We start from the raw sequence: 142,907 nt of genomic DNA, 5'->3' as shown, positions 1-142,907 counted from the left end.
TAAAAACATAGAGTGCAGTCCTAATGCCCAGTGTAATCCAGATGCTTTGGTCTTCAAAGTAAAGGAAGCTTTGACAGCATCTGTCATCTCGTTTGCTCTTCCAGGTAAATTCCGTTTCCGTTACGAGACAGATGAGCAAACCATTTGGATTGATAAATGGGTGACCCACGAAAATTACACCAAGAAGACCTCAGATAATGACATAGCCATGCTGCACTTGGCTGAGCATGTGATGTATTACAAATATGCTCTCCCAATCTGCCTTCCCACCCGCAACCTGGCAGAGCAGGAGCTGATGAGGAGTGGGAGGCGGGTGGTGGTGACGGGCTGGGGCAGCACGAGTGAGCATAACAACAGCTATGCTGCTGCCCTCAGGTACATTGAAATCCCCATCGTGCCCCACAATGAGTGTGCCCAGGCCATGATCCACCATGTCTCTGACAACATGCTGTGTGCTGGGAGCCTGGGGGACAGGAAAGATTCCTGCAGTGGGGACAGTGGGGGCCCGATGTTCACTAGATATAAGAATACTTGGTTTTTGGTAGGACTGGTGAGCTGGGGTGAAGGCTGTGGAAGAAGGGAGAAATTTGGAGTCTACACCAAAGTTAGTCAGTACCTTGAGTGGATCCAGCACCACATAGATATGTCGGCTCCTTTGAAGGGTTGATTCTGACCCAGTCTGGGATGTTGTGGCTCTGTGCTAGTGACAGTATGCAGTGTAATGTACTATCAGATCTTCAATATTAAATATTGAGTATGTATTAACTTTGTGTGCTGTTTTCCTTGGTATCTATTTTTTTCCTCCTTTTTCTTCTTGTTTACATTGGCTTGTTGCAGGTTATGTTGTTTATTTGTGGCATGGTCCTACTTTGGCCTTACAGGCAAGAAAGTATCCTCTGTTATCTGAGATGCTGTACATACAGCATTGTAGAAAATAAGGTTGTCCGTGGTCAGACAACTCCATCTTTGCAGTAAAAATTTCAGTTGTGTAAAATGTCTGAACTGGTTGGGGTGGAGGCAGGAGGGGACAGAGAAAAGTGTTTTGCAACTGAAGAAATAGCAGTCAAGCCAAGGGCTTCTCTGTCACTTGCTGGCTCTGTCCCTCTCCTCCTCTTTTTACCTTGGGACAGGATTTAAGGATAGCCAAATGTTAAAGAATAATGCTTTGAACAGCAGCCTTCCTACCAGGCCTGTAACACTGACTTGCAGGGAAAAGCACAATTGTGTTCAAAGCCAGTAAAACACAGGTCTGAGTAACAGCAGAAATTGCAATGTCAGAGTGACAGGGCAATATTTGCCTGCCTGCAGGTGACTGCTGTGAATCTTCCTGAACACTCCCAGTTCTGCATATTTCAGTAGATGTTTACAGAGCAGCTTGTGTGTTTTCCAAATCTGTTGGTCTTATCTGCTGGAAGGTGATGGAGTGTCAGAAATCTGCTCTCAAAATTTCCATATTTTCCTGAATAATTTTGCTGCAAAAGGTGGCTTTTATTACTGAAGGGTATTTTTAAAGACCTTTTGGATCTCTTTTTTTTCAGAGCTGTAGAGCAGGCACCTGTGTATATGTGTGGAAACACATGCAATTTTCTTCTGATTTTGGGTTTCTGATGTGTTTCATAGAATCTCCTCTGTCAATATTTGTGATGGCTTAATGATCAACCTCTTGATCTCATGGCTGTTCCTGGTGTTCATCCAAATCTCTTTCCTGTCTTCCTCTTAAAAAAATAAAGAAAAAAGTGAGTATAATTGCATGGTTCTGTGTAAGATGAACTCACTCTGGATGCTGTGTTTTTGAAAACATGCTGTAGGCAGCAGAGAGATGGGTACATGTTCTCAAATCATTCAGTGTGGGAAGGTAATGCCAAGAAATCCAAACCTCTGTCTCGTACCTGTAACTCCCAGGTGGTTGATGCCTGGCTGGGATTGGTGCAGATGGTTTTACTTGCCCTGACCCTCAGGAATTGCCCAGTGTCTGCTGGAACTACTGGAGCTCATGGCTGGTTGTGCATCTGCCCTTGGCACGAGAGCTGGCACAGCGGGGACTGGGCTGTAGCTGGGAGTGACACCTGCTCCTCTGGAGTCTGGCCCCTGCACTCCCCTGCTCCCCATGGCTTTTCCATAGGGCCTCTGGCTCAGATCCTGCACCACAGCCTGGGCTGGCTCAGCCTCTGCCTGTGGGGATTCCTGCTTGGGTGGCTTGGAGAAACCAGGGACACAAACAAGGTCAGAATGAACTGGAGATACTCTGATTTCTTTGTCCCTCCTTGTCCTCTTGCTTCTACTTCATCTTTGTTGCCAGCTGGTTTTGTGACAACATACTAATTTGATTCTTCTTTTCCCTCTGAAGGAACTCAAGAGTGTTCTGAATGCTCACTGACATAGAGACCAGCTCCTTGCTTGGGATATTTCTCCTGCTGATGTGCTACATCCACAGCAGCTGCCCGTTTTCATATTCAGGTAGTACTTATGAGTTACCTTTTTAACTTGTGTTACTGTGGCAGTTTCAGCATTTAAACTGAAATTACATTCTTGTTCTGCACACAAAGTCCTGTGGGTTGAAGAAACACTTCCTGAAACATACAAGAAAAAAAAATCCTATTCATATATATATATATATATATATCTCCGAGAGCAATCAGTCTTTCTTAGCTTTCTACTTAGTCCACTCTCCTGTTGAAAAATATTCTCTGTGTGATATTGAATCCAAAATCATAATTATTTTTGCATGGCAAAGACTTCCAATTTGGGAAACAAAAATTAGGCACTCTGAACATGTATTCTTGGACCTTGTGTTGACTGTACTACACAAGGTTTGGAAATGGCTTCAGAGAGCTGTAGAGCAGGCACAAGAGTGCACAGGATCCTGGGATCATTGTGGCTGTCCTTGCAGAGGAGGAAGAGGAGAGCTGGCACTGTATCTACACATCAGAAGGCTCACCACAGATCTCCTCTGTGTGGGACACCTACTTAGAGTAGGTAAATCTGAGATGATCCCAGAACAAAGGGTGTGGTGAAGGGAAATTTCACTCATGTACATGAAAGACATTTTCTCTGTTACCAGACAGCAGGATCTGTCCAAAGCCTTTCTCCATTAAGAATTTTTGTAGGCTGTTATTAATTGCCTAGAAATGAGGCAATTTAATATTCTAGATAATAATTCATTCTAGAATTTCAGGTATTGCTGTGGATACTGTTCCTGCAGCTACAAAGAAATGTGTGTTTTCACAGTCCATCTCCAAAACTGGGTTCTTTGTCCAAGGGTTTGATTTGTCCAGGGTACTGCCCATGACTTTGGAAATGGAGCACTGTTAGGTGCACTGCTGTGTGGATTTTTCAAGGGCTTTGTGGGGATTACAGCCTGGAGAGAGAATTCATTGAGGAAAAGTGTTCATTTGAAGAGGCTAAGGAGATCTTCCATTCACAGGAAGGAAGAAACCTGATTTTAGGAGAAATACTATACCTTGTTTCTTCTCCATAGTTTTAAAGCCATGTAGTACAAATCCCTGTAACAGTGGTGAGTGTGTAAAATAAAACATTGCAGTTACTTTTGCATCTGCCCCCTGAATTTGGAGGATACAACTGTGAGTACAGAGCAGACACATTGACATTCATTGTGAAGGAAGGATGGCGTGTGGTCTTCTTTCAAGAAATGGCAGGGGATTAACCCTTTTATCACTTTAGAGGAATAACAACTCCAGTAACTCCTGCCATGGATGTCTGCATTGGAGATCAGTCATGGTGAGGCTCTTCTCTTTTATTGTGTCAATCATCAAACTAATGAGACAGAGCTTACTGTAAGCAAAAAAAAAATAATTATACTTATGTTGTAATATATGAATAATGGGAAGGGAAGGAGAAAAACTGCCTTTTGTTGGATTTTTGATCCTCTGAAAGGCTGTATCCAGTTTGTAAACTGAGGCATGAAATAATAGCAAAAGCCAAACTAATGTGGAAACTATGAATCATAAATAATTTTTTTCCTCCAAGTGTCACCTTTTTCTCTGTACAGTGAAGCAATTAAACATGATTATTTTTAATGTAACAGTGAATAAAAATCTCAGTCAATTTCTCAGAGAATTGGCTTTAAAATGTCCTGTGCTTTAAACCTGCCTTGATATAAAAGGGAAGGTGTGCAGATGGATCAAAACGAGATATATTTAGAAATGTTTGCTCTTCTAGGCCTTTACTTGCCCTTGTTCCACAGGCAGAAAGGCCCTGAGCCCAGCTGTGGCCTCAGGACAAAGTTGGCAAATAGCAGGAGAATAGTCGAAACAGAACAAACATGAAGTCTGGTTTGCTGCAACTCAGCGTGATTTTCTGGAACTGTAAGAGGTGGTGCCTTCTGTTTCCTGTGAGATTCCGAGAGATGTTTTCCTACTTTCCTTGATGCAGTGGTAGCTCTGGGAGCTGCTCAGGGCCCGTGTGCTGCTGGGACCGCGCGGTGCCGGTGTTTTCCGGGCAGAAAGGTTGGTACAAGAACGGCGGCTGCTGGCAGTACTGCAGGGACGGCGGCAGCGCCTTCCCCGTGGGGTCGTGTGTTCCTGCGTCAGGGACCACGCCCTACACGAGGATGGGAAGGGATGAATGCAGGCAGGTAAAGCAGAGGCGGCTCGAGTTACCTCAAAGGGCAGGTTGGCAGGCAGCGACTTCTTCACTAATAGCAGAAGAGCTGCAGACACTGCAGGTACTTCAGCCTGCACCTAGTGTGTGAAAAGATGTGTCTTATTTATAAAGTTTATCTCTTTTAAATGTTAAGGTTCCTCTCTTTCAGGTGTCTGTAACCCAGTGTCTCTGTGACCCTGTACTGGGTCAAGGAGCAGTAGGTCAGGCAGTTCTGATCTGTTCCTTCTGCATCCAAGCAGGCTGAAATGAGTCATGATGCTGAAGTGCCAGTGAGAGGCAAGGGGACAGGACAGGGGCTTTAAACTTGTTGTTAAGGCAGGCAGAAGGGAGCGCTGGGCTTGCATTCTATCCTCAAGAGAGCCCTGGGCAGCTGCTCCTGGCTGATGTCAGTGACTCAGAGAAGGGACAGCCATGGCCCCTTTTCTGGGCAATGACCTCTGCACACCTCAGTTGGGTGGTGGCCAATGGGCTGTTAAACATCACCATGTCAGAGTTGTCCCTGGGCTCTTACTGGAAAGTTGAGTTCCATCCTTGGACAGGAAATGCACTGCATTAAGTTCAACATGACACCACATACCTAAGCTCAAGTCTTTGTTTTTGTCATTCCTCCCTCCAGCAGCGTTTTCCCATGGCCTGATCAAAGCCAGGTGGGCTCTGGAGGAACAGCAGCTGGGCCCAAAATGGCTCTGCAGGGGTCAGGGATGTTATGTCCAGGTGGAATGGGAGCACAGAGGGCACAATTAGACAGAGCTGGAACATGGGGATGATGGGGAAAAGGAGACTTTAAAGGATGCTTTTGGACAGAGTGTGTGCACAAAGGGTGACACTGAACAAATGGGATGGCAGGAGATGTTTTCAGCTGTAGCAAGACACTGGTGGGTTCTGTGACCCAAAAGCCACTGTGGGACAGTGCTGTGGGGCAAGAGCTTGATGTCCCTGAGCACCATGAGCCAACCCAGGGTCCTGCAGGGCACAACGAGACCACAGCACCTGCAGCCAGGCAGGAAGGAACAGTGAGAAATGCAATGGGGCAAAACCAGTGATGGGAGGGCTCTGGCAGGAATGGAACTAGGGCTGTTCAATGTGGGAATGAGGGGATGCATCAGGGCAGTCACTGGGGAGATGTTTTGGACCTGCCTCAGCCCATCCAAACAAACATCAGCTCTACTTCAGAGCAGTATAATAATGGGAGGAACACTGTGTCATCATGGACATTGCCCCTGGCAGGTAATACTTTACTTCCAGTCTCATCATAAACACCACACCTAAAGGCTTTTTTTACTGTATCATCACTGAGCAGAGTTCATCAAACTATTATAAAGTTGTTTTTTCAGGTCAGAGCAATGGAATCACACATATTTCTCAGTCTTCTGCAGAGTTTTTTGATAATAGGGACCTTAAATACCTTTATCTTTCTTCCCCTATCTTGCTTTTGGATTGGAATGTTAATACCCCTCTATTAAGTCAGTCATATCATCTGTGCTGTCAGTCAGGTTGTGTCTGCGTGTCCTTGGGGAAAAGCCAGGCTTTGCCTCCTTTTGGAAGGCTGGTAATTTTCACAAGGCAGTTTCTATGGCCAGGTGAGGTTCCTTAGAATGCTGAGCATGGTAAGGGAGGTAAAACTGAGGACTCAAAGGTGGAGACAAGTTTGCATGTGGCAAGCAGGGACAACTGAAGTGTTTGTTTCCATTGTCTTGTGTTGGATTTTAAATCATGGTTTAGGGCATTTTTTGTGCATGTCCTTATTTGTTACTAATTTTCATTCTATAGTCTCTGGTCCATGTCCTAATGCTGTGTGGGGGCTTGTGCACAGAAATTCTCATAAAAACCCCTCATATTACCCTCAGTCTGTTTTACTGCTGTCATACAAATGGATTTCCCAATTCCTCATGTCAGGAGGTGTTTACAGGTAGAAAAATCAGAGGCTGAGGCTGGGTAGCCTGTGCATTCATTGTGCACTTTGACACGTGAAAATGTCACTATTAGCAAATTTTAGGGTTTCCACCAGCCTGATTCTGGGTTGGTAGATAGAAATGTTGTTTGAATGCTGCTCAACCTCTATGTTTTCTTCTTGAAATGAAGTGTTACCATCAGGTAAGTTGAGGAAGTTTTAAATTTTCATTACAGCAGGCAATTTTTAATCTTGTGTGTGTATATATATATATATATTCATTCTATTTTTTAAAGCCTTTGCATTCTAGTTATTAATAACCTAAGACAGCATCTTCTGGCAACTGTTCTTTGCTACTTTTCAGTGTTTATTTCTAGCAGTACTGAACAGAATTAAAAGCATTAACAGTGTATAGACTTAAATGAAAATGGGTAATGTAAAACTCCAGCAGCTGGACCATAGTAGAGGCCAGACTGTGTCACACCCCTTTCCACTCTTTGATTATTGACTTCACTGGAGGCACAGAGTACCAACATTTAAGCTTTTTCTTCAGTGTAACACATAAATTAACAAGCCTTGGGAGTCTGAGGAGATGCTGAGGCAGTGATGGAGCTTATAACTTTGAACAGACAACACAGACATCAAAGACAGAGCAGCATGTTTTAACTTGTCCAGTTGCTATTGTGTAGATGATTACAAATTTTAGTTTAAGAGTCCCAGAAATACCTTGTGTTTCTGTTCCCAGCCTCCAAACTTTTCAAAACACATGAAAAAATCAGTCATGCGTGTTCCTTCAGAAGAATGCCAGCCACTGCAGCAGGCAATTGATATGAGTTTGTTAAGATTAGTTCCTGCTGCCTTGTCGCAGCAGTGCAATCATTTTATTACTGTTTTCACCCCACCTGTGCTTGGCGTGCTGGCTGTTCCCACCAGCCGTGTTCCGTACAGAGGTCGGGCCTGCAGCAGTGACAGGAGCCTGGTCCCGCCCTGGTGCCGGGTTCTGCCCCTCCCCTCCCGCAGGTGCTGCTCCGGCACAGCCGCGCCGGCTGCTCACGGCCGCAACGCTGCCTCGACCTTGTCAGCACCAGCGCGTCACCCTGGGTGAGCTCGGGGCACCTCTGACTGCAGCTGTGCTGTGTCACACAGTAAGGCAGGGCTGAGACAAACCCAGCCTCTCTGGGATTGAGGGAGCATGTCATGGCCTTGGCACCATGCGGAGAGGCTCCAATTGATCCCTTTTGTTTTAACTGAGAACCTGGGAGCATAAAGCACACACCCATTTTGGCAAACTCAGTGTGCACAGAGACTGAGCACATCTCGGGGACACTTCAGCATGAAAAGTCCCTCCAGGGGACAGTTTGAATGTTGGGTATCAATTAACCTAAAAATAGTTTCCTCCTGTGCTGCCTTTTCCACTCAGTCTGTAACTGCCTTAGAGCACAAAGCTCCACTTCCCAGCTCCAGCCACAGGAACTGGACGCAGTTGTAGCAGGAATGCGGCAGCAAACACAATTCCGTGCTTGGACCCGAGGAGAGGAATGTGTAGGAGGAGCAAACAGCGTTCCAGCACGGGGCACCTGACAGGAAATAATTCTCCAGCCTTTAGACACTGCTGCAGCTTAATGCTAATGTCAGGTTTCTGAGGGGAAAACACAGTTGCATGGAAATTTAGTCAGAACAGTGCTTACTAAAAATGACAGTATTTATGGGGAATAATCTCTGTTGGTGTGTCAGTCTTACCTCTAAAGGGTACCTGGAGAGTTTGCTCTGCAGGATCACAGCCTGCAGCATCAAAAATCACTGCACAAGCAGGATTTGGTTTGGGCTGTGCTGCCTTGGAACTAAAGATCTAAGCATTATAATCCCCTGTCCTTCTTGTTCCCTGTGACAATACCACCGAGGCTGTTCAGTTTGCTTAATGTTTTAACTTGTCCTGACTGCAGGAGACTGACAAATACCAGAGAATTCAAGGAACAGGAGATTGCTGTGGAATGGAGCTGGACCCATCAAAATGGAGCACCCCCATCACAATTCCAACAACTACAACAACCACACAGACTCTGACATCACTTTCCACTAGAGCAGTTTTCTGTCACATAAAATGTCAGGATGTGATCTTCCATATTTCACTAGTGCTATCCTGCCATTTAATTTAATAACAGCTAAATATCAAGTGGTTACTATTTGGATGCTGTGTGCCATCAGCCATTGAATTAGAAATAATGAGACAAATCTAAATTTGTGATTCATGGTGAACTGCTGGAACTAATCTCAATCACACAGCAGATGACATTGAGTGGTAACCAATTTAACAGATCCTGTTCAGCTCTCTCACAGAAACATTAATGAAGGACAGATTCACTTACACTTCATGAGACTTTTCCAGACACTATAAATACTTAACATAGGAACCAATTTTTACAATGGTGACATTGCTCTGCTCTACTTAGCAGTGCTGCTGTTTTGAATGAGCACGCAATTCCCATCCGCTTGCCCAGCCCTAACCTGGCTGCACTGCTCTCCAAAGAGGGGAGAGTGGGGATGGTTAGTGGTTAGGGGGCCACACTCCAGAGGCGCTCCACCCTGCACTTCCTCAATAATGTGTGGCTGCCCCTGGTGGGCCTGGAGCAGTGCCAGCGGGCCATGGCCAGGCTGCTCATGCCAGCATGTTCTGTGTGGGGCACAGTATGGCCAGCGAGGGGGACAGTGGGGGGCCCTTCATATGTCTCACCCCAACACTTTGTTCCTCCTGGGCATTGGCAGCTGGGGCGAGGCTGTGCCAAGCAAGGGAAATACGGTGTATACGGAGTATCAAACTACAGCCTCTGCATCAAAAAGGTGGTTCAAAGTGTACCAGATTTGGAAAACTTTTCTTAATACCACCACTAAGAACAGGATCAATTCCATTATTGCAGTGTTTCAATCTATGACACTACGCCAGCTCCCATTCTCAATGCTGTAGAATCAACTTAGCCTCAAAGAAATTTTAAAATGTGTGAATTGCTCATTTAAGTACTGTATTTGTGTATAATAAAGGACTATCTGCAATAACAAAGGAGGAGAGAGCTCTTCTTAATGTGAATCAGGAAGATTCTTCTGTATTAGAGAAAATACTTTCCACATCTCAAGCCCACCAGTGTTATGAGACAGAGGGCCACAGCCCTGTGTGAATTCAGTGCTCAGAGAGGGAAGTGGAGTTGTACTGTATCCGGCACAAGACAAGTACAAGTCAGTTACAGATTTGTATTTACAAATCTGTATTTGTATACAAATTTGTATTATAGATTACAATTACAGATGTTTTCCAGTGTCTAGAACTGTGTATAAACCGAGCAGGAACTGACCTAGCTCCAGGCTCAAAGGATTCTGTGGTAGGCATCTGAACATTTGGTCTTAGTGTTTCATGTCAAAAGTTTTATATACATACCTGGAGGAAGCAGGAGCAGAGCTCGTCAGTGCACCAGCCTGCACAGGTGTTCTCCTTCAGTTCTTGCTTCAAGCTGGTGTCCCAGCACACAGGTCTGTGTTACTGTCATTCCCTCCATTCTCACAAGGGCAAATTTAACATGACCTCTACACACACTTGCAATTTCTTCATGACTGATGCCAGCAGTAACTCAGCCAACACCAGGATCGCCAGAATTACTGACAACTCATTACAGAGGCTCTGCTCCTGCACAAAGGTGACTTTTCTTAATAAAAAAGTGCCAGCTGCCAATTACCTGTGCAAAAAGAGTCCTCTTCTTGGCAGCCATTTTCAGAGGTAGAAGCAAAGAAGCCATAGAGTACCAGATGTTATTCTGTTGCCAGTCTGCAGCAGCAGAAACAAAGAAACAGCATTATCCCCCTAAACACAAGAATGTTCTCCTTCCCACTGGTAAAACAGACTTTTTACAGAGTCACAGATAAGCTACAGTGACATTTTAGGTGGAAGCTGCTGGAATTGTTAGCCGTCAATCCGGTAGCTTTCTCCTGAACTTCACATTAATCTTCATGAAATGAAAATCCTTTGCATGGAAGATGATCAATACCTCTAAATCAAAAGCAATTGCTGCAGATCTCCTAAGGCATAACAACTGATTAATAAAGCAATGAATAAAGAAAAAATGGACAAAGCTGAACAAAAAAATCAACCCCTCAGTTTTTCCACATTCCAGGTCATCTGTGCATACTTTCATCTGAGCAATGAACAGGCATTCCCCTCCCAAAAAAAAAAAAAAAACAAACAGAAGATGTTTTATTTTTTAAAGTGTTGCAATACAACAAATACATGATCTGTACAAAGGACACAACAGGGCCAGTTTAAATACAATCAGGAGAAAGAAGTCCCCATATTCACAGTCCTCAGACAACATCTTCTACCAGAACCTGAACCAACAATTTAAGGATTCACTTAAAAAACAAACTAAAAAACCAAACCCACCCCAAACAAGTTAAAAAATTTAAAGGTCTCCAAAGAGTCTGTGGGTGTATTGTCTTACAGCAGAGCTCATGGGGCATTCTGTGAAGGGTCACAATGGCATCTTATTGCCCTCAATGCTGATTTTCACTGCATGGGCCGATCTGCTTTTTTTCCTGATATCTGTGAATTTCCGCATCTGTTTGTCCAGTCGACTCACCCCTTTCTTAGAGGTCCCCTGGAACTTAAAAAATAAAACTAATAATTACCACTGAAAAAAAGCAGATGCCCCAGAGGTCCAAGGCAAGCGGAACATGCAAGGTTGCACCTGGGCAAGGAGCTGGGGGAGCCACTGGGTCCAGCTAGTCTGTCTGTTCTCTTCCCAGAGGGGGAAAATGCTTGCCCCAGTATCTGCAGGGCCCAGGTGGAGGCAGTGGCACTCACAGCCACCACAGTGCAGGGTCAATCAATGTGTAGCTGGGTATTGTTTGTATCTACTGGCTGGAGCTATGTCAGAACCACAGTGCACCAGTGTCACCACTCTGGACTTCCTACAGGGGAGTTACACACAGACACACTGTGACTAAGGCTGACACATCAGTTCTATGCTGCCACTTCTTTTAAAGGTCAGGGATTAGTATTTAGAAAGCAAGGGATTATTGAACAAAGGCAGTGTAGGAGGTAGCAAAAAGAAATACCTAAGCTGACCAAACAAGCTACTATCAGTTATTGCATTTCATCTCTGCATTTGAACTGCAAATGAAAAGCAGGTGGTGCAACAGTTATTCCGCACAGATTAATACAGTGATGGTGTTCTGAAACACCACTGAAGACAAACAGCAAGGACCTTCCAAGCCATAGCCAGTGCTTCCTAGAAGGCAATTCTCCTTAACTAGACAACAGAAACAGTAAGTGATGAAAACGTGACACCTTTAAGTTTGGGAGAAACAGTGATAACCAAACCATGCTACTAAGTATCTGAAAAACACATCTATTAGAAACTTGTTCCCATGGCTAAGGAAGGTGCTCCTGACATGCTGATTTTAAATAAGCTTTATTCATAAATTTGTTCACTATTCATTGAAATTACAGCTAAAATTTCACAGTGATGTTTAAGAAAATATCTTTTTAAAAACAAATAAATATGAAGCTTAATATGAACTCAACAGTTACCTATGACTTGTGCTCACCTCTTCCTGTCACTGTTAGGCTTGTGGCAGCCCTGCTCACAGCATTGAAATGCAGACCAGGAATTGTCAAAAAATTCCCTATTGATGCATGTTCTCCCAGCCCACACTCACAGCAGAGGATTCTTCTCCCCCCTGGTCTTATTCTGTAGCTCCCATCAACCACCCCTATTGTCTCACATCATTTTACTCCCTTGAATGAGCAGGTGTGAAAAACACCTCACTGTACCCCAGTCAGAGGTCAGCCACAGATGCCAGTGTGCAGTGACAAGAGGTCCTGTACCAAGGGATAAGAAGTCCCATGTGTCGCTTCAGGTGAATCTGGAAAACCTAATTGTTTCAGAACAGCATTCAAAACCACAGGTGGTGCAAAGCTGGTTTTGAGCACGGTATTTTCACTGAACTCCTGTCATTTGGGTACCCTGAAGCTGTGCAGGCAGGAGCCATGGCAGGTGTTATGTGCTAGAGCCTGTTTTCTCCTGTACAAGTTCCCTTGTAGGTCACAGTACAGACACGAGAGAATTCAAGGAGAGTTTTCCAGGTTTAAGTTAGGGTGTACACACTCCTGTCCTGCATGTGCAAACTGCCAACAGCCGGAGCACATGCACTGTTCACACCTCCCTCAAGGGATACCTCTCCAACTTGGGAAGGCAGTGGTATGGCTACAGGGGCATCCTGTTGCCTTCAATGCTGAACTTGATGGCCCGATGCACTTTGCTGAGTCGTTTCTGTTCAGCAAACCGTCTCTTGTGCTTTTCCAAGCGACTAATACCTCTCTTAATAGTCCCGGGCTAGAAACAACATCTCAATTAATGGACAGAAGGAGAAAGAACAGCAGACAGCACAGCAATTGTTACTTCTTCCACTTACACATTTTCTACCACACATACCCCTTTTAAATGAAACTGTATGAGTAGATGGATGAAGACAAAGCAACACAAAGGCCTCCCCTGAAGCTGTTCATGTTTACCAAAACCTCAAAGGTTTCCCAAACTGGAATATTATCAGAACATGACACAAAAGCTGGGAGAGGTATAAAAACATCAGTGCAGTGACACAGGTACTGAACTGCAGCTTTAGCTCAAAATGCTGTAAAGCAACAGGCCTGTAATCAGATTCTCACTTGAGAGAGAAATTCTAGAAAAGTTAACTCAAAAATCTCTTTTTGGTCAGAGATGTTTTCCTGTGAAAACATGTGATGAGCTCAGAGCAGCCTACTTATCTGAGAATTTAATTTACTGTCCACACTCACTACAAGAGGCCCCTAAAAGCACTACCCTCCTGTACAGTAACCACGGCGATATGGTGACAGACTCCCAGGCTTAGCAACAGTCACCAGGACACTACCAGTGCTTACCCTGGAGGACTCCATCTCCACGTTCCACTTGGGCCTGACCACGTAGTCTTTGTTGGAGGGCATTGGCACCCTGGCACGGGCACAGAACCCAGGGTCCCCGGGCCTAAGAGCCCTATGGAAAAAAAGGATGTGACTGTTATGGACAAATCTTACCCAGAGAGAACTAAAGCCACCTGGTGTGCTCCCTGAAATACACTGCATACCATTGCCTCTAAAACCTCTACATAAGTTCCATAGTGGTAGTGCCACCAAAATACTTCACTCAATTAAAAAAAAAATAAAAATCCAACTTACTTTTCTTCTCCTGTTAACACTTTCTCCAGGTCCCTGCGGGGAGTCTGACCACCAGAGCTGCAAGAAAAAGTAATATTTATAGGCATCTATACACAGAGAAAGAAATTTAAAAAGACAATCACATATGTTAAGAGAAAAGAGACCATAACTTACTACCCTTTTTTTTCCTTTAATATTTACACACCACTTGGTTTCTCTCTTGACGGAGTCTTAGAAGGACTTCATGTTTCTGCCTGCTAGTCCTACCTGCTCATTTTCCTTCGATGAGGCATTTGTTCCAAATCTCTCTGTTCCCTCTCTTCTCTGGTCATGCCCTTGTAGTTCGAGGTAAGGCCGAAGATGGGTCGAGACCATTCATCTATTAAAAAAATAATCAAAGACCAGGCCTTTGTTTCTCTCAAATAACTCTGGTGATAAAGTACAGCTTTGGAAGTTTGTGGCAAGTATTTACACTTCCTTTCAGCCAAATGATTTTGAGCCCATAGTATTTACTGGAAATCTAGCCTTGCAAACAGAAAGCAAGAGCTTTCATCCCTGAAGTCTCTTTGTTGCCTGCTCTTTTAGAACATCTCCAAGCTCTCAGAATACTCAGACTCAGGAGCTCCTGTACAACCCAGGAAAACTATTTTAGAAATATGCAGAAAAGTTCCTAAACAACTTAAGTTTATCATCAGTCTGCAGCCATTCTGGATGGAATGCACTCCACATGGTTGAATAGTAAACATTCAGCCAGCCAAGTTCCCTCTGAAGTCCATGGAATAAACAGTCCTCTGGCAGCACCTTCCTGCCTTTGCAGCATATACTCAACATCTGGACAATGAGCCAAGAGAGAACTGGGGCAAAACAAATGCCATCCTCTGGTTTATGACAATGAAACAGGTGCATGCAGAAGTTAATGTACGAGTGTTTGTTAAGAGCTCTACAAAGTTACGAAACAGATCAGTGAGGTTCCTACATTGCAGAATCTATTCTACAGACAACTGCAGTGCATCAGAATCTGATGCAGAAGCTCCAATATTCATCAGAGGAGTCTCAGGCAAGGCACAAGCGGGTTTACATACTGATCAGCTTCCCGGCCATGTCCTTGTTCGGCCTCGACTCCTTGGGGTGTTTGTACAGGTACATCACCGCCCGCCCAATGCCGCTGTGCTTCAGGGTCTCCTGGCTCACACTGGGCAGCTGCAGAGAAGGCAAAGTCAGAAAACAGCAATAAATTCTGTCTGAACATTAATGGTGTCACTGCACTTTGCAAAAAGACCAAAACTCACCTTTCACTTAAATCAGCTTGAAAAAAAATGTTTTCAAAGTCCCACAAGGAATTGTTTAAGGTATCAAACAACTAAATCTAGAAATTTGCCTTAACATTCTTTGAAATAGCACATTTGAGTTTGTTTCATATTAAATTATGAGGGAAAGTTATGTATAACATTCTTGGGTTTATACAGAAAATTATGTAGCTTTCTAGAACTTTTTGCTCCAAATGCTCTTTAGCTTGTATTACCCCAAAACTGTGCTACTGCCTTCAAATCATTCATTCTATAAAATAAAAACTTCCATGGCAAAGACAGTCAAGCCATCAGCTTAGCTACAGACACTGAAAGTCTACACTGAATGTCAGGGGCCTTCCTGTGCACTGCACACTTTAACAGAACAGAAAAGAGAAGGGACCACAAGGGAAGAAAATTCAGGGATGCACAGCAAGTAACTCTTCACTTAAATTTGGATATAAACCTGAAACAGGCAGGCAGGGCCAAATCATCTAAATTCTTTTACACAAGCACATCTGTTGTGCAGGTTGCTTCCTTGTGTGTTTCACTGCACAGCCCATCAGTAGCAGCTGCAGTTCATTCATCACCTCACATTTCCCTAAAGCATATGGGTGTAAAACTGTGGAGAAGCCCCAAATCAAATGTGGTTAAAAGTCAGTTCCAAACCTCTTGCAGGATCTTCAGAAGCTCCTCTCTTATCTTTAGTGCTGGCAGACTTCGGTCTGGAAGAGGAGAAAGCCACTCTTTGATGGCAGACATGACACCACTATCGATGAAAGTTTCTTTGAGATCCTGCCTAAAAGGTTTAAAGAGAAGCCCAAAAGTCATGTAATATAGCAAAATCTTAAGATGTGATGCTCCTTCAGGAAAATAGCGCATTTGAGTTTGTTTCGTGTTAAATTATGAGGGAAAGTTATGTATAATTTTAGATTTTAAGTCACCTAGCTTCAGCATTTACTTGGAATAAAAAAAGTGTTTTACTGCATATTCAGTACACTTGTAGTGTAACCCCAAGAAATCTTACAAATTCTGATTATTGCTGAAGGTTACAGTTAACCGAAAGAATGATAACTCACTTTTTAAGATGCATAACTACCGTTGGTAGCAAAGTTAATTTCTTCAGTGCTGGTTTCTTTTGTGTATTCAGCTGACGATCCTCCTGTAGAGAGTTGAAGAATCAGCAAAAACTTAATCAAAGAAAGAAATCAGCTACTCCCATTCTTTCCAACACTTACAAGAAAAAGACTAGTCTATTAAACGAGAAGTGCAACTTTGGAGGGATTACACTAACTTTGTCCCCTGCTCCACAGCTCACAAACAATTATGCAACAAGTTCTTTGAAAAAATGGTCATCACTTCAGTCAGTATCTCCCACAAAAGCATTGCATTAGGAGACTTTCTAAATTTACATTTTTTTTTTCTACTTTATGACTTAGATTGACTACAATAACTGGAGGTCCTCTATACTGTGCACAGATAACACTTTGTTATAAAGTCTCACCCGAAAATCAGAAAAATAGCTAAGCAGAACAATGGGAAGGGAGAACATGTATTTTCAACTCTGTCATTTCAAAATTACTTTCATCCAAGGCCCGACTGTCACTATCTGTTCAGTACTTGTCTCCCATATCAAAAGCATCCACTACAATCAACATATTTCTGTCCAGCTCTGGTAATTCCTTTCTACTCGTCCTAATCCACTGAAGGCTCTTTCTGTGCAATGTTTGTTTTATTGCAAGGGAGGAGATTCTTCTACTGCATCTCTTCCCTCTTCCTGCCCCTGTATTTCAAACTTTGCCACCTCATCTGAAACATCTAGCTGTCATCTTGTCCAAGAAAGGCTTCCCTGTCAAGCCCAAGAAGTTTCAGTTACCTTCAAAATTGCTTTCTCACTCTCCATATTTTTCTGAATTCATTATTCGGAAGATTTGTTGTTGCTATTTGTAAAGCTCCTCTCTCTAAAGCCCTGTATATCCCTCAGTTGGTTTTAATGTGTTTTGCTGTGTTGTTCATTCGATTGTTATTCCAACAATACAATGACACCTGACTAAAGGCAAGACTTCATAAAACCTTCCACAGTAACATACGAAAAATTTCTCCTAGAAAAAGGCAGGCTGCCAAGATAGAAGGTCCCATGAATCTGTTACTCTGACATCACTACCACAGCACTCTCATTCAAACAGTTTGGAAAAGGGCTCCTTCTCAGAAACAAATACCAAAGTATGACACATGCTAGTAACACTATAATGAAATTAAAGCATAGTCCCTTTCTCAGTATTTAATATATTTCTAGGTAGTTTATAGATCACCTATATATCCCTTTTAATAGAAGTTGATCTCAACTGACTCAAGTTTAGCAATTCTACTGATCTTCATTTTTAAAATTAGTGTTTTATCAAAATTTCAACAGAAGAAATGTTTTCATTTAGAACAGCAAAATAACATTTAAATGGTTCTATAGACATCAGAAGCTTTTCATAGTTTACAGATTACTCCTGTTGAATACAAGCCAGATTTTTCTATCTTATCAATCACACAATTTTCCCACAAAGGGAATTGAATTTTAAGGTGTCTCTGGAGCCTGGAAAACTCACCTCAGCAGCTTCATTCATCTTCACAATCATGGCACTGACCACGTCATCTGCGTCACTGATGAACGTTCCCCCGTCGCGGTTCCGCCGGCGTTTGCCGCTCATGCTCTTCTTCCGCTGCAGCATCATGTCAAAATCTGACATGAAGTCCATGCTGAAACACAACCTCAGTGTTAGCTGATGGTCCTTGTAGGAAATAATTTTGTGCTTCTGCAGTGTACAAACGCTGTGCCTCAAGGTCCTTGTGAGGTGATCAATTATCCTCACAATGCAAAATGCAAAACTAGCAAAGGGCTCCGATGGCCCTCAGACCTCGCGTTTGCAATACCCAACATGTGCACACCTGTAATCTCCAGGGTCCATAATGCCCTGTCACCAAAATCTGGCATTAAGGAATATGCAACACAATGACTTACTGCTTCCCTCTTTTGATGTTATCATCAGAGTCCGATTCATCTGCTGTCTCCTTTGTGTCTCCATCACCTTTCTCTTCCTCCAAATCCTCCTGGTTAAAACCCTGATGAGTACAGACAGTGCAAATCAGTGTATGGATCAGGATGGAGCATCTACTCAGGTACCTGACACTGACACTAAAAAAGCTTCAGGTAAGTTTTCAGAGGATCTAAAAAGACCAACAGAGTCTTTTTAATTCCCCCTGTGACTACTGTCACACCAACAACTCTCCGAGCTGTAAATGTTATTTAACCCAAAGACTACCCCAGTGCATCCGGCAGATACAAAACTGACCTGATGCAGTATATACATTCTCTTCAGATCTAGCAAGTCAACAGGAGACATTCACAGCAACACCTACCGTAAATTCCTCCTCTTCCTCATCACCAGATTCTCCAAATATATCTGCAATCAGGTTCCTGTGAAAGTAACAGCAACATTTATCTATTTGGACTACAATGAGATGTGATGTGCCTTTTCTGCAAAATCTCTAACGACTGTGTGAAGATCTCCCTTTTGTTCTGTCTCCTTCTACTGACCTTCCTCTTCATGCCACCAATGAAGGTGAACAGTCATTCTCTGATTGGCATTTATCAGTTTTCCATTCACCATCACTCCCATTGTCTGCAACCCCAAAAGAATTCATATTCTTTCACACTTACTCTTGTTCATTTCCAGATTCACTGTCACTGCCAAACAGATCTTTCCCTTTTTTCTTCTCAGCATCCTCTTTTCCTTCTTCTTCCTCTTCCTCACTATCAGATACAACATTTTTCTTCCTTTTGTCAGATTTCTCTGAAGCAGCGTCACTATCTGATTCTTCACCGTCGGAAAGGATTCGTACCTTTTTTGCAGCTGCCAGCAGAAAGGAGCATTACTACGTGTCCCAGTAACAGAGGGGACAACTGTTACTCTCAAATTATTCTCTGACTACACCAGACCATTGCCATTGCTTAAAAAGCATATCCATTCTGAAGTTTTTTATTAAATCAGCAACTGGAGCTTCCACACACCACATCTATTCATTAAAAAATCAGCATTTAAAATCTTTCACCCCCAGCATGTGGAAAAAAACACACAGGAAAAATTACTAGAGAAATAGCAATGAAGCAGATAAATAACAAACTACCATGTCAACAGATGCCAGTTAGATCCCTACAGTCTTCTGTTAGACCTACTTATTACTCAGAAGTATTAGATACACATTCACACAGCAAAGCAGTCAGAACAACAGCCTCTGCAAATGCAGTTCTGCTCCAAAACCAAATATTATTTATGGTTTCTCACTTAAACATTTTACTCACATAAAAGCAATGATTTAACTTTCACACCACTGCCTGTCACAGCACGTTTTCACAGTATAGTTTCTTACGTGTTTTCTCATTGTCATCCTCACTATCAGAAAGGATGGCTGTTTTCCTCTTCACTGTTTTTTCTTCCTCTTTCTCATCTTCATCACTGTCTGATATTTTACGTCTCTTAGGAGCTTCATCTTCACTGTCAGATCCCTGAAATCCTTTCCTTACATTTTCATTATCTGAATGATGAGAGTCATTCGGCACCTTTTCCTTTCTGTCCTCCCCATCACTATCTTCAGACTCTATCTGCTTGTGTCTGGACACATCTTCATTCTCAGAGTCACTGGCTGGCGGCTTCTGGAGCTCTTCGTTCTCAGAGTCACTGGCTGGCGGCTTCTGGAGCTCCTCACTCTCGGAGTCACTGGCTGCCTGTTTCTGGAGCTCCTCACTCTCAGAGTCACTGGCTGCCTGCTTCTGGAGCTCCTCACTCTCGGAGTCAGTGGCTGGCTGCTTGTGTGATTCCTCATTTTCAAAATCACTGCTGTGATCCCTTGGAGGGTCTCCATTGTCAGAGTCACTCTGTCGGTGATTTAAGGCCTCTTCATTTTCAGAGTCACTTAAATGCCGGTTTGGACGGTCCTCAGTATCAGAATCACTGTCTTTCCCTCCATGAGTTGCTTCATTTTCTGAATCACTTACATTGTGATTTGGGGGCTCCTCATTATCTGAGTCACTTTCTTTTTGCCTTGGGATATCTTCATTTTCAGAGTCTGTCGTATGAGGCTCTCCCACTTGCCCATCATCTTCGGCATCACTGTGTTCATTCTGAAACAGAAAAATAATCTTAGGCAACTGAGAAAAAACACCTTAAAAAGTAAAGAAAAAATGTTCTGAATTTTTGCTTGTTCTTCCTCCAATTTAGTTACCCAAGGTGCTGCAAACTGAAATAATTTCTACATAGAAATAATTAGACAATTTGCATCAAAAGCCTATTAAATTCTTCACATCAAGAAAAGTATTAAGAGATCAATGAAGATATGTCCATCCTGCAGCTCCGTTGTATTTTGAAAACAGTAACAGAATTCGCAGAACACTTAAACAAGGATGTCTAAGAAGGATCCAGTTGATCAAGAGTAAAGCTTTAGTACTTTTAATAGGTCAAGCCTTCAAAGTGGTTTAGTTGAAATTCCCAGTAACAAAGCAAGAAAGGATATCTTGCATTTGTCATTTTATTTTCCTGAAGGTCTCAAAGAAAGGATGTGTGAAACACATCTTAGTGAAACAGCACATGCCTTATGCTCCAAATGAAGCTAGCGCCTGTTCCTTCTTTGTCCAGCAAACCTAATTACAAACAACTAAACAAAAGCCTAGCTAAAAACAAGAATAAAGTTTTAGTCAGAGTATTATTGTTAACAAGTTTTGTGTTTCTATGTGCAAGAATAGATTCAACAATCCTCTCCCCTATGCTGACAGCTCCCATGCTAATCCAGACACCCAAAACAACCCATGCACAAACACACCCATCTGATTTTAGAACTGAAACAATCCCTTGACTTTTCTACACAGCAAAAAGTACTGAGCCACACGCTCATTTTTAAGCAAACCTCTCACAAGCCACCTTGCTAAGTGTAATTACTTAGACCAGCATCTTTTATCTTTCCAACATCAAATTTCTACTTGGAAAAAAATAAATTTCAATTGCATTTTAATACATCAATATCTGAAAAAATATGAAATTAGATTCTTGAACACTCACTCCATTAATTCAGCTCTCACAGCTACTGTCACCATGATCCTGTTTTCAGCCAAAAACAACATTGTAAATGGAACTTCTCTTTTGCATATTCAACTCAAAGCCTCGGTCAGTCATTTTGTCTCAGCTATTAACTTTTTCTACTTGCAAACTGAGTATTTGTTGTCCTAGGAGATGCTTTAAGAGCTACATGTCCTGACGTTCCCAAATCTCTTTTTTCTGCAACTTAATTTCCTTGGAAACAGACTTTCTATCTAATTTTATTTTCTGTAGTCATTCTACTCTCACATTCAGAGCCATAAAAAAACATAGGTGTAGCTATCCTACAACAAAGAATAGTACTCCCCTTTAAATGCATGATGCAGGAAGAATTTTAAATAAAATTAATTTTAATTGCTTTTAGGAGCTACTTCCTCCAATTACTCTAAGTGGCAAAGAGCATTGCTTTTTAAGACTTTGGACTTTATATAATTATTCCTTTGGCTAGCACTCGATAAAGGTCTTCTAAATTACTGCAGAATGACTAACAAAGTTACTGAACAATGAAAAAGCCCTGGGACCATGCAATTTTGAAACATGCACTTCAAATACTACTTTACTATTTCCATGTTACTTAATGCTAACTACAAACAGCTGTGGTGACAATCTGAGTTGTTTCCTCTCTGCTGCTTGTTCCTGTCTCTACAGTGATGCATCTTTTGACTCTTTTGTATCCAGTAATTCTCATTTCTCCTCACAGAAAGGAAACACCGTTTTGTTAAAACCTGAATCTGGAATTTTAAAGAATTAAATAGTAATATTAGGAAGTGACAAAATTGGGGATGTACACTCAACTGCTCTCAGCTTGTTACTTTTTTTTTCCCTTACCAAAAAATCACTTTGATTGCCCTTCTCCTGCCTAGTATGTCGCAGATAAATCAATCACAGGTGTATGAGATGGATCTTCCCTGACCATATTACTTTAGAATAAAGAACACTGCAGCTGGAAGCAGAACAGAAAGCAGATTCCACAGCAGTTACAGGTAAGGTCATTGAGAAACACTGAAATCAAATTGGTATCTACAGTAACAAAAATTATTTAATCCTTGTTTTTCTACCATTTTTTGTAGGTTTGTCTGTCCTCTCTCAAATGTCAGACAGTGAATGCTGAATAGTACTGATAATTATGTTAGCAGTAATAAAGGACTATGCTAAACAAACCCAAAGAAATAATGAAAATACTCCTCTTTAAGATATTAGGACCATCATCTTCCCAGCTTCCAGTTTAGAAATTCTTCGGTGAACAAATAAAATTAAGAATCAACTAGAATCAGTAACGATTCTTAATATATCTAAGGTCAGAAGTGTGGCTGCAGGTTATATATGCACCTGTTCAGAATTAATCACTAAATTGCAAAGAACCTCTTATGCAAAAGCTCAGTGAGAAGACACTATAATTCTAGGGCATTACTACTGAAGATTATGACAAGATGCTGAACCTTTAATCTGTCACTGCACAGGGACAGTCCCTCCAGAGAATGAAGATGTTTGTTGAGGAGAGCAGAGCCGGCTGCAGACCCAGCCCACGGTCACAGTGTGACCCCTGGAGCAGCAGCACCCGAGGGGACACACAGACACCACTCCTCCAGCCCAGGGGGAAACTGAGGCAGGCAGCCCCAGTGTCCCTGAGTGCAGCCCCGCCCCAGAGCCCCACAGCACCACAAAGCACCTCCTGCAGCAGAGCTGGGACCCCGCACAGGGAGGGACCTGCCCACAGCAAGAGGCTTCTGCGTACAACTCATGAATCTGTTTTGGATTCATGGTTATTATTGGTATAAAAAGTGACCAACTTCCCAGTAAAATGATGAAACACTGCTGCATATGTTTAATAGTCTTCACCTTCCCTTTTTATTCGTTTGTCTCTAAAAAATTGTTTTCAGGGAAAAGAAGTGTTTAATTTTTGAGTTTTCTAGTTTTCCTTTTCCCAAACACTTGATTGAATGATCAGACATCCTCAAAACCAAGTAGGTCTCAGGTAATTGCTACTTCATTTTTCTCTAATTTCTTTGCTTTCTTTTCTTCCTCCTCTTTATCTATAAACATTTTAATTGAGATGTCCTTAATTTTTTTTAATGAAAGAGTTCTATAACATGAAGCTTTAGTACAGTATAAAATAAGGAATATATCAAAATCAAATTTACAGTGTTACACTTCTACACAAAAATTACAGCTACCAAACAGTTTATTGGATCAACATGCAGCCACTTTTAGGAGTTACTTCTTTGATAATTTAGTAACTTCAACAAAACTGAACCCATCCACTACAATCTCATGAAAGATGAGTGTTAAAACTAAGACCTACACAACCATCATGGGCAGATCTAAAAGTTCATCTCATCCTTTTTTTCAGAAGTGTCACATATTTGTGTTTGTTAACAGTCACTGTCTGATCACAATTTAATTCATGAAACAGCAACAACTTGGTGGAAGTGTAAGAACTAAGTTATTACAGATTTCTGTATGAGCCTGACTTGGACAAACACTGTAAACATGATTTCAGATTCATTACTGTACTAAAACTAATTCTAAATGTCTAAAGCAGGATCAGTAAGGACATCAAAGAGAACATTTATAGATAAAGTGGGACTGGGGGAAGGAAAGCCAGAAAAGAATTGTGGAAAAGAAAAACCCACATACCTGAGACCTACATAAGTAATTCCTCAGGATTCCCCTTTTCTTTTAAGTTAAGAACCTGAAAGAAAAGTTTGATATTTTAAAACTTCAGTTCTTTACAGCTGAGTTCTAAATTAGAGACAAAATAGTAATTAAATGGACTTAACTGATTAGGCTGTCTCAAAGGTTTTATTACCTTTGAGTGTCATTTCTCCCATATACTCCTAAAGATGAAGAAAATAAGAGGATGAGAAAATATTTAGAGTAAATAATAAGACAAAAGATTAAAAGCTACTCCTTTCAGAGATGGCTGCTCCACATTATTGCCTTCTGAATGCAAAGTGAACTCAATGGAGGGAAAAAAAAACTAAGACTCCATAGCAAAACAAGATACTCGAATTTTGATTTGAGCTGAATCAAATAAAGCATGAAGGCTTGACAGTTTAGTATTGGTCAGAAAGGTGGCTTAGCTTGGCTCTTCTCTTTTAATTGACTTTCTGAAGTATTTTATCTATAGAGGAATATTCAACTGCCATCACAGAACAAAGTCTTTAAAATAATGCAGCACCTGAAGAGGACCAGTTAACAACAATAACTGGGACTTTCTGCTCACCTAAACCTGGAGAAGACACGCTGCAGGTGTGAACAACAGTCAACTTCCCTGCCACAGGAAGTAAAATGAAAATCTCAGAGAAGTATGGGAAAGGAAGAACCAGTGATCCAGCGTAAGCCAATGAAACAGCAGAAAAAGTGTAATATTATTGTAGCAGCATCCTGACTCTTCATACACCCATCACGCTTTCCCTCCACTAAAACAGAAGCACTAAATCCCTCTGGACACACAGTTATTTTTCCCAGGCTGAGAAATGTGTTTCCTGCCACACCGAAATTGTAATTGTCACAATGAGAGATGCTGCCTCACAACAAAACTATGTCTTCCCTTTCAAAAAAAGTAAATTTCAAATGTGCTTTACAATTAAGTTTAAAAACACAGGAAGAACTTTCATTTAATGGAATTAGAAAATCTTCATCCACCTTCTAATTCTGAGCGGAGTATGAATTAAACAAAGGCAAGGGAAAAAAAGAAAAAAGAAAGATTGCAAATTATGTCACAGTGGAGTCAGGCCTTCTCTCTTGTCAGCCTTTATTGCATTTTAAGCAATTTCTAAAATGTGTAACACTGAAAACCCAGTCAGAGTAAATCCTGATCTTTACATAAAATAAAGCAGAATATGCAGAACACTATTTAATGGCTTTGATTACAGTTTTTATAAGAATCAAAAAGCTCTCTGTAACTTTGCTGGCAGAAGACCTGAGTTTACAGACCAAAATTATTCGTTCCAACAACAACCTGATGTAACTTTGTGAGTCACAAACAATTCTTAAAAATTAAATCTTAACTCCCAAACTGTCCTAAAACTCCAAAGGAAGCCTTCTCTTTTACCAGAATCTCTTCTCAGCCCAGTCAATCCACGAATGAAGTGACTCTGCCCCAGAAACAACCCTGGACCAAAGCCTTTCCATGCTGAATGCCTCTCCAAGTGGGAATCACTTCAGAGGAAAAACAGAGGTCCCATTCAGGAACCTTAACCAGTTCCACATGCTCCTTTGTGAATGACAAGGTGAAAACCAGCACAAAGCAGACTCGAGAGCCAGTGCCCCCACCTGACCCGGAAGCCGGGAGAGCGTTTATTCCCTGCCGAGGAAATCCACACCTCAAAGTCTGTGGTTTTACATCACCGTGCAGAATTTCAGGTACAACTTCAAATTCCTGGTAATCCATCTCTTAGTTTCAAACCCCAAAATTTTATCCTTGTGAAATCGAGGCCAATCGAGTACAACTTATTCAAGTTCAGAACAGTGTGAGCTACCGTAATAATTAGGAAGAAAACAAACAAACAAACCCACAAAAAAACCCCAACCCAAAATCCTAGCCAACATACTTGTGGAGAGACTATCCAACGCTTTTTTATGGAAATAAAGTTTTGCCCGACTGAACCCTTAAGAGGAACTGAATAAACACGTATGTCTCGGTTAAGAGAGAATGCCGCTTTAAACAACAAAAAAGAACTCAGAGAAGAGTAAACTTCATCTAGATAAAGCTCCCTTAGTACCTCTGAATGGTGCCCTACGCTTCCATTTTCCGATCCAGAATGTTGTTCGTTTCCTTCATCTTCCCCATCAGATCCTGAGTCTCGCTCGTCTTGCACTGGAGTAGCTCCTCCATCATCTATTCCGACATTAAAAAAGAAGGTAAAACTCAGCGTTTAAAGGCACCGCACAGTTACCGGGGGGACTCCCGCTCTAACGGGGCAGGGAAACGGGGCTGTCCGAACAAACCCCGCCAGACACCCCCGGGAACGCACAAGCCACGCACACCCTGCGGGCAGCGACTGCCGCACTGCCCGGACACCGGACTGTGGCACCGATTACGGCCGGGCTGCCCTCAAGGCCAAGGCCCCGCCGCTGTGCCCCCGAACCCCGCCGTGCCCGCCGCTCTCGCCGGAGGATCCTTTGCCCCGCGCCGGTACCTGACTGCTCCCCGCCGTAGTAGTGGGTGTCCATGCCGCGCCCCGCGGTGGCGGCGGGCGCTGTCGCGGGCGCTCCCTCAGCGCGGGCCGGGCCCGGCACAGGAACAAGATGGCGCCTCCCCGCCCAGCGGCGCCCCCGCCCCGCGCGCGCGGCGCGCCGGGTCTCGCGAGACTCGCGGGGCGGCGGCCGCCAGGGGGCGCTGTAGGGCCCCCGCCGCCCCGCCATGAGGGCTCGGGGCCAGGCACAACACACCGGGGAACGACCTGTCCTCTTTTTTTGCTTCCCCCGCTTAGAATAGAGCTTGATTTCAGCTCGGTCGCTGAAGCGCTGGGGAAACTGAAGGAGCCTTGGAGGATAAAAGGCTGTTTGTAGGCCCTGGGTGCCCACGGCAGTGCCCAGCCGCAGGTGACGCGGCTGTGACCCTGGAAAAGTGTTGCCTTGTGTGAGAATTTGTGCGGGAATTTCCAGACCAAACCAGCCCCGGACACTGTTAGTGGCTGCTCGGAACCGCAGCCCCGAGCTACACGAGAGCTCCCAACATCTCCCTTCTGCCAGACCAAGGGCCGTGTGCTGCCAGGCTTCCCACAGGGATTAAGAGTGGGAGGTCTGAGGTGTGAGCTAGAGCAGGAAAGATCTTGCCATTTAAATAACAGGTAAATTTATTTGCTCTTTACAAGGCAAGATTAACGTGTATCTCCACAGGAAGGCGGCAAAGCAGGGGCAGAGCTCGGGCACACGCACACAGGTGATGCTTTATTGGGTTGGCAATGTTCATGTTTCCAGCCGGCCGGAGGGGACCCGCCCTGGCCGTGGAAAGGAAGGACAGGTTCCCTCAGAAAATTCAGGCCTGGCTGTCCTGGCTGAAGCCCCAGTTCAATCTAGTTCATGTGTGGGTGGTTCCTCCAGATTTAGCCTTTCGGGATTGACTGAAAGTTGACCCTGAACTCCCCAGGGATGCTGATTTCCGGAGTAAACGTGGGCAGGGAAAAACAGTGCTCGGATTTTTCAGGGATTGTTGTGTTCTCTTTCAATAGCCCCTGTCCTGTCAGTAGTAGCATTACTCAAGTATTTGGCGTGCCCATGATATGCTAGTTGAGGATTGTTATAGGGAATAATATACTACATTTAATAATTCGTGCTGAAATAAAATATAAATAAATTAATGGATAAGCACCCGTTCTGGGAAAACTAGGCTTACATTTCAGGTTGGGTGTCTCCAGCAAGAGAATAATGGAAATCAACACCTGAAATAAATTTCCCGGCCCTGGAGATGAGCCATTGACGACGATTAATCAAGGATCAGCGGAACCAGATAAGACCCAACGACTCGACCCACCCAAAGCAGCTTTCCACCCAAAGCAGTTTTTTCCGACTCTGCCCAGAAACCTATTCAGGAGGGGGACAGAAGAAAATCTCAAGAATACATCATCCCAGAATAGTGGACAAAGCATCTAGCCTTGGGGAAATAAACTGTAAAAAAACTGGACTCTTGGTGGTGGGATTTGTGAACGGGGAAGGATAGAGGGCTGTCCCTACCCCGGGGTCGGGGTTGGCCTTTTATCGTGGCTTTCCAAATTTATTGGTACGTGAAAATAAACTTTGGTTTGTTTATTTTATTTTTCAAATCTGGCTATTTCATTTATAACAAGGATTATTAGGGATGGCTGCTGTAATTCATGCAGCATTTCAAAATGATGCATCTCATATATTCATATGGTGCTGGTGTTCTGCCCCTCAGTCTGTCATACCACCATCTTCATTTTCTAGGGAAATACAGGTCAATATCAGACAGATAGAAAACTGCAGTACATGTCACTCGGTGTATTTCTGAACAACAGTGACTTTTATAATTCTAATTTTATAATTTGGTAAGCTGAATATTCTGGGTAAAATGAATCTATTTCTTCTGTGCTAGAGGCACTTTGGAGTGGGTGCCAGAGAGGTTAAGCCATTATTAACCAACACTTTCCATCCAGCACCAAGCACAGTTTCATGCAGGGAGTTCAGTGTACCAGGCTAAACACAGCTGAACTCTCAGGACTGAGTCATTACTCAACATCTTCTACAGCGAAACACTTAGAAGGAGAAATTGGCAGTGGAGTCAGACATTATACAATCCTAATTTCTTAGCAAATATGCAGAAAACTTTTTTTTTTCCTTCCCCCTGAAAGCAGCTTACATAAAACACAGATAACAGCTCTACTGGTTTACAGCTCTACTGGTCTTTTCCAGATAGCCACAAAGATCCTTATGTGAGTCTCAGGACCATGCTCTTAATAGTATCGTGTTCTTTTGTCCTGCTCCTATATGATTTTTACTTCTTTTAGGTCTTTGCACTGTGTGGTTTCACTGTGGAAGGAGCAGGCACATGTGGCAGTATGTGATGGGAGGCTCCTGTCATTGCACTTCTCTGACTTCCATAAAGAAATGGAATGACTTTACACAACTGACTAAATAGGAGGCAAGATGACGATTTTACAACACAACAGATAAAGGAATAAGGAAATAACTTGGGAGTAGTGTAACAGAAAATAATGGACATGGGAAAACATAAACTAACAAAAAAATCCCCCAAAATCCCTGTTGAATAATGTGCACCAAAGTACCTGGAAATTGTACCAAGGTGCCTAGAAAACACAGAAATCTATTCCATACTAAAGTTCCAAGAGGATCAGAGTATGATGATAGTCCACCTTGGAAATTAGTCCTTTATAGATATGTGTCATGTTCTGCAGTGGTGTGAGCCAGTCTCAAATTCCAGATGCACTGACGCAGCACTGATGCAAGAATAGAGATTTTGTGCATTTACTGAGTGTGGAAAGGAGGCACAGAGGTTTCTTCCTAATCGTTATAAATTCCCATCTTCCTGAAAGGAAACCTCCTAAGCTACTTGTGACATGCCATGTGCATCACACAGGGGAGAGAGCACTGTGTCTGAAACAACCTTACCTCATCAATGCTGAATAACTGGGCATCCCATTCCAGCCCTCGTCCTGCAGGTAATGTGTGTGTGCACACAAACGTGCACATGCCTTTGTTCCTCATGAGCCAGAGCTTGGCAGATATTGGTCTGTAATATACTCCTGTAATACCATCCTGGCTGCTTCCCAAAAGGAAGGATGGAGTGACAGTCAGACCATAATGGGATTGCACAGCGGGGGAGAATGACCTGTCTTCTAGCAAGCAGCGTAAGCAGTGCCCACTTGGCGCGTGTGAAGGTGTGTAATGACACAGATCCTGGACCAGTCTGCCTCACTCTGCAACTCCACAAACAGGCTGGAATGAAATAAGCCTTTCCCTGAGGATCAGAATGCTCGAGAAAACCATGCGATGCACTTGGAAATCATTTAATGGTATGTACTTCTTATTTAGTTCACTTTGTTCCCTGCACTGCCCCTCTCAGAGTTAACAGACATCAGTGACTTAGAGCTACAAATCTGCTTAGAGGAAGGGAAGGAGGTTAGTGTAGGCAAAGAGGACTGCTGAACGAACAGTTTAAATTGAAAATTGTTACACCCAATCCACCTCGCTTCAGAAACCTGAGAGAAATAACTAGTTTAACATAAAATGATGTTTGATATCCAGGACTTGGAGATGCAGAAATGACAAGGCCACTTTGATTTAGGTGGAGAGAAAATATGAGAAGTAGTGCCATATGCAAATTAAACCCTTTGATCCTGACATCAATCTCTTAATTAGGAAAGTGTCAGGAAGAGGTAGTTTTGTTAACACATGTCTATTTGGACAGACTTATTGCTTTGAACAACAGCAGGATTACTTTTACCAGGGTTCAGCCCATTTTATTGCTTATTATTTTGTTGCTTTTCTTGGTGCAGCATTCATAATAGAATCACAGAATGGTTTGGATTGGAAGGGACCTTAAAGCTCATCCGGTTCCACCATAGCAGGGGCACCTTCCACTATCCCAGGTTGCTCCAAGCCCTGTCCAACCTGGCCTTGGACATTTCCAGGGATGGGGCATCCACAGCTTCTCTGGGTTTGCTACATACTTAATAATTTTTTGAGCTTTATTACTTAAGATGTGATGTCACAGTTTTCACCATCAGCAATTTGCTTAAAGGAAAGGTTACAGCAATTAATCAGCATAGACCATGCTACAGATTACCCCTGATTACCACTACAAATGTTCCTGTGCCCTGCACAGTCATCACCAAACTCTGTTCAGCAGTACATCGTGTTGCTCATTCCTGGCAAGTTCCCTTCCTGTCTTTCCCTGTCTGCACAGCTCAGTGTCTGCCCAAACCTGAGCTGCCCCTGTGCACTCACAGGCCCTTCTCTGGAGGCACCTGCTCATCTCTCATTAGCTGCATGTGCTGCACAGAACATCTTGGCTGCTTCCCTTGGTATATCATGTCCCTGCTCCCACAGCTTCTGTTTTCTGCCTCTTGAGAATATCAGCTGTGGAAACCAATCTCCCTTCTAGTACATATTTCAGCTGTACAATGCGTTGTACTTTTCTTTCATATGACCTCGATTTCCCTATGATTCCATCTAGTATAGTGTCTATAGGACATAAATCCTGTACTTCTCTCTGAAGTAGCACAGGCACTGTCTTGGGCAGAAGTGTTAACAATGTAGTTAATGTTAGAATCAGATTCTCTGCCCCCAAACAGGCTCCATTTGGAATTTCAGCAGGTATGTTTTGTTTACTGAAGGAATATGTATGGCATTTTTTTTGTCCTATTATACAAAAAGCTTTGGGTTTAGATATCTGCCTTGGTAGTATAAAGGTATGTACTTTGATTTCTTTGCCACTGTTTGACCTTTACCTAATAAAATCAGTACTTGGAATTTTGTTAATCGGATACAGCATATAGATGTCTAAAAACTGTATCAAAAATAAATCTGCTAAAGAACTACTTTGAGGCAAAACCTTTGAGTAGGAATGATTTGCAGTTAGAAACTTGAAGAAAGTGCTCTGTGGCTTTCTGCTTCTCTCCAAAAGTCTCTGAGCCCTGAAAGGCCTACCTCTTATTTCTGCACCTGTATCCGCTGCTGTAAGACTTAAGCAAAAACTTGGGTAAGGAGGCTGACATTAAAACACAAATATGTGATGTTGATAAACACCTGCTACTCCCAACTATTTATTGCTGTCCTTGAATACTTACCTCTGATTTGGACATGGAGCTACAGCAGGGGCCCCATTATACAGTGCAGTCACACTGAACCTAGGAAACAGGAAAATAAGAATTAGGGTATTAGGTATACTAGCACATGCTCACCATTATTGCACACTTACATTTGCCTTTTTAATAGTGGATACACAGACTAGTGCACAGTGTTGTGTCCAGGGCCCTAGAGGAAGGTGACACAGCTGGGTTAAGGTACATGGAAAAAATCTTGTCACTGTTTGGGCTCATCATAAGGATTGGAACATGCTTGACTCCTGAGTTCTTGCTTTGGTTGGAGAAACCCTGTGTCTGCCTCTCTATGTATGTACTACACTTCTGTTTCTTTCCTATACTGGAATTTAACCGGATTTGCAAGGAGGACACAGAGAGTACACATGGACCCAACAGAAAGAGGAAAGTTCTTGGCCATCCTGTCCTATTTTGGGAAGAGAGAAGTGGACAAATAGGGAGTTAACATGCACCTAGATTCTGGAACACAAAGAGAGAGGTTTGTTAAGAGATAAATTAATGATAGTGAAATCAGGATGTTTTGTCCCATTATATGGGTGTGTGTATGAATTTCAGTTAAATGTGATGAGTTAATTTTGGTCTGAGCTCCAGGTACTGTGAAACACAGACCAAATAGAACACAGACTGGTGGGCATTTTCTTGCAGAAAAGAGCTATGGAAAACCAAGGGGAGGTTTTGATGAAGAGATGAGGGTCTGATTTTCTTCATGCCTAACAGGGTGAGAGACAGTCCTAGGGAAGTCAGTCATGTTGGGGCAGGGTAAGACCAGATGCTAAAGGGTTTTCTCCTAGGAGTGCTTTCCAGAAATCTGAAAGGATACAGGCCCAGTGGAGAGACTGAAGTTGAAGGTTCACTCAGGCAAGAATTAGCCTTCATGCTTACTGGAACACCTGACCTGGAAGTGACATATACACTGAACTGGGAGCAAAGTCCTGTAATAAATAACCGTGCTTCAGTCATTTCCTCCTTTGTGCAGTGGAGAATTGGCACTTAATGGCACCAGGGCCAGTTTAATCTTCCTTTCCTTTCTTACTCCAATGCTTATGAAAAAGAGGGATCTGAGCTGCAAAAGCTACACAGTGAAGATTTCTTCTGGAGAGGTAAATTTCCATCCTGTGGGGTGTGATTTGCTTTATGGTGCCGCATTACTTTGTCAAGAGAAGCAGCAGACAGAGCCAGGCTTGGCCAGGAACTGGCCACACAACCAGGTACAGGGGGTGTCCACTTATGGCTTCTCTGGGAATAAGAATTTTAAATGTTGGAACTGCATATCCTGGGATTCTATGGGATCTCCTCCCTACATATCTGCTCCCGGCTGCTGTCAGACCAGATCCAGAGCCAGCTGTCCCTTTGATGTGACACTGTATGGCTGTCTCTGTGCTTGCATCTGCCACTCCCTCCTTCTTTGGGGTCAACATTTCTACCCTTTTGCCATATTCTGGTTTCTGGTGCAGGTGAAAAAGTGCTTGTCAGTTATGAATCACTGACTGTGGCCCATCTTTAGCCTGTGTTTGCCAAGGACTGTGCTTCTGTGCCACCCTGCACCACTCACAGCAACAGGCCATCTCAGTGTTGAAGTTGATACATAGGTCCTGCCTCTGAGTACTGAATAAGAACATGAGGACTTTGCCATAACAGAATATGAAAGACCAGCTGGAAAATCATCCTAGTCATGGAATCACTCCCAGAATCCAGTTCTGTGGGACAGAAAGTTGCTTTGAAGACCTCAGTTTCTTGGTTAGGACAGCCTAAACCGTCATCATCCCTTAATTAAAGCACTGCTGTAGATTTATGGCCACTGATATTTTGGCTGTTATGTTCTTGATAGTGAGTCCCTAATTTTATTGTGGTTCCCTCCAGTCCCTTATTTTGCTGTTCCTGCCTTGATTGCAATCCCTCCCATTCCAGCCAAGGAAGGTGAACTCTAGGCCTCTATTTCTGTTTGGTGGTGGGTTCAAGCTGGAGGATCTGAGGAAACTCAGCTCAGAAAGTATGAATTAAACCTGTGTCTCTGGGACAGCCACTGAACTGCTGGGTCAATGGACCAGCTAAAGATAACTCTATTGTGCATCAAATCACATTGCACTGGTGGGTCTTTTTATTAGTGAGCCAACCTTGAAGTTCAGACTTCACAGTAATTGTGCCTAGCACTTGATGGAGAGAACTATGTGGTATTAAAATGTGCACAGTGAAATCTTTAGGGCTGAGAGCATGTCCGGGGTTAAGTGGTACAACTCAGAACACCACCCCAGTACTGCAGCTTCTTGCTTTGTGTAGGTGGTGTCATATTGTTTCTACATTGGATGTATCTTACTATGATCCTTTCTGCTTTAACAAAATTATTTTAAGACATTTTGATGTTATTTTTTTTGCAAGGAAACCCTGCTGTCTGTTCTCATCAAAGCCCTTTTCTGACCTAACATTATGTTCTTGGCATGCAGGTTGTATACAGTGATCTGAAACATAATGGTGGTTTTCAGAAAGGTAAGTCCTATTCTTTGTTCTGATTGAGTGATTAGCCTGAGGCCCAAAGAGGAGAAAATTTCCTTACCATCATGGTTCAATCAAAAGACAGTAGCAATAATGCAGTATCAATAAGGTTTAAAATAATTTCAGCCTAGACTAGGGAAGCAGAGTTGCCTCCCTAGGCTGTGCTCTTGTTGAGCAGGTGACCTCTGTCACAAGGTGTGGCACTGAAACTACACAAGTTACCTTTGGAGTTGTATTCAACATAAATAAGAGCTGTTAGTCTGTAACATTCTTCATAACCTTTTGCAATGTCTATGGATATTTTACATTAGTTATTTGGTTTTAAATGTAAGCCACAAAGGATTTTGAGAGGAAAAATATTTTTTTTTTCAGTAAAAACATTGAAACTATAACAATCAATGCTGTGGTGTGTAAGGAAAGTTGTGTATGACAAGACACAGCTAGAAAGTTCACTGATCTACAACTGTTCAGTTTTTATTCCATCTTTCTTTTCGAATCTGTATTAGGGACAGGAGCAAGAGAAGGTGTTCCTCAGGGCCTGAAGTAGGGAAGTATAACCAGGACACTGGTTCAGGCAACACCAAGATGTTGCTCATTCCTAGGAAAGGACAGCTGTGGCTCACCCCTTCTTCAAGGGACAGCAGAGCAGGTTCTTGCTTGCTCTGCAGAGGTGCCTGATGTTGAAAAATGTGAAGAGAGGAACTGGACTAGAATGTTGGTTGTTTTTTTTCCTAAGAGAGATCATGGATGCACTCACATACTCACATTTCAGCTATAGCAGGAAAAATATACGTCTAAAATTTCTCACAGTAGAGGCTTCTACATTTCCAGGCATCCAGTATGTACATCTGTTTGTTTGTTTTTCTCTTTCCTGATAAAGTCTATGTCCTCAAGAATCTATTCTGGAACAATATCATAGCTCATGTGAGGCTGCCAAGCCAGTTCCCCAGCATTCACTGTGCCCCCAGCCAGCCTCTGAGTGGTAGTGGAGCTGCATTATTGCTGTCCTTGGAAAAAGTGTTGCCTCATTTCCTCTTGTGAGACAGCTGGGTTTGATGACTTGTCTAAAGTCATGTTCCAGAACAGCTGTGGAGCTGGGAGTAGAATTCAGAGGTCTGTAAATGTACTGCCTACAAGCAGTAAGAACTTACCCAGTTAAACACCACTGAACAAATCAAATCACTAAAAAAGGAAGACCAAGAGGTGTTTGCTTGTGAACTACGTGGCATCAAGTATGTCACTGTACTTGACAGTAGCTTTTTTCTCCCCAGGGTGATCATGTGTGGCTGGACACTCAACTAAACAGTGAATTTCATGTCCCTATTGGGGCAGTTGTGAAGGAATCTGACTCAGGACGGATCTTGCTGGAGGATGATGAAGGCAAGGTGGGCTATATTATAAACTTCTGTAAAAGATGAACATCAAATGTAAAAGTACAAAAGAAGATCCTATTGGTTCAGACCAAAGCTTCATCTATCCAGGTGGTCTGACCTTGATATAGGTAGGATTTACTGAAAGACTATAGAAATAAGCCAGGTATAGGATGGTCACCCGGCATCTCCAGGTCCAAGCACTAGGAAGGTTCAGAGCTTCATAAGATAGGGGTTATATCTACATGGTTAAGAAAAGGAAATGGACAGGCTCCAATCTCTAAATTTGGTGAAGTTTTAGGTAGAAACATAATCCCACTGAAATCAGTTCATCCCTACTTCATACAATGTTTTGCCTGTGATGACAGAGTTGCACTCTGAACAGTGTTAAAATTGGTGCTGTTCAGAACCCGCCTGAATGGCTTCATTCAGTGTTTTAAACCATCTTGTCCTGGGGAGCAGCAAACCAGTTCATTCCTGTAGGCCAGTCACCTGTGTTGAAAAGATGCTTGCTTGACCATGTATTATGCTGAAGCTCACTCTAGTCTAACCTAGCTCTCCTTTGTTGGCCTCTGAGCCACAGCATCACACGTTAAAGTCTGTGCTTTGCCTTTGTCAGGAGCACTGGATCACAGCCCGGAACATGCACATGGTGCGCCTGATGCACCCCTCCTCTGTCCAGGGGGTAGAGGACATGATCTGCCTTGGGGATCTCCATGAAGCTGGCATGGTGCACAACCTCCTCATCCGACATCAGGAGCACAAAATCTATGTGAGTGCCACAGCTGCTTCCAGGTCACTTCCAGGAATGGCCTCTACATTTAGCAAGTGACTTGAGCAGCCTGTGGGCCTTTCATACATGGGGCCCTCTGACTTTTTTAATGACTGAGGGTGCTAAGGAGACACTACACAGTTTTGTCTTTTTTTGCCCAAAGAAGAGAGCTACCAGCAGTCCCTCAGTCACAGTGCTGGCACAGGTAGTGACCCCACTTACTTTCACCCAGAGTGATCATTGCCACCAGCCACTGACAGTGAACTAAATCCAGCCTGTTACAGCTTAGTGCTGCTATTACCTGGAGGATCAGCCTAACTAGTATGCAGTGACATGATTTCAATTGTCCCCCAGTCCAAGCAACATTTACTTGATTTTGATGTAATAAGATGGCTAATGAATAAATCTAGATATTTTGTCCATTACAGGTTTTATCTGTAACTGGAAATTTTGTCATTTTAATTTTCTTTTTCCCCTTAGGTTCCAGTTTGTAATATTATAATTAACATTCAGGCTTTTCCATGCTTTGCCTCCCATATTATATACAGTACTGGAAAGAAGCTGCCTCTTCTAACATAGGTGCAATGATATTTAGTGTAAAAAAGGACTGATTTTATAGATCCTACAATTATAACTACCAAGGTGTGTGTATAGACCTGTTATATTAAACTCTAGCAGCCTGCAGTTGTTTCATGTAGTTTTCAAACAATATTATTGTCTTGCATCTCCACAGCCTTCAACAGCCTCCTTCATTTCACTGGTGGTGCTGTATACAAATGTTTCTAAATTACCATATGAATAGCACAACTATAACTTGGCCCATTAGCAAAGTTCAGCTACATCTGCACTAGGATACAAAAGCGGCTTAACGAAACACTGTGGAACACCTTACAGTAACACCAAAATGCCAGAACAAATTGGACTTCTGTGTGCTTCAGCTTGACACAGAGAACTGAGCTGTCATTTGGCAAGGAGATTACACCTGGCATTCTTCCTTAGACAAAACCCTCCTTATCCTGGGATGTTTAACAGCAGCTGATAGTGAGGAACTGGCCTCTCAGTCTCACCCAAGTGCTACTATGATCTCCCAAGCTTCTCTTCTGCCTCTGTTTAGATTTATACTGCAAATGGCTTTGGTTGTATTCTTGTTTGCAGGTTTGCTGTAATGATAATGCTCACAACTGTTTTCCAGACTTACACAGGATCAATCCTTGTAGCAGTGAATCCATACCAGCTGCTGCCCCTCTACACGGTGGATCAGATCAGACTGTACTATAACAAGAGGATTGGAGAGCTTCCACCTCATGTCTTTGCCATTGCAGACAACTGTTACTTCAATATGAAGAGGAATAAGAGAGACCAGTGCTGTGTGATCAGGTGAATGAACTCGGAGAGGACAAGCAGCAGAAACCAAGTCTGGCATAGTTTGGGGCACCTTGTGGACACAGGAGACCTTCCTGTGGAAGGACACAGATAAAACTAGGGACAACAGGAAGGAAGTATTTTCTTCCCTGCTCCTTTATTTTCAGTTAGGACTGCAAAAGGTAAAATATAAACAAACATTATTTTCCCCCAGAATCTTTGAATGTGCTTGTAGATTCTGCACCTGGTCACTACAGAAACGTAACACCTGAGTGTGTATGATATATGGGTATCTTTTACCTTGGAGACAAGATACTTACTTTACATGTAGTTTCTGAGACTTGGACATTTCCTCAAGAGAAATAACCTCTGCTAACCCAAAGATGGATGGAAGCTTTCTTCATCCTATAAAGAATGAGTTTTCTGTTTGTCATCAATGTGATGAACCAGATAGTCTCACTGTAATAGTATCTGAGTCAACTCAGTTGATGTGCTAACACTAGCATTGTCAATCTGGTAATGCAATAAAGAAGAAAAGCAACTGGTCCTTTAATTTACACAGGTACAGAATGTCTTCCATGGATTTGCTTGTTTTTAATTCATGGGAGAATTTAATTCTCAGCCTAAGTCTGAAAAACAACTTAAATTTAAGCAGATAAAATAATGAAAGACTTGAATTTTCCAGCCATTTATGAAAGCCAGTCTGATCTGCCATTCACAGGGAAAACTTAGGTGGGATTGGTTTTTTTTTTTAAGTTGGTCTGCCATGTTACCAAAAAAAGAAAGGATGCCTGTAATGATCTTTTTTTCTTACTGCAGTGGAGAATCTGGAGCTGGTAAAACTGAAAGTACAAAGCTAATACTACAGTTTTTGGCAGCTGTCAGTGGCCAGCATTCCTGGATAGAGCAGCAAATCCTAGAGGCCAACCCCATTCTGGAAGGTGGGTTACTTAGCAAACATGGCTGATTTACCACATTTTTAGGATAAAAATGTGGTAAATTCAGGATAAAAAAAAAATCAGAAACAGATCCTTGAACCATTGTATCTGCTTAACTGGTAACCCCCCTGAAACACTGGTGATGCACTGTAGGTGTTCTCTATACTTTTCTGCCATGTTCCCATGCAGTCCACAGCAGCTTTGTTCTCACACTATAGGAGGAGGTACCACTGTGGTATATACCCTGGAACTGCCAGGAGCACAAGAGTCCTTGGGACTGCAGAGCCCAAGGCAAAACCCCCTGGTTTGGCATTTGCCCTAGACAGTGACAAAGTGACTGGCCAAGCATAGATGTATCTGTAGGGGAACTCCCTGAGACACCCATCTTTCTCTGTACAGGGATCAACATATTCCCAGTAAATCCTTCTGGAGGTCTTCAGACTTGCCCATATCCTCTGGCTGGCCAGATATAGACCACATTTGAATGATTTGAATATGTACTTCAGGACTCAATTATCTGGGTGCAGAATATCCCTGCCCCTCTCTTCAGGAGGCAGACTGAGACAAATGGTTCTCCAGTGCTTCTCAGCACTGTCATTTGGAACACAATGTGTAAAATACTAGCAGCAAAGTAGAAGGGGAAAAAAATAGGCTTGATGTTCATGAACTGCAATAATACAGATACTGTCTCTGTCCCTTGCCCATCAGCTTTTGGAAATGCCAAGACAATTCGAAATGACAATTCCAGCCGCTTTGGGAAATACATTGATATTCACTTCAACCAAAATGGTGTGATAGAAGGAGCCCGGATAGAGCAGTTTCTGCTGGAGAAGTCCCGGGTTTGCCGGCAGGTGAGGACACTGGCAAGTGAACATTCTGCCTGTTCTTGTGTTAGAAGCTTATCCTGACAAGGCTGTCCATTGGCCTATTTCTTTTATTTTTAGGCTCCAGAAGAGAGGAATTATCACATCTTCTACTGCATGCTAATGGGGATGAACACAGAGCAGAAAAAGATGCTGAATCTGGGCACTGCTTCAGAGTACACCTATCTCACTATGGTAGTAATCTCTTTATTCTCCGTTATTCCTCTGCCAAGTGCTTCTTCCAGCAAGCAATTACAATCACTAGGAGCTGCAGATGATAGTTACCAAATACGAATAGTCCTTCCCTTAGAGTACCAGAAGCAGTAACACCAAAAGTGCTGTGAGCATCAGTTTCAGACACTTCCTCTGTTGTCCACCAGTGGGAAGCAGCTTGTGGCAGGTCAAAGCTTTCCGTCAAAATCAGACTTAAGAAACATAAAGGACATCTTAAAACAGAATGTGGACAACATCCCCCACTTTCCCAGACACTCAGATTTCAAAGGGATGCAAGAGATCTCTTGCCAGGAAGAACAGTAATCACGTATGTGTACCTTACAGGAAAATTAATAAGAATCCTAGTCCTTGTATCCAATAAATCTTACATAAATAATGCAGGCAGCTGGCATTCAGCGTAACCTCCCATGATTGATGCTAATGACCATGTCTGGGTTATGCCATTGTGGCAGAAGTGGGATCTTCATAGATGAGGTTTCTGAAAATAGCTAATTGAGTGGTTTGGGACATGAAAGCCATGATGAAAATCCTGTCCTTTAGCCTGTGTATATACCTTGTATTAAATACACTATCTGGTAAGATTTGGGCTGTTGTTCTACAGCTGTGGAAAGAATGTGTTTAAGTCCTGCCTCTACTGAAATTAGCTGGAGCTGGGCATCTAATTTCTAGGAATGAATGAAATGAAAACAAGTCTGTTTCTGGAGTCTCAAAAGCAAAACCATTAAAGTTGTCGGGATTTTTTCAAATGTAATGTTTTCAAAACAGTGCAGTGATCTTGCAGCAAAGCTGATGAGTACAATTTGTGCAATTAACACATTGCTCCATAAAATTGCTCCATGATCAGCAGGAGGGCAGTGTGATACTGAAATAGGAGTACTGGATTAAAAGAGAACATATCCATGATTTTGTTAAGGTCAGCTGTTGGTACAAGCTGGCAAGTTTACATGCTGTAAACTGAAATGTCTAGGAATATTTCATTTTTGTAATCATCACACTATATTGTCAGAAATGGCAAGGGTAAAAAAGGCATTTCCCCATCTCCATTATGGCTGGAAATAGTTTCTATCAGGAGCAGCATCCTAGGACCTGCTGTGCAGGCTTTGATGAAGGTTCTTCTGATACTGCCTTGGATGCTTCCATTTGCCTTCCAATAGGACCTAATATTTTTATTTTGAGATCTCCCTTCTAGTACTTATCCAACCTGACTTGCTTTGGTTTGGGATGAGGACTCTTAATTTTCCATTGACAAGGCAGAGAGAGGAAACCAAAGAAACAGACATAGCCTTGTAAATGTAGGCAACCTTGTCAAAGCTTCCTGTCCTTCTGTGCTCCAGAGCAGCCTTCCCATCAGCTTTTCCTTTTGGCTTCCCCAGTATTTAGTCTAGCCCTGGAGAAAAGCATTATTGAGCCCTCTGTTAATGAGTTCTTTTTGAGAGAAAAGATGAAGGAAGATACAATCATGGGAAGAGGACCACAGAATGCTTAAATAGGTTCTTACTGTGCATCCTTGTGGACTCACAGGATAGCCACCCTGTGTACCAAGGCTTGTCTGCACATGCTTTCTTCCTTGTCTGGGTAGCAGGAGGGTTTTGCTCACCTGTTGGTGTGGTGTTGCAGGGTAACTGCATGTCCTGCGACAGCCGGAACGACGCCAAGGACTACGCTCACATCCGCTCCGCTATGAAGATCCTCATGTTCTCAGACTCTGAGCACTGGGACATCAGCAAGCTGCTGGCTGCAATCCTGCACCTAGGGAATGTAGAATTCCAAGGTAAATTCAGCACTGCCTGTGCTTACCTTTCCTCAGATTTGATGGTAAAGGTACTTCCCTTGGGTGCTTCCTGCTTCCACCTGCACAGATTGGGTTGTGCTGCTCTGACCTGTATTAACAGGTGAACAGAGTTGGAAGGGCAGGCAGATAAGCACTATGAAATTCTGATTTGTGACTCACTGCCATGTGTTTTGAAAAACAGTGTCATATTATTATTTTGTTACACTGTCAGGTCTCCATGGTTATAAATAGGCCCTTATCACACAAACTGAAACAACAGAGTATAATGCCGTGTTACATTTGCTGATTGTTCTACAGAAGCCAGAGGACACAGGAGTGATCTTTGCCCTGCAGATAATAGCAGTCATCCTCCTGCTTAAGTCTGCTGAACACTCACCTGCATAGGTGCACTTCTGGCAGGGACAGGCACAGAGTGACAGTGTGACCCACCAGCACATACCAGAAGCTTTCACATTTTAGGAAAGAATTCCTTGCTTTGTGATACAGCGAGCCCAATACAGAGGTGCCAGCTGGATTCCTTGGATTAATGCTGACTACCAAAATTAGGGATTTCTTTTATTCCTCCTTATTATCTAAATTTCCCACAAGCCAGATACACAGGAAAAATATTTCCAGAAACACATTTTCTGGAGTCAGATATCACTTCCCCAGATCCCCAGTTGTTACTATTTAAATGAATAATCTTGTCAGCTTGGCTGCTGTTTTCAGCCTGATGTTCTAGACATGAAAGGGCCCTGTAGATCCCAGGATCCAGGTGAAATCAGGACCCTCCCTGGTAAAATCACCAAACCTGTCAGTTTCAAACGAGAACTGAGTACTTTGCCACATTCCCAGTGCTATGGGCACAGAAATACAGCTACATTAACAGTGATGGTTCCCCCTGAGACTGGCTGTTTGTTCCTTGCAGCGGCTGTGTACGACAACCTGGACTGCTCTGATGTGATAGACTCACCACACTTCTCCATCGCCACCAAACTGCTCGAGGTAATGGGCTCTCATCTTCTCCTGCTGGTTCTTCCTTCTCCCTTGTTCCATGAGCACAGTGGTGGAGCATGTCTCTGGAGTTTATGTGGGAATGAACATTCAACAGGAATGTCCCCTCTGTCCTGCTGACACTCCAGTCATGCTGTTGCAGATGTCTTTCCAAGCTGGGAGGCCTTTAAATGGGACAGCAAGTTGCCAGTGGATGCTGCTAGACAAGCAGTTTGTCATACCCCTCCTCCTGATACAAACTTTGCTGGATCTCCTTTATCCACCTGGAATGACCAGGGTGCCATGTCTGTTTCTCCAGGTGGACTATACTGAACTCCAGAACAGCCTCACAAACCTCTCCATCATTGTCCGAGGAGAAAGTGTGTCCAGGCCTCTGAATATTGTTCAAGCTGCCAATGGGAGGGATGCCTTTGTGAAGGTACTGGTGCTCACAGATCCCCTGTTTAAAGGCTGGGGATGTTTTCAGAGCTGTCTTTCTTCCTGGCTGAGGAGCCTTATGTGGTAAACATTGACCTAGAGGGCTCCAGGCCATTGCAGTTCTCAGGCACAGCTTTGACAGCACAATAGCAAGCAGTAAGTAATATCCAAAGTCTCTAATGATGGGCTCTAATTCCTCTTTTATTTTTTTCTCAGGGTATATATGGACGGATTTTCTTGTGGATCGTGAACAAAATCAACTCAGCCATTTTCAACCCTACTTCTCAGAAGCCTAAAGACAGACATCAATCCATTGGACTGCTGGACATTTTTGGGTTTGAAAACTTCAGCAACAACAGGTAGGAAACTCCAGATGCAATGCGATAGGAAGCTGAAAAGCAGCTGATGTAAAGGGAAAGAATGGAAAAACAAAGAGACACGTGCTTTTTCATCATCATCCTGATTCTCAGAAAAATGGTAAAAATTCCATTACTGGATTTTCCCAATTATGATCATGCAGATTCCATGCAGATTCATCAGCTGGATCATTGCTGCTGGTCTTTGCCACAGCAGAAAATGCCTCCCTTGTATTGCTAAGATTGGCAGCATGCAGTGATGGTGGTCACCAGCACTGTGGAATATGGCACTGTTGTATCTGGATTTGTATTTAATGCAGAGCTAAACAAATAGCAGAGAGCAGTGCAGCACTGGCCAATGATGACCATGGGCTTTCATCTTGTTCTTCCCCAGCTTTGAGCAGCTGTGCATTAACATTGCAAATGAGCACCTTCAGCAGTTCTTTGTGCACCATGTCTTCAAGCTGGAGCAAGAGGAATACCTTGCAGAGCACATTGATTGGCACAACATTGACTTCACTGATAACCACCAGGCTCTGGAAGTCATTGCACTCAAGCCCATGAATATCATCTCACTCATTGATGAAGAGAGCAGGTTCCCAAAGGTAAATTTCTGGTTTCACTTGTAATTCCTGGCTTTGCACAGTTCACAGGTGAACACTTGGGTTTAGACACACAAAAGTGCAGAAGTGCTTTTCAGATACATTAGGAGAGGCAATATCTTCTCCCCATAGATGTTTCTTTCAAAATAGCCCACTACACAACTGCTTCACTTTCTCCTGGAATGTGCTCTTCCTGGTGCCTTGCTGTTGAAACTCCTACAGCTGTTCCAGACAAATAAGGAAGGAGTCTGGATCATTTTACAAGGGCTTCTTAGGAAATCTTTGAAATTATTTATTGTTTGAGTATTGTTCTGCTGTTGGTCTGGGTTGCAGCTTGCTTTCTTTGCCTTGCTTGACAGACAAAAATGAGCATTGTCACCATGGTGAGGAACTGAAGGAGACGTACAAGCCTGGCAGCTAACCTTGGTGCCAGGGAAGGTCATAAACAGATAATTTTGAGCACCATCACAGAGCAGGTACAGAACAAGTTGATTAGGGCAAGGACAGTGTTTGGGATCTCCTTCCATGACAAGGTGACCTGCTTAGTGTATGAGGGAAAGCCTGTGGCTGTTGTCTGCCATGATTCTGTGATTCTGTGAAATGTTATTCTGCAAAGGCCAGTCATCTCAAACAGAAGAGCAGAGATGAAAGTAGCATCTGCTCTCAGACAGATGCTCTGTAGAGCATTTTCATTGTCTGCAGAGCATGGTGAGGCTGAACTGAAGTGTTTGTGCAGGAATCAGATGAGAGTGGAGGGTGTCCAGAAAAGCAAGCCTCTGCCTCAGCTCATTTGTAGTCCTTCAGGTAACTTTGAAAGGATCACATACAGGCAGACAGCTTTCCCCTTTCTTCCCTAAGAAGAGGGTGGTTCTACACATCAAGAAAACACCTTTTCCATGATTCCCAGAGCATGTGACTTCTGAGAGCACAGCCCCCACTGCCCTGGGTGCAGGCCAGTGCACAGAGCTCACATGGCCCATGAGGAGATGGCATCACGATGGCACCCCTTGAAGAGAAGCACCCAGCTGACTGCCTAGGCCCTGGAACTCCTGGTCTGGGCATGCTGACTGGGGAGTGCAAGAAGAACTGTGCCTGCCCAGGAGAAGGAGGAGGCATCCCTTAACAGCTTCCTGGGTAGGAGAGTGTGAGAAGGTTGGTGGGGGAGCTTTGCTTGTGAGGTCCGAAGATCTGGTAAATTCTCAGCCTAGGAATGTTAGTTATGTTATGGGTGCTTGTGTACAGTCCTAGAGTACCAGGCCCTGTTCTTGATGGTGTGTTCTGTCATGATGCTTGAGCCAAGGGTCTGTGTAAAAGGGGAGATACTTTTGGTACTACCTTTCTCCAGATCTGCTACACACATATGGGCAGAATTTGAGCTTTTGTTATCTTTAAACACCATTTCTGTTTGTTTACTGAGCACAGGCCAGTGCTGGGGACAATCTGCTTAACCATCCTTTTTTACCTATATTTATTTCTAGGGCACAGATGCCACCATGCTTATCAAAATAAATTCCCTCCATGGTAAAAGTAAAGTTTACATCCCACCTAAGAATGTTCATGATACCAAGTTTGGCATCAACCACTTTGCTGGAGTTGTCTTCTATGATTCAAAAGGTGAGCCTGTCTCTGCTGGATACAGAAGGGGAAGGGAAGGGCATGACTTGCCCTGGATATGAGGCTCTCCAGGGTAGTGTTGATCTGAAGTTGATCAGGAGGTCAGAAGGATTACTCTAAACCAATCTGCAAGTTACTGTAAATTAAGTGGATTTTAAATAGACGGAGTGGTGTTAGAGCCAGCAGGCTGCAGAGGTGACAGGCTAATTCTGTTTTCATCCTATAGATTTCCTGGAGAAAAATCGTGACACACTGAGTGCTAATGTAATGCAAGTGGTCCATTCCTCCAAAAACAGATTCCTGAAAGAGATTTTCCAGGTGGAAACAACCCCACCTAGTCTGGGACGTGGGACTATTCGTCATCTTGGATCTGACCAGGTCTACAAGGTTGGCTTACTGGCACTGTCTTGCAGAAACAACTCATTTCTCCTGCCTTCCATAAAGCTCTGGCTGTTCTTGATCTCCTCTTTTGTACTGTCCCTGCAAGTCCCTATCTCTTTCATTCAAATTGTTTCTGCCAAGGAGGCTGCAGGAAGAGTCAGGGTTTGGTGTTCATGCTGTAAACAAGTGCAATGTTAGCCCTGTCTCTCCCAGCTCTGCATCCCTGGACATCTGTGTAGCCATGCCTGCAGGCAGTTTTAGAACCACGAGTCCTGATGCCTCCCCATGTGTTGTCAAAGTTCACAATGGGTCAGTATCACAGACTCCACTGTGCCTGCTGTGTCTGTGCCTAGTAAAAATAAGGGTGTGAAGTGCAGTGGACTAGAAAACAGCGTGGGACGCAGTTCAGGTTCTCTGTCGTGCTCCAACTTCCATATACCTTGATTTCTGAACATTTAGCTATGTGGTGTCACCAGTATGTGAAGGTACTTTTGCTTTTGTTTGTTTACAGCTTTGAGTTTTCCTGTCAGGATAGAGAACAATCAGCTTGCTATCTTACCTGTTACCCGTCTATTCTCTTGGCATTGTTTTCTGATCTTGTCCTTTCTTCCTCTCTCTTTGTCCAAGTGTGGCTTTCTGCTGTCCAGAACACCTGGCCACGGACAGGTAAACATCCCGGGGGCATAGAATGTCAGAAGTGGTATAAGCAGCAACAGATAACTGGCTTAGCATCTCTTAAATGCTATGAATACCTCCAGATTAAAAATCAGGTGTATTTACATTGCTTTAATGCTCTAATGGATCTTGTCCCTATAAATAAGGCTGTGTTATTGAAAAAGAAAGTACAGCAGCATGTCAAGAAAGGAAATAGCAAATGTGGGCTACCCTATGTAAAAATGCACAGAAATTAGCTGTTGATGTTCAAATAAATGGGATCACCATTGGGAAGCCTAAAAAGCAGGCTGCAGGAAAGAATAATGAGTGATGTGCCAGGAAGCACTTTTTGGCCTGAGGTCTCAGAGTTCCTTTCTGACACACCACAACAGAAAAGTCACCATTAACTCAACAAATTCAGCTTTAACAGTGTTGCATGTGTGAGATCACGAGGGCATGGGCTTTGGCCTAGTGTGGCAATCCCACTGATGGTACAGCAGAAAGGCCTCTAAGGTCTGAGAGTGAAAATCACTTACAGCTAAAATATGTATAAGTTGTTATTATACCCACTTAGGTGCTTGCTAGCCCTAAGATCCATCGGGGCTGCAATGAGACATTGCCAGGAGCTCTTTTCCAAAGACAAAAATGATTGATCACTGGAGGGCAGCCTTGCCCTGTAGCTAAAGCAGAGGGTGGAAATCTGAGTATTCAAAAGGGCACTTTAGACATAAGAACAGCAAGATGAGGTACCCTAAAGATCGTGGAAGTGAGGGGAGCCACTGGACTTTAAATCATTTACTTTGAAAAAAATTCCAACAACCCCACAATGGACCAAACCCCCCAAACAAACAAACTAACAAACAAACCAGCTGTGTTGTGCTGCAATGACCAGCTCATTGCCTGTATATAAAAGGCCAGTGGAGTCCTTGTGTTACTTGGAATCTGTACTGTTGTCACTGTAATTTAATGTGCCCATACTGAGATGTAGAAACTTAGCCTAATGAGATGACTTGTGTGAAAAAAACAGGTGGAACTGTGCTGTTAAGAGAGGCTGGGGAAGTCTGGAGTACCTCATACATTATACTACAGTAAAAGTTTGCCTTTTCACTGCTTAACTGTAGTATTAATGAGCAAGGTAATCAGTTGTTCTAATCCCTAAGGAATAGGCTGTTCTGGATCGTTAGTACTCCTAGCTATGATGGCAGCAAAATATCTGGCCTGGAGTTTATTCCTGCTTTGGGAGTGGCTGTTTCTCACCAAGCTTTCAGGCACACTCCTAGAAATCACAGCTTGGCCTCCAGGCCCACCATTAAACACAGCCTTGGTTGGAAGAGACAGGTGCATGTGGGGTCCTGTGGGTGGAATTACTTCTACCACAGCCACCCCTGCTGCTAGAACTTAGTGCCCAAGTAGGTGAAAGCACTTAGTGGGGGGTTTCTTTACAAGAATAAACCCAAATTAATAAAGTGTAGATGACCAATGTAGCTCCCATGTAGGAAAATATTTTTTTTTCCTGGTAGTTGTGTGGTAGTGTTACATTGTACAAAAATACAAAGGTTTATTAATTGGCCTGAGAGTGAATGATGTTGCAGTCAGCATGTGCTTTCTCTTCCCAGGGCATGGATACTGCCAAGAGGCTCTCAACACTGGGAGGACAGTTCAAGCAATCCCTGGAAAAACTAATGAAAATCCTTGAGCAGTGCCAGCCATACTTCATCCGCTGCATCAAGCCAAATGACTACAAGAAACCACTGGTAATGTTCTAACAATATGAAATCTTGCCTTTGGTAAAGTTTGTAATGAGAAAAGGCTCTAGTTGCTGTGTAACATTTTATAGCTGTACTCGGCTGCATCCAAGAAGAGCTGAGTACAGAGTATTCCTGAAATAAACATAGTAGGAGGATACAGCATTGTTAACTTACAAAAGCATCTCAAAAAAGCACCATAGAGTAATGGATGGCAAAAAAGCACACAGGTGTATTCCTGAGTAGAGTTATAGATGCCTTTTTGGTAAAGATAAAGACAAAACTGAAAAATATGAAGCCCCTCAACACAGAAATAAACAAAAAATGTGAGGATCAACAATGATCATACTATGAAATAGCCTGAGAGAGAATAGGAGACCTGTTGGAAATTTGTGAGAGGGGTGATTTAGCTTAATCTGACATACCAGGTGAAGTCAGTTTGTCATTAGGACACGTGGCTGGAACTTGGAGGATTTCTACTCCAAAACCTTTTATGGCATTGGTCAAGTGATCTAAAAATTTTTGAAGCACTGCATGTGGTTTAGTAAGCCAATTTTTAATCTCAGATAAGAGTAAATAATAATAACAAAAGAGCAGCATGCCTGCTGTGCTTTGCATGGTATGTCCAAAGGCCTAAGTTGCTAATGCAGCCATTCACACCTGCAAAACTGTATGGTCAATTCACTGTTCATCTGAAATTGCAATTCTAGAATGAAAAATGGTAACCAGACTGAAATTAACAGACTGTTTTTACTGCTGGCGTACACAAAATTGAAGACCCTTTGGGGTGACTTGTTTATGCTTGTAATGAATTAATTTAGTGCACTGAAGAAAAATACAATTTAAAAAAGCACAGTAGGCCATTTTTCAGGCCCTCTGAGGCTGGAGGTCAATAGACATGTTCTGAGGGATATACTGCACACGTACCTTTTTCAGTGCTGAGTCTCCTTGTCTGCTTTCCCTTTCAGTTGTTTGATCGGGAACTGTGTATCAAACAGCTGCGATATTCAGGGATGATGGAGACCATTCAGATCAGGAAAGCTGGGTACCCAATTCGATACAGCTTTGAGGAGTTCTTTGACAGATACAGAGTTCTTCTGCCATGGTCTCTTCGACAACAGGTATGTAAGCAAAAACATGGTTTAAGGCTAATCTAACTTTTCCTTATGAGGCTTTAGTCTTTCCCACAGTAGAAAGTTCTTGAATTACTCCTGGCAGAGTTGAGAGAGCTGTCAGCACAGAAGATGTCATCACAGGAACTGTTATTACAGTAATCATAGTTAAATACTAATACACAGTAAATAATTAAGTACTCCCTTCAACTTGGGCTGAAAATGCAGAGTTGCTTTGAGGTCCAGCTGTCCTTGGCCTGCTCCACACAGACAGGCCAGGCAGAGTAACATCCCCATTCCCATTGCCCTCAGATGGTTTTTATCTGTGATCATACATGATCATACATTTCTCAGGTCTCTGACATCCTCCTCACACCTCGACTCTGGAATGTTTGGTCATGCAATCACATTCCTCCTCTTCCTGACCACTTGAGCTGAACCATTTTCTTTCATTGTACTGACAGCCCAGAGGTCTACAAGACCTCATCTGTTTCTGTTCTTCACCCTTTGGAATGTAGTAGATCTTTGCATAGTACAGCTGCTGTGTTTCACAGCCAAGCCCTAACATCATGATGCTTTTGCACATCAGCTGAAGAACGATACTCGACAGAGCTGCATCAGCATCTCCGAAGCAGTGCTGGGCAAGGGTGAAGGCTGGCAAGTTGGAAGGACCAAGATTTTCCTTAAAGTAAGTAAAAAGGACAGTTTATTGTCTTTTCTCTTGAAAAACGGGATGTTTCACAGTACAGATTGGCCTGCTTGTACAAGAGTGGCAACCAAGGAGGACTGGGTTGTCTTACTAACTCTCTCTTGAATCTGAGGGTGGATCTTTGTTCTTGAAAGCCAAATAATTCAGTGGAGAGGGTTTGGTGTAGGATAGGATGATCCTGTTTCTGTGCTACAGTGTTGCAGCTGAAACACTGTAGTGTGTGCAATGTATTGGAGCATAAAAAGGAACAGGATACCAGTGCACTGTTGCAGAGGACCACCTTGCCTGTAGCATATCCCCAGCTGAAAACAGCCTTGCTGCAGGCAGATTCTTGCTTGTTTATGGCTATAGCTAGACCAAGTCTGCTTAGGTGGTGTGCACTCTTCCTACTGCAGTCCTATAAATGCATTTCAGACACATTATGCAACATCATGCTGATTTGGGGTCTCTTTCAGATCATGTGTCCCATTTCCAGAGGTTGTAGGTGTGTCTGCTAAGCTGGTACATCCACACTTTCTTTTAACAGGATCATCATGATACTGTACTGGAGCTGCAACGCCAAAATATACTCACAGATAAGGTTCTTCTTATCCAGAAGGTGATGAGAGGATTGAAGGACAGGTCAGTGATCTTACAGAAGGGAACTTGCTTTATTTCGAAGTAGTTAATACTTGTGGTGCAGCTTAACACACTCTGTGCAGCATTTCCAAGTATGAAATGTATCAGTCTATGCATTCCACCAGCCCAAAATTTCATGCTCATCATGTAACAATGCACAGTGTATCTATGCAGATGTTGGACAAAGATTTGTTTTGGCTCAGTTTTGTTATTTTCGTGATGTTTTTCAAAATGCAGGGCTGTAGCGTGTATGAAAAGGAAGGTTTGAAAGGAGGACTTGCTCTTAATATTTTTAGTACACAGTAGACATCTGGAAAGCAGGGAATTCCCATGGAACTTGTGTCTTTCTCAGAGCTACAAGAATTCCCTTATTTAGGATGCTTCTTTGATACAAGACATTGATAAGAATCTGACAGAAACTAACTAGTCCTTCCCTTTGCCAAAGATGCCTAATTCTTGCATTGTGTCTGGTTTAGTTTAAAATCTCTTCAGAAGTGAAATTTAGCCACTGTCAAATAAATGTTTGTCCTCATTAAATGCTTAAAATCATCATTTGTACTCATGGATCTTGTATCACCTCAATCAGAACCATGATATAGGACAGTCTTGGTTTGGTTTAGAAATACTCTTGACCATAGTGAAGGAAGAACTAAAAAATATTACAAAAATGCTGAAAACTTCCCTCTTTTACTTCAAACTCTGCCTGCTATCCAACAGAGCATCCAAACTAAAAGCCTCACCTTGTTTTTAAACTATCAGAGCTCTGTGCTGCTTTTCCAGCTGCAGTGTGACAGTTTGTACCATGGGAGGTTCATCTTGCTCAGATGGACTCTGTCCTGGCAGCAAAACACTGGGGAGAAAGAGGTTACTAGATGGGGAAGTTAACTTGTTCAGCCTCGATGTGAGGGGTTTTCAGCTCTTACAGAGCACTCTGACCACAGCAATTAATTTGGTCTGTAGTTGCTATGAGTATTTTTGCAGCAAACAAGGCTGACATCAGACTGTGGACATCCCATAAAAGGGAAAAAAAAGCACCACCTTATTCTTTACTACTATCATGAGAAGCAAAAGAGATAACCTATTGTTTGTCACCTCACATGTCTGTCTGCTTAGGAAGCAGTTCCTGAAACAGAGGAAATCTGCTGTAGCCATTCAGTCAGCCTGGAGAGGGTACTGCTGCCGGAAGGAATTCAGAACGGTAAGATGAAGGTGTATCAATGAATATATATTTGTGTGTGTGTTTATATGTTGTGCCCTGCCAGACTGAGTGGAGTATTAGGAATTAAGATATTCTCAACTGAAGGGAGAATAGACAAGATGACAGGGTGTAAAGGAGGGTGTAAAGTCCAAGGAGGGCTCTGGGAGCTCTCAGGGCTTGCTGAACCTGTGACATTTCTGCTTTTTGGTGAAATAGGAACCCAACTCACCTTCAGCAGGCCTGGCTCCAGAGACCTGACATATAAGTGGTACCACACTTATAGTCAAAAACTCAAGCCCACCCTTTGTGCATTATCACCATGCTATGAGCAAAGTGTCTTCTGCAACCACTGCAGGAAAACTGAGAATTTGTAAAAAATTACCAGAAAAGTCATTAATCAATCTCACATTATAAAAAAATTTGCCTGGAAGTTCAGATTCAGATTAGATATTAGGAAAAAATTTTCACTGAAAGAGTGGCCAGGCACTGGAATAAGTTGCCCCAGGGTGGTGGTGGAGTCACCTTCTTGGGACATTTTGAAGAGGCATCTGAATGTGGCACCTGTGGCCATGGTTTAGGGGTAGTTATGGTGGTGGTGGGTTTACAAGTGGACTGGATAATTCTGAAGGTCTCTTTCAACCTTGATGATTCTGTGTGATTCTGTGTGAAAAATATTGGCTGATCTTCTATAGATGGCACATTTTCTGGGTGCAGAAAACTGAGGGCACTCAGAGATTGTGTGGCAGGGATTATTATTATTATTATTATTATTATTATTATTATTATTATTATTATTATATCCCATACAACCCATTTGAGATGGGCAGGAGGAGAAACTGCTAGTTTCAGTCAGAAACATTCTTTATTCTGCATCAGTGATGCAATTCCTGTCTGATTGTTTGTTCATTTGTTTCCATTTGTTTCCATTGGCTTCATTTCTGCTCTGTTCCTTCTCTTGTAGTAATCCCAGGCTACCATTGTCACTTTCTGGAGCTACTCCCTAGAACAGATCCCCCCAATAACTCTATATACTCTCTATATATATACTCTATAGTTTTAAAGGCCTATTACTGGTAGAAAACAAAGCATAAAGGGTAACATTACATTAGCCACTTCTAGTATCTTTATCCTTGTTGTCTTCTACTCATCCCAGCTTACACTCCAAGCCGTGTCTATGGTTTGGAACCATAATGCCTTCTCCTCTGTGCACCCCCCGCAGGTGCTGCTGGGCTTTGGGCGCCTGCAGGCGCTGTACCGCAGCCGGCAGCTGGCCCAGCAGTACGAGGCCACCCGGGCGGGCATCATCAGGTTCCAGGCCGTGTGCCGCGGTTATCTGGTGCGCCAGAAGGTGGCAGAGCAGAAGAAAGCCGTGCGTGTCATACAGGCGTATGCAAGGGGCATGCTGGCTCGCCAAACCTACCAGAGGATAAAGGCGGAGGTAATGCTGACAGACACCTTGTGAACACATTGTTTCTATGAAATTCCTGTAGGGATTTTATCACCAGCAAGTGTTCCTTAACATAGCTTTGGGTGTGGATATTAATCTTGGGGTATTTTATTTTGAACTCTTGCCAAAAGCAGACTGATCTAGTTGATTTATGTGGTTGTTATCATGGATCAAAACTTCCCTGACACAGCTGCAGTGGCTTTGACAGAAGGGAGGAAAGATCCGTGTGCATCAGCCAGTCCTGCAAGGGGAGATCAATTTCTACAGCAGGGTCTGATAATGGCACTCAGGGATCCTTTCAGAAGGGAATCCCAATCCCAAGTGTGTCTTGGTAGGTGCTACCAGCCCTTGGCAGTCCATAGCACACGAGAACTCTCTCCCTGACTTCCTTTCTACTAATGCTGTACAAACAGGACAAAGCCAGTTTGCAGATTTCTGCCTGTGGCCTGTTCCCTAAAATTCCAAATCTTGAACTAAGCCTGTGGTGGGATAAAGTCCTGATATCGACAGTTTGTTAAAAGCAGAAGGGAGATGGCTCAGCAGTTGAACAACCAGTCACAGAATAGTCCTGTTGTCCACAGAATAAGCTGGACGCCAGGAATATCCACTTGAAAGAAGAAAAATATCTCATCCAAGCCTTGGGACCACGGAAGGTAAGGGATGTAGCTGTGAGATTACAAAAGGTAGGTCTGCTGGTGGAGGAACCCTGGCCAGTGTTACCCAGCTCACACCTGTGGACTTGCTCAAATCTCTGAGCACTGCTATATTTAAAGAAAGAGAAGACATAGTTGTATTTGTAATGATGCTTTGAAAATAATAACAAGGCAAACACATACACATTTCTGACTGCAGCGTAAGCTGGCACTTTAGCCAAATGTGCCTAATGCTATTACAAGTCTCCTGACACAAAACATTTTAAAATTTTAAATATTGTGGGGTTTTCTGCTGTTAGAAATTCTGTGCTTTTCCTGTATTATCTCTTGTTGATTAAATTATTGAATAATTGCACATCATTATCAATAGGCCAACAGTCCTTAAAGACAGCTGTAAGAGGCAGGGCCCTGCTGCTGCTGATGTGCCAGGTCTTTGTCACTGTTTGACACAAGCAATATTTGACTTCCTGTTTCAACACTGAACTGGCAGGGCTGGACCTCACAGTCACACATCTTTGTAAAAGTCTTTAGTCTTCGTACCCCTTCACTCTAGCAGAATGATTTGTTCATGATGTTCATGTTCAAGTCATGCCTATTTTTATGTTTAAAGGAACACCTGCCAACTCAGGAGAGAGAGGAGGCAGAAGCACGACAAAGCAGGAATGTGCCTGCCAATAAACCAACTAATCATGATGTTATCAGCGACCAAGAAATGGTGGACAAAATTTTTGGGTTTTTACCCTCTATGATTGGAGGCCAAGAAGGACAGGCTCCTCTGGGTTTTGAGGTATGGAGCTGCAGAGTGGTAATGGGTCACACTTATCCCTTGTGTAAGCACAGTGACTGCTGGAATTCCATCAGTGGTCAGGTCTGTTTAATGAACTTCTGTACAGTGAAAAAATCTCCCAAATTAGTCATGCAGTCACTAAGGCATCTCTTGCAGAGGTGAGTTTTTGGTCACACGAAGTTTAGGGACTATACAGCTTCAAAGTACAGATTTATTTCTTTAATCCAGCCAAACAGTGCCACCTTCTGCATTTTGGCAGCAACCTCATCCTCTGCTGACACTGCACTCAGTGATTTTCTGCCTGAAACAAAGCTGAAAATTAATGACCCAAGTTATACCATATTCTTGAACCCAAAATTTGGGATATACTTGTCCTGATAGCTGTGGAGGTTGGAATTTTGTAGGAAGAGGTGGGCAGAATAGAATGGTATGGATAAGTACAGGATGTGAACAGTAACACCTGGATTTTCCATCAGCAATATTCTTGCTGAGGACCAAGACAGGAAGACCATATGGAATAGATGCATCTCAGAAGGACAAGCTCTGAGTTCAAATTATCTGTTGGTAAATGGCTTTAGGGTTAGTTGGAAAGGCAAATTCTGGAAGACCTATGGCCAAAGGAAAAGAAATCGCAAAACTAACATAAGAATATCAGAGTTCAGCAAAAGAAAATATGCTTCTTCCTCATGTTCTGCACAGGACTTGGAAACAAAGCCTAGCAAGCTGGAGGAAGTGGACCTGGACATGGTTCCCATGAGTTTGGAGCTAGAAGAGGAAGCACATGGTTTGGAAGAGTACACCTTCCCCAAGTTTGCAGCTACTTACTTCCAGGGGTCGTCTACACACACACATATCCGGAGGCAGCTGCGGCACCCACTGCTCTACCATGAAGACAAGGACAATGTCCTGGTATCTTGCTCCTTGTTGTTCATGCTGAACCTGCTCTCTCCCCAGCCCTGGCTTTATGGGTTCCCTCATGCCCGGGTCCTGGTTCTGGCACAGCCCTGGGAACCAGAGACTCCAGAGCCCAGGAGATAATCTTGAGTCCTTGTATTGAAAGCAGCAGTTCCCATCAGCATTTTTTGGCATTTTGCTGGCAGGCACTTCACACAAACACCTGCCCAATGCAGGATCTCTGGTCACCTTTGCTCTTACCCAAAGAGGGAACTCAGAGGTGTGTTTTGACTTCTCCAGACACCCTTTGGGGACAAAAATGGAGAGAAGCAGCATGAAAGCTTATCCATATCTCTGCTCTTGTTAGGGTTCCTGGTCTATGAGACAGGACAGAAGGGGGAGCGCCAGGCCTCCAATATCCCGTTGAACCAGAGGGGGATTGAGGAGGGTGTTTTCCTTGATTCTAGGCAGCCTGACAGAATGGAGGACCCTATCAAGAACTTTGCTATTACTTGGCTTTCTAGTTCTGGGCATGAAGTGTCCTGGCAGGCTCCACTCCACTGCCTACCTTTCCAGATCAGCAAATGTAGAGTGCAGTTCAGCCAAGGCCTCTCCACCTCCCTCCAGCCACAGCACACTGCCAAGGTGCCAGTAAAGGGAATGGTGAGGCCTTAGCAATCAAAGAGGAAATTTGACCTTCCCACCAGAGCTGTACCCTCTTCCTTTAGCAGGAAAGTGTTGTGTGTTGCTGTCTTGTTTGGAATGAAACTAAACTCTTTGTGTAGGTAGCCAGAGGAAATGGGAATTTTAACAATTTGGACTGGGTAAAGGAAGAAAATGCTTTTAATCTAAACAGGCAGAAATGGCATGGAGCCATTGGTCCTGTTGGCACTGACTGTGCTTTCTGCTACTATAGGCTTCTCTAGCTGTGTGGGTGATCATCCTGAGGTTCATGGGGGACCTGCCAGAGCCACAAATGTTTGCCAAGAGTTCCACCACCAAGAGCAGCTCTGTGATGACACAGATATATGACACACTTGGCAGGAAAAACCAGGTCCAGATGAGGAATGACAGCCCAAATATGGTGAGACAAGCAGGCTATGTTTGTGTTTTCATTTGCTTTCCTTGGTTTCTCTGCTGTTCTACCAAGAGGGAGAAAAGCAAAGGAACTCTTTCATGCTACGATACTTGAAATGCTGGAAGTGCAAAAGGGCACCAGTCAGTCCTGGCAGGACACTCAGCTCCTTCTAGCAGGAGAGGAAAAAACAAAAACATCTTCACTTGAGCATCATTCTGTCCTTAATGGATCATTCTTGCTGTGCATTAAACTGATTTCCTATAATGGTAATGTGTATTGCAGAGAGAAGGCAGAAGGGATAACAAGATTTCCAAGGGGATTTCATCCCTGAAACTGAAACGGTCATCCAAACTGACAGGGAAGGTAAGAGGTGGAAATAAATTGCTTCCCTTTCTTCTTGCCTGAAACCCTGTCTTCACCTTCTGACAGATGTTATGTGAGCAACCTCCCTGAGAACTTATTCCCTGCCAAGCCAGAGCAGCCCTTTGTGGGATACCTGGTGCAGTATTCTTTGGAAACGATCCCCGTGTGCACTGATGTCATCTGTTCTCTGGCAGAGAACACGGGGAGAGATTTATTACTGAGAATTGCTGGCATTATGGAACAGCTCACCCAGAGGCCTGAGCAGACTGAGAACCATGTGCTTAGGGCTGTACAGAACAGTACAAGAAAGTTCTCCTAGCCAGAGATAGTGCTGTAACAGCACATTTAATGAGTTATTTTGAGAGGGAAGGGGGCAATATGGCCTGGTTCTCCTGTACTGAGCAGGGAGAATTTTAGCCAGAAAGATAGACAAGGAATGTCTCTCATTTGTGGGAGAGGTGCCTGCTAAGAGGAGAGATTTCTAGAGCACTCTGGGGTTCTACTGTTTCTTTCAGGTGACAGATCAGCTACGAAGTGGAGAAGAGGCTTTCCAAGAGGACGTCTCGATCTCTCAGAGACCTATGTCCAACCTAGAAAAAGTACACTTCATTATTGGCAATGCAATTCTGCGTCCTGCCATCAGGTAGGAAATTTGTACCTCCTTCCTAGGGTCAGATGCCCATTACACCAAGGAAATCCAGCATCCTTTCTCCACAGTCCTGGAAAATTACTCCCTTACTGCCTTTTCTGGTATTTTCATGTTGCAGTTTAGGCCAGCCGCCTCCATGTATGGCTTTCTGAATACCCCACAGGTATGGCAAGGGGCAGAGCTCAGACCTGTGACTCAGTAACACTTGAAGGCAGAGCACTGCCCTAGAATGAGTGAGAAGAGTCACTCAGAGGAGTAAAAAATATGGAATTAATGTATACTAGGTAGATGAAAGATTTCCCAATAGCCTCTTCTTGAGCACTCAAGCAATGTCCCCACATTGGAGATGGTCAAAGCTCTGGATTGCTGAGTAGTATATCAGACACTAAAGAGAAATCCTGACTACAAGCAGTGTGAGGCTGGACCTCAGGCCAAGCATGGTGTGAGGATGGCAGAAGCTTGTTGATTCTGACCTGACCCCATGAATATTCTCCTCTGTTTTATCATAAGTGCTTTTCTGTAACAAAGCCCATAGACACAGGCTGTGCCTTGACCTCAGTCATGGGCTGCATTCCTCTCTCCACAATCACTTTGTTTCAGTCAAGACACACCTTAAAACAGATTCTCAGAAGGCAAAAATTGTATTCAATCCATATATCATAACAGCCACAGGCTAAGTACCCATATCTTCAGTTTGTGTTTCATCAAATCTCTAATCAGGGAACAAAAGACTCCAGCTTAGGTCCTCTCACATCAGATTTGACAAATATGTGTCCCAAGAATCTAGAAAAAAATTAAGATGATTTTTAATAACAGTTTTATTTGTATGCAGATTTTTGCATCTGTTTCCCTTAGGTCCTTGCTGCAGGTAACTTGCAGTTTCAGAAGTTTACTCTGAAGCATTCCTTTCTTCATTTCTGTACAAAATTAACTCCAAGTTTGTATATAAATATAAATATATAAATATGTAAATATATAGATATAAAATTAAGCAGGGTGTCCCCCATCCTTATCCCCAAATCCACCTACAAGCAGACAAGAGCCATTAGCTACAACCCACATGCTGTAGAGAGCTCAGAGCAAGTTACACACCTAGACTCTTGGACAGCAATGCCATTTCACAGCTGGATGTCTCAGCAGTTGTTTTTCCTGCACAGCCCCTTGCTTCTCACAGAAGTTAATTCAGCATGGGAATTGCACTTGAGCTGCTGAGTAAGAAGGGGTGGCAAAAGGCCCTAAGTATGCCTGGAGCCTTTTCCACAACAAAGCTACTTCCTGTGGTGCTATTACAGGTGCTATTCTAGCTAATGTGGTTGAACCTAGCTCAGATCTACTTCATCACGCTGCAATCCTGCCAAGCTTGCAGTTGAAATGTAGCCAAAGGCAGTTCAGACAGTGAATTATCTGTTGCTCTCACATGTTTCCTTACAGAGATGAGATTTATTGCCAGATTTGCAAACAACTCACTGAAAACAGCAACAGGAGCAGCTATGCTCGTGGCTGGATCCTTCTGTCACTTTGCCTTGGCTGCTTTCCTCCTTCAGACACGTTTGTGAAGGTACACTCACTGCTATCCTTTCCTACAGCAGCTCACACGCCTCAGCTGAGCTGGTGCCTTGTGTATTTTGATGTTTTGATTCTGACAGCCACAAAAAATGTTTGGCTTCCAGAGCAGCTGGTGCTGTGGTTTCAGAAGAAATTTCTCATCTCATATGTTTATCTGGGAATTTAAAGAAATTACTGCTGTATTCACATTTAATTTTTTTCATTATATATCATACATTCTGGATTCTGTTGTTCATCATAGCTCTCATTTTAGATCTATAATCTGCAACGGATCTGGCAAATTTTAACCTCTCTAGCCAAAGACACAAAAGGTGTCTCCAGTTACAACCCTAGTGATTAAATATATCCAGGAGGCCAGAAAGAAATCACACCCCCAAGTTTTATCAGTCCTTACCCTGTATCTCTAAACCCTAAAAGTCCAATAGATATCTGGACTTTTAAATTATTTATTAATTTCCAAGTTTAAATGGATGATAAATCCACTTCACCACAGGATAAAAACTTAGCCTGTGGCTCCAACTTGACATCAGGCTTCCCCCTAGATCTGAGAAGCAAACAGGATCCACGGATGTGCATGAAACTTCAGCCTTGCTTTACTAAGACCCCAGTCCAAATGATCAATAATAAATATAATAATAATAAATGCTGCTAAATGGACACTACTTGGAGCAAACCATTCACAAGCTATAGGCATATTTTGACACTTTGTCTTCATCCAAAAACATGGAACCATGCAGAATTAATAAAAGACATGACCATACCTCTAGGAATATTCTTAATCATTAAAATAACCAAGTGAATGACCCATGCTTGCACTAAATACAGACACGCAAATACAAGTCTGTGTCATCAAAGAGCCATACAGACTCCAAAAGTTTATCCCATTCAAATGTCTTCAAATGTCCAGTCTTAATCATGGACTTCAGCTGATACTGCCAGAGAACTTGGTAAAACTAAAAGTACTGATTATCATTAGACCTAATCTGCCATAAGCCCTCTTCCCAGCTCTTCCATTCGTACAGCATGTCATAAGATTTCAGGCTCTTGGGTTGAAAACACTAACTCTTGCTCTAAAATAACTGTAAGAATAAAGTCTCCACTACTCATGTAGTTAAACATGGTGAATAGACTGACACAAGTCTTCTCTCCCTTTGGACTGAAAGTTCTGAAGAATGAGTGAAAACTAAATGTCTCAAGCCTCCTTTTGAAGATATTAATTCCAGTCCTAATCTTTAATATTTTCTGGTGAACTGAAAGCTAATGGATCACTTTAATCTAGTGTATCAGCTGCAGAAGGTTTTTAATGTTTTCTGTGGATTAATGTTTCCTAACTCCTTCTCCTGCTCTGTGCATGCAGTACCTGTTGAATTTCATCCACCATGGGCCCACGGGCTACGCTCCATACTGTGCCGAGCGCCTGAGACGCACCTACAGCAATGGGGCCCGGACTGAACCTCCCAGCTGGCTGGAACTTCAGGTAGCAACTCCCTTTTGGCTTAATTATATTGATCTGGGACATTTTATACTGGTTTTTGTAAGTTATACTATGTTCACTAACCTGTAATAGCAGACGTTCCTAAATCCAGTCATGGAAATCAGTTGCTCAAGGGGACTGAAGACCAGCCACCTCGGTGTGGGATGTTTCTTGGATACACTTCTGGCTATTCAGTTACCCTAAATGCAGAAAAGTATGTAAGCAGCAGCAGATGATCTGCAGGGAGATACCTCCATCCACTCAGGAACCACTGGCCAGAAACAACCTCCTGAGGAAAGTTCTTACTATCACTTTTGGAAAGAACTGAGAAGAGCTTATGCTTTTAAAATGAAAGAAGAAGGGAGTATTATGGTGCCATATTGTCCTCCACGTCCTTTAAATGTCACGCTAGTAATTAACTGTCACCCTAGTAATTAAAAATCATATTCCCCCCTTTCAAGTAAAGACCTCAGTTCAATTCCTCCCTAAATCTCAGGAATGCTATTGCTTAACATACATCCTCCTGGGCAGTGTACTTGCTGCAGGCCATCTCTTCACTGATGCACGTAAGGCTGTTCCTGAAAGTCATCAGGACAAATGTGGCTCATGAAAAGTCTACCAGTTGGCACTGTTATATGATTATCAGCTCTCCTGAGCTGTGAGGAGGGGAAAACTTGAGTCCAGTACTGCTCCAGGGATGTAATTTATATTTCTGACTCACCATGCTTTGAAGAAACTGTGTGGGTGTTGTAGATTCACTTAAAGATTATTGACCAGGTTGTACAGGGTGTGGAGCTTATAAATCTAAATGCCTCCTTCATTCTTCAGAAGAAAGTAAGGTTTGCCCATAATTTTTTTTTCTCTCATTTAACTCTGACTTACAGGCAACAAAGCAGAAGAAACCCATTATGTTTAATGTCACCCTCATGAATGGCCAAAGCATCACTACCCCTGCAGACTCTGCTTCCACTGCCAAAGAGATCTGTCAGTTCATAGCAGATAAAATCAAACTGAAGGACATCTTTGGGTTTTCACTCTACATTGCTGTGTTTGATAAGGTAAAGTGTAGAAAAATAGAATGAAAGCTCCCTTCTCTTTCTGTGGATTTGCTGCTGCCCATCCAGCCTCACTGAGGACTCTTGAATTCTGGAATACCCTCAACCCAGTCCTGCACTAAAACCAAATCAGTTCTGAATCCCAGCTGGATCTCAAGACCTGATAATCCTATTCTGCCTTTCTGTTGGCTTATCACTCAAGCAATTATTGCTGCAGCCCTGTAAGGTTTCCTTTGCCACATAGCTGACTAGTAAAAATACATCCACTCACCACATACAACTCACGCATTCCTCTGCTCACCTTTCTGGAGCTTTTCTTGCTGTTGGGAGACCGGGAGCATTGTGTTTGTTGTCCTTGAGGCAGCCCCAGAGCAGGCATGGCAGTAGATGAGGTGTCCCTCTGTGGCAGGTGTGGTCGCTGGGCGGGGGCCGGGACCACGTCCTGGATGCCATCTCTCAGTGCGAGCAGCTGGTGAAGGAGCGGGGCACGCACGAGCGCCACGCGCCCTGGCGCCTCTACTTCCGCAAGGAGATCTTCACCCCCTGGCACAGCTCCCGCGAGGATCCCGTCAGCACCGACCTCATCTACCACCAAGTCATCCGTGGCGTTCGATTTGGAGAGTACCGCTGTGAGAAGGTGGGTCTCCTCATTCGTCCTCCTTACCAGACAAAATTGTATTAATGCTTCCTACGTTAAAAAGCAGGAATATGAACTAAGTTTGTAGTGGTTGTCATCAACCCTTCCCTTCTTAATGAACAGTCCCTATCCAGGTGATTGTGCCAGGTGTCACACTGGCAGTTCTAATTAATACTTTTTTCTTCCCTGCAACTTTCAGTTCACATGGGAGCTTGGAGGCATGTCCAAAGGGGCAAATTGGGTCATACTTTAAAATATCTTTGCTAATAATCTCTCTGATGCTATGATTGTGTAAAGTTCATCCCTCCTTATGCTAGGTGACTATTAAGAGTTATCCAGACAAAAATTGAGAAAACCCCATTCCTAAATGGTTCAAAGGTTGAAAGAGGCTATCTAGCCTTTGTGAGATCCTTCTAGGCCTCTTTTAATGGATTGTTTCAGGAGGAAGATTTGGTGGAGATAGGTGCAAAATATTGTTATATCCAATTTGGAGATACCATCCACAATGAACTTGTGCAGAAGGTGCTCCATGACTGTATCCCAGTAAAACAGCTGAAGTCCAAGCCCCTGGAAAAGTGGGTGAGCCTTATAACCTATGCACATGCTAAGGTAAGAGATTTGTCAGGCACTGCTGGGTAACCGCTCTTGAGCACCAGCTTCTGGTTCTTTCACCAGTTTCATTTGTGAATAGTCTGTAGGGGAAGAAGGAAAATCAGCTCAGTTTGTAGATACCAAGTAGCCCATTAGATCTGGGGGAGGAGAAAACCTTTCCACTCACACTTCCATATGAAGAGCCAGGGGGAAGAATGAAGAAGTACATTTAAATCTCTTAATAGAGTAGCCTTTAAGGCTCTATTTTCCATCTGACAACCAAGTCAGGACAGGCATGGGATGGAATATTGGTTTTGATCTGGAAATGGATTACCTGAATTATTTCCATGGCATCCAAGGTGTGTTAGACCCTGAACAGCTTGGTGGGGATTTGAGGGAAATTTAGAATCCAGATGCCTGTGGGCACTCTTAGCTGCATGTGGGTTCCTGGACACCATTCCTGACTTACTTTCTCCAAGTTCCCTTGACACCAGTAACAGCAGAGGATTGTTGGGATCTCTGGGAATGAGCTTGTTCTTTATTGTCTCAGATCACGCAAACCAGATTTTACTGAGAAAACCTTGGGTGTGTATTTTTCCTGCAGGCCCCATATACACAGGACCATCTCTCCTCTCAGACTGTGAAGGAGCAACTTGTAGATTTTGCTCGCTTTCAGTGGCCTTTGCTTTTTTCCAGATTCTTTGAAGTCACTAAGTTTTCAGGTAATACCTGGAGCCTAGGGGTAGAGGAAGGATACAAGATCAATAGGAAAAGACTTTTATAGTACTGATAAGGATTTTTTTTTTTTTTTTTTTTTTTTTGGGTTTTCAGGACCCAGCTTGCCTAAGAACCACTTCATCATTGCAATAAATTGGAAAGGCATCTGCTTCTTGGATGAGTCAGAAAAGCGGCTCCTTGAGCTAACCTTCCCAGAGATAACTGGCATCCACACCAACAGGTGAGGGCCCCAGAAAGACAAGATCTGAAGATAGTATCTCTCCCATACTCAGAAATGGTGTACCTTCTCTGCCACCTCCTTAGGTGATTTGATCTGTTCCTGGAAAGGTGGTTTAGGCTATGTCTGGAAAATAGAAAGGGAAAACTTCTGAGCAGCCTGTAAAGGAAATACTGAAAGGACTGTATCCTTCCAGCCAGTTTAAAGTGATCCTGTTCAGTCAGAAAGGTGTAAGGAAGCACAGACAAGCATTGAGACAAGAATGGCCCAAATAACTGACACAGCTGAGCCACTGTCTGTTGTGCATGCTGGGAGTTCACATACTTCTCGGGTGTCATGGGCCAGAACAAGATCACTGAGAAAAGCCATTAACCACTGCTTGCTCATTGCATACATCCTTGCATCAGGTCACTCACAGAAAAGGGTCTTACATACACAAAAGAGCCCCCTGTGAGGACTTCCAGAGATATAATTAGTTGTCAAGTTACTCCAAAAGAAGGGTGTTCTTTTGTCTATATGGAAGCACTTTTATACAAAACATGGTGCAGTCCAGAGTAAAGCTGAACCACTTCAGTCGTTCACACCTATCAGATCATGGGAAGGCAAATTAGGAACTAGCAATATTCACTGTAAAGGATTTATCTGCAAGGAGGTGTGGGTGCCTTGGCTGTGTTTACAGATGGGTCTGTAAGTTTTTCAGATGCTCTGGTAACAAATTGTTCAATAATACATAGGGCAGTGAAGTCATTTGGACAGAGTTGCACTCTCATCACGCTTCGTGGCGAGGAGTTTGTTCTGACATCTGTAAACAGTGTTGTCATTGCTGAACTGGTGGTGATGTTCCTGGAAGAACTGAAGAAAAGATCACAATTTGCTGTGGCAATGCATGAGAAAAAATCCCAGGGTAAGTCTCATCATTTTTCTACAGGGTGGGGAAGAAATCATTAGAGAATCCACAGACTTGTTTGAAGGTGCTCAAAGAGAAGAGGGAGAACTTCATCAAGAGGCCCTTTGCTCCTGGGAGGATGCATCAGCACAGCAATGCTGAGCATAAGGCAATGGGATTCAGTACCTTTGCTCACAAATAACCTTTCCTTCCTCCTTGTCCTTCTTTATCTATGTGATTTAGATAGTATAGTGTCCAGGAACTCAGTTTGGTTATAGTAGGAAGTTGGATCTGGGCTCTCTGGAAATACTTTGCGAAGAATTTCACAGAGGCAGTAAACTGGAATTTTCTCTGGAATACAGGTGGCTCAAACAGACATACATATTTAAAATGTAAACATTGACTTCAGCTACTCACAACTGCTCAGTTCCTTTCCATGCTTTGCTGCCAGTCTAGACACAAAGTCAGCATTCATATGAATGAAGTTGAGTTCTGCCATTGCCCTCAGTGGATCAAAGTCAGGGTGTCAGAGGAAACAGAAGTGATTTCTCTGAAGTGTTACTGAAAAATTAGCCATATTTACACAAACCACTTTCTGCTAACTGCTAACTGAATTCAGCCCTTCAAAATACAATTCCCTCGTCTTTCACACTGCAATCCCTTTGCATTTTCTCAGACTGTCAAGCCTGAACAGTACCCCCTTATTCTGTTTTCCAGAAGATCCTAGCATCCTGTCTTTCAAGAAGGGAGACTTGCTAATCTTCACCGAAGACAAAAGGCTGGATGCAGACTCTGGCTGGATTGGTGCCCAGAATGACAGGACAGGCAAAACAGGGAATGTATTTTTAGAAGACATCTACATCATTCCTTCCCTCACAAAACCCTCTAGTCAAGTGCTGGTAAGGAAAGCTAAGCATTCCCTGTGAAAAGACTGGAAGAAGATAAAAATGTTAATATGGTTGAATTTATAACTGGAAGATAATTGTCCCTCCAAGGTCAGACAAGTTCTATACCTCCCATTGAAACAAATAATTTAATTCTGTTCTGTCTGAAAACAGAACTAAACCTAGCTCAGACTCTAAGGAGAAGACTGGAGCTTCACAAAAGCAATTACTTTTAAAAAAAACCCAAATCCAGTCTATTTATCATGGGAGATTTCAGTGCCTGGAACTTACAGCAATTAACAGGTGTGCAGTTGAATTTTACTGGATTCAATCTGGGCTTGAGTGGTGATCACATTATGTCTCAAGAGACCCTCTGAGTGCAGCAGGTTACTTAAAGAGAATATGGTCTTTGAGGGAGCCAAGGTTTCTCATTAATGCCTCTGCTAATAATTTTGTCTTCAATTTTGAGGATTCAGTATATTGGATCCTCTGCTAACAGGTAAAAAGCAGAAAAACTGGTGGCAAAACACACTATAGAGAAGCAGGTGCATTGTAAAACGCGTTGTGCTTTGGATAATCACATACATTTTAATGCCCACTACATCTGTGTAAATTGCTCCTTTGAGTCGACTATTCCCAGGTCTTTCTTGAGTCTCTGGAGATGCTGCTTTTGAGACAGAAGGTCTTGGGCAGCACAGAGGGCTACCTGCACATACATGCTGAGTAATACCTGACAGTGAGTGCAGAGACCTGTCTCCATGTGACACCTCTATGTTGCTGTGTTATTGCAGAGTTTGCTGATGATGTCTCCAGACCAGAGGAGGACAGCTTCACAGAACTCCTTCATGGAGGAACCTGATGAAGAGGCTATCAAGGTGAAGCCTTACACCCTGGAGGAGTTCTCCTACGAACACTTCAGGTGAAGCTCTCTGTGTAGAGTACACCCTAGAAAAGTTCTTGTTGATCAGTAATCCTTAAAGCCTATTATGTAAAGGCATCTCCCACTTATGATTGGGTTTCTTCTTTTTGTTGCCTGTAATTGTAACTTTGGATATGCAGAGATTCCGGCACATGGCCTATTATATCTTAAGTCTGCATATTGCAAAGAGGAGGATAGAACAACCCCAGCTGGACTGACTTCTTTCAGCAGGCTCTGAAAGCAGAAGTTCTTACTTCTCACCCCCTCTCCAGCAACTACAAGCTAGTGAGAATATACATCTCAGGCTTCAGAAAGTAAGGGGAAAATTAGTTTTCTAAAAACCTCTCTTCTTTTTGCAAGCCTCCTACCTTCTGGATACACAGGAAACGACATTTCTCTGCTCTTGTTGACCTATAGAATCAAAGGACATCTGAGATCACTGTCTTGTGAAAGAATAGGTCTAGAGATATGATTTTGTGATAATTAACTCCTTTGTTCACAGCAATACTGATCCAGTAATTTTGTATTGCTTGCACTTGTCTTCATTCAGGACTCCTGAGAAGGAATCCATCAGCAAAGCTGTTCTCCAGAAATCCCGTGGGCAGAGTCAACTGTGGGCACATTCTAAGGAGCCTCTGAAACAGCCATTGCTGAAGAAAGCATGCACAGACCCCGATCTTCGGGATTTGGCCTGTCAGGCCTTCATTGATATCCTTTCTTTGGGATCTGAGAACACTAAGGAGAAGGAAGAGTTAGCTAGGTCCGCTAAACTACCTCAGCCACCTTACAGGGGATACATTCACATGAAGACGGGGCAGATCAAATTTGTTTCCCTTGTCTACAGAGGAAATGTTCCTATTTCCTCCCAGAAATACACAGCTACTGATGGCTCACTTAACTAATAATGTGGCTTTAGCAGTGAGAGAGATTTATTGCATATGCCCAGAGAAAGCAGCTACTAGCACAGTACAAATCACAGCCAAGCAGCAACTGCTGCATAGAGAAAGGAGGTAGGGGCAGACATGGAACATGTTCCAGACCTTCCTCCCAGTATTTGCGACTTAGATATCAATGAAGTCACTAACCCATTAGAATCCAGATGAAACTTCCCATTTGCCTTCCAAAATTGGCCTGCTTTTCTCCTTAACAGCACATTCACCCATCATGAAATTCATGGGAGACTACCCCTCAAAACAGACACACTCCTCTGTGGAAGTCACTGACCAGATATTTGTGCCAGCTATCCAGGAGGAGGTCCTGAGAGATGAAATTTACTGTCAGATTATGAAGCAACTGACTGACAACAGAAACAGGTATTCCTTCACCTGGGAGCAAACACCCTGCTCCTGCAGACCCAGGCCTCAAGGGCAGGGGGTATCAGGAACCCCTGCTGCATTTGTGATGCAGTGGGGGAAGGATAAACCAATGGAGTAAGAGCTTCCCTTCCCCCTTTTGCCAGGCAGTGCTGTGGAGCTCACCTTTATGGAGCACTCAGGACCACTCCCTGCCAGGGAGAGGCCATAGAGCACCATCAGTCATCTCCCCTGAGCTGCTGCTTTGCTCCCATCAGCATTTCATGCTCATCTCCTTCTGGTGTGAGGCAGGCAAGGTGTCACTGAGGCTCTCCTGCTCCCGAAGCAGTCTATAGGGGAAACATGGTACTGCATAGTCCTTCCATCCCTTCAGTGACTGCCCTGACAACTCTCCATTTAAATTTCCCAATGGCAGCATTGCCTTCTCACAAAAACATAGTTCACACTGGATTTTTACCACCAGAGAATAAATACTTTTGAGTAGTTATATTAATTAGGTTACATATGTGCCTTGCAGAACAGATTGGTTACAGAGGCACCTGCCCACACAAGAGTCTCTGAAACAGGCTGGTATTTCATCCCCGCTCACAAAATGATAATTTGATCTACTTCCAGGGAAACTGAATTGCAAAAAAGCAGCTTAAAATAATATTAATTATTAACAAAATTGTTTGTCTGTTTCTGGATGCATTTCGTTTATTTATTATTTTCTGTCATACTGTTCCATAAGTATTACTTGTAGTGGAACTTTCATCATGTGTGCCAGTGCTGAATGGTAAATTCCCTTACAAGCAGTGAATCTTAAGGCTATTTCATGCATAGTCTGTAACCATGGTGCCAGTGCCATGGCTGATGTATTCCACCAATGTAGTAGCTGTTGTGAGCAGGATCACTGATGTGGAAAACAGTGCTTGAAAGGTGGCTATTTCCATATACTTTCAGTGGAACAGCCAGAGCAACAAATCTTTCATCCTTCCCAGGCTGCTGTGTTGTGAACCATGTCCTGCTCTCACACAGACACAAACACCACTGATTGAGTATAAATGGGATTAAAATAGTCTGTCTTCATCTGCAAAATTAGAACAGTAAGTGGGAATAAAGAAGCCAGAACTTCTTTATTCAGTGAAGTCTGATGGCCTTTCAGAGACAGACATGCTGACTTTCCCAACCAAAACCACTTCACAGCAGTGAGCATTTCAGAGCAATCCTTGGACACCCCTGAAGTGTGTTCTGCTCCTGGCTTTGAGGCAGAATGACTGACCACCTCAAGGCTGCAGAGCCCTTAATGGCAAGGGCAAGCTGCCAGAAGAGCTTCACCTGGCAGATTTCACAGATGCAGAGGCGGGAAGAACTGGATTTCTGCCTGAGAAATAGTACCAGCTTGATCTGGAGCATTTAAGAACTGCATCTACCTCACTACATAATGCTTTCAGCATGCTCATTTTTCAGAATGGAACAGGAGTACATGTAAGGGGAAGCCAGTGCACACAAAGTGCTCATGCCCTGAGCAAAGCTGGCCACTGCAGAGGGCAGGTGAGTACATGTGAACTTGAACATCAAAAGTGGCTTTCCAAGAAGATGGAACCAGGGTCACTGATGTTAAGACATCTGCTAAACTGGAACTTATATTTATTCATTAGGTTTGCATCTGTCATGAGTATTTCTCATGCAAGACATGGCATTGTCTTCACATGCAGGCTGTGGTTGTTGCACAGCAAATGAATGCCAGAACCTGGGTAAAGGCTCTGTTGATTTGCAGCTCTCTGCAGAATGTGACCATGACAGGAGTATATTTCTCTTCCCTGTAGCTGGTGTGTGGTCAAATAGAGAATTACATGTGGCTGTAGCAGAACTGTTGACTTTGTGTCCACAGGTACAGCGAGACCAAGGGCTGGCAGCTCCTCTGGCTCTGCACTGGCCTCTTCCCACCCAGCAAGTCACTGCTCAAACATGCCCAGAAGTTCATAGAGACACGTCACAAAGAGACACTGGCCCCAGCGTGCCGTCGGAGGATTCAGACAGTAATGAGGTAAATAATTTGGCATACAACCAGCTCAAAGTGTTCAATTATCAGTTACCAGGTCCAAAAAACGCACGGGCTAAAATAGTGTGACTCTCACTTTCCTTTTCCTCTTTACATCTTTTTTTTAAAGTGATTATTATTTTTAACTTTCTTTACGGACTTTGAACCATTAAAGAGAGGTCTATATCATAGTTTCACTTTTTTCTTTCACAGTTAGCAGCATTTTAAAAGGTTCATCATCACACATAATCATCTGACTCTCAGAGCTGGGTATTTCAAGCATGCTAAAAGCAATGCAGCTTGGAATGATGTCACTGATGATATCCTCACCTTACTTTTCTTTGGTGAGGCAGCATGTCCTTGTTGAAAGAATCAGTACAATCAATTCCTATTCTTTGAAAAAACCCAAATGAACAAAGCCCTGACTCTTACCTGGCTGCTCACAGCAAGGCACTTCTCCATCCACTTGGCATTACTCCAGGCTGAAGCAACAAGACCCCCAAACCACACTGCTTCCTGAGCTTCCAAATGAGTTCTTCTAAGGGACATGACACAACCAGAGAGAGGAGAAGGGCTACGAGGATTTCAGGAAGGATCAACTGAACTGTAGAGGAAAGGTTTCCCTAGATTCCTCCAAGCACTGGAATAACCCAGCTTGCCCCGGTGAGAACAAAACTTTGGCATCAAGGTTGACTCCAGCCTTCTCCCTTTTGATGGTGCTGTGATTTACCACTTGTCTGCCACAGCCCTCATCAGTAAAGAATGTGCCCAATGATTTCTCCTTCCAGCTTCCATCTTCTTTTTTTCTCTCAGGCTGGGCCACATGTTTGGTCTGTGAGCCTCAGGCTCTAGGGGAACACTAACACAGTGGATATCCCCCTTGCAGTGAATGGGGTTTGGCACTGCTGGGGAAATGTCATCACACATTGAACTCGCTTTTGAAGTGTCTGAAAAATGCATGGCAAGGAATGCTATTCATTGTTTATTTCTATGGAGAAGACTTAAAAATTCCTGCCTCACTATATCATGTGCTATTCATACTTTAAGCCCTGTTGAGCTTTACAGAGCTTCTTTAGAGTGCAAATAGGGAGGGGAAAGCAGAATGGGCTGTTTGGAAGGAGAATTTTATCTGCTAAACTGCCTCAGATCTGGAGCCTGGGGGGATGGGAAGTTGAACAAAGGCAAATCTTGTATTCTAAGAACAGTTCCTTTCCTAAGATTAAACTTGCATCTGCATAGAATAGAATAGAATAAACTATTTCAGTTGGAAGGGATCTTCAACAATCATCTAGTCCAACTTGTCCCTGTAAGTAACCTGGTCTCTTTGGAAAGGGTAGAACAGCTCAAAGGACTGACCTAAATACATACAGGGGAAGCCAACTGAGCCCTTGGGTATACACCTTTTCCTCCATAAATCACTTTACAGTTTCATCCCCAGAATCCTGGCCAGGGAACCACCCTGATGGGTGTTAAGCAGATCTCACCTTGGCATGAATTCCCAGCTCAGGCTGCAAGGAGAGGTGGGTAGACCTATGCCTCTGCAGCCAAACTGCTGCAATTCCTTGAGCTCCCAGGGCCTCCCTCTGATGCCAGTTCAGGAACAGGTGACTGAGTAGGGCAGGTCCACACTTCATACAGTGCCTGCACAGTACGAAGCACATGCTGTTCAGCTTGGTTACAGTCAAGTTTTCCTTCTCCAAATGGAAATGCTCCTCTATTGAATGGAAAAAAATTAGTTTTCAAATCCACATAGTTAAAGGCTGGATCCAGACTAACCTCCTTCTGAGAGACTGAGCCAGTGTGAGAGGCCCATAAGGTATGGTGTTCAAAATATCTGAACAGCCTGCTCTATGCCACTGAGGACAGGAACTTACCAGCCCCAGGAGGTAATTTGCCAGATTTGTTCTCACTTTAACTATGTCAAGGTTTTGGCATGACTGAGACATCAGGGCCAGTTCCTTTGCTTTAAAAGGCAGCTCTGCTCTGAGGTATAATTTCGAAGAACTGGGTTTGTACAGCTTGAGCACCTCCTAAGTCAGTGATTGCACTCCAGCTCTTATGGAAAATGTAATGCTTTCAGCAGCCCTCCATACCTTTTGGTACTTGGGCTCCAAGTCATTTTGTATTTCAATACATATCTTTTTGCTGATGCAGGAATTAAATAAAATTTATTTCTCTTTGTAGGCGTTATACTCACACTTCAGTAAGGAAAAATGCTGCTAAATCAGTAGAAGAGGCAATGGTGCTGGCCAGGAGGGTGCCTTATTTATGCCACCTACTTGCAGAGCAGAACAGACTTTTACTTTACATGCTAATAAGACCCTCAGTTTCTTGCTGTTAATACACTGAATTTGCACTGGGGTGGAGGTCCATTGGAGCCCCCTCCATTGCACAGTACTGGCATTTTGGAGGGTGTCTGCTGTTTGGCTGAAATACTGTTGCTCATTTCCTCAATGATTAAACTGATCTCTCTTATGATGGTGGTGGCATTTTCCAGGAGCGGCTGCAGGAAGTGGGCACCTCATCCTGTGGAGGTTGAGGCCATCTTACAGAACAACACTAAGATCTCACACAAGATTTACTTCCCCAATGAAACAGAACAGGTGAGCACCTACTTGTTTTTCCAGCCTTGAGCATATTTCCAGCCATGATGTTCTTATCCAGGAACACATGTGAAGACATTCAATATTCTTATTTCTTCCTCTCCTCTGTGTGACAAGACTCTTGTTATCTCATAGACATTTGACGTGGGAACAAACACCAAAATCCAGACTTTGTGTCAGAACATCGCTTCCAAATTGCAGCTGCACTCCTGGGAAGGTTTCAGCCTCTTTGTGAAGATTGCAGACAAGGTACCTCCTTCCTCACTCTGGCAGGGTAGCCAGACCTCCTCTCCTCTCTTATTTATTTACCAGACCACCTAAACAACCATAGGAAGCCAAGGAGCAGAGCAGATGATTACTGCTTCTGTCTTACTAGGGGATACAACCTAAACTTGAACTTTAGCATCTGAGAATTATTTTCAGTCTCTCGAAAGGGCTGGATGGAGATGCAGAGTTTCTATCATTCTTTCTCCTCCTATTTTTCTGCTTTTTTCCTGCTATAATTCTGCCCTCTCACTGTAGACAGAGAAAGAAACTTCTGCCTCATACTTGAGTATGAGGCACAGGCAGTATTTTATATGATGTGCTAACCCCTCCTTTCTCTCCTTCATTGCTTGGCCTCTGCAGGTGATCAGTCAGAATGAAGCAGACTACTTCTTTGACTCACTAAGGCAGGTGACAGACTGGAACAGAAGGAATAAACCAGGAAAAGATGGTAAGGAGAATGCCAACATGACAAGAAACTGCATGAGAGGCTGTGTTGAACTGGAAACCAGATGATCCATCCAATAGCATTCACTCCATCTTGGGAAGTATTTATCGTAGTCTTGTATAATTTTTGTTTGTACATACATGGTTACTGCCTGCACCAGCAGCAAGATCCAGTGATCTGATGCAGCCAAGCACTGGCTATCAAAAACACCAGAACATCTCGGGGTGGGGGAGGGGATCTCTCCAGAAATTTTAAATTGGTAAAAAATATTTTTTTGATCTGTTGTATCCAAAACGCACAGCTGGATACAGGCAAGTTAGATAGGTTGATCCTCAAATACTAAGAATCAGCCAACACATGCAAATAGGTTCTTTACAGAGTGTCACTCATTTCTTGGGTTGTTAGAAAACTTCTCACCTGGTGATACCCAAACACAAGTTATGTTGTCAAGGAACCCCTTGCTGGAATAGAACAATGTAATACTAATAATAGCAATTCCCTGCACTTACCATCCCATGGATAAATATACCCCACCTCCCCCATGGATAACATACATTTTGAAATCTACATCAAACTCCAGACAAATTTCATATCAATTTGTCCTGACCTTTGTGTATTTCAGGACAGCTGAGATTCACCTCTCTGAAGCTCTTTCTATGTATCTAAGACTTTCTAACTTCTCTCAGCTGATGTAGCTGTTAGGAGGTCTGAAAATAACAGTATAAAGATGTGGGTGTACTAAATCACAATTCATTTGTAGAAGCACAGCCACCAGAGGATGTACTCACATGGGTGTAAGAGAATTCGGGAGTACTGCACATCAGCAGGCAGTTGTCATGAGCACCAATAACAAATACTCAATAGTAGTCCCTCAAGCTCTCCTCCATCTGATCTTTGCATGAACAGTGTCTCCAGGAACTGAAAACTAGTAATTTTTGCCATCTAAAATGGCTTTTTATGCTGTTTTGTTAGTAATTGTTTGTTACTATTAAAACAATCATTGTTCTGAAGAAATGCATAACCCATTTAAAAACTATAGAACTGTCAGGGACACAAAGAGCACTAACAAGATCTGATCTCCTTAGGGGCTGCTCTGTCTGTGGCATATGAAGTGTACTTCATGAGAAAGCTGTGGCTGAATGTCACTCCTGGCAAGGATCTGAAAGCTGATACCATTTTCCATTACCACCAGGTAAGCACCTCTCTAAAGCAGAGGTATCTTGTCATCCAAGAAATACCCCTGAGAAATTAGGTCTGTAGGAGTATTACTGTCTCCCTCTTGAAAGCCTGCATTATAGAGCCTCCAGAGGAATGCCTCCTCCAGAGGGGGGCACAGCTCAGCCTCAGAACAGATTTATTTCTCAGTGTTCACACTTTAGCTATACTGAACATGTTAAAGAGTATAGCTCCTTTACCTTGTTGTACTGTGGAAATGCTCGTCTTGCTCCATAAGTCAGAGAATCACAAACAGTTTTGGGCTGGAAAGGATCTTTAAAGATCATCCAGAGAATCTTCAGAAGGAGCCAAAAGTTCTTGGAATATTCTTGGACTGTGTTTGGCAAAACTTGTGTCTTGACCTCACAAATTTAGAACATAAAAGTCAGTGTTTGCTTTAGCCCATTCAGCCTGGATTCAGAGCTGGTCTCTTCCAGGAGCTGCCAAAGTACCTCAGAGGCTACCACAAGTGTTCCAAGGATGAAGCTGTGCAGCTGGCAGGGCTGATTTATAAAGCACACTACAACAACGACCGCACACAGCTGGCAGCCATCCCCAAAATCCTGAAGGAGCTGGTGCCAGACAATCTGCTCCGAGCAGTGTCACCAGATGAATGGAGGAAGGTAAGAACATCAGCTTTCATTAGTCATATTGCATATACAGAGCTTTAGTAGAGAAAACACATTGAGCCACACTACATTTTTGATCTGGCGGTCTTTGAAAGTACTGTGGAGGAACAGTAGTGGATATTGCTGCATTTGCCAGCAGGATAGCAAGAGGATTTGTCTCTTACAGTCTAGATTTTACATACTCTACCAAAATTCTGAGACATCTGCAGGCCTGGATGGCTTACCTGAAGTGTGCATCTTTCTTGGAGATACTAATCTATTTCCAGGGCCCAGAAAAAGACTTAGAGATAGAATAGTCAGTGAAGGGACTTGGGAGTTGAGGATATTGGACAGAAAGAGAAAATTAAGGTGTCTCAGAAAGTATTTCTTGGCACCAAATCAATCTCCTTGTACCATGTCATGCTAAAGGCTCTTTTAACCACAAAAAGGGCAAGGAAGTTTCAGCAGTTATCACTTAGTTTCTGCTGAGGAAAACAAAGGACATTCTTTCAAATACAAAGGGAAAATTCATCCTTCATTTTTCCAAAGATGTAATACTGTGGGGTGTTGAACACTGGTTGAGTTTTATCTCACATTGCCCTTCTGCCCTGAAGTCCATTTCCTTGGGCTGCTGGGCTTCCTTCACCCAAAGGAGGAGAGGAATAATGACACTGGGGGGTTCTGGCTTTACTTTCCCCCATGGCATAGCAGCTGTTTTCATTTTCAGTTTTCTGCTGCTGAGGCAAAAAGCCTGATCATGTTGATGAGCTGATGCTGTCTTTAGTGCTAAGGCTAGGCATTGGAAACATGACTGTCTCCAAATCAACTGGCTTTGTATCCTCTTTTCCTAAACAGAGCATTACTGCAGCATACAGTAAACATGAAGGAAAAACTGTGGATGAGGCCAAGATTGCTTTCTTGAAAATGATACACCGGTGGCCAACGTTTGGATCAGCCTTTTTTGAAGTGAAGGTAGGTTTGAAGGCCTGTGTGAGTGGATTTGGTAGTAGATCAGTACCAAGGGATACAGACTGACTATAATTCCATATAAGAAAGAATACATTATAAAGCTGAATTCCTGTAATCTGTTGAGGAAAACTCAGTTTCTTCCAAGTGGGAGATGGATTCTTTATCTATTCTGAACTATGCTTGTTTACTGGAAATGTTGTTTCTCTAGTTATAATACCTCAACTACAGTTGTGTAGTAGCTGTAGGGGGCTAAATTGTCCTGTCATTGCTCTCCACAAGAAAATGCTGCCAAATCTTATCTCTTTGGCCACTCTTGCCTCAGAACAGAACTGTACTAATCCTCTCATTCTGGAGTGAATAGCACCCAGGAATAATTTCCCATTTGCTACCTTTAATTTCTCCTCACTAGGCTCTTAAATCAATCATTAAGCCTGTTATCAGACAGCAAAGTAAATAATGGACCTGATTCTGCTGTCATATAGCATTTGCTCAAGTCATCAGTATATGTGCAAAATGTTTCATTGTTCATTTGGGAAAGAGAACAAGAAGACTGGACATTGTTAAAGATCACTAAGCCCCTGATACAAATAATTTCTCAATTTTCTGCTTATCTTTCTGTGTTACTCATTTACAGCAAGCCTCAGAGCCCAACTTCCCAGAGATTGTATTGATTGCAATCAACAAGCAAGGAGTCTCACTGATACATCAGAAGACAAAGGTAACAGCTGCTTCTCACAAGTCCATCTAAGGAAGGACTGAATGGACCCTGCTAATTTAGGGACAGTGATAGGACCCTGCCCAGGAAAGGTAGAAGAGGATAGAGGCTGTCTTCATTTTCTGTGTGAAACTGAAGAAAATGTTACTGCCTCAAATCACTTCTTTGTGGTTTCTACACTGGAAAGGAATAGGATGGAGCATCTCTAAAATATGCATGGGAATCATGACAGACCTGGCAAGGTGGTAAGATCAGGAAGATGGATGGGCAGTGCACCCAGGAACCTGCTTCAGAAAAATGCTTTGCAGGAAGCCCCAGCTGTCTAAAAGATCAGGCTGAATGGCCATGTTTAGCTGGAGTCTAACCCCAACAGTCTGGTCTTACAAAGTTCTCAGGAAAAGGGAGTATCACTATTTGCTTTCAATAATGAAACAAATTAAAACCTAGTTTTAGATCACTGTAAATCTAGTGGATAAGGCAAAAATCAATATATAATGAAACGAAGTCTCATTAGTGTGATTAATAATTACCTGTTTGGTGAAAATACAATATACCACTAATCTGGATGCAAGAACTACCTTGATCCACTATTTTTATCAATGAAGTAGGAAAAAACAAGAATTCTCTAGCTCTGTAGGTTTTCTTTGCTAACAGCCTGTTTTCATTTGAGAAATGTTCTATAAATCAGTTTGTTTCCCCTTGCAGGATATTTTAGTAGTCTACCCCTTCAATAAAATCTCCAACTGGAGCAGTGGGAGCACATATTTTCACATGACAATAGGGAACCTGGTACGAGGAAACCGGCTCTTATGTGAGACATCTCTGGTAAGAAGAGTTTTGCCAACTTAGACACAACAAAATTCTAATTCTTCCTTTCTGACCAGGATTGCTACAAAAGATGGTGTGAAAACAGATAAATACCAGTGCAGATACAAGAAGCATTCACTGCTGTGTCAATAAAATTTAGAACTGGTTCAGTCCATATATAATACTATCTGATGCAAAGATGCATGACACAGGACACAAGGAATGACAGTAATTTCCCAAATTCCTCCCATACATCAAAATTCTATCCAAGAAGTTAAGACTGCAAAGCTACATAAGAGGCTTTTTGTTTTGCATGTCTGCCTCCAGTTATGCTAGTAATGCTGCCCTTGTAAGACTTCATATTTTCCATGGAGTGGTACCACTTTTTTAACAACTGGTTTCAGACTATTCACAGTCTCACAGATTAATCACTGTATTAATATTTAAAAATAGGTTTGTAAAGATAACAAAAACATTTGAAGGCTAACTACTCTGACAGAAAAACTTGATTCTTAAATACAAGAATCTTAAGTACAAATCAAGCTACAGAGTGAATACCAAGGAGACAGCAGAGCTATGCTCTGTAAAGTTTTTGAAATCTATGAAAAGCAGAGGGAGTAATGGATAAATGATAACTAAACCGTGGCAGATATTGAAAGAAAATACGTTCATGCAAGGAAGAACTCAAGAAGATGATAAATGAAGGAGGAAATGATAGTTATTTTTGCTCCTAGAGCTCCCTGAAAGATTTAAGGTTTTTTTCTTTCCTGACAGGGTTACAAAATGGATGACCTGTTAACATCCTACGTACATCTGCTCATGAATGCTGTGAACAAGCAAAAGAACCTCCCAGCCTGAGAGTGGAAATAGAGCCCATGACCTGTACTTGTGCCAAACTACCTGTAATTTCATATCCCAGAAGAAATGCCATTTATAAAATATTAATCTTGATGATCGATCTTCTGATCACACACTGAATGAACTGAGTTGCTGAAATACTACTACAAGAGAAGCTCAAATGAGCATGTGCTTTCAAATATCTGTAACACTTCTGTGTTAGATGTAGTATGAGAATTCCATTCAGATATTGGATTTAAACAAAGTTTAGATGGACTTTTATGTTCTATGGGAGTGGAGAAACCCTGTGAGGGCCCCTTCTAATAGCCTGAATCTCCTCCATTCAAAGACAGACACACATTAAGAGCTGTCTTCCCTTTGGAAAGAAAATGCCCCTTATTGTATATGCCCTTACCAAATGCACAAACTCCAAGGGTCTTTGGAAGCAAAGGTAATATAATTTTTTTTCCTCCTACTGGCAATTTTAAGAGTGGAGAGATGCCCTTTAGTAGTAGATAACTGGACACTTTGAAAGGTAAGATGCTGGGTTTCATCCTCTGGTCCCTAGGTTACATGCTAGACATTACAGTAAACTGATAACTAATTACTGTCAGAATGTAACTGTCCTTCCTGCATGCTGCTAAACTTGCAGGCTGTCCCCTGACTGACCACAGCCTTGCTTAAATTAAATAGTCTTCTTTCTTCCACATGTTATAATGCTTTTGGAAACTTAACAACTGCTTTCTACTGTGCAGTTTCTAGTAAGCTCTGAAATGAGTCTGGGGTTTGGGTCCATCACTTTTAGTTGTTCCTATTTCAAGATATAGATGAGCTATTCAGTGCAAATCAGAATTGAGAACTCAGTCTAACAGAGGTCTCTTGAAAAGAGACTTTTCTGCTCTACAAAAATGTTCTGTTTGGAGTTATGCAGACATTCCTTCATGAGACAAGAATAATAGCTTTAATATGTCCTGATCTTTTCTGCTTCCTGTTTAGCAGACAGTTTAAGTGGTAAAATTTGATTCAGCACTTGTTCATCTCTAAGATCTTTGTAGAAACACAGCTTTGGTGCCATGAGAACCAGAGTGTGCTGCAAGTGCTTAAAGCAAGATACAGACTATGGTGGGAGCAAGCTCAGCTTCTTCCCCCTCAGAACAAGTACTCTTCCCTCACTCCCAGTGAAACATGAAGATGTCTTAAAGCATTTACACCAAGTTCCTTGAGACACAATCTGGCAGTGCTGGAAAAGCAGCTCTGCCTGATCTCTCAACTTTGCCAATGGATGCACAATGGTTCTGTTGTTCCCTCTGACATGTGTGTGCAAAATTCAAATGCTGGTGGGAGTTTTGTCTATGCATGGCAGGGAAGAGCCCCACTCTCTTTGTGCATCTAAACAAGTGCCAGACCTGTCGTAATAGCTGATCTTTTTGCAAGCAGTTAGATGCTCCTGCTGTAATGTCCATTGCTGGCAATGGAAACACTGGAGTCTAATTATCCAGAGTGGTATTGTCACCCAGTGTCTGATCTGACTAAGTAGCTATAAGTGAGAAATGTTCAACACTTCACCTGTACAAAAATAAATTTTGCAGCCAAACTGTATTGTTTCTGGTTTTTAAATAAAGACTGCAGAAAATTAACCACGGTGTCTTTTTTTAACCAAGAAAAGTGAATGTTTGCTCCAGATCCATGTAAGCTAAATCCACCAATATCCACTATATCTTGTAAATGATCATAGCATCCCATCTGCTCATTACATACACAACACAGTTTGTACAACAGAGCCACTAAAAGGATGATACCCCTTTCTGCACATCCTCATCAACCAACACATCACCACAGAAGCAGCACAGGTCCAAAACATGAATTCACCATAACAGTGCCTCAGGTTTTGGCAATCCCAGAGTTTTCCAGAGTGGGTAATAGTCTCTGGCTAAGCACTGAAAATATGGTATTAACTGGACACCATACTTTTTTTTTCCCTTTTTTTTTTTTTTTTTTTTTTTTTTTTTGTTGTGTAAATATTTAAAATGTATTACAGTTAACTTTAATACAAGAACATACAAAGGCACAGTATTACAGAATTTCAATCTACAATCGTGTTTTGGTTAGCTCAAACAAAGTGTGATAAAGTGAGAGCTCTACACAGTGCAGAATCCATCAAGGCCTGAACCAAGGCAGGGAGCTGCTAATTCTTTTCTCAGTCTAATACCCTCAGCACTTAACAGTGCTTTACAGGCTAGTATAACCACATTTATTACATGCTTGCCTGCAATCTATTCCTTCCCCATCCAATCACTTCTGAAAGAATGTCAGTTGTATCATCTAATACCAACCATGCCAGGAATTCTCTGTACGAAAGGCTGACCAGTGTTTGCCAGCATTGCACAGACTGCTGTAAAAACACCAGGATGTAAATCCTACAGAGTAGATTAGTGCCATGAAGAAAGACTGCAAGTGATTAGCATACCCTTTGAATACAAACAAGCTTCACATACCATGCTTTCCAAAAGCAAAGCCATTTTCAAGTGTACTCAGTGTGTGTTAGTGATTTTAATTAGGTATAAATATGACTAAACTATAAATGTATAGTATGAGACAACATCTTTTATTAAGTGTAGATTTCTGAGCCAAGTTCAACTTTCCTATAAATCCCTACTGTCTAGTGGTGTGATGCTTAGGAAGAATTTGGCCAGCAGGTCTATTTACAGCAATGGAAAAAAGCACGCAGCTTATTTGTTACTGACACCTTGACTGTATTTATTAAAAAGACAACAAAACCCAACCTGTCAGCCTAGCAAGGCATTAAGGAGAACCTGTGAGTTCGTGTTACATTGTAGTGGGTTTTTAAGAAGTAGACTGACAGAAGTAGGGGAAGATGCATTTTTAAGCCATATAGAGAGATCAGGGATTACAATTATTTTTTTCATCAATTAATTTTGTGAAATGTCCTGAAGATAAGGACATATTGCAAATCTTAGAGAATTGAACAGCTCATCACAGAGAATGGTATCAACTCTCCTTTGAACTCTGAAGGTTTCTAAGTCTGCCACATTTCTAACATGAGACAAGGTGAAAGCACACACTAAATCTTTACTGGCTGCACAGAACTAATGCCATTCACCTTCACAGACATGCATTTTCCATTGCTGAATGTGAGAGTGGCTGCTGAAAGAATATTACCTATTGGCTGCTAGTTACTTAGTCCTTCCATATTAACCAGGAATGTGTGGCTGTGTGTTCCTCCACCACTGCTCAGGAGCTGGGGATACACAGCTGCTCAGATTCAGCATTAGACATGGCCTGTGACTGAGATTACAGAACAGACCAGAATGTTTTATGCTGAGGAGAATCTGCATAACATATTGAGCTGCACCTAGGTCAGAACTTCAAGAGTTTTATGCTGTGACAAAATACCAAACAACAGATTTGATTGTAAATGGGGGTCTTTGCAGGGCCGCACTACTGCATCAAAAGACATGCTGTTCTTTGTGCCCTTAACTGAAAGACCATTTTAAGGCTGGTGAGAGAACAGTGAATAGCCACATGCTCTCCTAAAGCAGTGACACAAGCAGACACTATTACTGGAATCTACAATGCAAATTGGTCAGGAGAAGATTAAAGAGTTTACTGCTAGAATTAGGCCTATCCCCTCATCACTGTTAGAGTGGATACACTATAACCAGTTAAAGGATTACAGTAACTTAGAGCAACAAAAAGCAAAGAAGCTGAGGGAAACGGAGTTAGCAAAGGCAGTGAAGATCTAAGAGATGGTCCCACATGTGGGACTGTGATCATTATCCAGGATTTCCCACCACTGCTTTGGTATCACTGGTGCAGTTCCATGGGTATTGATCCACCAAGCATGGTAACACAATTCTAAGACAGACTATTGCCCCAGTCCAATTGCTGCTCACACATATAAGAAGTGGGGAAGCTTTAACTTCTTACTACCTAATTCACCTGTGGCTGCAGGGTATTGCCTAGGCGCAACTGCTGTGTTCATTTGACTGAATAAACCAGCAACTTTTTGGAAGATTTAAACGATGCAAAGGACAGCAGTCCTCCAGTGCTTGTCAGCCTTGCAAAAGGGCAGGTACAGCCTCACAGCTGTTCACAGAAAGGGATTTTCAGGCTGCTCAGCTAGTTCAGCACAAGGAAGTATGGGAGTCACCTCCAGGGGACTCAGCTCACTGGGATCAAACATTGTGTGGGTGGGCTCAGGAACAGCACTGCTGATGGCTCACCTCTAAAGCAGTATTGAGAATATGCAAAACCAGAAAATTTCTCAGCACCTTGGGTTGTGGTAGCAGAGGCAGTAGAGCCAGTGAAACCTCACTGGTGACAGGCAAAATTACAGAGGAGGACTGTTTTCTTGAGATGTTAGCATCATGTCTGAGATCCTCTCCTAAAGTACACTCAGGTCTCAAAAAGAAGGATGAATAGAACTTTTATTTGGGTAAAAATTTTAAGAATTTTTTTTTCTGCCTAACACCACATTTGCTACAAACTGTAAACATTAGAAACTCCTTCATGTAATTGGGCTTTCTGGAGCATGACCAACAAGCATATACTTAGCTGGCAAATAAAGTGAGAATGGGAAAACTGAAGTGCTTAAATTGGCACCATATTATTTATTCTATTTCTTTATGAAGAAGAGTAACCAATGCTCCAGTCACACTGCCTCAATAAATATCAGCTATGCCAAGGGACAGCACATACTTTGTGTTAACCAGCAGAAGCTCTACCAGCCATGTAGTAGTAGAGAACAGAGAAAATTAGTGTCAGTTCTAATAAAATATGTAGTTTCCCACAGCCACCTTCTCCTTAAGGAGAGGCCAACTATTCTGCAGAGGCTCACACGGCCCTGACAGCTGAAATCTCCTTCGTGCTGAGCACAGAGGCAGTGAAGGAAACTTCTTAAGCTGCCTTAACACTGGGCCTAAGTGGGCAGTGCAGATGCCATAGCTATTGGTTCCTGGGCTTGCCCAGTTAACCTATAAACCAGAAGGACTGGGATATGGGATAGGGCACCCATATATTCTCTGTAGGAATCTGGAGAAAGACCAGAACTTTTTGCATGTAGAAGAGAATGACAACTTTAAGACTATTTGCCTATATATTAAAAAACTTGAAAATTGCTTCACCCAGAGTAAGAAGAAAAATTCTGATACTCCGATTGAAAAAGAGTTAATCTGACATTTCTTCCAGCCCTACATTTAACCACTTTTTCCAAATTCCTTAGACTAGACAAGTGGAAAGAGTAGTACAGTTCAATTGAGGAAGGAAAGACTGTATAATTCCACAAAGGCAAAATGCAATGTTAGTAGCAAATTAACAATCAGCCTGCGTGCTGCTCAAGCAGAAATCATACTCCTCTTCCTGTCAGTGTTAATAGACAATTGCTTGAGAAAAGAGACAGTCTAGATGCAAGAGACATCACCAGAAGCAGGGGAAGGTACTACTTGTCTTTGGTTCCACTTCTTAGTAACTGCTTCTATAATCAATTGCTGCAGTGAGCAGCAGCTGATGTTAAGAGTGCAGTCAGGAGACTGACAGACCTGTTTAAGCAGAGTTTAAATCTAAAGCTTTAGGATGGATCTTCTTGGATGCCAGCTCTGACAACTTCTTCAGACGTTTCTTCAGCTCCAGAGGGAATTTCTCATAGCACTTCTTGCACACAGGCTTCATGTCAAACTCCACAAATTTATTCCTTTAACACAAAGAACAGTTATTAAAATGGTATTTACAAACTATATACTTCACTAATTCAAATCTCCATGCATCTATGTCAGTGTTGTTGTAAGTGTTCTATTCCACTAATAAAACAATTTATCTTCTCATCTGGTGATGCAAGTACAGAGACTGGGTACTTATCAGTGAACTGAGGTCTTTAGTATCCCATGATACATAAGGAGCAAGATTTTACTACATATCTGCATATAACAGCCTATAATAATAACTTTGGAACTGTAGAATGCAAGTGTCACTTCAGAGGTCCCCTTTGGAATGAATTAAAGCTCCTTTATATGCCCAGTGGAGCCAACCCAGCAGAGTAGGATAAGGGTTTGAACCCGAGAAAGGAAAAATGTAAGATTGCTTTTTTTTTTCTGTCCCTCTTCTAGATATTTGAGGTAAATAGCACAGTATTTTATTTCAAAATAATCTCTGCAATAGCAAATACTGTCATTGAGGGGAGCAACCATGGTTATGGAGACATGAAGGCTACAGGTTGCTCAGGACAAGCAGCTCCTCAAAGTTTAGAGCCTTCCCTCTGCACTGCTAAATGAGTCCCCCCCTTACTCAACCTCCTTACAGAATAGACTAATGAAGGAAAATAAATCAGAGAGGACGCTGAGTGTCAGCTCCCTTTCAGCGCTGAAATCAGTGGAATTATAAGCACCTGCCCCACAAAGAAAAGGTATATTGGCCTTCAGAAAGGCAGTGGCTCATGGCTCCTCCAGGCTGATACCCTGCCTTAGGGGAAAATGTCCCACATGGTCCAAAACATAAACACTGACTTACTTCAGTGTGAGCTTCACATTGCAGGTTGAGCAGGAGAAGCAATTCACACACCAGGCCTTGTTAAGAGCTGATACCACTGCAAAAGTAAAAGCACCAAGTAAGAGGAAACTGATGGATTATTTGAATTCAGATTTATACCCAAATTCAAATTAGGCCAGATGTGAAAACAAACACTGCTGTCTTGCAACTGTGGGACTGCAACAGCTGCACTAACAAATGAAACAAGGACAGCAACCCAAAACAAGGAGACAACAAATCTTACCATCTCCCTCTATCACGTGGCTGCAGTTGTAGCAGACATCTCCAAAGAGCTGCACAGAAAAAGAAATAAGAATAGGAACTCATGTTGCTGACTACTCATGGTCCCCAAATTACACAGCTGGTGTGAAAATTAAATACTAATAATCAAAGAATTCCCAGATACAGCAGTGGCCCCCAAATATATCAATTTAAATCTTCTGAATAACTTCTCATACACTTGCCAAAATAGTCTATGTTCCTTTGGATCTCACACCAGTAAATACTACAAAACCTTTTTTGTTAATGCCTCACACTCTAGTACTGTTATGGGATCTTAAAGTCCTGTATATGTGGCAGTTGGAGAAGAAAGGATGGGCACAGTATTATGCTTAGTGTAGACAAACATCTCCTGATGCTCAACTACAAACACCAAAATAGAACTGCTAAAATACAGCTACTATCAGAATAGTAACACTTACCTCTTATGAGAGTCATTTATCTGACAGAAGAAAATAGCAAATCAAAAAGTTGTTCAGTTGAATCACACTAAAAAACAGTGTTTGACTGGCTTTTCTAATTTTTTTAAATTGATCTATTTTTCTATGTTTTAAACAACACAATGGTTGCCTCAGGCCCAGAGAAACAAGTAATTATCAAAGAACCCCACACAAATACAGTAGAAGTAAAATTACGGGGATTTTAATCTCAACCCACAGTCAGTGATTTTCTGTAAATGGTACAAATTAAAATTAGTGTCCCCAAGACATTTCTATTCTGTTTTCAGCATCACTTTTCTGCCAAGAAAAGCTATTATTTTTCTATTAAATCTGACTAACTTCTTAATATTTCATTGCCTCTACAAATTCAGATTATGCAAAATCTGCACAGCTTTGCAAATGTAAAACATGAAAAAGCATTTGCCAGACACAACAACCACCTACAGCAGAGATGGTTGAATTTACCTGATTATAGTGAGTCTCACAATAGGCCAGCCCTTTCTTTTCATAGTGCCGGTGTCCCAAGAATGGCTTCTCACATTTGGCACAAACAAAATGCTGTAAAAGAAAAGGACCAAAATTTCACAGCAGGCAAAACAATTTTCCCATCACCAGGGAAAAACATGGCAAAAAATTGTAGCTCAATACAAGACACTTGATCACAGAACAGTTTGGGTTGGAAGGGACCTAAAGGCTCATCTCATTTCAGCCTGGCCTTGGACACTTTCAGGAATAGGGCAGTCATAGCTTCTCTGGGCAGCCTATGCCAGGGCCTCAGTACCCTTACAGGGAAGAATTTCTCCCCAGTATCTAATCTAGGATTAGAGGAGGATTACTCTCCCCAATATCTAATCAAAATCTACCTCCTTCCCTTTAAAGCTGTTACTGCCTAATGCTTTAATGAAGCACAGACAGGAAAGATCATTACGGAAGAAAAAAAAAAAAAAAGAGGAGATATTTAGTCTATTTATAGTAATTAAGAGTTGTGTTAAAGATAGGTGCAACACCTGCTAGAAGGGCAATCATCTTGTGTCTATCCTGATAGACTTGTGGACTATTATCATGCTTGTTTCAGGGAAGAGAAGCAGGAACACAAACATAGTTGGTGTGAATACACCTCAAATGAGCAGCAGCATCTCTCTCAGGTCAAGCCATAGGAGGCATAAATGACTGAAACAAAGATCACTAAAAATCTTCAGAGCGAGTTGTGATGACTCAGCTGAAAGTTATAGAAACAATGAGCTGAAAAGGCTTAAAATCAAGAATTGGTCAGCTTTCAGTAAGAATTCCAACACTGTTAGGTGCCTGGTAAGTCGAATTGGAGAGGATACATCTAAGTACATAATACAAAATATGTAAATTTATTAGTAAGTAAATGCTTTTCAATGAACCCTATTCTGCAAGGATCTTGAAAAATTTTAAAATTAAGGTTATTACAGTCGTGAAGACAGCTTTTTTTAGGAACCCTGATGACCCTGCTGTAACTCATTCACTCACAAAAGGTGAAGACAATCCAAAAATAAGCAACAGGGTTTTGTCTGAATTCATGTATTTCACATCACTTGCATATCTACAGCTTGCAAACAGCACTATTCCTCTTCCAAACCAGCTCTTGACAGAAGTTTCAGATTCAGAGAGGGCTCACCTCAACGTGCCACTGCTTCCCCAGGGCGTTGACCACGCGGCCCTCGATGGGGCGGCGGCAGGCCCCGCAGATGGGGATGCCCATCTTGTCGTGGCAGGGCAGGCAGTACAGCTCCCCCTTCAGCTCCCGCGCCTCTGCAGTCAGCTCCTTCCTGGGAACACAAACGGGCCCACAAGTAAGAACACGGAGGGAAACGCTTCAATGCCCAGGAGGAAGTTTTGGAAGACTAAACTTGAAAGTTAACTTAGGCAACGTTCACACGACTAATGCAGTCAGTAAGTTTAGCTAGTGAAATACAGTTATTGTCAACTCATCTTTATAAAATTGCTTTCTCAGTTTGCCAGACAAGAATGTATGTGGAAGATCATGTCTGCAGCTGGACACTCTCACAGACATAGAAGGTGCACTTACATGGACACTTACAGTGTCATGCTAAGACCTGAGGTATTTTTGAATGGGAGAGCTCAGGTGCAAGAACCATCCTAGCAGTGCTCAAAACTGAGACACTTACTTGCACTGCTACCCATTCTGGGGCAGTACTGTGCCCAGTTAAAATGCCTTCATGCCTTTAAGTACTTCAGGTCAGACAGGTATCAGCGTGGCAATGGACAGTGCCACAAGACTGACACAGCTCATCAAGCCTTCTTTTTTTTTTTTTTTTCCCCTATCCAGGAATTTGAAGTGAAACTATTTTGGACAGCTTGGTAACTCCTACCTTTGGAAAACTACTATGGTAATGTGCACACAACCTTTCAGATAAATTCATGCCAAGGAATTATCTTCACTTCCATTACAAACAGGCACTATCCAATGTTATAGAATAAGAGAATATTGAATGGCAAAATAAAACTAGAATTCCTGTAGTTTTTCCAAACTTATTTCAATTTCTCTTCACACAATTTCTATTTGCTCAACAATGTGAAGGCAGCAAAATTTAGACCTGAGGAACACTGCGCTGCTCACTCAACTGTCTCTCTCCTATTTTGTCAGAGTTTACAGTATGACAACATACCCACAGTGGGTGCAGTTGAAGTGATCTGGATGGTAGGAATCATTCCTAAACATCAGAGGCTGCTCATCAATTATCAAGTGGCACTTCTGACAGATGTACTTGCCCAGTCCCTTAGCTTTTTCACGGTTGTGGCATGGTCTGCACAGGTGCCTGGTTGAACAAAGTAAAGGAAACAAAATATTAAAAAGCCTTCTCCTAAAACAACATATATTACATACTGTAGGAAGTACCTTATGTAACAGAACTGTCTTCTGAGGTCAGACTAAACATAATTCAGTTTGGTATCCGGTGTTTGACACCAGTTGCACAGAGAAGAAAATGAATATAAAGCAGTCACACAGTTGTATTTCTTTAGAATACTACTCCAGCATTCACTGATTTATATGCCATCAGGGGTATCACCCAGTCATTCTTCTAGGGATCCTTTCCAACCCTCTACATCTTTTCTGATAGCTGGGGAAGGAAAGGTGGCAACACCCTCTATCTATAACTAATGGATCCAACCATAACGGAGGCATTACAGCGTTGGAAGGGAGCCAAGGAGAGAATACAAAGTGCATTGCTTGAGTGCTTTTTACCATGGCTGGATTCCTTAGTCTTCAACATCTAGGACAAACAAGAGATCTCTTCTTGCCTACAAATTCCTTTTACTCCTAAGTTAAAGGAAATTAAGAACTATGCAATTTTATGTGGTAAAAGCAGCTGTATTCCTAGCACATGTTCTTGAACACATTGCAAGTACACTTCTAAACAGGCAGATAAGCCAAATTTCTGGTAGAAAAGCTCAGGCAAAGGCATAAAAAACTTGTGAAGGCTGATGAAAGCCACCAGTTTTATCCCAATATTTAGAAGCTCTGCAGAGAAGGTGTTCAGTTTACTTGCCTATTCCCTTATCCCTCTAGCTACAATGCTGTGTGGGCTGGGAAAAATTATGATAAAAGAAAAATGACAGAGAATGACTTCAGTGGGTTGCTTTGTCCCAAACCCAACAAATCTGCTTAATTCCTTTCACTGTATCACTTTGTCAAACACTCACTGAGATTTTACAGGTCATTCTCAAAACACATCAGGCGAAAGAAAAAGTTCAAATGGAAAGGGCAGATTTATGGATTAAGTAGCGGGTTCTTTACTGGGCCCCTTCCAAAATTCTGCCCTGATAAATTACTTACCCTTAGATCTGTAAAATGGGGATAAGAATACAACACATGTTGTTGTGAGGCCTCAAGCATTTATGACTCTCAGCTGGCAGGTGCCTGTCTAAGTGCTAAGTATCATTATTATTCTGTCCAATCTGAGCCCTCTGTCAGCAAGTGTCTCTGTCCAGGGCTGGAAGTACTGTCTGCCCAGACGGAGTCCAGAAAAAGCAGACAGCACCCCATTATAAGGAAACATGCAGCTGTGCTCATCTCAGTATAAAGGCATCAATTTTATTCAGCACTGTCAAATGCAGAGTAATTATACAGGGCTGGACATGGGGACCCCGAAGCAAGAGTCCTGAAAGAGACCCCTCTCATTCAGCTGAATGAGATGCCTTCAGCCATTAGCACTGATAAACTATTATCAACCCCCTCCCCACTCACAAACCCTCTGCCCTCCCACAGACCCTCTATTGGAAGCAAAGGGAAGTGTTGGACAGGCTAAGCTGTTACCATAGCAGCCTCCCCTCTTCCTCACCCTCTCCCCCTCCACACCATTATGGAATTATCCCATTCTGAAATGTCCTGTTGTGTCTGTTAATACTAGATTTCCCCCAAACAATGCAACTCTCCACCCTCCTAAAATAATCAGAGGATTCCAAGGATTCTGTGTTTAGGGCTGGGGGTTCAGTAGCAGCCTTCAGTAAGCACCATGAACACTGGAATATTCATGCAGGATACTCATATCTATACGAGCAGCAGCAGCCCCAGTGCCAAGAGCTCAGCTGGGATGAAGACTGCTCCTCAGTGCTGGGGCGTCCTCTCCCCTGCTCTGTTGTGTGCCTGAGCTGATAATGTGCTATCAGAGCAAGGAGGACACTATATAGAGGGGCTCCTCTCCTCGCTCTCAGCAACTCTGCACTCTCTTGGAATCATCTTGTTTGCTCTGCTCTGCTTCTACCTAGTTTGCTGTCATCAGGAGTTTGTTGAGATATTCCCCGAAAGGACCCTACACTCCATCCACAGGACTGCATTGTAAAGAGGTAAGAGACCAACTTTTGTTGAAAGGGGCTTAAGGAGCTTTTTGTTTTTCAGGAGCTTTCCTAATGGCATTAGTTTTAGCTGGTGCCAATGAGGAGCAGAACATGTACTGAGGTGGATGAACAGAATGGAAATGTCTGAATCTAAGAATAGGCAGCATTTTCTGAACTTCAAAGAATAATTTCCTCACCTTTCTTTACGTCACTCCTTCAAAGTAGAAAGGGTTCTCAAACTTTTGTACCAAATGTATATCTATTTGTGCCAGTCGTATGGTATGTCTAGTGCTCTCTGACACTGCTTTGATGCTCAAAACCCAAGTATTTCAGCTGAAATACAGGCTCAGCAGAGAGTGATTTTCAAGAGAATAATTTCAGTCGGAAACTGCCTATCTCTAATGAAGAGTACTTAGAAAGATAGGAGACATTGATTTGACAAGACACTAAACACATAATCATAAAAACGCACAAACCAATATAATCACATCAGAAACTGCTCTAGCTGAGAGCAAGAACAGGAATTTCTGATACCTACCACAAACCCTAACATATAGGGTTTAACTGCATTAGGCAAACAAAAGCTCCAAACTAACCAGGTAACTGTGTACAATGAGCTAAAGAATTCTCCTGCTAGTTATTTCATTAATGACAGACAGAGCATCTGGTGAAAGAGTGATTGCCTTATGTCCATACTGACAGCCTTGTGGATTGTTCTCTTGCTTGCTTCTGACCAGAAGAGAAACAGGGCATGAAATATGGTCAGTGTGCATGCATGTGTTTCAAATGAGCAGTGACATCCCCATTAGCCCTGGGAGGCCTGGGATAATAGCTCATTGCAGAACAGTGCTCTGTTTAGCAATTACATAAATCACTAAATATTCACACAACATCAAGAGTGCAGTTCAACCAGAAATTATCCGATAATGAGCTAGAGTCCTAAAGGAGTTTTCTGTTTGTGGAATGAAAGCCTCTTGCACTATACAGCTTAACACAGACTACACATTCTAAGTCATTTCTGAAGGTTTCTAGTTTGCTCTTAGCATTTATACAGACTACAGGAATCCCAGTGCTTTGTCTGTAAGCATTAAAAAGCTAAAGACATTTATTTTAAATTTATAGGATAAACCCAAGGAGAATAAGAGTGGAATTGCAAGTAACTGCAAAGGGGTTTCAACACCTTCTAGAGAACACACTGTCAGAGAATTATTCCTTTTCTAAACTGTAGAATTTTGTTGAAAACATGTAAAGTCTAAAAATAAGTCCAACAATTAATTCTAGCGACATGTTGGCTTTTTCCTGAACCTACTCAAGTGCTACACCACTATTTTGACCCAATAACTAGAATTACAAAAAAATCCAAACATTAAAGCTGTGATTAAATTTTCCTTTTAAGTTAAAACATAAGCAAAGTTAGAAAGAGAAGCACTTCCCTTTTCTGTAACTTCTAACTAGACAATGAAAAACATCTCCCTTCACTTTGCTCTAAAAAGTAAATTAGATAACAGGAGCTCTCCCATGAAGGCCATCATTTGCAAAGACTGAATCTATTTCAATTTTATCATTAGTTCTAAGCCTCTCTCTTCCTGACACTAACATATTGGGCTTCCAGATAGCTCTGACTTTCTACTTTCTACTCCAACTACAGCATTTTGCACCAAAAGCTTGTCTGTATAGAAATCCATAGTAGACTCAATGCTGTCACTAGTGAGTATAAAACTCTCAACTTTGAAGTTTTGTCTATTCTGAGTCTGGCACTGACATGCAGCTGAATCTGAATTTCCAAGATCTACCCTAGGAAATCAACTCAAATAGAATTGGTTCAGTGTATCACGCTGTTAAACCCCTAATAATTAGCTCATAAACAGGGAAAAGTCTGCTTACTCCTTCATTTTGGGAACTGATTTAAAGCATTATCAGTAAGACAAGGGCCATCCTAGTCTGTTCCATCAGACAACCCTGGTTTCTGCTTTTTCAGCTGCTCTAAGCCAGTGTTTACTGCTTGCTCAGGTGTCACAACCATGGACAGAGCAAGGTTTAGCCATAAGATACCCTATTTCTGACAGGTGTGTACATAAAGATCACCTGATTTACACTTTTTGCAGCCAAAAAGCATAATTAAACCATGGGCCTGACACAAATAAAAAGGCTTGAAGCTAAAACATGAGGTGATAAGCAGCATCATAAATTAACAGCCAGGAAAAAGGCACGGTCTCATGTGTTTCTCTTTTGGTATGCAACTGAAAAATACATATTTAAACTAATTCCATCCAGGGAGGACAAGTATGTGAGTGAATGTTATTATCCCATACAAACTTTTAACTCTTGGGTTCAAGAACACTTGCAGGTTTTAGTTTGTAAGAGACAAATGAATAATATAAACAAAAATTTGTGGCCTCCTCTGTAAACTTGCGACCTTCACATAAAAAAAACCAAACAACCCAGTAGGGCATTTTCATTTTGTATGTGAAAGCACAATTTCTATATATTTATATATATATTCTATATATTTATAGAAATTCTATACTTTATCTATAGTATTTCTATAGATAGAGACAAAAGGGCTATAGAGTCTTCCTTGCACATGCAATTGCAAGTAATGGCAAGATACTCAAATCCAGAAGGGTATCCAGGCAATGCATGAAGTAAGAAGGGCCCTCTGTGGCCATAGGAAGAATTTCCAATCTCTGAATTTCATCCAGTCTCCTTGCTGTTGATTTTGTCTCTTCAACTGTGAACAAGCAAAAGTGATCCAGCATGTTAATCTCCAACTATTCCAGTTTTCTGTTCAGCTAAAAGTAACAGCAGCCAAACTGAAGATATTCATTACCTTGGAGTTTTCTAACATTTTCCAATATACTTGTTTGTCCTTAATCCCATTTCACATTCTCTGTGGGCCCGATATTTTTAGACATCTGAACAACGAGTTCTGCTGGGGAGCTGGACAGTGCATAATGGATGTATTTAAAGATGTACTGAATATTATGGAGAAATGGTCAGTCAGTAGAAAATGCAATAGTGAGCAAAATAGAGGTACTGCTGCACATAGTGTAACACTTCTGAGGAATCCAAGTAATAGAGACAATGCTGGAATTTCAGACCACCTGCATTTCCCTACCACCTGTACCAACAGACAAGCAATGTATAAAAAGCCATGGGTAGAAAATCCCATCACACTTCTTGTTGATGCTGTTCAGGACATTGCAAACAGAGACTGGGAACTGCAAACAGAGACAGTTTTACTAAGCTTCTACTTGGAAAAGGCCCTGGATAAGCCACAGTGAAGCTCAGGCTTTTGAGGGAGGAAAAGAAAGAGCTATGGTGGAAGATAAAAGCTGCAGGGAAGGATGACACTTTGACAGGTGACTGACAGCATGGGTGTTGGAGTCCAGGGCATCCCTCTGGGCGCCCTGGGAAGTCACAGACCTCGGTAGAGAGGCCTGGGACCCAAAAAAGAGGGTCTGGGGTCTGTGCAGGGGGGTTTGCCTGGCACAGAGCCCAGGAAGACACAGTCTTTGATCTTGGTCCATGAGAAAAACATCTAACACAGAGAAGAATTGCAAGTCACAAAGGTGTTACTGAGAGTAGTGTAGTTATCACTGTGCAGAAGATTTTGTAGTTTGGGTTTTTAGAATGTAGATGCAAAGGGACAAGATGGTGGTTTTAGGGCGGTGCCCTGGGTTCTTCTTCTTCTCCCTTGGCATCCATCTTCTGCAGTGACGTGGGCACAAAGTAGTTTCAGTGGATTGGATCAAGGTAGAAATGACCCTGTTAGTATAGGTGATAGACATTGGCATAGAATTGTAAACAGTGGGTACGTAGTTATCTGTATAAGAGGTAGCGACCTCCCATCACAGGGGAGTCGCCTTGTGTCCGAGCTGCAGTGGACATCATGGCCGGACACAGGGGAAGGGGAGTCACCTCGTGTCCAGGCTGCTGTAAACACCATGGCCGGACACAGAGAATTGTAAGATAAGAACTAATAAACAACGCGAGAAACCAGAAAACCAAGACCTTGAGACTCCCTTCATTCTCGCGCCGAACACCGAGCTCAGCACAGAACACAGAGACACAGAGTCAGACAGCAGACCCTAAATCCTTCAGGGGTCAAGAGGGAAAATCACTCTGTTTGTGCCCACACGAACCACCAGCCAGCTTTGGAATCTCGGGTGAGAACAACCAGATTAAACCCTGAGACATGGGCATTATTTAACATCTTCCCCAAGTCAATTCTATGTTGAAAGAGATGTTGCTACCCATCTGAAAAGTTTCCTCCCATACTGGAACTAGGTGCATTTGCCTTAAATGCGGGACTTTAAACTAAAATAATGCTCGAAGGTTTCCAGGAACCCTGTGGAATTTTTCTAGCAACAGCAATATTTGACCTGTCTTTTATCTCTTTTAATAACAAGACAGATATTCTAAGCTACATCACCTTACAACAGATACCTGTGCTCAGAAAAGCTGAGCTCCTCATGGATTTTTCAGTCCTGAATCAGGCTTTCAAACTGAAACATGGCAAATACTCTCTAGTTAGATATACAGAACTCACTCCTACTCCTCTTAGCCAGACACACAAGCATCTCACTACCTGGTTATACAACTGACCTCAGCACAGGTTGGAGACAAGCTCATCACTAGCAAGGCAGCTCTTCACTAGGATTCCTTCCACAAGAATTACTGCTCTGGTAAACTCAGCTGAGCAGAGGGTATTCAGAATTCTAATGTAAGGTTTAAATTCAGACTGACCTGCCATACTAAACACTAGCCAACAGGAGACATTGCTGACTTTCATGTGTGGATTTTTGGGTCTTTTGCTATTGTTTGTTTGTTTGTTTCCCACAAACCCAGGCTCTTTTGTAATAAACTGTCTTAATTCTTTCACATTTAGGAACTGTGGGTAAAAATGAATGGGCCAGCAGCTTCAAGCCTGCTCTTCAATTGCTCAAATCAATCAAATTCTGCCTTGGAAACATCAGAGCAATGTGGCAAAGAGACACACCTTGAGAACATGATTTTTGCCACTTTCTACTTTCTGGACTTCATACTGGCTTTTGCTGGCAATGCTCTGGCTCTTTGGCTTTTCATCCGGGACCAAAAGTCCGGCACACCTGCCAACATTTTCCTGATGCATCTTGCTGTGGCTGACCTGTCCTTCGTGCTGGTACTCCCGACCCGGCTAGTGTACCATTTTTCTGGCAACCATTGGCCATTTGGTGAGATCCCATGCAGACTCACTGGGTTCCTTTTTTACCTCAACATGTATGCCAGTATCTACTTCCTGATGTGCATCAGTGTCGACCGTTTCCTGGCCATAGTGCACCCCGTGAAGTCCATCAAGCTGCGCAGGTCCCAGTACGCCCACGCGGCCTGTGTCTTCCTGTGGGTCATCGTTGGCGTGGCAATGGCACCTCTGCTGCTCAACGTGCAGACAGTCCACATGCAAAACACAACTGTCTGCCTGCAGCTCTACAGAGAAAAGGCCTCACGCCACGCCCTCGTGTCCTTAGCAGTGGCATTCACCTTCCCCTTTGTTACTACTGTGACTTGCTACTTACTCATCATCCAGAGCCTGAGGAGTGGGAACAGAGTTGAGAAACACCTGAAGGAAAAAGCCGTCAAAATGATCATCATGGTCGTGATGATCTTTCTAATTTGTTTTGTACCTTACCATGTCAATCGCTACATTTATATTCTCCACTACAACAGGACCAAAGCCTCCTGTGAAACGCAGCGTCTCCTGGCCCTCAGCAACCGCATCACCTCCTGCCTCACCAGCCTCAACGGCGCCTTAGACCCCGTCATGTATTTTTTTGTGGCTGAGAAATTCCGGGAGGCTTTGTGCAATCTGTTTTGTATTAAAAAGACCATAATGTTGCCTCAAACGTATGAGGGTAAGACAAATGAAAGCTCGCTGAGTGCTAAATCTGAACTGTGAACATGACTCTTGTCAGTGTCAGTGGTTCTTCTTAAGAGCACTCTCTTCCACCAAAACCAACTGAGAGCACAAATATGCATCAAGACAGTCCACCCAGAGTCAAACTCATCCTGAGAAGGGAAGTTCTGTTTTTATGGGGCTGCCATTAACAAGAACCCCTCTGACCATAGAGAACACATGTGTTTGTACTATTGAAACTGCAAACAGAAGGACAGTTCTACTGACTTCCAAGGAATTAAACTGAGGAATAGGGAAGGGGACAATAAAGGAAATGGACCCATGATTTATTTTTCTTTTTCAAAGAATTTAATTCTCAAAGCACTCAATGGTTCCTCTGCACAATGCATACAGCATCATTTAAAATTTCACATTCTGCCAGCGGTAGAGATCAATTCCTGAGATAGACCTGCCTGATGAAAAAACCTCCACATTTGTGCATCTTGTTCAAGTCTCTGAATTCAAAGTGCTTATATGTAATACAGAGAAAAATGGACCAGAATGAAGCAATCAAACCAGCCCAGACAGGAAATGAGACAGAAAAGATTCCTAGCTTTAAGATGGTTTACAGTTCTTTTTTGTGACTTATCTAGCAAGACTACTCCTTCACAATTGATAGAGTAGGGATTATCTTTATTCTCACTGATACAAATTGCATCCAGCAGAATATGCCTGGAAGTGATAGGCAGACTGGAGTAGACCAGGTACAATAAAAAGTGAAAAAAAAGAACGCAAGAGTTTCCAATAATATTTACAAGAAGACTGCTTCAATGCCATGGAGATAAATACTATAGGAAATCATGTGACAGGTGCAATATACTATTACATAGATACACACCTGTCTCTCTGCTATGCTTTTGAGAATGAGTTCCTTACCATTGTAGATTTCGTCCACAAATTACAAAATCAAACATACTTTATCTTGCTTGAACTGCTTTTATCCTGACTGCTTCCCCAAAACACCCGAAGTGCCATTCCAACAGCCCATTCTAGCAAGATGAGGTCCCTAAAGAAACTCAATTATGCCCAGCTCAAAAAACTAAGGCACAAAGGTGCCATGCAGTATAAAAAAGAAGGGGGAGTTGAGAGGACTCTCTGCTGGACAGGTACAAGTATCTGATCTTTTCCTCCTCCCTTCAGCATTTAGTTAGTGAAAATATAAACTCTAGGAAACTACAAGGCTTTGCTCATAACATATGAAAGCCTAAAATTAACTCTGAATTGTGCAACACTGCTAACTGCTGGATTGTTTCATTTTCTTATAATGGTATGCTTTTGCATAAGCTCCCTTTTGTATTTTTATTTCTGAATTAAATGCATTAATCGATTTCTAGGATTCATTTTTATATTTCTGCATTTAAAATTAATGATTTCTGAAGACCAGTGGAATCACAAGCTGAAAAGACTTTGCTGTAATCATTGTGTATTATTTTGGCCTTCTGCTACATCTTGATTTCCTGCTCAGCAGCTTACTTGATAAACAGCCTGCCTGAGATCACGTAATCCCTTTTTCTCACATATTATGCAGCCTTCTGCCTTTCTTTTTCAGAACCCATTCACTAGCCACTAAAATTTGAGTTTCTACACGTTTCATTGGATGAAAAACTTTCCACCTAACAGGTTATTCCTAAAGTTTCTTTTGTACCTTTTCAAGCTTTCCTTCTCAGCGTAAAACAAACTGACCACCCTCAGTATCTCACAGCTGTACCAATAACACACTGATAAAATTTCTGACCTCCTGCTCCACCTTACCTTCCAGCATTCTTCACAAAACCCAGGTCAGCAAGGGTTACATCACAGAGCTCACAGCGGAAACATTCTGGGTGCCAGTTGTTGTTCATTGCCTTGATAACACGCCCAGTAATGAACTCACCTGCAAAAGGAAAGCATGAGATGCATGCAGAAAACAGTCTTATCAAAATCTACCATCCTTCATAGTCCTTCCACTTTAATTCCATAATTACTATTACAGTCAACTTTGAAAAAAACCCCAATTATTCCCAGAATGAGGAAAACCCAAAAATCACTGCTGGTGTCACACTTTGTTCCCACCCAGAGCTCCTGACTCCAACAGGAGTGATCCCAACAATCCCACCCCAAGGCTGGATGTCACAGCAATGCTGTGAGGTTTGCACAGCCCTGCAGTTGTTAAGCCCTGGTGTTGGTATTTGCCACTTCTTACCACATTCCCCGCAGCAAGGAGCAAACAGCATCTGGAAGTCATGCTCACAGTACTTCCTACCTTCAAACTGCAAACAAAACAAGAGAGAAGGAGCCCTCAGGAATAACTGAACTAGTTTTACATCTTGACAGTTCAACATGATTTTCCATTAACATGACCATTTAGTAAAGGTCAGTCAAGTTTTCCACTTCTAGCCCCCTACACACATGTTTTTCAACTCCTAAAGTTTCTCCTTAAAGAAATATCCACATATGGCTTCAGCCTCATGGTGCTCATTCTGCAAAAAAATTTCAGCCTAGTTTTTAAATGGGTTCACTTATTTCAGTTGCCCAACTGGAACAGTTTGGTACAAAACGTCTAAAAATAAAGACAAAAATTCACTTATGTCTAATGAAATATTAAGCCCAGGTTGGTCAGTGCTTTGAGCAACCCGGTCCAGTGGAAAGTGGCCTTGCCCATGGCAGTGTTTGGAATGTGATGATTTGTAAGGTCCCTTCCAACCCAAACCAGTTTGTGATTCTGTGATGATTACCAAAACCCTTTTTATTTTCTTTTTCAAATGTGTCTTACCCAAAGAGCAGCTTTTGCTGTTACTGAAGGAATATGTGAGAAGAAAAAAAAGGGAAATTAAGTTGGAAGCTCCTCAAAAAAATGGCAACAAATGTTTAGGGCTAAGAAATTAAACATGCAAGAAAGATGAGAATTCCTTGCATTTCACCACAGCTATTTCTCTTCTTTTCCAACCAGTCTGAGAACTCACCTCATAAAAGAGTCCCTCTGGGAACTGCCGGAAGCACTGGGCACAGACAAAGCAGTTCTCATGGTAGAGCTCCCCATTGCTGTTCACAATCCTCTCTGCAGGATCGAACCGCGTCTGGCAGCGCTCACACACCGCGTTTGCCAGAGCATCAGACATATTACTGGAATAAAGACAAGAGTAAGAACGTTTATAAACACGACATTCCAGTGGCTTTAAATTCCCTTCTACATGAAAAAAGAAAAAAAAAATCAGTGAATCGCTGACATTGGTTGGAAATAAGGTTCTGACAACTCACATGTAGCACATGAGGTGACGTAGCAGATGTACCTATTGCACTTTTGGCTACTTCATCAATATTTCACCCCACTACATCATCCTGCTAATGGCTCATAGCAAATATCCACAATTTTTCACAAACCAGCAGTCTGGAGAGCAGCAAATCCAACAATCCTGACTTCTTGGGCCTTCTGATCTCAGGATATGGATTTTCTGATGTGTAATAAACACTAATACCCCACTGCACTGTCCCCTTCACTGTCAGCGGTAACAAAGCATTTCTCCCTCTACAGGCCCCTGTCCTCCTGACAAATTAGTTCAAACTGTCAAAGTGTTAAAAAGCTATGGGCAGGGAGAAGTCCCTCGAGCTGGCTTAGCCAGTGCTTCATCTTCATTTCCTCAGAACATGAGGTTAAAATCCCCCCAGGCCACACTTACAAATCACATAAAGAACATTTCCTCCATCTACCCTAAATAAGGAATCACCCATACCTCTTCCACAAAATTTTCAAGCCTGCCATCATCCTAATCTAAGTTAATGCAGTGTTAAAATGTGTATCACATGTGCAAACCAGGAAGGGAAAATTATCAGGTACATCTCAGTTTCTTGTTGCAGTGTGATCTTTCTTTTAACCACCAGACTATCCAATAGTATAAAACCTCAATATCACTACACTTTTAGAAATAGAAAAACTGTTTTATGCCTTCTGGACACCTTTTGAATTCTATGATTGGAAAGATTGCAGTTTTATAGGTGGAAGTATAAAAACTGCCACCATGTTAAAAAAAAATCTCCTAACTACTTGTATAGTACTTTTCCTGAGGTAGGTAATGTATGCATAAAATGAAAGCTTGCCTTACAAGGCTTTTTCTTTTTTTTACATTCAAAGTTACTCTGAACTGATTTTCCATTGTTAGTGTTACTCAACAACCGAACACACTACTTTCTCCACCTCTTCATGGAGAGCAGTAATTGAAGAAGCTTTTCCAGGAGCAGAAGATACTCTTTCCTATACTCAGAGACATTCCCCTCAAAAACAGGCCACTGTCTGTATTCCAGGGCTTCGTGCCCTGAGCACAACTGAGCAGGGAACAGCTGCACACTCCCGAGGTAACACAAGCAGCCCTGCATTCCAGCTGGCTGAGCTGAGCCAAGTGTCTCCCCTCTGCAGACTGCACTAACATCCTGGGCTGTGACCTGGAGCAACCCCTCAGTAAAAACAGACTTGCTTTCTATCCTTGCAATTCCAAGGGAGGCAAAACCCAAGAGAGACCACAATAGTTTTAAGAATGAAGTACCAATTTAGCAAAAATTTGTTAAAACCTTTTTCCTTCTCACAGTACAAAGGATACGTAAAAAGACAGACATGGACTAGAATTATGGACAAGAGGAAATTCTGTAATTCCATAAACTAGGGATCATAGGTTAAAGAAATATTTTTTTTTTATCCTGATACAGTACCAAGGGAATAGGTCAGCACAAAAACATCAGTGTTTGCAGCAAAGTCAACACCTCATTGGTTTGGTTTTCAGTCACCACTCTTCCATCTGCACCACACAAATCTGTACCAGGACTTCAAAATATAATCTTTCCCTTCAAGTACTTTTTCCCTGTTGAAAAATTCAGTTCCTAAATTCCAAGACCTGAGCTAGCTAACAGCCAAGATTAACAAAGACTGATGTCATCATAGTGAAAAATCTCCTCTGAGAAAAACCCCAGATATTCTTATCTGTATCCAGTGTTATATGCTAGACACTAACAGCAAAGCACCATCTTATCTTGTGCTTGTTGGGTTTTTTTCTTTATAAACATGAAATCAACATTTTAAAAAATCCTATTTTTCTTTCTCCAAAGGGACCCACCTTTGGGGTTCAACATGCAGGGCTGAGCTCTGCTAGACCAGAGCAGCCACCTCCACAACAGCATTTTGCAGCAACTCAAGGCTGCAACCTGCACAGCCACGTTGGTGCATGAAACACGGTGCAGCTGTGACACTCCACACCAGACACTCCAGGAGAGATTCCCACACAACTCCCATGGCTGTCTTGGCAAGAGAGATAACGATGACACAGGCCCTGTGATGCTGCTGCTGACAAGATTTCCTTAAAGGCATAAGAAAGATGATCATGATACAGTCTGAGCTCTCCATGCAAATGAGCTAATGAGTGTGACTCATTATCCAGATGAGAAAAATTATTAGTCCAGGAGAATATAAACGAAAGAACCAGCACAAAAAACCCTCTCAGTTCTCTGCCTCAGCTAAAACTCAACTGTAACTTTTGGGAAGAGTCAGACTACCAGGAGTCAGCTGAATCACATCAGCTCCTAACCAATGTATCTCCTGTAATGCAAACCAGCAGCTGCGGCTCTTTGACAATCCACAGCAAGAGTTTTGCATCCTTGCTCTTTTTCCATCTGTAACTCTGCATCTGTCTTCACTTAAGACATTTTATTGTTTTGCACTCAAGCTGTAATTTGCCACTTTAGCATTGCCCTAAAGATATGACTTTGCATTTATTCAAAGGTTTTACTTTTACATTTGCCAATTTCTTAATTTCCCTCAAGTGCACACCCCTGTGTGCCCTCTTGCTTATACAAAACCAAGCATTTTTTCAACAAGCTAAAGATTAAAATTAACTAAAGCTAGAAGGAAGAGGGAACACCATGCTAATTCAGGGCAATTTTATGACAGTTTACTACACTGCTGCAAAAGCACTTCTGGCAGCATAGGGAAAGGAAAAGTAACACCACAACCATCCCTTTGATAGCAGTACCAGAAGTAACCACAAAACTTTGACCTGCTGCATCACTCATCATATATTTACACCTAAATCTTTCCCACAAAGGACAGTCCCCAATATAGAGTGCTTCTTCTATTCTGTTTGCTCACTGACTTTTTGCTATTCAGTAAAATAAAGAATTTTCCTCTGTTTAAACAATAAGCTGGTGACACAAAGACAGGAAAGGCGCGATGAGATCAGCATCCTGAAGTTATCCTGTCCTTCACAAACCAAAAAACACCAGTGTTCAAACAATGCTTTTCCCAATCTTTCATCATTATCTGCTGTACCTTTAACAAATTATCTTGTTATCAAAGAAAGCAAGACAATACTTTGAGATACAAGAACCCAGGGCATTATCCAAACCTCAGCAGAGAGCAAAACCTATGCTAAGGAACCCAAAAATGTATTTTCTGCTCATTCTGGGGAATGAGTCCACCAGCAGGAGCAAGTGTATATAGAAAATATCACAATATGATTACATTTCTAGTATGCATGCACAGACAGATATGATAGTGAAACATCAAAACTGGAAGAGCTACCACCACCCGCGTGTGTCACAGACATCAGTAGCCAAGATAAAAATGAGAGCACTCCAGGAGAGGGGCTGGTTCTCACCCTCACAGCACAGCTGTGGCTTAAAGTCTTCAATGTTGACCAAGACACAAATGAAATCTGCTGGGACAATACAAGACTTCATGATTAATTTCACAGATAATGACTAATGCAAAGACAAAGGAAAGAGGAAGGGTGTCAGTTCATGAACTAGTGCTGAAAAACAGCCTTCAACTACACTTATCACTCCAAAAATCTCTGCTGCAATTGACTTATCTGGACAATCTTCCCAAACTGAATTAACTTTTTTAGTGTTGTTATTGTTAAACTTCCCATAAAATGTTGGAAAAAAAGCAATTCCCATTTGTTTAATGCATGATTTGTTGTGCATTTGTTAAACTATGCGCATATCTTAATATTTTCAGCATTTCTCTTTCTGCTTGCATTGAATTTTCAGTTCATGCCAAGTATTCTTTCACTGGCTAAATAAGAAATGAATAGTGTTTCTCTCAGTATAGCTTCCTTAATAAAATTAAACATTTTTCCTTCTTATTTAGAACCCATGCACAACCAAAATGAAGAAAAACCTACAAATGCAACTTATGGTCACAATATGCAAAAAACCAGTCTCTCCTTGGGCCTATGAGCAACAGCAATTCACAATTAGTAGAAACTAGAGGGGTTAAAAAAAATAAAAATTTGCGCATATTGTAGCTGAGGCCAGAGTATGGTTGACCTGCAGGAAGCTGCAATCAGGCAAACATCTGAGACCAGCAGCAGCAAAAGTCTCTTGGTATTAACACAGAAAAAATCCTATGCCATGGATACCTGGGAGTCCCTCTCAACATCAAGACAGACTTATTGCCAGTAAATCATGACCAATTACTTAAAAAGACACCAAGTCAGCAGTGTTCACTCAGCCCGGGTGTATATCAACCACATAGAGAAATGTACAGGTTTTAAATAAATTATTCCTCTCACACAGGAAAACCACTCTTTTATTATCAAGCATGTACCACTTCATCCAGAATGCCTATCTGATCAGTAACTCCTTATGCACATCAAATCTTTCTCCACTTCTATTATCTCAAAGGAGCTTAAATGTGATGTTTGTTTGATGTTTGCACTGACAACACAAATCATTCCTCATGTACTCCTCAATTATCATCAACTAGCAGCAGCACTACTGTTGGATTACTCTCCTTTGCCTGAAGAAAGGACACAGACTACCAGGGCCTATCAGGAAGGAGAAGCAAAAATCATCACTAGCTCAAAATCCATGGATAAAATACAATAATTCAGGAGAGAAACATCTCAAAGGGATTAAAATTTTCAGCTCAATAAAACCAAAATATACTGGCTCTATGCTTACTTTGCTTCAAGAACTATGATGTGAAAAATGTACTCAATTTAACTGTGCATCTGCTTTTTCAGTGCTTTTCTTTCCTCTCACAGCTCTCTTCCACACTTCTCACTTCTCCTGAACAGCACTGTCTCCACTCAATGGCATCACCATTTCCTTTACTACCTTGTTAGCCCCCTTCCTCAATAAATTCCCATACATTCACACCCACAGCTTTATGTAGGAAAATTAAAAAATTTACCAACTAACTAAGAGCTTTTGGCCAAAAGGAAAAGAGCAGGAAAAGGAGGGTTTTAGTGAGGGATGCATAGTTCATATTGAGAGGCCAAATTCCTCATTTCCAGGTAAGAATCAGGTCTACCTCCTGCTAAGAGAAGTCTCAAATTCAGAACTCTTGACTGCTAGAAAAAGGAAATCACTTCTCTTGGATGCTCACTGCTCTCTCCAGTGACACAGACATCAGATCCCATTTTGCTGCTGCAGCTCACAATTCTCCCAAAGAAACTATGTTTTAGTTAACTCCTGTTAATTTACCTCCTGCACAAAATTAACTAGTGAAAATTCAAAAGTAAAATTTTAGTGTGAAGCATGGAATAAGTAACGGTATCAAGTAATGGAATTGTCTAGACAGATTTAAGAAGCTCTGGTTTACATGCTCTAATGAAGCAGCTACACTTGAAAGTTTCGGTTTCTAAAGCTGGATTGGAGTTATTTACAAAAACTAAAATCAACGAGCTTGCTATTAAGAGTATAGGTAAAGAATTGACTACTGAACCCTAAAACCCAAGGAATGATAAAATTTTATCAACATTTTGAAAAATTACTGCAATTCACTTTTTACTCCCACGATGTCAAATGCTTCACCATTAGCACTGTCATGGTTTGAAGGTGGCCAAGTGCCAGGGACCCACAACAGTCGCTCACTCACCACCCCCTGCTACAGCTGGGCAGAGAGGGAAAAAAAAACCCTTAAACAAAGGGCTCTTGAGTTGAGATAAGGACTGGGAGAAAACACTGCAAGGGCAAAACAGGCTCAACTTAGAGATACAAAGTGAACTTCTTACTAAAAAATCAGAGGAGGATAATGAGAACTAAAATAAGCCCTTAAAACACCTTTTTCGCCCCAGCCCCTCCCTCCTTCCCACCGAGAGTACAGGGAGACAAGCCATTGGGGTCAATTTGTCGGGTCTCCCACTGGATCACAGCTTCCTCCAGGCATCCACCCCCTCCAGCGTGGGCACCTCCACCATGGGCTGCAGCTGGATCTGTGCATCCCCTTTGGATCCCCATGGGCTGTGAGTGGATCTCTGCACCCCCCGTGGATCCCCATGGTTTGTGGGTGATCTCTGAATCCCCCGTGGATCCCCAGGGGCTGCAGGGCACAGCTGATTCACCATGGTCCTCACCATGGCCTGTAGAGGAATCTCAGCTCCAGCACCTGGAGCCCCTTCTGCCTCTCGTTCTCCACTGACCTTGGTGTCCATATTGTTTCCCTCACATGTTCTCATTTCCTCCTCCTCTCTGGCTAGAAAAACACTGTGCCCCACTTTGTCTTGATTTTCTTCTCTAAATATGTTATCACAGAGGCGTTACAGCCTAATAACGCTAATTGGCCCAGCCCTGGCCATATCCATCTTCAGAGTTATCAGAGGTTGGTTCTGTCAGACACGGTGGGAGTTTCTCACAGAAGCCTCCTCTGTGGCCCTCCACTACCAAAAACCAACAAAAGCACTAATGCTGGTTCTGAACAGCCTAGCACAGAGCTCGAAATGGGAAAGGTTCTCCATTGTTGCTTTCCTGTTATTGTTAAAACTGAAAGCTTTCTCATCAGGAAAGTCCTTTCCTTCTTAATCTACTTGGAAATGAAAACAAACAGACCTTATCCCCTCTGGCTCCCTGCAAACAACTCTCACTTTAAAACAGCCCCAACCACCAGAACCGAAGATCGATCAAATCCTGTAAAACGCTTTAACAATGCCATTCCCTTAACCTCGGAGACATACCCAGGAGTGCCGGCTGCCGTGCCTGTCCTGCTGCCCGGCAGTGACCCAGAGGCACTGAGCCGATCCTGCCGGCGCTGGTAGAGCTTGGAGGCCGCCAGCCCCTGCAGCCTGAGGCCGGCCATGGCACCCAAGGCCCCTCGGCACGGGAATGCGGGGACACAACTGGAGCAACACCAGCAGCACCAACACTCAGTGAGTCACCTTCCTTTGGGGAGTTGCGTTTACATTTCAGAAGAGCTACAGCAGGATGCATAGACACCCGGTCAAGCGCTGCTGCTTACAACCTCTCTGCCATTTTGCCATATTCTTAAAAGATCTGACAACCTCTTTCCTGTACTCCACTAGTAATTATCTACTTAATGCAGCACACGAGGGGCTACATCAGCACCTCATTATGTCCTAGCCTTGCAGAATGCATCTGTATAAATGTCGTAAGTGAGGTAAAAAAACCCCCTCCGTCTTCACTTCATTAAGCCACTTAAATCAAGAAAACTTTCTGACCAAAGCACAGAGAAATGCAGAAAAACAAAGCTGACTACTAGAGCTCTTGATAGCAAACACTATCATTTACTGCAGATCAGTATCTGACCCTGGCATCTCCACATGCTTTCCTGCTCTACCACACCATGTCCTAAGGACACTGTAAACAACAGAGCTGTTCCTTGCATTTGGACAAAGCATATTCCAAGAAATGAGCTTGCAAAACTTCTGCTCCCTGGACTCATGGCAGTCAGCAGCAGTCACACACGGCAGAGGGTCAGGAAGCAGGGAGGAAGAACATACTTGGCATTCCAGTCTCCAGAGCTCTCTAGCCTTCAAGCATTACCATGAAAAATATTTTAAGAGTCATTACTAACCAATTACCTTTTAGTAAATTGTAAAAAAAAAAAAAAAAAAAAAAAAAAAAAAGGAAGGGATTTTTGTAGCATGAGCATGAAATACAGCTTGGCAAGCTACAGAGATAAAAAACTCAGAGGATTGATGACTTCATGAGTTCTAAAAAATATTAAAGAGCAGGAATCCCTTCTGACCTTCTGACACTTAAAGAAAAAACAGAAGGGTTTACCGAGGCCCAGTAGAACAGACATGAATAAAGAACAATATACTTTTAAAATCACAAATCAGCAACCTTAAAATCTACAGTGCACCCCTCATTTTCTTGAGAGTTTCAGCTCCTGACCTGACAGCAATCTGCCACTACCATTTCCTTCAGATTGTAAGTGTAGTTCATCCTTTTCTATTTTAGAATATAAATGTGTTAAAAATGAAATTTGGGGTGTTTGTCCTATGATGTAGCAATGGAGGGCCATCTCCGTGGCTTTCCTTCCTCCCAGACCACCTTGGAAAAACGGGGAGCCCGTTCCCATGAAGAAGCTCCCGAGCGCCGCACCCCCCCCGTCCCGGGTCGGGGACGGGGTGGGGAGGCCGCGGCAGAGCCGGCTCTGCCACCGACAGAGAGAGAGGAAAGGGGCCGGCCGCCCCGTCTTCCCCCCCCCGGTTCGCTGCAGAGGAGCCCCTTCCCAGCGCCGTCCGCGGCTGGGAGCCGGCGGGGGGGAGAGAGCCCAGCCCGCGGAGCCGCCCGCAGTCACCCGCCGCCGGAGCGGGAGGAAGAGGAGCCGGCCGCTTTCCCCCCCCTCAGCACAAAGAGTTTCAGCCGAGAAGCAGCCTGACCGCAGTCAGGCGCCGCCGGTCCAGCGCAGAGAAGGGAGCCCCAGCCGCCCCCGCCCGCAGCCGCTGAGCAGCCTCTCCACGGCCCCGGCCGCCCTCGCCCGCAGCCGAGAGGCAGCCTGGCCCCGGCCGTTCCCCGTGCCGGAGCGGAGAGGGGGGCCCCGGCCGCCCGTCTGCCCGCAGTTACCATGCTCCCCGTACAAGCCGCCGCAGCCGCCACGCAGTCAGCTGCCTCGGCCAGATGAAGCGTCCCTGAGCTAGCCGGACCGCTGCCCCACTTCAAAAGAAAAACCCCACACCCACCACGTTCCACATCCCACCGCACAAGCCCCGGTCCACCCCCCACAACACTGCCGCCGCTGTGGAGCGGCATGAGACTGAGACGCCATTTCTGCGGCAAAAACTAGCCCATGGCCGCAGAGAGCTCCAAGTGCCCGCCCCGGTGATCCCGCATGCAAATTAAGAACTCCGAAAGCGTCCCGGGATGAAATCGAACATAAAAAAACCCTTATCAAATAAAAACCAAGTAAAATTAAAACAAATAAGAACTAATACTCAGCCGTGTGGACCCTAGAGAATCAGAAGAGCTAATTTCTCCAGTTTTGCTTACTAGCCGTAAGTTAAAAAGACCAAACCAGAGATGAGACCACAGGAGAAAACAAAGAACTGACAGGACTTTGAGATTTGTTCCCAGCGAGGGCCAGTCCTCCAGCTCTGTTGAATTGCATGCAGCAGAGCTGATAAAGCCCTCCTCCTCCACGGCGATCAAACCCCTCGGGCGAATATTAATAAGAGCTGATTAATAAAGGCGTTTATGGAGATTAATATTTTCTCCGCCCATTTTTATTCATAACAACTGGGGGCTCGTCCGGGATTGGCCACGCCCAGAAGAGGACCGAGAGGGGAAGGCGCCGCCCACCTTGGACCTCCTGGACAGCTGGCCTCCTGGACCAAAGAGGACAACGCACGCCAGCCTCGAGGGACAACCAGCGAGGACAACGCACGCCAGCCTCGAGGGACACACAGCAGCCACAAGGGGGCGCCGTTGAGGAGCACCGGGTAAGTATAAAACTCGGTGGCGGGAGCAGGAGACGTGCGAGTGTGTGTGTGAGTGAGACGGGGGCCGGCAGCTCGGACCCCCGCCGCGAGTGAGGACTCCTCAGTACTGCATTTCCACATCTTCGCGAGAGGAGTGGTCAGGAACAGGAGGAAGCGAGAGGAAACAGAGTGAGCGAGGCGTCTCCAGGGGTGTAGGAAACCCCCCTCCGGACGTGCGGAGGCTGAATAGAGTGTGAGTGGCACGTCATAGAGTGAGTGGTACTGTGGGTTTCCCCTAAACCTGTAGGGGCAAACCACCCAGGTCACCTCAAGTGTGCGGGGAGGCCAGGGACAAGTGTGTGAGGCACGCACCACACCGACGCAGGAGAAAGGGTGGCTAGGGGCTGCTCCCAGGGACCTGCAGGGGTGTGGGGAGAGAAAGAAGTACTGGCCGAGGTTACCAGGGGCTGCTCCCAAGGGAGGGGTGGCCAGGCCGAGGTAACTGACGGGGTACAGGACGGTCACACTGGGCGGGGGTGCTCAAAGGGGAGCATGCTACCGGGTGTGAAGAGTGCATTGGGCGGGGGTCGGATTAGATACGCTACCGGGCTTGAGTGTGTCGTGTTGGGCGGGGGTAGGCAAGAGTTCTATGCTACCGGACACGGAGAGGTAAAGCTGGTCGGGGGTATCTAAGGCCGGTGCTACCGGGTGCAGTGAGTGAAAGTTAGGGGAGTTCCAACGTGCGAGGAACTTAACGATAGGGCGAGTGAGTGAGTCGCATACTGTGTGTGTGTGTCCTGGCAGAAGCAGTGACTGGAACTCTGGGCCCAGGTTGACCGGCTGCTTACGGGGATACGCCGGACGCGCAGGAGTGAAAGAGGGTACCGGCTGGGGTGGTGACGGAAGCACCAGGGGTGCTGAGGCCATTGACGGGTACCGGGGGCTGGCTGTGGCAGTGGTCGGGGCCCTAAGGGCGGGTCATACGAACTGCTTCCAGAGCTCACGAGTGAGTGTGAGTGAGTGAGTGTGAGTGAAAGAGCTTTCAAAAAAAATTTTTTTGAATAAATTTTAAAAATGGGTACTTGGATAAGTAGGCCTAGAGAGGCTGAAGTACAAAAAGAAAAAATACCACATATCCCTCCAGAGAGCCCACTAGGAAAGATGTTAGAACAGTGGGACAGGGAGGAAAGTACTAGAGATTTAGATAGGATCAAAATGATCCATTATTGTATAGAAGTATGGCCTACTCTGGGTTTACCTGGAGAATGGCCATGGCACGGAACAACAGACCCTTGGATGTGTGCTCAGTTAAATCAACATCTAAGAGCCCAAGGTGATAAAGAAGCAGAACAAATGCAGTATGCTGCTTGTTGGGAAAAACAAAACAGAAATAGAGACAACATAAGGATCTGTAAGTTACAGGGGAAAAAAGAAAAAAGTGATAAAGAAGAGAATGGCCCCATCTGGGATCCACTTAATCACTTACCTCCCCCTCCCGCATATCCAGATATGCCCCAGGTTCCCCCTGAAAACCCCTTCCGACTTCCCCAAACTGTAACCCCTGTTTCCCCCCTACCTTCAGCCCCAAGCCACCCTCAAATCCCTCAAACTAATTCCCCTATTCCTCCCTCTACCAATACCTTTGCCCCCTCCCTAACCAGCCTTCCGGTGAGTCTTCCCCCATCCAGTACTAACCCCTTCTATACAACAGAAGTACCCCCAGTTTCCCCCAACAGTAGCTATGTCTTTTCTCCCTTACCATCCATGGTTCCAGCCCCACCTGCAAACTGGGAACCAAATTTGCCCACCCCAAGCATAGAGCGTCCCCCTGAAAATAATCCAGAGGGACATTCTTATAACACCAGATCTAAAGCTAAGCTTTTTCCCTTGAGAGAGGTTCCAATGGGCGGAGTTGCTGGAGGGGTGGGATTTGTAAATGCCCCTCTGACAGCCTCAGAAGTCAGGAACTTCAAAAAGGAACTAAGAAACTTAGTTGAAGATCCAGTGGGGGTGGCTGAACAGGTAAATCAGTTCCTAGGTCCCAATACCTTCACATGGGGGGAAATGAATTCTATATTCAGAATTTTATTTAGCCCCGAAGAGATAAAGATGATTCGAACAGCAGGGATAAAGATTTGGGAAAGGGAGAATAGAATAGGGCCCCCAGGTGAACATAAACTGCCAGTAAGTGATCCAAAGTGGAATCCAAATAGGGAAGAAGACAGGAGGAATATGGATGATTATCGAAATTTGATAATCAAAGGAATTAAAGAATCAGTCCCCAGAAGCATTAACTCAAAACTTGCATTTGATAATATGCAAGAAAAAGATGAGACCCCAGCCACTTGGCTGAGCAAAATAAAACAAAATTTGCAAAGATATTCTAATATTGACCCAGAAAGCCCTGAAGGCCAGGTGTTACTTAAAACACAGTTTGTTACAAAGTCCTAGCCAGATATTAGAAGAAAATTAGAAAAGTTAGAAGACTGGCAAGATAAAGGAATAAATGACTTGTTAAGGGAAGCCTTAAAAGTCTATTTAAGAAGGGAAGAAGAAAAAACCATCACAAAGGGAAAAATCATGGTAGCTGTGGCTAGAGAAAGTGTATCTAACCAGAGTTCACCCCACCGAGAGGATAGGAAGCCAGTCAGAGAGCAAAGAAATAATTTACTACCTTGGGTGACCCCTAAAAGACAAGGGGAAACTCGAAAGTGTTTTTATTGTGAAGAAATAGGGCACCTCAGAAAAGATTGCCCAAAAGTATCATTTGATGAGGCAATCAAGAGAGAAAAAGATATATTAGAAAGTATATTAAATGAAAAAGATGATGAAACTTAAAAAGTCATAAAATGTATGACTTGCAAAATTATAAAAACCAAATTAATAGAAGAAACACAGCTAAATTGGCTCAGCTGTTTGTTTGCCTCTAGCTCTTCTGTAAATTAAAACCTGGCCCAAATTTAACATAAGAGCTTCCCCTTAAAGAAATGTTTAAACTTCTGTTCTTGTTAACCCTCTAACCCAGGAGGTTACCAAGAAAGAAAACCAAAATCCCCAAACTCCTCCCCTTAATTCAAATATCACCCCATTAACCCCAAAATATAAGTCCTTTCCAGGTGCTGCTAAAGACCAGAGTGAAAGGACCAGCAACACCACCTCCAAACATCCTGTCCAGCACAAACCTTTCAAAACATCATCCCCCATAGACTGTTGTTTCATATTCAAACTCTTCAAAAATGACTTTCAAAAAAAAAAAAAACACCCAGACTACATATTGCATAGAAGAAGTTTTTTTTACTGTTTGTATTAGTGGTTGTGATATTGTTGTTAAAAGTTTGTTGTTGTTATTATTGTAATGTTGTGACTGAAAGCGCATATCAATCACAAAAGCTGTGAGATTGTTTGTTGTTTTAAATTAGTATAAATTATTGAGAAAATTACTACAAAAATTTAAAAATCTCTCATAGAGCACAACCCAAAAAGGCTACCTAAAAGTTAACAGCCAAGTGTGAAAGTGCAAGAAAAACTCTAAAAACTGAACCCAGAGAGCTCCTAGAACCAAGAGGCAAGCCCAGGTGAGATTAGAAAAATGAAACTAGTTCACACTGGACTCTTGGAAAGACTCATGATAGTCTGAATGATGAGTGAACCCATGAGAGGAGCTGGTTCAGAGAGGCATTCCCTCATCAATGATGAGAAGAACTCAAAGTCCTCAATAAGAGTTTATATCAACCCAAACCACACTTGCTTTGCTGATCTGCAACTCTCAACCTGTCAGGATGAGAAAAAACAATTGGTCATAAAGAATACTGCCACCTTTGAGCAGAGCTTAACTGGAGAGTGCTCTATAAGAGAATGGTTTTAGCTAGGCAAACCTCTCAATAAGAATTTGGTTATTATTTTGATAAAAAAAAAAAAAAAAAAATATAAGCTACAAAAAAGTCCCTAGTAGTCAAAAATATAGCCCAAATTTGGATTCCTTTTAATACCAAAAGCACCTCAAAGAAAGACCCCAAAATTAAGCAAAAAATGACAAAACAAAACCAAGCTGTGATTGATATGAGCAAAGTCCAAACTTGAACAAGTAAAGTTAAACCCCAAAAATAATCAAAAATCATTACCATAAATAAGTTGATGCAGGTTTAAACAACCTGATCAAAAGCAAAGAGGAGGGAATTGTTAAAAATGAAATTTGGGGTGTTTGTCCTATGATGTAGCAATGGAGGGCCATCTCCGTGGCTTTCCTTCCTCCCAGACCACCTTGGAAAAACGGGGAGCCCGTTCCCATGAAGAAGCTCCCGAGCGCCGCACCCCCCCCGTCCCGGGTCGGGGACGGGGTGGGGAGGCCGCGGCAGAGCCGGCTCTGCCACCGACAGAGAGAGAGGAAAGGGGCCGGCCGCCCCGTCTTCCCCCCCCCGGTTCGCTGCAGAGGAGCCCCTTCCCAGCGCCGTCCGCGGCTGGGAGCCGGCGGGGGGGAGAGAGCCCAGCCCGCGGAGCCGCCCGCAGTCACCCGCCGCCGGAGCGGGAGGAAGAGGAGCCGGCCGCTTTCCCCCCCCTCAGCACAAAGAGTTTCAGCCGAGAAGCAGCCTGACCGCAGTCAGGCGCCGCCGGTCCAGCGCAGAGAAGGGAGCCCCAGCCGCCCCCGCCCGCAGCCGCTGAGCAGCCTCTCCACGGCCCCGGCCGCCCTCGCCCGCAGCCGAGAGGCAGCCTGGCCCCGGCCGTTCCCCGTGCCGGAGCGGAGAGGGGGGCCCCGGCCGCCCGTCTGCCCGCAGTTACCATGCTCCCCGTACAAGCCGCCGCAGCCGCCACGCAGTCAGCTGCCTCGGCCAGATGAAGCGTCCCTGAGCTAGCCGGACCGCTGCCCCACTTCAAAAGAAAAACCCCACACCCACCACGTTCCACATCCCACCGCACAAGCCCCGGTCCACCCCCCACAACACTGCCGCCGCTGTGGAGCGGCATGAGACTGAGACGCCATTTCTGCGGCAAAAACTAGCCCATGGCCGCAGAGAGCTCCAAGTGCCCGCCCCGGTGATCCCGCATGCAAATTAAGAACTCCGAAAGCGTCCCGGGATGAAATCGAACATAAAAAAACCCTTATCAAATAAAAACCAAGTAAAATTAAAACAAATAAGAACTAATACTCAGCCGTGTGGACCCTAGAGAATCAGAAGAGCTAATTTCTCCAGTTTTGCTTACTAGCCGTAAGTTAAAAAGACCAAACCAGAGATGAGACCACAGGAGAAAACAAAGAACTGACAGGACTTTGAGATTTGTTCCCAGCGAGGGCCAGTCCTCCAGCTCTGTTGAATTGCATGCAGCAGAGCTGATAAAGCCCTCCTCCTCCACGGCGATCAAACCCCTCGGGCGAATATTAATAAGAGCTGATTAATAAAGGCGTTTATGGAGATTAATATTTTCTCCGCCCATTTTTATTCATAACAAATGGAATAAAGAAAAATGTCCTCCACACTGGGTGTCTTTGCTGACCTTTGAAATTTTAGCGCAATAAACCATTTAAAAAATGTAAGATTAAATCACCTTTTTACTTCTAGCACAAAGCAAAATATTAAATCACCAAAACATTTATCTCCCTTATCCTTAACCAACCTGACAAAAACCTTCCTTCTCACTCAAACACTTCAGCTTTTACCTGACTCATATGACATGATTCTATTGGTTTTCAAATAATCATCCTTCCATGGAAACAATGACTGTCTTCTTCAAAAGGGAAGATGAGGGGATTACAGAAAAAAAAAACAAAATCACAACAGCAAACATCCTGTCTTCCCATGCCTCAACACAAGCTCACTCACTCCTCTCTTGCCACCTTACATAAAGAGTGAAAATGCACGGTTTTGTTTTTTCTTTCTCTCTTGACAGATTGTTTTTAAGAGAGAGGGTTGATGCCAAAATCTTACAGGTGGTTACTTTCTGGGCCAAAGCAGAGAAGAAAGAAGCCAGACTTCTTTCAGGCATTTTCAGGTACTTCCTCAGAGAAGCAGCTCTATGGCCCCAGAACAGACTAAGGACCTTCCTATCTAGAGTGCAACAGAGTAAGAACTTTCCACCTAATGTGTTATTCCTAAAACTTCTTCTGTATCTTTTCAAACTTTCCTTCAGAAATGAGAGCAAATTTAGATCAAAAGATAAAGATTAAAACCACATTTTCAACCCAGAAGAGCAGAAATGGCTGCTTCTAACTCAGAGAGAGAAGATATCTCTTATTTTATGCAGGTACTGTCTACTCTGCACCAAAAACTTTTCATAATATTGTCCTTTATACTCCCTACTCTTTCAAACCATTTAACTTGTAACTGCTTCATGTACAGCAGCAGCTCTCTGCTGTATTAAAAAAGCATCTAAGCAGCTAGCCCAATTGAAAATAATATACTGTTATTTCTTACCTTCACTGGATTAGGAACAATCAATAAGCATATCTGTAAATGCAGCTGCTCTTCTTTTGTTGACTACAGGAAGTACATAGGCGTATCCAGATCCCAATTCGACCAAATATAGTGGTAACAAAAATTTCTTATGAAGATTATTATGCTCTGAAACGTGCACTTGGAAATATTTTTTTTTCTTGGGCTTTGTATTAGATTAATTTCTAAAGGCAACACAAAACAGCCCAGGCATTTTTCACCTATGGGTTTTCTTATCAACACCACAGCAGCAAAGTCTTAAAGGAAACTCTCTTCCATTCTTGATTAGTTTTTATTTTGGGCATTTGACAACGTTTTGCTCACTGGTCATTCACAGATTCTCTTTCTCTAGGAAAAATCCTATTACAAAGACAAAACAACAAAATCCAGCTAACCAAACAAAAATAATCAACACCACCCCAAACTCCACCAATCTTCAAAAAGGCAAAAGTCAGAAATTAACAGATGGACTAAATGCATCAAATACAATTCTAGAAGGGGCATTCCCTTATTTATCGGTAAGGAAGTACCATAGTTAACTTCTAAATGCTCCAAAAATCACACCAATTGTATTTATCAACACTGAAAATCACAGAAAGACTGCTTAGAAACATACTGTTTTTACATCTAACACACTATTTCTTATACAGAATTTGTTTTTAAATGTAGTTAAAACAACATGTAACCTCATTAAACTAAAGAGTGTGGCCAGCAGGTCAGGGAGGTGGTTCTCCTCCTCTATCTCCCCAGTAGCCCAGCCCAGATCTGGCAGTCACAAATACTATTTCTAAAATCCAATTATCTAATTATCAGTTTTCTCTAGCAAAACACAATCCTCACACTGAAAAAATGTAACTAGTGATATGTTTAGGATTTGCATTTCATTTGCTAGATAGTCACCTAGTTAGTAATTTTAGTAATTTTTTACTATGAGTACACAAAAAGAAAAATGTGCACTTCTTTTTCCTGGATTTATATTTTTCTCTAATGCTAAAAATCAATAAATCAAATCACTGCAGTCTTTTAAATTCAGAAGATGCCCTCTGCAGCCAAATGAGACAGAAAACAATGAAAATGGAGTTATTTTTCATGTATTTTAATACTAATAATGCATCTGTAATCAGAATACGTAGAAGAGATTAATTTCATATTTCTACTTTATAAGAAAGGTGAAGTAAAAAAAAAATACTGTTTCAGCACCTCATGTTTTCCAGTCTTCTTCACATTAGAACACTTTAAAACAAAACAATCATTCCCTGTGTCAACAATTTCAAGATGAAAAGCACATGTATGTCCTGTTCCTGGCTCAGGAAGGTTCCCACTGATGGATATGGTGGGGATGCTCCAGCTGTGAAACAGTTCATCTCCTCCCAGAACACTGAAAACCCCATGTCCCAAAAGCTGGAGAATATCTGACTACTTGAAGAACTACCAGATAACAAACAGGGAACAACATCTGGGTACCACTCAGCAGAGTGAACTGTAGCTGGATCTAAGGAAGAACATTCTCAATACTGAATTCTTTCCAATGCCATAGTTTGTCCCAGCCTGAAAAACAACACTGAACACAGTGCTTATGAATGGCATCAGCCAGGCAAGGTGCTGAGCAGTGCAATGTTACACATACACTGTAAAACTTTGCTGGGAAACTACTACCCTAAATGGATGATACTATGAACAGCCAGCTGAGTTACAGCTGTGACAAACAACTTGGATAGAACAGTTAATTGTCCTGTCCCAGGAACAGCAGCAGACAGAACTTTAGAAATGTTCACAGCTGACAAACTTCCCAGGACAAACATTTCTGAAAACATTAAATAACACCCATAATCATTTTTAATAAGCTAAAGCCAAGGCCCGCTCATTCTAACTAACCTCTGAAGTAAACCCAAAGAAAAGGGAACAGAAGTCCTGCACCACTTTGAACTGCACACTTTGCAGTGTCTCTGCTACCTTGGAATCGTCCACCCAGGCTCACACTTCATGCCAAAGCTTCCAAAGGAATAGTGTTGCACTTTAACAGGCAAGTTTCAGAGGAAGCACAGAGAGAAAGACAGGGATTACTGTTCCCCAACACCTTCCACTGTCCTCCTGAGTGACTTCACCTGAGGTAAGCCTGTCATTCTAAACAGCACCATGCCACAGCTCTGAAAAAATAAAATCAGCTGGATTCATACAGCCACAGTCCTTTCTAAGTCCTCTCCATCCTTTCTCCATTTTAGAGCTGGATGGGTACCCATAACCTGTGAACATTTAAGGCTCCTGAGTCTTCCTCCAGCTTTAAGAAAATGAATGTAAACTTGTAAATACACACCTGTTTCACATGTCAGAAAAATAAAAATGGGACCATTAAAGACATGAGGGAAAACCCAGAAGAGTTTTGAGTTGAGCATGTATAATCACTCAAAAGCGTCAATTTGTCATCAGACACCAAAAACAACACATTCCGAAATAATACACAAACATACACAATTATTCAGCGGGTTCTCACACCCAACAACCCCACTCATCAGGATCCACTTTGAATAATCAGAAAAAGCTTCATCATACAAACATCAAGACTTGACACAAAAGGAAAGTGAATACTTATACACAACGTGCTTTGACTCCATCTCAGTATTCCTAATCATGAAGAACAGCACTTCAGAACTACAGTAAGATAGCCGGACTCCTGAGGATGAGCACCCTAAAAAGGGCACCTTGCTAACTGCAGTATTGCTCCTTCATGCTTCTCATCTCCAAGACACTTCACAAAAGCAAGCTTATTTTCACGAACTGCTTATAACGTCTGGGTTTCATTTTACAGACAGGAGGAAAAAATGTGACATTAAAGCCCTTGTGCAAACCCTCACAAAATGCCAGGAAATGCCTTCCCCACGCCTCTTCTCATTTACAACTGTCAATTAGGTTGACGTTCTCCACTGTCACACAGCATGAGAAGAGAAGGGAGCTCCAGGTTTAAACAGTTCCTGGAACATGTTAACTCCGAGGCCAGCTGGAGGAAGAGCAGAGTCAGTCTGCGGGCAGAGGGGCTGTAGATCGGCGAGAAGGGCCCTGGCGGGGCAGCAGGCTGCCGGCCCGGGTCACACCACGGCACCACAGCCCGCCGCGCAGGCACGGCTCCCATCCACAGCTGCTCCCGCCCAGCGCTGCCCTGTCCTGCCCAGCCCAGCCCAGCCCAGCCCAGCCCTGCCCAGCCCTGCCCGGCCCGGCCCGGCCCAGCCCTGCCCTGCCGTGCCCAGCCCTGCCCTGCCCAGCTCTGCCCTGCCTTGCCCAGCCCTGCCCGGCCCGGCCCGGCCCTGCCCTGCCGTGCCCAGCCCTGCCCTGCCCTCCGCTGTGTCCCCGTGCGGGTTCAGGCACACGGAGCAGCCCCGCTCCACGCAAGCCTCACACAGCCAAGCGTTCTCCCTCTCCCCCGAGCCTTCCCACCGGGCCCCCATGGCGTTACCCGAGGCCAGAAGGAGCCGCTCCCGGCCGGCCCAGGGCGGTGCAGGCCGGCCCGGCCCCGACCCCCGCCCGCTCCCGTGTGCCCGGCCTCACCTGCCCGTCATGGCGGCGAGCCCCGGCGGCGGCGGCCCGGAGGCTGCGGGCGGCCCGGACACGGCGCTGCGGGCCCGGCGGGCAGCGCTGACCCCGCCCCGGCCGCGGCCCCGGCCCCTCGGGCGTGGGCGGGCACCGCAGGCCTCGGTGACTCAGGGCAGCCCCCCCGGACCTGCGCATACTTTTCCTATAAAGGGAAAGAAATACGGAATAGCGAGGCGGCGGAGCGGAAGGGGGGAGACGAGGCGGGGGAGGCGGCAGCGCAGGCACGGCACGGCACGGCACGGCGCGGCGCGGCACGGCACGGCACGGCGCTCAGCCCCTGCCCCGCCGGCGGAGCGGCTCTGCCCCCCGGGCAGTGAACACACCCCAGGCGCTGTGAGTGCGGGGTGCAGGGGGCAGCGCCGGCCGGGCCGCTGCTGGGTGCGCGGTCACATACACCGCACTGACGGGACTTTTCCTGATATCACGGCCTGTTCCAGCCTGTTCTGCGGGCTGCTCACCCCTCCGGATCCCCCGCGGCCAGGGGAAGTGGCTTTCCGGCCTTTTACCCTTGGGGTGCCGAAGACGGGTCTGGAAGGCTTCTAGAAAGTGGTCATGGCAACTTATTTTAATTCTCATTATCCTCCTCTGACTCTGTTAATAATAAATTTATTTTATACCTTTAGTTTTGAACTTGTTTTGCCCTTCAAGTGTTTTCCTCCCAGTCCCTATCTCAACTCATGAGCCCTTTGTAAATACTTTTTTCCCCCTCTTCTCTGCCCAGCTGTAGAAGAAGAGGGTAAAGCGAACAATTCTTGTAGGTGCCTGGCATTTGACCCATGTCAAATTATAACATGAGGTTAGATGTTGGTGCCAAAAAACTTGATGTATTTTATTTAATAGTAAAAGAGGCAAAGAAAAAAGGAAAGAAGGAAAATAGAGGTGTGTGTGGGTGGGGGAACAGGGAGTGATAGGGGTTAAGTCAGAACATATCACCCTTCCAAGGGTCCCAATGACTTCTTGTTGCTCCCCTCTGTCTGATCTCCATGGTGAGGGTCCCCTGCCGCCTCACAAGGAAAAGTATAGAATCCAATGGATCAATACACATTTGGGCCAGATGGGAATGCCGACATGCCTCCCCTGGGGAGGGCAAGTTTGATACTGTCCTTTGCAACACTGTTGATCTGTTGCATCATGTTGCAGTACTCTGGTGCAGGGTCTGGGGACCCTTTTGGACCCTTTTCAAAAAGGGTTTGGGGACCCTTTTTTGATGAGCCATGACATCCCCTCTGCTTCATATGAATGTGGCTTTTCCCAGGGTGAAGGAGGCCCTGCAGCTGGGCAGATCTGCACAGTGGATGATGGGCATTCACTGCCTTGGACCAGAGGCTTTTTCACTACACACCCAAAACCTCTCATCCTCCCACCCTTAGCTGTGACGATCTGTGCAGGCCTGGCAGCTGATAGCTCTGGGGCTGTGGTCTTCACCCTGAAGGTGCTAAGCTTGATCCCTCTGTGAATGTATTCTTCTCTCCCAGCCCAGACTCCAGTTACTTTATCTTATCTCCATCAGCAAGTAATCCAGGGCCCCACTCAGGCTTTTCATGGTTTTCTCTGCAGCTTTTGTATAGTTCTGTTTTTATAGTCAAAAGTCCTTCATGAAGATGTTTTGTTGCAGTGTGCATTTTGGGTTTTCTAAAATGGTTGTAATTTTTAAGCCATAAATTATAACATTTCAGTCTTCAACAACACCTTTTCTTGAAAGTTCTTTTCCATGTCTCTAAAGACATGAAAAACAGCAGCTACAGATGGCAGAGTCTGTCAGGGACCAAAGCTGTGTCTAAGGCCTAACATATTTGGTCCACTGTTGTACAGGTCAACATGATAATGTGGAGGAAGACCTCGTTAGTTGGTAGGAATTAACCCTTCAGAAATGAAACTATGTATCAGTCACCTGGTGGGATTCAACCTGTGAAAGGAAAATAATACACAATAAAGCAGTTGTTGACATGGAGGTGTTACGACCTCATCTCATGCACTGGCCCGTGTGAGATGATATTGAAACTGGTCACTCCTGAGGAGGAGATATAAGGTGCGGTCCTGGGTTGGAGGGGAGAGTAAGATAAGGTGCATGCTGTTTTCATCCAGGGGACACCCTGAAGGTGCACTGCCTTGCTACCTGTCCCACTTGGAAGCCATGCTCCATCTCCTTCTCCTGCTTGGCTGCTTCTCCAGAATTCAGGGGTCAGCCTGTATTAATGCAGCTAAAAAAAATAATTTGCTTTGCAAGTCTGAGTTCTTGACCTTTTTGTGCATGGGCATCCTCCTGAACTTGTAACAGTACTGGCAATGAGAATGGGATACCCAGAGCACAAAAACTGATACTGTCTTGAGTGTGTATGTGTGGCAAACTAACCCTGGTTTGAGTGCACATTAACATAGATGGGGCCAGGGCAGTGGGACACATAGTTGCACCGGGGGGGTGGGCATGCAGCTTCTCCAAAAGCTGCTGTTTGTGTGTAAAAAACAGGGCTTGGGCAGTAAGAGGTGTAGCTGCACCAAAAGACTGTGTGGCTGCTAAAAATGGTGACACTGCTTAGTTTATGTTAGAGAGCCTGGTCAATGGAGCATGTAGCTGAACCCGGAAAAGGTGTTCTGAGGTCAGTGGTCGCATGGTTGCACCAGGGGAGTGGAACACCCCTATTCTCTGTGTGTATACAGGGCTTGGTCAGCAAAGAACAGAGCTGCTCCAGGAGAGTGAAGTGTATCACTGCACTGAAAGATGCTGTTCTATGTGCATGTGTGGTATACCAGAAGTCAAGATTTAGTCCAGGTACCCAGTCGTGTGAGAACTTAGCAGAGTTTATCTGTGTCAGAGGTGTAATTGGTATCATACAGTTGTTGTTGCCTGGTGTAGAGTTTGTAGACATGACTGGCATTCTTTTAACGTTGAGTTAAAAAAAAAACCCCTTAGCCCTTTGTATTTGGGGTGTCGCCAGACAATACCAATAGAACAGAGTTATTGCCCTTACTATTTTTGTTGTCATTATCACTGCAAGTGCAATGATAATAATGTTTTGAAAAAAGGAGCCTCAGGCTGTGGCTCCATTAGTGCAGCAACTGGGGTAGACTCAGGAGTCATGGAATACATTATGACATAAGCTAGAAACTTGTACAAATATTGGCTAGAAACTTGTACAAATATGGGACCAGAAGGATGGGAGGCTAAGAATCATATGGAGGTGATAAAATACTTGGGGCAGTTTGTAAAAGCATCTTGGACAGTCTAAAAAGCAACTAATTCCTGCTAACCAAATAACAGGTTGCCTGTTATTTGCATGCAAAGTTGTAATGGAAAAAAATTAAGAACTAGAACAACAATTAATTAAAGAGGACAAAAACATAGAGTAGCTGAGATGCTACAAAGGCAAGGGTTTATAAGTGCTATTAAGAATGGAGAACGATTGGGGAAAAAATGTGCAGTTTCAGCAGAACAGTTTGCAGTTCAGGTTATCAAGAAATGAGGGAAAAAGAACAAAAGGTGACTGACCCACGAATCTGTGCAACCATGGCAAACCAAAATTAGGACCCAGAAATGTGGGATGAAAATATTTGGAACTCTAATTCCTGTAGTGAGGAACAGTCTGAAGCAAAAAGGAAGGTGTTCATGCTGCCTGTCCTCTCTCCGTGCCCCTGCAGCCCCTTCCTGGGGTCTGCAGAGGGTCTTTCTTCACCTTTTGTAGAGATGGAGCAATGTTTCCTTCTCCTCAGTCCTTAAGGAGCTGGAGTGGCTTGGGCTGGAGAAGAGAAGGCACAGGGGCCTCTGCTGTGTGAAGGAGACTTGCCAAGGCCTGCCCTGAGCCAGAAAGAGCTTGTTGCCATTTGGGAAAGACAAGACTGTGCAAGGTTTCAAGTCTGGCACTTGTAAGAGAGGCCATGGCAGGCTTGCAGAAGGAGCTGTGCTGCTGCCCTGAAGGGTGGTGTGATTGGAGAGTGGCTGGAGCCCGTGCAGGAAGGCTGCACTTGGTGCTAGATGTCCAAGGGGATGGAGAGACAGGCAGCCTGAGCTGGGGGCATCAGGCTGAGCCAGGCTTGGCTGAGCAAGGGGCCAGAGGTGAGCTGTGCACAAGGTCCCATGGTGTAATGGTGAGCACTCTGGACTCTGAATCCAGTGATCTGAGTTCAAGTCTCAGTGGGACCTCAGCCTTTTTCTTCCCGCAGCCTTTCCCTCAGCATGCTTACACCCTCACAGCTCTACTCTGCTGCTGCTTCACTTGTGCAGTGTTTTCTGATCAATCACACAGAGCTGAGCTGGAGACCACACACTCAAAATGGTCCAGGCAGAGGAGGCTGCTCTGGGACTGTTGGCCCCTATGGCAGATGCTAAAATGGAGACTGGGAACACACTCTGGGCAGCTGTTTCCAGGTTGGACCCTTGCCACAGTGACAGCAGGTTACTCTGTGTGGCATTAATTGTATGTCCACCCCTGTCCACTGTTCCTTCCTTGCTCCTTTCCTCTTCAGCTTCTTTTCCTCTTTTCCCTGCCAATTTCTTTCTCCTTCTCCACAATCTTTCCAAAGAGCTCTAAAAGCGTTGGGCAGTTCCCCACCATTAGGGTTACATTTGTTGCCCTGGGAGAGGGAAGGATCTTCCTTGCAGAGCAGGTGGAAGCTGAGGGAGGAGGAGAACAAACGACCACAACTCTCCAGCAGTGCTGCACAAAGGCTTTAATGAGAAGGAGCAAAAGCAGCGTCACAGAACAGAGAGCAAGGAAGACGTGTGCAGGGGTCAGGCAGGGAAAGAGATGGGCCCCTGAGGCAGGGCCAAAGGGGATGATGCGTGGGCTTCAGCAGATCTGACCGCAGCGGGGGACAGGCAGACACAGGCCTGAGCCGCCCAGGCCAAGGGAGCCCCCAGAAGAGATGGGAACCCCCGAGGTGCTGAGGGAGCTGCCCACAGCAGCTGACAGAGAGGATCCCACGGCTGTGCTCTGAGGGAAAGAGGTGAGGATGGGGCCCGGCAGGGTCACCACCACCGGCGAAGGCTCGATGTACACCGTGGAGTCAGCGCAGCGGGCCAGGCAGGGCTCACTGCAGCTGCTGGCAAGGGGCGTTGGGCCACAGGGGCCGCAGGGCCGTGGGGGACAGGGTCTGCAGCAAGACATCTCTCGGGGCAGGAGGCAAAGCTGCAACACAGAGCACGGAGCACCAACCGGCCTCAGCATCACTCTGCCTGGCTCTCTGGCCCTCAGCTCTCGCCAGGGACACCTTTGCTCTTCAACACACCCTCTGTGCCCACAGCTCCCACCACCCTCCTGCTGCCCTGCCAGTGGCACGGCACGGGAAGGCCGTCCACCTTCAGCAATAGCACCCAGCACAGTGGCTTTAAGGCCCCTGTGCAAAGACTGCTCCCAGCCCATCTCCACAACAGACACGGCTCTCTTAGAGATGTCTGCCCATGCACTGGCACATTTTGGCACCCCACGGCAGGTGCAAACTCTGCTGGGCACTCATCCCCCTGAGGCTGAGCCCCATGCATCCCCTTCTGCTGGAACAAAGGCCCCTCTTCCCAGCTGTCCCCAGCCAGCAGCACGGAAAGGCTGAGGGCCCTTCAACACTTGTGTGTCAGGGCCAAGCGGAGGCAGCCCAAGGATCAGCCTGGGCAGCCTCCATGGCAGCAGTTCAGCCCACAGGGAGGGCTGGAGCAGACTCAGGCTTACCTCGTTCCTTGAGGAGAGGGAGGCCAGAGACCAGGATGCTGAGCCTGGAGCAGCACAGCCTTTTATGCCGTGTCCCAGAGCCCTGTGGGGCCACAAACATTCCTTGTTTGTGAAACATCCCAACTCCTGGGAGTGGCCATTTGTGAGGCCTTGCTGCTGATGAGGTCCTGCCTCTTTCTTCTCAAATATTGTTCGCCCACTCTGTGCAATGCAGAATTGTGCAATGATTCCTACAATCACTTGGGGATAGAATGGACCTTAAAATTATCTGGTACACGCCCCCAGAAATGGCTTCTATACCTTCTCTGGACAACCTGTTCCAGTGTCTGACCCCGCTCCAAGGAAAAGATTCTTTCCCAATATCTAATAGAACTATACCAGTTTTCATTTTCAAGCAAGGCCCCCTTGTCCCATTCTAATTGTCACGAGACTATTGGCTCAGAGATGTGCGGCTCGAGTGCAGGCAGATTGCAGGTGGGTTTGTGTCACACAGATTGCCTTTGCCACATTGCCCTCTTCATGGGGACTGCAGCCACCCATCACGATGGAATTTAGCTCTGAGAGAAACCTTGAGTGAGCCCTCAGGTGCTTTTGGTGCAGGTGCACCAGCCAGCCCTGAGAGACATTTCTCCCCAGGGGTGACTTTGACCAAGAGCTGACGGTGGGTGAATTGAGGCAGAAGTTCAGGGCTGCACAGTCCTGTAGAGAAGAAGAGATGCAGCTCTGCAGGGCTGTGGCAAAACTCAGTGGCAAAGCAGGATCACTGTGGGCTGGAGGGAAGCTCCTCATTGAGGGGAGTGAGGGCCACGAGGGCCTTGCTTTCTGTTCTCTCTTATCATTCTCTGCCACAGCCTGTGTTTTCTGCCCATGGGCCTGGGGAACAGAGGCAGATTCCCAACCAAGAAGAGCAACCCGAGGAGTCAATTAATTGTGTTTCAAGGGACTTTTCTAGGGGAATCTCCATAGCCGTGCGTCCCTCGAAAACTAAACAAGGGCCTCATGCATTTTACAACCAGAGCTCTGGCATGAGCCTGGGAAGTTGGGATCCTCTAGAAAACAAGGAAATCAACAGCTAGCAAAGTGATCAAAGGCATGCCTACATCTCTCCCTGAAAGACAAATTGACCCATTTCCTCACACACAACTTGACTCACTTTGGTCAGTGTGTCCAGCCCCAAGGCTGGGATCTGGATGGCAGCTTTGGGGAAGAGGCTGAGGGCAGGGAGCCCAAAGCTCCTTTTCCTGGGGCAGGCATCACTTGGCCCTTTCAATTCATTTCACACTTCAAAGGGATATTGGATCAGTGTCCCAGAACATGTGGGAATCATAGTGATGTGGAAGAGTTGGGAAAATCCATGAGCTTCAGGCAAACCTGAATCATCCTGATGTGCAAATGAGAGCACAAGGTGCCCTGGACTCAGGCATTCCAGGGATACCAGAGCACATAGGCCCCTCTTGCCTCCAAAACTTCAGCCTTTGTCTAGGGGCATTTGCAGACCTTTTAGGACCAGTCCCAAACCACCTTGGACATCCATGTAATCCTGTGGGGCTGCTGCAGCTTTCCAACAGGCATTGCCTTTTGGTGCCTGCTCAGGGGCTGCTCAGGGCACACAGGGCAACCCAGTCTAATGGAGGTTGGCAGAGACCACTGGAAGTCCTGTGCTCCTGCTGTGAGAAGAACAAACTTCCCAGCTGCCTCCAGAAGCTGTGGGCCTCATCCCACTGTCCTGTGAACACTGCCACTGTCAGACAGGTCCCTGTCTCCTGGGCAGCACTTCCAGGCATGTCCTGCACCCCTGCAAGGCTACCAGGAGATGGAAAGGGCTCCTACAGCTGAGCCTCCCAGGTCCTTGACGGGGAGGAGCACCAGGAGATGACACTGAGGCTGCCACAGCCCCAGGCTGGTGAGACCATGCCATGGCAGCCTGGAGAGCACAGGGCTGGCTGTGTGCAGGGCATGCCACCTGCTCTGCACTGCACTCTCAGGCCAGTGACAAAGAATACCTTTGGGGCAGAAGGGCAGAAAAGCAGAGAGAAAGTCTGTCCCATTAGATCTTTCACTCCAAGTCCTCTGGGGAGCTTGCATCCCCAACTCTGAGAGCTCCTTCTTGCCCATGTCCAGATCTCCCCCCATAAGCCTGAGATCTGATCACCTCCTGCATGGTGCCCTTTCCTTGGCACTGCAGAGGCCACGTCTGAGTTGGTGTCCCCATTTGGTGTCCCTGGGGACAAGAGAGGTGGTGGTGATCTCTTATGGAGAGAGCCACTGCCAGAAGAACAGGCAGAACAAAAGGGCTGCAGCACCTGACACATGTGGGGAGGCCAAGGGCTCTGCACTTGTGCAACCTGGTGGAGATGAGCAAGGCCGGGAGAGGGGTCTGGAGCTGCTGTCTCCACCCCACCCTGGCAGTTCTGGAGAGAATGAAGCCAGACTCTCCTGACAGGTGCACTGTCAAAGGGCAAGGGACAGCAATCACAAGTTGCAAGAAGGGAAATCCCAGGGGGGAAGACAAGGGACAGGCCTGGGAGAGCTGCACAAGGGATAGAGACCTCTTTCTTCTGCTGTGTCAGGGCTTAGAAGTGAGCAGGACAAGGCCCAGAGCCTGCTGAGGAACCGGGGCAGTCTGATCTGCCCAGAGCACTCAATAGGAGCACAAGACCTCCAGAGCTCCATCCAGACCTTCTGGGGTTGATCTGGGGCACTCTGAGTTACTACAGCCTGTGAGCAGCCACCAAAAGAGCATGCCCTGGGAGACAGCAAATGCAGGAGATGGCACAGAAGCACCAGGTGATCCAGGAATGGGGAGAGAAGGTGGGGAAATACCCTTCATGGCAGCAGAACATTGAGGATATGACCTCTGTTATCCCTTGGGCACCTGAGTCTGTGGCACCCAGGCCACTGAAGTCCACACTGGGTGACTCAGGTTTGCCTGGAGCTCAGGGATTTTCCCAGCTCTTGCACATCATGATGACACCCACGTGCTCTGGGAGACTGATCCAGTGTCCCTTTGAAATGGAAAATGCCTGGAATGGGAAACCCCATCCCTGACCCAGAAAAGAAGAGCCATGGGCTTTGGGCTCCCTGCCCTCAGCCTTTTCCCCAAAGTCACCATCCAGGTCTCTGGGATGAGCACACTGAGCAAAACAGCTCAGGGTGGCTGTGGGTCTGTTTCAGGGAAGGACACGGCATCTCTTTGATCACCAACCCAGGCCCTGGTACAGCCTGTGCACTGTGAGCAAGTTCCCCATGGCTGTCACTCAGGCCTGCAGGGGACATCCTTCCAGCCGAACATGCACTTTCCTTGCCACTGAGCTTTGCCACCTCCCGGCACAGTTGGGTCTCTTCCCCACTATGGGCTTGTGCAGTGTTGACTTTCTGCCTCAACTGACCCACAGTCATCTGTATGTCTGGGATGAGCCGTGGGAGTAATGGCTGTCAGGGTTAGCCTGAGTGCCTGCACTGAGAGCTCCTGAGAGCTGACCTGAGCTGTCTCTTCATGGCTGAATTGAACTGAAACTGGAGCCAAATTACCCACCAATGAGAACAAGTGACAGAAGCAATAGAAACTACACAAATTCATTTCAACACACCTTCTACACCAGCCTGGGACCTCCAAGCCATGTGGTCTTCAGAAGCTGGGACACACATGAATCATTTCCATGTTGAGTGGTGTGATATTGGTGAGAAATGCCTGAGAAGAAAGAGGCAGGACCTCATCAGCAGCAAGGCCTCACAAATGGCCACTCCCAGGAGTTGGGATGTTTCACAAACAAGGAATGTTTGTGGCCCCACAGGGCTCTGGGACACGGCATAAAAGGCTGTGCTGCTCCAGGCTCAGCATCCTGGTCTCTGGCCTCCCTCTCCTCAAGGAACGAGGTAAGCCTGAGTCTGCTCCAGCCCTCCCTGTGGGCTGAACTGCTGCCATGGAGGCTGCCCCGGCTGATCCTTGGGCTGCCTCCGTTTGGCCCTGACACACAAGTGTTGAAGGGCCCTCAGCCTTTCCGTGCTGCTGGCTGGGGACAGCTGGGAAGAGGGGCCTTTGTTCCAGCAGAAGGGGATGCATGGGGCTCAGCCTCAGGGGGATGAGTGCCCAGCAGAGTTTGCACCTGCCGTGGGGTGCCAAAATGTGCCAGTGCATGGGCGGACATCTCTAAGAGAGCCGTGTCTGTTGTGGAGATGGGCTGGGAGCAGTCTTTGCACAGGGGCCTTAAAGCCACTGTGCTGGGTGCTATTGCTGAAGGTGGGCGGCCTTCCCGTGCCGTGCCACTGGCAGGGCAGCAGGAGGGTGGTGGGAGCTGTGGGCACAGAGGGTGTGTTGAAGAGCAAAGGTGTCCCTGGCGAGAGCTGAGGGCCAGAGAGCCAGGCAGAGTGATGCTGAGGCCGGTTGGTGCTCCGTGCTCTGTGTTGCAGCTTTGCCTCCTGCCCCGAGAGATGTCTTGCTGCAGACCCTGTCCCCCACGGCCCTGCGGCCCCTGTGGCCCAACGCCCCTTGCCAGCAGCTGCAGTGAGCCCTGCCTGGCCCGCTGCGCTGACTCCACGGTGTACATCGAGCCTTCGCCGGTGGTGGTGACCCTGCCGGGCCCCATCCTCACCTCTTTCCCTCAGAGCACAGCCGTGGGATCCTCTCTGTCAGCTGCTGTGGGCAGCTCCCTCAGCACCTCGGGGGTTCCCATCTCTTCTGGGGGCTCCCTTGGCCTGGGCGGCTCAGGCCTGTGTCTGCCTGTCCCCCGCTGCGGTCAGATCTGCTGAAGCCCACGCATCATCCCCTTTGGCCCTGCCTCAGGGCCCATCTCTTTCCCTGCCTGACCCCTGCACACGTCTTCCTTGCTCTCTGTTCTGTGACGCTGCTTTTGCTCCTTCTCATTAAAGCCTTTGTGCAGCACTGCTGGAGAGTTGTGGTCGTTTGTTCTCCTCCTCCCTCAGCTTCCACCTGCTCTGCAAGGAAGATCCTTCCCTCTCCCAGGACAACAAATGTAACCCTAATGGTGGGGAACTGCCCAACGCTTTTAGAGCTCTTTGGAAAGATTGTGGAGAAGGAGAAAGAAATTGGCAGGGAAAAGATGAAAAGAAGCTGAAGAGGAAAGGAGCAAGGAAGGAACAGTGGACAGGGGTGGACATACAATTAATGCCACACAGAGTAACCTGCTGTCACTTTGGCAAGGGTCCAACCTGGAAACAGCTGCCCAGAGTGTGTTCCCAGTCTCCATTTTAGCATCTGCCATAGGGGCCAACAGTCCCAGAGCAGCCTCCTCTGCCTGGACCATTTTGAGTGTGTGGTCTCCAGCTCAGCTCTGTGTGATTGATCAGAAAACACTGCACAAGTGAAGCAGCAGCAGAGTAGAGCTGTGAGGGTGTAAGCATGCTGAGGGAAAGGCTGAGGGAAAAAAAAGGCTGAGGTCCCACTGAGACTTGAACTCAGATCACTGGATTCAGAGTCCAGAGTGCTCACCATTACACCATGGGACCTTCTGCACAGCTTACCTCTGGCCCCTTGCTCAGCCAAGCCTGGCTCAGCCTGATGCCCCCAGCTCAGGCTGCCTGTCTCTCCATCCCCTTGGACATCTAGCACCAAGTGCAGCCTTCCTGCACGGGCTCCAGCCACTCTCCAATCACACCACCCTTCAGGGCAGCAGCACAGCTCCTTCTGCAAGCCTGCCATGGCCTCTCTTACAAGTGCCAGGCTCGAAACCTTGCACAGTCTTGTCTTTCCCAAATGGCAACAAGCTCTTTCTGACTCAGGGCAGGCCTTGGCAAGTCTCCTTCACACAGCAGAGGCCCCTGTGCCTTCTCTTCTCCAGCCCAAGCCACTCCAGCTCCTTAAGGACTGAGGAGAAGGAAACATTGCCCCATCTCTACAAAAGGTGGAGAAAGACCCTCTGGGGATGCCAGGAATGCAGCTGCAGAGACAAGGAGAAAGCACAGGCAACACACCAGCCCCTGCAGTCGGCTTTTGCCAAGGCCCATCCATCTCAAAGCCAGTCTGTGCCTGCAGGGCTGGGAGGTGCCCGGAGTCCTGGGCAGGAGGCCCGGCTGAGGGAGCAGGAGCAGCGGCTTAGCTGTGGGAGAAGAACTTGCAGGGGGAAGAAGCCACGCTGCTCTGGACCAGGAGAGGCCAGGCCTTGTGGAGCCAGGCTGAAGAAAAGCCTGGTCTGCCTTGGCCAGGAATGACTGAGCCCTGCTCACCTGCTTGGAAGGCAGCTCTGCCAAGCACTACCCTGCAGGGCTCCTGCAGCACTGCTGATCCCTGCTCCTGCCACCCGCAGCCTGCACTGCCTCCTGCTCCTCCAGTGCCCATGGGGGCTGCCTCCTGCACTGCACCTCACACCCTGGCCTGGCTCCTGCTCCTGTCACACTGGCTGCCTCCTCCTTCCAGCTCCCTGCACACAGCCCAGCTCCAGCTCCTGGCATGTGCCTGTGAAATGCAGAAAGACTACAAAACTCAGAGACATAGTCAGATTTAAAGTAGTAATGTGATTTATTCAGCCCTGGGGCACGATGTGGGATCACTCCCAAGGGCATGCGCAGCCCCTCTCTCTCACTTGCGTTCTCTTTTAACCTGTAGAATGTTAAATATACATCAAGTTGTGTAATACATCTATGCATATTGTAATACAGCTATGCATATTCATGTTCTAGCTACCCTCTCTCCGTATTCTAACAGTCTTATTGGTCTTTGCCGCCTGTGCAATTGGCTCTGGTGGTTGTCTCACTTTTTCATAGCGGAATAGTCTTCCTCAGAGATGAACTTCTGACGCTGCTGCCTTATGCTGCACGCCCACTGATCCTCTGGTCTTAGTCCAAGCTGTAAGGCCAGTTTTATCTGGTCCTGGGGCTGCCTTGTTACCTCAGTATTTCTTGTAGTCTTGTATTCTTGTCTTTTGCACTGGTAAGCATCTCCCGCTTCTCAGGCATCTTTGCATGACTCCTTGCAGTTCTTGCACATAGTCTTGTCTTTTCCTTTGAAAATCACCAATAGACATCATCTGAATGCCTATCCTTTAATCAATATCTTCTAAATTCTATGATTAATTTCTTCTAGTTTTCACTCCCCTGTTTCACCTGCACTCCTCTGGCTCTGACACGTGGCCTTGGCAAACTCACAGAGCTGGCTGCTCCCAATGGAGCCACTGCAGTTCTACAAGGCAACTCCTGTTTCAGGTGCTCCAGCCACGGTGCAGCCTTGGTGAAAAAAGTGCCTTAGCAGAGGATGGTTTCGATCCATCGACCTCTGGGTTATGGGCCCAGCACGCTCCCGCTGCGCCACTCTGCTCCTCTCAGGCCTGTCTGCCATTGCCCTCACTGCAGCCTCAAGCTGCCCCCACTGCTGGCCCCACTCCCTCCCTGCCCCTCTGCTCGGCCTCCCCCACCCCACAAAATGCACCCCCTCAATAATTCATCTCCCTTGCCCGTCCGCTCCACACCTACAGGGACTGGCCTTGCCCTTCTCACACCCCTCCTGCACACACACAGCCCTGCACACACACGCGCCCTTTCACCACATACACCGACCCCACTGCACCTGCTCAAGCCACCCCCGCAGCCAGCCTGCACCCTGCACCCTTCCTGCACATCAGCCCACCTCAAATACAAACACATCCTCACGCCTCCAGCCCTGACCACAAACCCACCTCCCCTCCCAGCACGCTGCAGGACTGCACCTGCCTGACAGCTCCGTTCTTTGCTGCCCAAGGAGGGACATGCCTTGCCTCTGCCTGCAATTGCCAAAGCCAAAGAATTCTCCTCTTTTAGCTCTGCACATTCTGGGGTCTCAGCTCCATGCTGCTCGTGCTTACTGGGAAGTAAAAGCTCAGAGTTTTAGGCACTTTGTGCTAACTAAGCAGGTTGCCAAGCTGCCTGCAGGTCCTTGCCTTTCACACTTGGTGCTACTGCAGGGTGATGAAATGCTCAGCTGCAGGTGCTGGTGTGCATTTGCCCTTTCCTTCTTCATTGATGCTGACAAGGTGTCTGAGCTTCTTTCCCCTTGCAGGGCTTCCCCCACCCCAAGTGTCTTGTCTGCAGGGCACAGAGCTGGCAGCAGCAATGGGCTCTTTCTTGTCTTGTCCCCTGGCCTTCCCTGTGCCCCTCAGGCTTTGGCTGGGCCTGCAGAAGGCCCTTCATCAGGAGCCAGGCAAGGCTGCAGCAGCTGCTGCCTTGCAGCCAGAGCCCAAAAGGGGCGTGTGCCCCGTAGTTGGCAGGATTCGAACCTGCGCGGGGAAACCCCAATGGATTTCTAGTCCATCGCCTTCACCACTCGGCCACAACTACCTGCTCCAGCCCTCCCTGCCCTGCTCAGCACAAACCCTGCGCCACGACACCGACGCCCAGGCACTCCAGACCAAGGCTTCTGCTACAAACCACTCTTGGACATTGCTTCAAAAATCACTGCCAAGGGGAGCAGCAAAACACACAGTTAATAGTAAAGGAAAGCACAACACAGAGCCTTGGCCAGATGTGCTCTACTACTTACAGGGCAGTTGAGGCACAACAAGGAAAAACAAGCATCAATAAATCCAAACAAAATCCAAGCAATCAAAGCCAGAATTAACCAAGAACTCTCTAGTGCAGTGTGTGTGCGTGTGTGTGTGTGTGTGTGTGAGAGAGAGACAAAAGACAGTGAGGCCAAGCAGATAAAGGAACACGGCCTAAAAGCATGACAGCACTCAACCTTGACAGTATTTTAGCTTAGCTTATACGGTAGACTTTATTAATATATTGGCCTTAAAATTGACAGAAGAAAATCTCTTAATAGCATTTAACCTAACTCATAACTTCAAAGTTATACTTAGCAGCATATTTGTAAGTCTAGAACAGAAACTTAATCTTGCTTACCGCAACTTACTTAGACAGCCAAGGTACTTAAACACCTATCTCATAGCCAGTATTTCTCCCAGTTTTGCTATAGCACATGCACATGTGCATGCACACGGACATGAGGAGTCAGTGTAAGCAAGGTACCTGTGACAAATTCTCCTCAGTGTTCAGTGAAATGCTCACTTTGGATGCCTTCACATCTCCTGATGGGTGAAGGGTCGGGCCCCATGGAGTGAGTGTATCAGCCTGGGACTCATTGTTGTTCAGCAATCCTCCAAGTATAGCAGAGCTGAGAGTTCACTGGCTCTGAGAGTTGCCCCACTCAGAGGGCCATTGCTGGTGGCAGCCTGGTGCGGTGCAGGAGAGCTCTAATGGTCTCATTTTGGACCACTGTTTATAGGGTTGCAAGAGAGTGGCCTTCAGTCGTAACCATGTTTCACCCTGGCCAGTTTGTGTTGGCACTTTCTTTGGAAGTGTGAGAACGGGAATGTTATGGAATTCAGGCAACAAAACTATTTCCCAAGATTGGCCATAAGGAAAAACAGGAGCCTGTTAGACAGCAGTTCTTGGGAAGAGACAGTGTTTCTGATAAGCTCAGGAAGAGCTGAGACTAGGTGCTCTTTCCAAGGCTGAGGCCCAACGAGCATTTCTCACCTCTCAGTGTGGCCTGAAAAATGAGAGGGGGAGGAATTCACCAGCACAGCTCCACTCCACATGTGTAGTTGGGACCCTTGTGGAGGCAGATGGGCCCCTGGGCCCACGTTCTGGAGGCCTGAGGGGCCCAGCCCCAGGGGCTCCTGCTGCAGCTCTGTGAGCCTTGGCCTCAGGCAGGCATCAGGGACACCCTGCCCTGTGGCTGTGCTCATTCACCCTCTCCTGTGCTCCTCTGTCTGACAAGCCTTAAGTGAACCAGCTTCAAGAGGAAGCATCCCCTTCACCAGACCAGCTGGGCACTGAAAGGTCCCTCAGCACAGCAGGTGCTGTTGCATGACAACAGCCCTGACCACAACAGCAGCATCAGCTTCCCCTGAGCAGCCTGAGCCACGGTGGGGAACGAAGGATAATCAGTCATTGCAGGACAGCCTTGGAACATTCTCTCCATGAATGGTAACCCAAGTGGAAGACCACCATTGTAGCTGCAGATTTGGAAACAATGTCCAAATGTCTTGGGAGTTGTTTCCAATAGTTACCACCAGGGATTACGTCAGAGATGGAAAGGAAGGTTCCATCTCTGATGATAAAGGCAATTCCTCTTGTGTGCCTATAATGAACTCTGTCCTGAGTGAGGCTCCTGGAGGCCTCCTGGACCACAGCAGCCTGTGCCAGCACCTCCCTCTGGGTGAAACATCTTTTGCACCTTGAGAACTGTGAACTTGGGCTACTCAAAGGACCATCACTGAGGATGAGGCGTGGTTTGCTCCACACACCCATCTCCCCACACTCCTCCAAGTAGAGCCCACGCTTGTTTGAGAAATGCAAAGAGATTTGATGTGTGTATTTCATTGAGCCTGAGGGGCATTTTCAATATGTACATTTATACACCGAAACAGAGAGAGTGTTTGTGTGTGAGTCTGTGTGTGTGTTTGTGTGAGAGAGGGGGGTGGGGAGTGAGAGAATTAATAATGGTATTAATGTTGTCACTGTGAATTTGTATTTGAGTCCCTGCTTTAACTGTGGATCGGGCGCTGCTAAACCCTTTTGTAGCCTTGTAATTTTGTACCCATATCCTTTGCATAATGTACAATTCAAAATGCATAGTCTCCCTATAAAATATTATTCATTGATTTCAATTAAATATTCTATTGATGCATCATTAGTTTAGTAAGTAACAGACAGAACTTTGACATCAAAATTTGTTGATGCCACACTGCCTACGTACAGCCATGAAAAGAAGTGCTTTCTTCTTTCTAGCCCAAAATCCTGTACTCATCCTGCTGACACATCCCAACATCACCAATAGAGAAGATAGATTTGCTCTGCCTTTCTGAAGAAGCTTTGACAGAACTGAACAGTTACTCAAAATATCTCTATTAACACTCACAAGGAACAAATTGGTCTGGCACCATGCAGGGCTGTGATCTCCATGTTTCAGACTCAAGCTCAGTGACTGACGCTTTGGTGCTCTGGTGTAATTTCAGAGAGTTCTTTGTGGAGATGCTGGTAAGCTCAGGAGAGCAGCCAGTGCTCAACCTGGCAGAGCAGGTGGAAGCTGAGGGAGGAGGAGAACAAACAACCACAACTCTCCAGCAGTGCTGCACAAAGGCTTTAATGAGAAGGAGCAAAAGCAGCGTCACAGAACAGAGAGCAAGGAAGACGTGTGCAGGGGTCAGGCAGGGAAAGAGATGGGCCCCTGAGGCAGGGCCAAAGGGGATGATGCGTGGGCTTCAGCAGATCTGACCGCAGCGGGGGACAGGCAGACACAGGCCTGAGCCGCCCAGGCCAAGGGAGCCCCCAGAAGAGATGGGAACCCCCGAGGTGCTGAGGGAGCTGCCCACAGCAGCTGACAGAGAGGATCCCACGGCTGTGCTCTGAGGGAAAGAGGTGAGGATGGGGCCCGGCAGGGTCACCACCACCGGCGAAGGCTCGATGTACACCGTGGAGTCAGCGCAGCGGGCCAGGCAGGGCTCACTGCAGCTGCTGGCAAGGGGCGTTGGGCCACAGGGGCCGCAGGGCCGTGGGGGACAGGGTCTGCAGCAAGACATCTCTCGGGGCAGGAGGCAAAGCTGCAACACAGAGCACGGAGCACCAACCGGCCTCAGCATCACTCTGCCTGGCTCTCTGGCCCTCAGCTCTCGCCAGGGACACCTTTGCTCTTCAACACACCCTCTGTGCCCACAGCTCCCACCACCCTCCTGCTGCCCTGCCAGTGGCACGGCACGGGAAGGCCGCCCACCTTCAGCAATAGCACCCAGCACAGTGGCTTTAAGGCCCCTGTGCAAAGACTGCTCCCAGCCCATCTCCACAACAGACACGGCTCTCTTAGAGATGTCCGCCCATGCACTGGCACATTTTGGCACCCCACAGCAGGTGCAAACTCTGCTGGGCACTCATTCCCCTGAGGCTGAGCCCCATGCATCCCCTTCTGCTGGAACAAAGGCCCCTCTTCCCAGCTGTCCCCAGCCAGCAGCACGGAAAGGCTGAGGGCCCTTCAACACTTGTGTGTCAGGGCCAAACGGAGGCAGCCCAAGGATCAGCCGGGGCAGCCTCCATGGCAGCAGTTCAGCCCACAGGGAGGGCTGGAGCAGACTCAAGCTTACCTCGTTCCTTGAGGAGAGGGAGGCCAGAGACCAGGATGCTGAGCCTGGAGCAGCACAGCCTTTTATGCCGTGTCCCAGAGCCCTGTGGGGCCACAAACATTCCTTGTTTGTGAAACATCCCAACTCCTGGGAGTGGCCATTTGTGAGGCCTTGCTGCTGATGAGGTCCTGCCACTTTCATCTCAGGCATTATTCACCCACTTGGTACAACCCGGAATCGTGCAATGACTCTTACAATCACTTGGGGATCAAATAGACCTTAAAATCTTCAAGCTCCCAGAAATGGCTTCTACAATTTCTCTAGACAACCTGTTTCGATATCTACCACCTCTCTGAAGAAAAGATTCTTTCCCAATATCTAATAGAAATATACATGTTTTCATTTTCAAGCAAGTAGCCCTTGCCCCATCTCAATTTGCATGAGGCCATTGGCTCAGAGGTCTGAGGCTGCAGTGGAGGAAGATTGCAGGTGGGTTTGTGTCACACAGATTGCCTTTGCCACATTGCCCTCTTCATGGGGACTGTAGCCACCCATCATGGTGGAATTTAGCTCTGAGAGAAACCTTGAGTGAGCCCTCAGGTGCTTTTGGTGCAGGTGCACCAGCCAGCCCTGAGAGACATTTCTCCCCAGGGGTGACTTTGACCAAGAGCTGACGGTGGGTGAATTGAGGCAGAAGTTCAAGGCTGCACAGTCCTGTAGAGAAGAAGAGATGCAGCTCTGCAGGGCTGTGGCAAAACTCAGTGGCAAAGCAGGATCACTGTGGGCTGGAGGGAAGCTCCTCATTGAGGGGAGTGAGGGCCACGAGGGCCTTGCTTTCAGTTCTCTCTTATCATTCTCTGCCACAGCCTGTGTTTTCTGCCCATGAGCCTGGGGAACAGAGGCAGATTCCCAAATAAGAGGAGAAACCTGAGGACTCAATTAACTGTCTCTCAAAGGACTTTTCTGAGAGACTCTCCACAGCCTTGTGTCCCTTTAAAAACTAAACAAGGGCCTCATGCATTTTACAACCAGAGCTCTGGCCTGAGCCTGGCAAGTTGGGATCCTCTAGAAAACAAGGAAATCAACAGGTTGCAAGTTGATCAAAGACATGCCTACATCTCTCCCTGAAAGACAAATTGACCCATTTCCTCACACACAACTTGACCCACTTTGGTCAGTGTGTCCAGCCCCAAGGCTGGGATCTGGATGGCAGCTTTGGGGAAGAGGCTGAGGGCAGGGAGCCCAAAGCTCATGGCTCCTTTTCCTGGGGCAGGCATCACTTGGCCCTTTCAATTCATTTCACACTTCAAAGGGATATTGGATCAGTGTCCCAGAACATGTGGGAATCATCGTGATGTGGAAGAGTTGGGAAAATCCATGAGCTTCAGGCAAACCTGAATCATCCTGATGTGCAAATGAGAGCACAAGGTGCCCTGGACTCAGGCATTCCAGGGATACCAGAGCACATAGGCTCCTCCTGCCTCCAAAACTTCAGCCTTTGTCTAGGGGCATTTGCAGACCTTTTAGGACCAGTCCCAAACCACCTTGGACATCCATGTAATCCTGTGGGGCTGCTGCAGCTTTCCAACAGGCATTGCCTTTTGGTGCCTGCTCAGGGGCTGCTCGGGGCACACAGGGCAACCCAGTCTAATGGAGGTTGGCAGAGACCACTGGAAGTCCTGTGCTCCTGCTGTGAGAAGAACAAACTTCCCAGCTGCCTCCAGAAGCTGTGGGCCTCATCCCACTGTCCTGTGAACACTGCCACTGTCAGACAGGTCCCTGTCTCCTGGGCAGCACTTCCAGGCATGTCCTGCACCCCTGCAAGGCTACCAGGAGATGGAAAGGGCTCCTACAGCTGAGCCTCCCAGGTCCTTGACGGGGAGGAGCACCAGGAGATGACACTGAGGCTGCCACAGCCCCAGGCTGGTGAGACCATGCCATGGCAGCCTGGAGAGCACAGGGCTGGCTGTGTGCAGGGCATGCCACCTGCTCTGCACTGCGCTCTCAGGCCAGTGACAAAGAATACCTTTGGGGCAGAAGGGCAGAAAAGCAGAGAGAAAGTATATCCCATGACAGCTTTCACTCCAGATCCTCTGGGGAGCTTTCACCCCTAATCCTCAGAGTTCCTTCTTGTCCATGTCCAGATCTCCCGCCATAAGCCTGAGATCTGATCACCTCCTGCATGGTGCCCTTTCCTTGGCACTGCAGAGGCCATGTCTTGGTTGGTGTCCCCATTTGGTGTCCCTGGGGACAAGGGAGGTGGTGGTGATCTCTTGTGGAGAGAGCCACTGCCAGAAGAACAGGCAGAACAAAAGGGCTGCAGCACCTGACACATGTGGGGAGGCCAAGGGCACTGCACTTGTGCAACCTGGTGGAGATGAGCAAGGCCTGGAGAGGGGTCTGGAGCTGCTGTCTCCACCCCACCCTGGCAGTTCTGGAGAGAATGAAGCCAGACTCTCCTGACAGGTGCACTGTCAAAGGGCAAGGGACAGCAATCACAAGTTGCAAGAAGGGAAATCCCAGGGGGGAAGACAAGGGACAGGCCTGGGAGAGCTGCACAAGGGATAGGGACCTCTTTCTTCTGCTGTGTCAGGGCTTAGAAGTGAGCAGGACAAGGCCCAGAGCCTGCTGAGGAACCGGGGCAGTCTGATCTGCCCAGAGCACTCAATAGGAGCACAAGACCTCCAGAGCTCCATCCAGACCTTCTGGGGTTGATCTGGGGCACTCTGAGTTACTACAGCCTGTGAGCAGCCACCAAAAGAGCATGCCCTGGGAGACAGCAAATGCAGGAGATGGCACAGAAGCACCAGGTGATCCAGGAATGGGGAGAGAAGGTGGGGAAATACCCTTCATGGCAGCAGAACATTGAGGATATGACCTCTGTTATCCCTTGGGCACCTGAGTCTGTGGCACCCAGGCCACTGAAGTCCACACTGGGTGACTCAGGTTTGCCTGGAGCTCAGGGATTTTCCCAGCTCTTGCACATCATGATGACACCCACGTGCTCTGGGAGACTGATCCAGTGTCCCTTTGAAATGGAAAATGCCTGGAATGGGAAACCCCATCCCTGACCCAGAAAAGAAGAGCCATGGGCTTTGGGCTCCCTGCCCTCAGCCTTTTCCCCAAAGTCACCATCCAGGTCTCTGGGATGAGCACACTGAGCAAAACAGCTCAGGGTGGCTGTGGGTCTGTTTCAGGGAAGGACACGGCATCTCTTTGATCACCAACCCAGGCCCTGGTACAGCCTGTGCACTGTGAGCAAGTTCCCCATGGCTGTCACTCAGGCCTGCAGGGGACATCCTTCCAGCCGAACATGCACTTTCCTTGCCACTGAGCTTTGCCACCTCCCGGCACAGTTGGGTCTCTTCCCCACTATGGGCTTGTGCAGTGTTGACTTTCTGCCTCAACTGACCCACAGTCATCTGTATGTCTGGGATGAGCCGTGGGAGTAATGGCTGTCAGGGTTAGCCTGAGTGCCTGCACTGAGAGCTCCTGAGAGCTGACCTGAGCTGTCTCTTCATGGCTGAATTGAACTGAAACTGGAGCCAAATTACCCACCAATGAGAACAAGTGACAGATGCAATAGAAACTACACAAATTCATTTCAACACACCTTCTACACCAACATGGGACCAAGTCAAAGTGGTCTTAGGAAGCTGGGACACACATGAATCATTTCCATGTTGAGTGGTGTGATATTGGTGAGAAATGCCTGAGAAGAAAGAGGCAGGACCTCATCAGCAGCAAGGCCTCACAAATGGCCACTCCCAGGAGTTGGGATGTTTCACAAACAAGGAATGTTTGTGGCCCCACAGGGCTCTGGGACACGGCATAAAAGGCTGTGCTGCTCCAGGCTCAGCATCCTGGTCTCTGGCCTCCCTCTCCTCAAGGAACGAGGTAAGCCTGAGTCTGCTCCAGCCCTCCCTGTGGGCTGAACTGCTGCCATGGAGGCTGCCCAGGCTGATCCTTGGGCTGCCTCCGCTTGGCCCTGACACACAAGTGTTGAAGGGCCCTCAGCCTTTCCGTGCTGCTGGCTGGGGACAGCTGGGAAGAGGGGCCTTTGTTCCAGCAGAAGGGGATGCATGGGGCTCAGCCTCAGGGGGATGAGTGCCCAGCAGAGTTTGCACCTGCCGTGGGGTGCCAAAATGTGCCAGTGCACGGGCGGACATCTCTAAGAGAGCCGTGTCTGTTGTGGAGATGGGCTGGGAGCAGTCTTTGCACAGGGGCCTTAAAGCCACTGTGCTGGGTGCTATTGCTGAAGGTGGGCGGCCTTCCCGTGCCGTGCCACTGGCAGGGCAGCAGGAGGGTGGTGGTAGCTGTGGGCACAGAGGGTGTGTTGAAGAGCAAAGGTGTCCCTGGCGAGAGCTGAGGGCCAGAGAGCCAGGCAGAGTGATGCTGAGGCCGGTTGGTGCTCCGTGCTCTGTGTTGCAGCTTTGCCTCCTGCCCCGAGAGATGTCTTGCTGCAGACCCTGTCCCCCACGGCCCTGCGGCCCCTGTGGCCCAACGCCCCTTGCCAGCAGCTGCAGTGAGCCCTGCCTGGCCCGCTGCGCTGACTCCACGGTGTACATCGAGCCTTCGCCGGTGGTGGTGACCCTGCCGGGCCCCATCCTCACCTCTTTCCCTCAGAGCACAGCCGTGGGATCCTCTCTGTCAGCTGCTGTGGGCAGCTCCCTCAGCACCTCGGGGGTTCCCATCTCTTCTGGGGGCTCCCTTGGCCTGGGCGGCTCAGGCCTGTGTCTGCCTGTCCCCCGCTGCGGTCAGATCTGCTGAAGCCCACGCATCATCCCCTTTGGCCCTGCCTCAGGGGCCCATCTCTTTCCCTGCCTGACCCCTGCACACGTCTTCCTTGCTCTCTGTTCTGTGACGCTGCTTTTGCTCCTTCTCATTAAAGCCTTTGTGCAGCACTGCTGGAGAGTTGTGGTTGTTTGTTCTCCTCCTCCCTCAGCTTCCACCTGCTCTGCAAGGAAGATCCTTCCCTCTCCCAAGGAAACAAATGTAACCCTAATGGTGGGGAACTGCCCAACGCTTTTAGAGCTCCTTGGAAAGATTGTGGAGAAGGAGAAAGAAATTGGCAGGGGATAGAGGAAAAGGACCTGTAGAGGAAAGAGAAAGAAAGGAACAGTCCACAGGGGTGGGCATACAATTAATGCCTCACAGAGTAACCTGCTGTCACTGTGGCAAGGGTCCAACCTGGAAACAGCTGCCCAGAGTGTGTTCCCAGTCTCCATTTTAGCATCTGCCATAGGGGCCAACAGTCCCAGAGCAGCCTCCTCTGCCTGGACCATTTTGAGTTTGTGGTCTCCAGCTCAGCTCTGTGTGATTGATCAGAAAACACTGCACAAGTGAAGCAGCAGCAGAGTAGAGCTGTGAGGGTGTAAGCATGCTGAGGGAAAGGCTGCGGGAAGAAAAAGGCTGAGGTCCCACTGAGACTTGAACTCAGGTCACTGGATTCAGAGTCCAGAGTGCTCACCATTACACCATGGGACCTTGTGCACAGCTCACCTCTGGCCCCTTGCTCAGCCAAGCCTGGCTCAGCCTGATGCCCCCAGCTCAGGCTGCCTGTCTCTCCATCCCCTTGGACATCTAGCACCAAGTGCAGCCTTCCTGCACGGGCCCCAGCCACTCCCCAATCACACCACCCTCCAGGGCAGCAGCACAGCTCCTTCTGCAAGCCTGCCATGGCCTCTCTTACAAGTGCCAGGCTTGAAACCTTGCACAGTCTTGTCTTTCCCAAATGGCAACAAGCTCTTTCTGGCTCAGGGCAGGCCTTGGCAAGTCACCTTCACACAGCAGAGGCCCCCTGTGCCTTCTCTTCTCCAGCCCAAGCCACTCCAGCTCCTTAAGGACTGAGGAGAAGGAAACATTGCCCCATCTCTACAAAAGGTGGAGAAAGACCCTCTGGGGATGCCAGGAATGCAGCTGCAGAGACAAGGAGAAAGCACAGGCAACACACCAGCCCCTGCAGTCGGCTTTTGCCAAGGCCCATCCATCTCAAAGCCAGTCTGTGCCTGCAGGGCTGGGAGGTGCCCGGAGTCCTGGGCAGGAGGCCCGGCTGAGGGAGCAGGAGCAGCGGCTTAGCTGTGGGAGAAGAACTTGCAGGGGGAAGAAGCCACGCTGCTCTGGACCAGGAGAGGCCAGGCCTTGTGGAGCCAGGCTGAAGAAAAGCCTGGTCTGCCTTGGCCAGGAATGACTGAGCCCTGCTCACCTGCTTGGAAGGCAGCTCTGC

The 142,907-nt window shown here is 44.9% G+C and overlaps 5 protein-coding genes and 1 long non-coding RNA gene across 8 annotated transcripts in view; 3 read left to right on the top strand and 3 right to left on the bottom strand.

The window, feature by feature from the left end:
• Positions 1–1,694, top strand: part of PROC (protein C, inactivator of coagulation factors Va and VIIIa) — a 7,810-nt gene extending 6,116 nt beyond the window's left edge. The window contains exon 9 of the mRNA XM_083868260.1: positions 105–1,694. Coding sequence (XP_083724386.1) covers positions 105–667 — 563 coding nt within the window. The 3' untranslated portion in view covers positions 668–1,694. The remainder of the gene's footprint in view (positions 1–104) is intronic.
• A 9,052-nt stretch (positions 1,695–10,746) lies between these two features.
• Positions 10,747–26,400, bottom strand: IWS1 (interacts with SUPT6H, CTD assembly factor 1). 2 transcript variants are annotated; one of them, XM_083868681.1, is made up of 15 exons: positions 26,298–26,400; positions 25,881–25,996; positions 19,436–20,186; positions 18,726–18,918; positions 18,425–18,482; positions 18,027–18,127; positions 17,614–17,764; positions 16,096–16,178; positions 15,686–15,815; positions 14,813–14,930; positions 13,998–14,109; positions 13,752–13,808; positions 13,458–13,569; positions 12,734–12,891; positions 11,064–11,157 (listed from the first exon to the last, which is right to left on the bottom strand). In XM_083868681.1, the coding sequence occupies exons 1-14, from the start codon at positions 26,329–26,331 to the stop codon at positions 12,763–12,765; spliced, it is 2,145 nt and encodes a 714-aa protein (XP_083724807.1). In that variant the 5' UTR covers positions 26,332–26,400; the 3' UTR covers positions 11,064–11,157; positions 12,734–12,762. The 2 variants fall into 2 exon arrangements, with proteins under 2 accessions (XP_083724806.1, XP_083724807.1); XM_083868680.1 differs by lacking the exon at positions 12,734–12,891 and having other exon boundaries at positions 10,747–11,157.
• A 5,029-nt stretch (positions 26,401–31,429) lies between these two features.
• Positions 31,430–32,349, bottom strand: LOC310913354. Its single transcript, XR_014590796.1, has 3 exons — positions 32,281–32,349; positions 31,559–31,614; positions 31,430–31,487 (listed from the first exon to the last, which is right to left on the bottom strand). It is a non-coding gene; the product is annotated as an uncharacterized lncRNA (long non-coding RNA).
• A 72-nt stretch (positions 32,350–32,421) lies between these two features.
• On the top strand, positions 32,422–83,278 carry MYO7B (myosin VIIB). The gene is made up of 49 exons (XM_083868339.1): positions 32,422–32,560; positions 33,902–33,944; positions 35,222–35,335; positions 35,940–36,092; positions 37,285–37,469; positions 38,274–38,395; positions 39,101–39,243; positions 39,337–39,450; positions 41,107–41,260; positions 42,189–42,265; positions 42,573–42,692; positions 42,908–43,050; positions 43,442–43,652; positions 45,128–45,263; positions 45,490–45,650; positions 47,915–48,052; positions 49,012–49,164; positions 49,745–49,843; positions 50,391–50,485; positions 51,596–51,680; positions 52,900–53,118; positions 53,709–53,780; positions 54,391–54,567; positions 55,267–55,476; positions 56,378–56,545; positions 56,822–56,902; positions 57,418–57,545; positions 58,983–59,109; positions 60,475–60,594; positions 61,476–61,649; positions 62,056–62,283; positions 62,725–62,892; positions 63,479–63,596; positions 63,706–63,832; positions 64,564–64,733; positions 65,433–65,614; positions 66,391–66,518; positions 67,069–67,226; positions 67,678–67,831; positions 69,705–69,860; positions 72,352–72,457; positions 72,593–72,706; positions 73,085–73,172; positions 74,255–74,361; positions 74,822–75,007; positions 75,848–75,964; positions 76,596–76,679; positions 77,382–77,501; positions 78,258–83,278. Exons 2-49 carry the CDS (start codon positions 33,927–33,929, stop codon positions 78,339–78,341), a joined length of 6,492 nt encoding a protein of 2,163 aa, XP_083724465.1. The 5' UTR covers positions 32,422–32,560; positions 33,902–33,926; the 3' UTR covers positions 78,342–83,278.
• Positions 83,279–83,398: 120 nt separating this feature from the next.
• On the bottom strand, positions 83,399–118,999 carry LIMS2 (LIM zinc finger domain containing 2). 2 transcript variants are annotated; one of them, XM_083868340.1, is made up of 10 exons: positions 118,933–118,999; positions 99,284–99,443; positions 98,524–98,590; positions 98,094–98,214; positions 88,237–88,386; positions 87,225–87,375; positions 86,045–86,137; positions 85,105–85,153; positions 84,843–84,918; positions 83,399–84,030 (listed from the first exon to the last, which is right to left on the bottom strand). In XM_083868340.1, exons 1-10 carry the CDS (start codon positions 118,941–118,943, stop codon positions 83,883–83,885), a joined length of 1,026 nt encoding a protein of 341 aa, XP_083724466.1. In that variant the 5' UTR covers positions 118,944–118,999; the 3' UTR covers positions 83,399–83,882. The 2 variants fall into 2 exon arrangements, with proteins under 2 accessions (XP_083724466.1, XP_083724467.1); XM_083868341.1 differs by lacking the exon at positions 118,933–118,999 and adding an exon at positions 118,784–118,818.
• GPR17 (G protein-coupled receptor 17) lies at positions 95,313–96,344 on the top strand (the record flags this gene model as incomplete). The annotated part of the gene is made up of 1 exon (XM_083868180.1): positions 95,313–96,344. The coding sequence occupies one exon, from the start codon at positions 95,313–95,315 to the stop codon at positions 96,342–96,344; it is 1,032 nt and encodes a 343-aa protein (XP_083724306.1).
• Positions 119,000–142,907: the final 23,908 nt, after the last annotated feature.

The sequence above is a fragment of the Zosterops lateralis genome (assembly GCF_965231275.1).
Source record: "Zosterops lateralis genome assembly, chromosome: 10".
NCBI lineage: Eukaryota > Metazoa > Chordata > Aves > Passeriformes > Zosteropidae > Zosterops > Zosterops lateralis.
Note: the sequence above shows the minus strand (reverse complement) of the source record. Positions and strands in the feature narration are given on the sequence as shown.

Coding starts and splice junctions, on each gene's coding strand:
- MYO7B (XM_083868339.1), top strand. Junction 57,546..58,982: donor ATTCTGCGTCCTGCCATCAG/GTAGGAAATTTG, acceptor GTTTCCTTACAG/AGATGAGATTTATTGCCAGA. Junction 74,362..74,821: donor CCATTTTCCATTACCACCAG/GTAAGCACCTCT, acceptor GGTCTCTTCCAG/GAGCTGCCAAAGTACCTCAG.
- LIMS2 (XM_083868340.1), bottom strand. Junction 98,215..98,523: donor TCCTTGCTGCGGGGAATGTG/GTAAGAAGTGGC, acceptor TTCCTTTTGCAG/GTGAGTTCATTACTGGGCGT. Junction 84,031..84,842: donor AATGTGAAGCTCACACTGAA/GTAAGTCAGTGT, acceptor TTTGTGTTAAAG/GAATAAATTTGTGGAGTTTG.
- IWS1 (XM_083868680.1), bottom strand. CDS start 26,331: ATGGACACCCACTACTACGGCGGGGAGCAGTCAG. Junction 20,187..25,880: donor GCGTAGGGCACCATTCAGAG/GTACTAAGGGAG, acceptor TTTCTGTTTCAG/AATGAACACAGTGATGCCGA. Junction 14,110..14,812: donor CATGGCCGGGAAGCTGATCA/GTATGTAAACCC, acceptor TTTTTTTAATAG/ATGAATGGTCTCGACCCATC.